Source organism: Bos mutus, chromosome 13 (assembly GCF_027580195.1).
Source record: "Bos mutus isolate GX-2022 chromosome 13, NWIPB_WYAK_1.1, whole genome shotgun sequence".
NCBI lineage: Eukaryota > Metazoa > Chordata > Mammalia > Artiodactyla > Bovidae > Bos > Bos mutus.
The window spans coordinates 19,756,317-19,888,156 of record NC_091629.1 but is presented as its reverse complement, the minus strand read 5'-3'; the positions used below and the strand labels follow the sequence as shown (position 1 = coordinate 19,888,156).

Here is a 131,840-nt window from a genome sequence, read left to right as displayed (position 1 = left end):
TCATGCTAGACAGACACAAGATGCCAGCCAGCTTCCTTCCTGATTGGCGTTCAGGGATGAAAAACTGTTAAGTCACCAGGGTTGCTCTCACCCGTACTAGAGGAAAATGTCCAGAAAAGCGAACTAGTATGACCAAGATGATTGCTTGTACTACTGCTGCAATGGTAGAAATACATCTTTTCCACCAGTGTTCTAATAATGTACACCTTTCGCAATGGACTTCACCTATTTATATACGGCATTTAATTCAACATTCAGCAAATATTTATTGAAGTTACCTTGTGTTAGGTGCTGGGATACAGCTGTAAAGAGAATGCCCTTGTTTGAACAGAGTCCTTAGGTATACAGTTGGGGGACAGTTGAAAAAAGAGACAATTAATTGCAAGGAGTGATAAATGCTGTGAAGAAAATATAATGGAGATAGGACCACCAAATAAAATATTGGACACCTGGTTCTATGTGAATTTCAGATAGACAGTTTTTGTTTTGTTTTAGTGTATGTTCCATGCAATATAGGCCTACATCATCTGGCCCCTGCAGATCTAACTCCTCCTGTCATGCTCCACTTTATTTTTTAAGCCCCAGTGTAGCCGGGTCCTGTCTCAGAGCCTTTGCTATTAGCATCCCCTCTTCCTGGAAAGCTCTGCAGGCTAATCCATAGCTGTCTTCTTGTTGAACTTCAGGTCACTTGTTTAGAGATCTCCTCTGGCCATCCCCTTGACAATCTACGTCACTTATCAAATCTGAAAAGATCTTGTTTATTCCTTTCCTCTCTTTAAAACAAGCTCCACGAGGGGCAGAAAAGTTCTCTTCTATCGGAGATGCTTTGGCCATGACTTTGGACAGTTCCTTCGATAGTTGTATAAGACCCACTAGATGCCTGACTCTAGCCTGACATCAAAAGAGGGCACAATTCAGCGGACACGCGCCTCATGTGTGCCCTTCTCAGAACCGCGAGAGGGATGCCCACTAGCGCGGTCAAAGACCAGTGCCGCGCATGACGTCAGCCCCCTCAGAGCGGGGCTGTGATTGGTGATTGGAATCTGGGTGGAGCCGAGCGCCCTTGGCCCCGCCCCTTACTCGGCCCCTTGTACGCATGCGCCCCGGCCGCAGCCTCCCTGCCGCGCCATTTTGCCGGGGTTTGAATGTGAGGTGTGGAGTGGCGGTAGGAGTGGAGAGTGCCGGCTACGGTCCGTGACTGGGCTTCCCTTCTCCGTTCCCGCGTCCCCACGAGGTGAGGCGCAGGCCTGCACGGCCTAGTGTCGGGGCTTCTCGGGACCCGGCTGGGGGAGGGTGGAAGCGCTCCTTGCGCTTCCGAACGTTGGGAAGCCAGGACCGCACCTCCGGGCGAGAGCGGAACATTGGCCCATGTCTGCGGAAGCGTCCGGGGGCAGGGGCTTCGCTTTCGCGTCTCGCCTGTCCTGGCGGCATCCCAGGTCTGAGGTGCAGGCTCGGGTAAGCAACCCCACCCCCGCCCGGGCCTGTGAGGAGCGAGGGCGGCCCGGGCTAGGCCTGGCCCGTGCGGCGCGAGCGCCCGCCTCTTCCTCCTTAGCGCCGCGCTGATTGGCCGCGCTCTCGGGGCGGCCTGCTCTCATTGGTCGCACCCGTGCGTCCGTTCTCGGCGCACCCGGCCGCCCGCATCGTGAGGCGAGTGCGGCTGCGGGGCCTGGCCGGCTGCGGAGCGGGCGTACGAGCCGCCGCCCCGCCCGCCGCTGCTATCCTGGGCCTCCCTTTCCCGTTAGGGCGGCGGCGGTGGTGGCGGAGCGCCACACCGCCGAGGGCTTTGGTCTCCGCGGCTGTGAAACGGGCCCGGTGATCTCACTTTGCTGAGTTGCTCGTGAGGGTTAGACTGGTCTGTGTCCCCGAGGAGGTCCGTGCACCTGTCGGGTTACCAGGGTCCACCTCTTGAGGGAACACCTACAATGTTCGGAGCTTTGGGATTCAGCTTAGGAACGAGAAGGCCTGGATTCGTTTTCAGATTTAACCCCTCCTTAGGGCTGGTCACTTCATCTCTCCGAGTCTCCACTTCCTCATCTGGAAAAGCGGGGTTGAAAACATTTACCTCATAAAGTGGCTGCGGATCCCCTGAGTTACTACCCTGGTTTACCAAGCCCCATCTGGGGTGACCGTTGTCCACCTCTCCCACCCACCTCTTCTCCTTGACCACTGTAGCCACGCTGCTTACGTTTTCTTTTTATTACGTGTTCCGAGCGCATGTCCTCCAGAAAGCGTTCGGACGCGCCTTTCGTTTGCTTGGACATGCCAACAGCAGATCTTTGCAAGGCTGGTTCCCTGTCCTTCAGGTTTCACTTACGTTACGCCTCTTTTTGACCAACCTTTCAAAGGATCTCTTTCAACTGATCATATCACTCTAGTTTTATTTACTTCATAGTTTTTTTTATCATGTTCTAGAATCACTAATAGTTTACTTGGTTATTGTCTTTTTCAAATTTCAAAGGCTGATACCTTACCTGTCTTGTTGCTGCTGTAAGCAGATGGCCAGTGCTTGCCACATGGTAGATGCACAAGTATTATTCCTCGGAAGAGTCATGCATGAAAAGGGACTTTTTACTTTTGGATCCTGCCAGTGCTCTTTTTCGCCTCCTCTTGGACCACCACAGTGAAGATTTTGGCCCTTTTTTGTGTGTCTGCATTTTTCACATAATTCGTGGGACTGGATCTACCCAGCCTCTTACTTCTTAAGACCCTATATCTTTCATTTCTTTACACCAGTGCAGGGGAATTCTTTATTCCCCTCTGTTTACTTTGATTTTTGCTATGAGAGCTAGGATAGAGGAGAACCATTTTCTGTACAGTATTAGATAGGTTTGGGGGCAGTGCTGTACCTTTGGTATTAATTTGTTCCTTTATTCATTTAATAACTTGGTAAATAACTTCATTTAATCCACTTAATCTCTTTGAATACAGTGAAATTTATCTTCTTTTGTCTCAAACAAAATGGACAGAGTTCCTTCCCTTGGGGAGCCTATATTCTAGAGGGGGAAAGAGACAAGGTTACAAATAAATGGCTTAAATAATTCCAGACAAATGACAGATGAAGGCGACTTCTCTGAGGAGGTGGCATTTGAGCTGAGACCAGCTATGGAAAGATGAGGGAACAGAACATTCCAGGCAGAGCGAATAGAAAGTACAAAGGGTTCGAGGAAAATCTAGCTTTCACAGAGTAGTATGTGAAGGAACAGGTGTCTGGAGGTCAGATCACATTGGGCTTTGTAGACAATGTAAAAAGTTTGGCTCTGCATTTCAGTGGTACGTTCCTGTGATGAGAAAGCAGAAGGTGGACTGAGGTGCTGCAGTGTGTTCTTAATGTGTATGTGCCAGATGGTTTTCATTTATTGGATCTCTCTCCCTTCCCCCAGATGTAGGGCCTCTGGAGTGGTTCTCTAATGCAGAGGAAATATCTTAAGGAAAAGGCATACATCTTGGGTCAACTTACGTCACACATTTCTGTGTGGTGGCCTTGGAAAGCAAAGCTTTTATTCCAAATGTCTTCATCTGTAATTGAGGACCTTTGAGAAGAGGCTAGACTTAGGTCCAGCCAGTCTTTCAACAAAAAGTCTGGCATAATTGATTTATTGTGGTACATAAAGCAAAAGTCACTCATTTGTGTCCAACTCTTTGCAACCCCATGGACTGTAGAGTCCATGGAATTCTCCAGGCCAGAGTACTGGAGTGGGTAGCTGTTCCCTTCTTCAGGGGATCTTCTCAACCCAGGGATCGAACCCAGGTCTCCTGCATTGCAGGCAGATTCTTTACCAGCTGAGCCACCAGGGAAGCCCATTGTGGTACATATTTTTCATGTATTTTTGGGTAGAGATTTCCAAAAATAGCTCAATGGAGAAGTAAAGTATCAGCCTTCATTTAAAGGCAAAAGAGTGAATTTTTTCATTTCTAGTTTGTCTTTAAAGTCAGTAATGCTTTTTACATTTATATATTGCACATATTTCAGAATGTCAGTGTACCTCCACCTCTGGCAAATAAAGATAACTAGACCTTAATCTTGCTGCCTCTGGAGTATTCTCTAAAATTACCTGATGTGTCATATTTTCACAAATCAGGACTTAAGCTTACAATTTGGGTTTATAGACACTGTCACTGAGGAGACAGAAAAGGGATTTTTGGACAAACGTTTAGTCCCTTAACATTAAAAATATAAGATTTATAAAGTATTTTAACTTTTGGGGGTTGTAGCATGCGTGCTTATATTCCTCCACCAGCACCACCACCACTGCACACACACACACAGTTTCCCGCCATACACTTTTTTAACCTGGCCCTTCAGCTTCACCGTTTTGTGGGGGTCACTTTCGTGTCTCCTAGAGTCGGTTGGCTCCAGCCCTTCTGTCTCACAGGCAATTGACTGAATAAATGCGAAGCATGACTGCTTTTTGATGGGGGAAAAAAGATCAATAAAGGGTATGTAGCTTTTGAAAATAGGGCACAAATACACAGTAGGTGCTCTTCACTGTTTTAAGAATCGAGGGAGAGTGCAGTGAACAAAACACAAAGTCCTTGCTCCCATGTTGCTGACAGTCTAATGGAGGGGAAAGCATAGTAAACAAGAAAGCAGTTTATAGGCCTGATAAAATTGGAAAAGCAGAACCAGAGAATGGAGAGTGACTGAGCTGGGTGCTGTTTTAGATAGGATGGTCCAGGACAGCAGCTCAAAACAGAAGTGACATTTGAAAAGAGACCTGAATGAAGCAGGGAGTGAACTACAAAGCTCTCCAGGGGCAGAGCCGTCTAGGTGGAGGAGACAGTGAGTCCTGACCCCCGAAATAAGCACTGGCAAGTATGAACAATATACAGGATAAAGTTCAAACTCCCATCTTCTTTGAAGCATTTTTGAATGAACAGAAACCAATTATGTCAGTATGTTGGTCACTATTTATCTGACAGATATAATTGAGTTCCTACATTATGTCATGCTTGCTAATAACTGATGCTCAGAGGATAGTCTCCAATCCAGACTGGATCCATGTTTTAGCCGCTTGACTGACATATTAGCTTATCCATTAGTTCATGCGGCAAATGCTTAGTGAATACTGTGTGCCAGGCAATGTTGAAGGTCCTGGGCTACAGAGGTGAGCAAGACCTACAAAGTCCCTGCCCCAGGGAGCTTACAAATAAGAGATGACAAGTCAAAGATACCTCAGATGAGAATAAGTGCTGTGAACAGTGCAATAGGGATGAGGTGGATGATGATTGTGGAAGGCTTTTTTGAGGAGTTGACAGTGGGCTGGATGATGCCTGATGTCAAATTAGAAGGAAGGGTTATTACAGTCAGGGAGAACTCTTGTCTGGTTTGAGGAACAGAAAGAAGGCTTTGGTGGCTGGACAGCAAGAAGGTCAGAGATAAGGTTGACAGGTGCCAGCTTGCATGGGACTCTGTCATGAAGAAAGTTAGTAAAATGCAAATTTATTAAGGAGTGTATTTAAAATTTAAACTCAACAAAATAGGTTCAGTTACCTTCTGTAATCCCCCAAACACACATGCTGCCTTGTGTAAATCCCAAAAGGTAGAATAATTTGCATGTAGTAAAGACTTTTTTTTTTTATTTCATATATACTGGTGTAAACGGTTTTCCTTGGCAACAGCAAACTTTCATGTTTTCATAACAGATTCAGCATTTCAACACAGAAAAAAGAATGGGAAATAAATTGATTAAATCACTGCTTTCCGGCCTGTGTTCCATAATAAAATGGTTCTGTGGCCAGGCTCTGGGTTCTTGAAGCTTTTAAAGCGCATCTCCAAAAGAGGGTGAATATGATGCATAGCATTTTCCAAACCTTTGGTGTAAAAAACAGGAAGAGTTGCTTCTCAGTGAATTGTGTGTGTGGTTGAGTGGAACTCCATAGAGTAGTTTGCCCTGTATCAAAGGAAGTAATATATATAAGTGGTGGAGTCTACCAAATCAGCCATCATGTTGGCTTCCCTTGTGGTAAAAACGAGCGTGTTGAGGAGAATACAGATAGCTTCAAAGATTGGTCTCCTTAGAAGGCTGTGGTTTCTGGCTGTGGAGGAGTACTCTTCACAACCTCAGCATTAGCTGTAGCCCTTTATAAAGCCTATTAATCATTTGTAATATATTAGATGTGGATTTTTTTGGTCAGTCATAGCATATTCTGTGATTTATATTTAGTTTTAAGCTTTAAATATTTGAAAAGTTGCTTTTTATTGAGATATAATTAAGATGTAACATTAATTTCAGGTGCACAACATAATGGTGTATATATTGTGAAATGATCACAATAAACCTAGTTAATTAACGTTCATCATCACACATAATTACAAATATATTTGTCTTTTTTGTTCTGAACTTTTAGGATTTACTGTCCTAATAACTTTCAAATATACAGCACGCTGCTATTAACTGGAGTCTCTGTGTCGGACATTACATCCTCCTGATTTATATATTTATTTTGTAACTAGAGATTTGTACCTTTCTACCCACCTTCATCCATTTGCCCCTGCCATGCAGTCAACCACCAATCTGTTTGTTTTTTTTAACCAATCTGTTTGTTGTTGTTTTGCCATGCCCACCAATCTGTTTTTTTTGTTATTGTTTTGCCGCATACCCCAGTATGTGGGACAGATAGAAGCCATGCCCCCTGCATTGGTAGGCAGAGTCTTAGTCACTGGACCACTGAGGAAGTTCCCTAATCTGCTCTTTTTATCTATGAATTTTTGTTTTTAAGATTCCACATAGAAACATGATCATGTGGTATTTCAGTTCAGTCCTGTCTTAACTCTTTGTGACCCCATGGACTGTAGCATGCCGGGCTTCCCTGTCCATCACTAACTCCTGGAGCTTACTCAAACTCATGTCTATCGCGTCAGTGATGCCATCCAACCATCTCATCCTCTGCCATCCTCTTCTGCCTTCAGTCTTTGCTAGCATCAGGGTCTTTTCCAGTGAGTCAAGTTCTTCGCATCAGGTGGCCAAAGTATTGGAGTTTCAGCTTCAACATCACTCCTTCCAATGGATATTCAGGACTGATTTCCTTTAGGATGGACTAGTTGAATCTCCTTGCAGTCCAAGGGACTCTCAAGAGTCTTCTCCAACACCACAGTTCAAAAACATCAGTTCTTCAGTGCTCAGCTTTCTTTATAGTCCAACTCTCACATCCATACATGACTACTGGAAAAACCATAGCTTTGACTTGATAGACCTTTGTTGGTAAAGTAATGTCTCTGCTCTTTAATATGCTGTCTAGGTTGGTCATAGCTTTTCTTCCAAGAAGCAAGCATCTTTTAATTTAATGGCTGCAGTGATTTAGGAGCCCACAAAAATAAACTCTGTCACTGTTTCCACTGTTTCCCCATCTATTTGCCATGAAGTGATGGACCAGATGCCATGATCTTAGTTTTCTGAATGTTGTGTTTTAAGCCAGCTTTTTCACTCTTCTCTTTGACTTTCACTAAGAGGTTCTTTAGTTCTTCTTTGCTTTCTGCCATAAAGGTGGTGTCATCTGCGTATCTGAGGTTATTGATACTTCTCCTGGCAATCTTGATTTTAGTGTGTGCTTCATCCAGCCCAGCATTTTACATGATGTACTCTGCATATAAGTTAAATAAGCAGGGTGACAATATACAGCCTTGACATAACTCCTTTCCTGATTTGGAACCAGTCTGTTGTTCCATGTCCAGTTCTAACTTTTGCTTCTTGACCTGCATACAGATTTCTCAAGAGGCAGGTCAGGTGGTCTGGTATTCCTATCTTTTGAAGAATTTTCCACAGTTTGTTGTGATCCACACAGTCAGAGCCTTTGGCATAGTCAATAAAGCAGAAGTAGATGTTTCTCTGGAACTCTTTTGCTTTTTTGATGATCCAGCGGATGTTGGCAATTTGATCTCTGGTTCCTCTGCCTTTTCTAAATCCAGCTTGAACATCTGGAAGTTGATGGTTCATATTCTATTGAAGCCTGGCTTGGAGAATGTTGAGCATTATTTTGCTAGCGCGTGAGATGAGTGCAATTGTGTGGTAGTTTGAACGTTCTTTGGCATTGCCTTTCTTTGGGATTGGAATGAAAACTGACCTTTTCCAGTCCTGTGGCCACTGCTGAATTTTCCAAATTTGCTGGCATATTGAGTGCAGCACTTTCACAGCATCATCTTTTAGGATTTGAAATAGCTCAACTGGAATTCCATCACCTCCACTAGTTTTGTTTGTAGTATTTTTGCTTCCTAAGGCCCCTCCAGGATGTCTGGCTCTAGGTGAGTGATCACACCATCGTGATTATCTGGGTCATGAAGATCTTTTCTGTACACTTCTTTTGTGTATTCTTGTCACCTGTTCTTAATACTTTCTGCTTCTGTTAGGTCCATACTGTTTCTGTCTTTTATTGTGCCCGTCTTGGCATGAAATGGTCCCTTGGTATCTCTGATTTTCTTGAAGAGATCTCTGCTGCTGCTAAGTTGCTTCAGTCGTGTCCGACTCTGTGCAACCCCATAGACAGCCTCCCAACCAGGCTTCCCTGTCCCTGGGATTCTCCAGGCAAGAACACTGGAGTGGGTTGCCATTTCCTTCTCCAATGCATGAAAGCGAAGACTGAAAGTGAAGTCGCTCAGTCGTGTCTGACTCTTAGCGACCCCATGGACTGTAGCCCACCAGGCTCCTCTGTCCATAGGATTTTCCAGGCAAGAGTACTGGAGTGGGGTGCCATTGCCTTCTCCGAAGAGATCTCTAGTCTGTGGTATTTATGTATCATTTATTTCACTTGGTATACTGCCCTTAGGATCCATCTATGTTGTCACAAATGGCAGGGGTTTCCCTTTTTGTGTGTGGCTGGATAATCCTCCATTCTGTGTGTATACTACGTTGCATTATCCATCGATGGATGCTTAGGTTGCTTCCATGTGTTGACTGTTGTTAATAGCGCTGCAGTGAACAGCAGACAGTGGGAGTACAAGTATCTCTTCTAGTTAGAATTTTCATTTCTTTCAGATAAATACCTAGAAGTGGAATAGCTGGAGCATGTGGTAATTCTGTTTTTAATTTTTTGAGGAACCTCCATACTTACTTCCAGAGTGGTTGTACCAGTTTACATTCCCACCAACAGGTACCAGGGTTTCCTTTTCTCCCCATGCTCGCCAAATGCCTGTTATTTCTTGTCTTTTTTATTATAGTCGTTCTAACAGGTACGGGGTGATAATCTCATTGTGGTTTTGATTTGCATTCCCTTGTGTTTAGTGATGTTGAGCACCTTTTCATATTGTCTTTGGGAAAATGTCTGTTTAGTTCCTCTGCCCATTTTTCAGCTGGACTCTTTTTTTCTGAGTTGTAGTTTTTTTTTTTTTTTTTTTTTTTATGTTTTGGATATTAATTCTTTATCAGATACGATTTGCGAATATTTTCTCCTATTTAGTATGTTGCCTTTTCATTTTGTTGATGGTTTGCTTTGCTGCGCAGACATTTTTAGTTTGATGTCATTCTGCTTGTTTATTTTTGCTTTGACTTAGCTTTTGTGTGGAAAGTTGCTTTTTAATTACAACTGCAGCTGTCATCTTAGGAACCCAAAATTATCTTCCCAGGTGCAAATTCTCAGTATATAGTGTGTTGTCAATACCTATGGCTGCATGTTGTACACAAAAGAATTTACTCTAGTTTCTTTAATCTCAGAACTCAATGGGATCCTTATTTTATTGTGGGTTTTTAAAAAATCTAATAATTCATATTTTTAACCTTTAGTTTGTGATATGTTTTTTCTTCTGTATCTCAAAATTGTCTCATCACTGATTCAAAAAAGCCCGTCTTCTGGAACCTTGTCTTGGCTAAGAATAAAGCTTATAGGTGATACCCAGAGCATATCAAGTAGATGACTTTCAGAGAGGGGGACATCCAAAATGTAAAATGATTCTCTTCTGTACATCCCTGTGTCCTCATGTGATCAATTACTCAAACCTCATTTTTGTTTTAGGCTCAATGGCAATGGAGCTCAGTGATGCAAATTTGCAAACACTAACAGAATATTTAAAGAAGACTCTTGATCCTGATCCTGCCATCAGGCGTCCAGGTAAAGTGAATAAATACTCTCTTGTGGTTGATTTATTCTTAAAGGACAGGTGAGAGAAACCTTTGTGCAATCTGTTTGTAAAATTTTAAAAAGAGATTAACACTTGAATTCTTAGGTATAGTTTATTTTTCATTTATAACATATGGCAGTGGGTTTTTTCCTTCTTTGTTTGTTGTGTTTTTGTTTCTTGAGTAAAATAACTTTTATCCCTTTTGGAATAAAAAGGACTAGTAAGTTTAGGATGCTTTGTTCATTGACCTTCCTGAAAATCCCTACACCTTCCTGTTTTAGAGATACAATAATCAGAGCATAGAGGTAAGAGTTAACTGCCTTAAAAGTGATTAAGTGAGTGAAACTAGGTAATCCCCATGTTGGATTTAATTAATATTTTAAGACCTAGGGTTCCTCCCCTTCTCCTCCTCCCAGATTTGACCAATTTTCATTAGAGATTTAGTGTAAGCTTAAAATTGCAAACTTGAATGCCTGTAGGAGTTGCACATGAAGGTAAAAGCCGGGGGTGAGGGGGCAGGCTGCGGGGTTAACTGCCTTGGTTAAGGGACAGATATTATTAATATTTGGAACCATCTAACTCGGGGGGATTCAAACCAGTCTTGCAAGATCAGATTTCCAGCTTTGCTTGAAAAATAAGGATACTTATATGAAGCGTTCTCATTTTTAAATGATAGTGATTAACATCAAAAACTTTTGAAATAACACGCAAACCAACAAACTACTTCTGGGGGCCACATGTGTCTTGTGGGTAGTACGCTGATGATCCTTGTTGTAAGCCATATTAACCAGAAATGCTCTTAATCTACTTCTTCAGAATTTACTGATGTGCATTCTCATAAAGAGGATTTTGGAAGCATTCCATGAAGACCCAGATGAATGTGTGCACATATGTGTTGTATATTATATATAGTATATATTATATTGTTGTATATTATACATGTTGTATATAATATGTTGTATATTATATATAGTAAATAGAATTATTTGTTTATTATTTACATGTTAATGCATCCATCCTAGTCTAGAAAGGCTTTTGTGATTTCTGTGAGGGAAAATTGTGATTTTCCTGTCAGTGCTTAAAGAAGTAATTTATTCTTGGATAAAAGGAAATTAATGGTTCTAAGACTTCCCCAGAAAGCCTCTGCCAACACTGTTTAATGAAAATTATTTTTAATAACTGTGTCTTTGTAAGGTGGAGGTGCTGTTGTTTTATGAATCCAGGACAAAATGTAGGAATAAATTGATGTTCTGATAAGAGTTGCAACCATACATTTCACAGGGATTGCCGGATATGAAATATTGACCAACCAAATATTGAAGCAACCAAAGCTTTCTATAAAACCATGTAAACCATAGTGTGTCCCCTCTTGAAAAATTTTTTTCAGTTCAGCATTCTTTATCTTTCAAGAAACACATGGTAGACACAAAGCAGGGAGGGTTTGAGGGTGGAAGTTAAACTCGGGACTTAATTTGGAAAGAAGGTGTTAAATCATACTAAATTGTAGAATAATAGATGCTAACCGCTGACCTTTTCAGTAAATATTGAAACCTTGGACTGGATGCTGCCTTAAGAAGCTTAAGATAGGGAAAAATTGGAAGTGCTATAAATCATCATGGTCTGATCTGTAACCCAGGAGATTTATTATCCCTAACTGTAGTATGAGTTTAAAATATACGAGTAAAATCTTTGTATAAGGTTATTGCTGATATTAGAAATGTTTAGTTTGAAAGGAATACTCAGAGCTAGTAGGATAGAATAAGGACTGGACTAAAACTTTTTCAGTGATGAAATCCGCTAGCTGCGTGATCTTTGACAAGCTTACTTAACCTCAGTGGCCTTGTCCTTAAAGTGAGGGTAATACTACCTACTTCTCTGGGCAGTAGTGACAACGTAACAGATGGGAGTCAAACATCAGACCCATATGGTTAATAATAATATACATTAAAATGAATCAACAAATTTAATCTTAGTCACAGTCCTATAAAAGAAATGTTACTACCATTACTAATAGTACTCATAATAATCCTTCTGGAACAAGACAGGGTATATGACTTTTTTGCCCTAAGGTCACTTACTGTCTCTGAAAAGCAGATTCTCCTTCACATGAGGTGATCATCTGATCAGGCCACTTCATAGGTTTGTGAGATGAGTTAATGGATGGTAAAGTGATCTGAAAACTGAGATACTATGTAAATTTAATGTAACATCATGTACAATCCTAATCTTTCCATTTGTTGATGCTTCAGTCAGAAATATACATAGTTCACATATACATACAGTCTTAAGATTTGGTTTTAATAACATATCTTCTAACATGGGTATTGTTTTCCAGCTGAGAAGTTTCTTGAATCTGTAGAAGGAAATCAGAACTACCCATTGTTGCTGTTAACATTATTAGAAAAGTCCCAGGATAATGTTATTAAAGTGTGTGCCTCTGTAACATTCAAGAACTATATTAAAAGAAATTGGAGAATTGTAAGTATTTTATGAGTGCCTAGTTTAAGACCCTGCATGTTTAAAAGATTTATATGTGCAGTGTTCCTGAGTGATTCGGACACAGATTAAAGATAAAAAACAGGACCCTCCTCACCAAATATTAAAAAGTCAAACCCAAAAACATACAAAAAGTATAAAAATACCATAACCAAGTGAGATTTATCCCAAATATGCATGGCTGTTTTCAGCATTCAAAAACCTATAGACTGAGAAAACGTAAGTCATATTATTATTTCAATAGGTGCAGAAAAAGCCTATGTCAAAGTCCAACATCTGTTCATGGTTAAAAACAGTAAATTTGAAATAGTGGGGTCTTTCTCAGCATGATAAAGACTGTGAAAAAGCTATAACTAATATACATAATGGTGAGAAACTTGAAACCTTCCCACTAAGGTCAGGTGCAAAACAAGGCCACTCTCGCCACTCCTTTGCAATATTTTGTTGGAGGTCCTTGATAATGCAGTAGGTAAAGGAGTATGCCATTTGGGAAGAAAGATATTTTTAAAACTGTCTTTGCTCACAGAGAGTTCCCGTTTTATTTAAACTCATATTGAGTCAGCTTCATAACCTGGGCTGCTCGAGAGAGTGAGACTTTGCTTTAACCTCCAATTTGTGTTCTGTTGTTGTTGTTTTGGTTTGTTTTTTTGTTTGGTCGCGCCCTGTAGCATGTGGGATCTTAGGGATCAAACCCGTGCCTCCTGTATTGCGAGCATGGAGTCTTAACTACTGGACCGAGAGGGAAGTCCCATGGTTGAAATTTAACTTTAGCTCTCTGCTGAAGAGACATTATGTGGAAAGTTACACAGTCTAAATGAATAATTGAAGCAGTTTCTATTGTGGACAAAGAAAAATTACATAAAGCTGGAAAACCACATTTTAAATATATATATATATATATATAATATGTATAATGCACTTGAAGTTTTTGGTAAGGGATTTGTCCTCTGTCTTGGATATGGAAATATTTTCTAATTATAAGGTGAATCTTAATATGCTGCAAGTTTAATGGGGGCTTTCCAAGTGGCTCAGTGGTAAAGAATCTGCCTGCTGAGCAGGAGATGTGGGTTCGATCCCTGGATCAGAAAGATCCCCTGGAGAAGGAAATGGCAGCCCATTGCAGTATTCTTGCCTGGGAAATCCCATGGACAGGAGCCTGGCTGGCTACAATCCATGGGGTCACAAAGAGTCAGACATTACTTCGTGACTAAACTGCCACCACTCCAAGGTGAATCTTACTGTGCTATAAGTTTAATGATCAGTATAAAATTATACATTGAGAAACAGAAATGGGTATTTTCCCTAGCTTAGCTTTTGACAGAGATTCTAAAATTGGGGGTGGTTTTGCCCATCTGGGGATATTTAGAGATTTTTTGGTTGTCACGGAGGATGGGGGGTGTTTCTGACAACTCGTGGGAAGAAGCCAAGGATACTGGTAACCATCCTACAATGCACAAGAAAGACCCCCACAACCAGGATTTATCTGACCCAAAATGTCAGTAATGGCACGGCTGAGGTAAACCTGGGTTAGGATAAAGAAAAAGGGAATGTTTTTAGTAATAATCACATTTAGAAGGATATTAAAGTTGACAGAAATGGTCAGTTTTTCTAAAAAATCAACTTGACATCTGCTTATTCACTGAGTCTCTTTTCTTCATTCCATAGAAGAATTTAAAAATAGTAAAAACTGTTCTTAAACTTGTGTAGTCAAGTGTTCTCACATGTAGTGAAGAAATGAGTTGGTGAATTTTAGAATGTTTAAAAATCCACGCGTCTACGTGTAGACATTCAAGCCCCCTCTGTCTTGATTTATAAAACTAGTGAGACTCAGAATCTCTTTGGGTGATGTAGTCCTGGTTGCATTTGAACTGGTAATGGTCAAGAAGTTTTCACTGACTAGACCTTTCTTTAACTTAAGGTAATGATCAAATTGAGGATGAATATGGGCTGAGTAGCATATATCTATGAAGATTTTAACCACATTTTGGTTAATTATCATATAGAACTGAGATTCTCAATTAACATCAGAGAGTCAGAGAAGCTGATTATTAAAGAAATCTGTGACCCGTTCATACAGAAGAAAGGCCCTGTCTTCTGTTTTTCTTAGGAAACCAGGAAATAAGAAATGGTTCTGTTTTATCTACAAATGCATACAGTCATGGCTATGAATTTATGTTACTTGCTCATTAATGTTTTGCTTTTAGGTTGAAGATGAACCAAATAAAATTTGTGAAGCCGACAGAGTAGCCATTAAAGCTAACATAGTGCACTTGATGCTTAGCAGCCCGGAGCAAATTCAGAAGCAGGTATGTGAGGCCCTGCTTGTTAGGGGGCTTGTTTGTAGAGGTTTCATCTAATGAGTCTCTTTCCTGCCCCCAGTTAAGTGATGCTATTAGCATTATTGGCAGAGAAGATTTCCCTCAGAAATGGCCTGACTTGTTGACGGAAATGGTGAATCGCTTTCAGAGTGGAGATTTCCATGTTATTAACGGAGTCCTTCGTACAGCACATTCTTTATTTAAAAGGTATTGATGTGTAAATTGGTATTTTAAAAATATTTTTTTCAGGTGTTTTTCCTTGTGTGTATTTTTGTGACTGTTGTCATTCTTTTTGATAATTCTAGAATAAGAACAGAAGCCTCTCAATTCATTATCATGTTTATTTCTTACTAAGTGTAGGGTTTTAATTTCATGTTGCCCTATTACTTGCAAAATACCTGGTCTTGATAAACTGTGCTTGAATTCCCTTTTTATTTCAGAAAGCTGTCTAGCCATAGATTTTTGTCTAATCTAGCCTTGAAAACCTAAAGTCAGTTAACAAAAATTTGTGGATTTACCTATTTTACATTGATTTTTTAGATATCGCCATGAATTTAAGTCAAACGAGTTATGGACTGAAATTAAACTTGTTCTGGATGCCTTTGCTTTGCCTTTGACGAATCTATTTAAGGTATACAATAACATTTTGGTGGTATTTTTTAGTTAACATTTTAGAGCACTTTAATATTTGTATACATTTTAAGAGATTGCTTTGAAAGCTTATTTGATAGGTCATGGTTTAGAGCAACATTTCTTTTGAAAATTTTCAAACCTATATCTAAATAGAGAAGATGGTATAGTGAATTCCTGTGTATTGACTGCACAGGTTTAACAAGTTGCTAGCATTTTGTTTCTTTTTACTTTGTTTTATCTTTTTGATTTTGTATGAATAGTTAAAAGCAAATTCCAGGCATCATAGTATTTCACTCAAGTATTTGTGTATCTCTAAAGGAATAGGTCTATATTTTGATTTTACTGTTTATGAAATTTAATTTATATACACCATTGTATAGTACATAAGCAACTTCCCTAAACATGTTCTTCATCTTTCTGAGAATCCTTTAAGATTGAAAAAGAAGTAATGTCAACCTTTTTTTTTCCCCCCGATAAGGAAGGAGGAGTGTTTAGTCTCACAAACAATAAAAAGAACCATGCCTCAGTAGTTTTTCTAACTCAAGAAAAGCTGCTCATTTCCTGTTTTCAAAAAGGAAAGGTTGTGTGATTGTCACAGCTTCTAAATTATAGAGTATGCACAGAATTTTTCATGGTTAGGATATCTTACTGATGGTACATTCTTATTTTCAAAAATAAAATTGGACAAATGTGATCATTTTTTTCACCTGTTGGATTGGCAGAGATTTTTTATTTCTTTTCAGTGACGTTAAAAGTTTTAGCCAGGAACAGGTAGAACTGGTGGGGGGCATCTTTTAGCCAGAGTGCACTGAAATGAACACTCGTGTCCTCCCCGTCAGATTATAAATGGTACTAGCTTTCTGGAGTTTGACACTTCAGTGAGAAAACCATAAGATTCGTATTTCCTGACTCCAGGATATAGTTAGCAACATTTGTTGTGTATGTTTTACATAATAGACATGCACAAATTACCAAGACCTTTTATGTATATCTTCGCATTTGATATATATTAGATAGGTATTATGCTTAATTACAGATAAGGAGATGGGGGCTCTGAAATAACTCAGAGTCATGCTCATTGTCAGTAAGAGTCTGGGTTGTATCTAGATCTGTCTGGCTTCCAAAACCCTTACTCACAGCATACCATTCTGCATTGGTAATAGTTCTAGAATCTCAAACTCAGAAAACTAGAAGTATGTGCACAAAGTTTTGTAGATAAACTTGTTTATTGCAGTTAGAATAACAAATAGTTGCAAACAACCTAAAGGCCAGGTTGCAGGAAATTATTTAATGAACACATATGAAGACATTTAATAGTTACATATATACACAGAGGAGAATAGAAGGATCTAGTCCAAAATATTAACATTGGACTTTGCAGTAGTGTTATTATGGACAGTTTAAAAATATATCCTTTAAAGTATTTTTCAAAAATCTTAAATGAGTGCACACTACTATTTAAAAGCCAAATTTTGGAGAAGATATATAAATATTGAGTTGGCCAAGGGGTTCAGCATAGTACAAGGCTTTTTCACTAAGGTTTATGATACACTAAAGCCATCTTCCTAAATTCTTTTCCAAGGCCACTATTGAACTCTGCAGCACCCATGCAAATGATGCCTCTGCTCTGAGGATTCTATTTTCTTCCCTGATCCTAATCTCAAAATTGTTCTACAGTTTAAACTTTCAGGTAAGTTTTGTTTTATTTCTTGGTTTTGGTTCTTATTCTTTGATGTCAAATGTAAAGTTTTTCACTTGATAAAGACTTCTTTGCTAGCACTGATTTCACCTCCCGCCCAAAGAATAAGTATTAGTTGTTTTGTTTTCTCATTCCCTCCACTTTTAACTACAAACTGTGTTCTATTTTATAGTAGTTCCTAGACATGCTAGTGGGTGGATATATAGAAAAGTAGCATTCTCTTAGTCTGGTAAGTTAGGGAAACCCCACATCCTAAATGACTGTTGGAGTGTCATCCTATATTCTGTTTTACTGAAGACACAGCACATTTCCAAGCCTTCCTCTAGTTCGTTTAAGTGGGTGTTTATGCTGGGGGAACCATGTTTTGATTAGAGGCCTCTAGGTAGGTAATACCAAAAAAAGCTTATAGCTTTTAATGAAAGCTTATCTGGGAGACAAAACAGTGAAGAAGCAGGCTTGGGAAAGTGTAAGAACCGGAACCTCTGTGTTTCATAGGAAACACAGCTACAATCTTCGAGTAGAAAATGCCTGGTCACTCTGTTGCTAGTGAGGTAGTGGCTCCAGTCTTTGTTTCTGTCCTTGCGTCATTACTTTAAATAAGAGTTGGGGTTTCAGGACAAGAAGGAAGTCTTACTGGTACAGATTCCTATACTGAGATTTAAGAGGAAGGATGTGACCTTTTTGTTGACTTTAGCCAGAGCCAAGTACCAGACTTGATCCTCCCAACATTACTCTCTCACAGTGGTAGGGACAGCGTTCCTGAAGAGAATAGATAGAATGAATAGGAGACAAATAGCCCAAAATGGCATACCTTCATCCGTGTCCAGCTGGACAGCAGTTTGAGAAATTCTTAAAGGATATCACTGGGTTTTTGGTTTGTTTGTTTTTTTTTTTAACACCTTTGAATTCTGCTTCCTAGAAGTCGGGTAGAATGAGGTGCTTAATAATTTGTTAGTCACGGAAGCCTAAGTAGGAAGGAGGCATAATCTTTACCCTTGGGGGATTATTCCTCATTAAGAGGGCAGTTCTGTGCCATAGGAAATCAGTAACTATCAGCCAGGAAGCCTGACTTAGTGGTCATCTTAAAAAAAAATTGCAGTAATTCAGAAAGGAAAAGAAATGTATTGGTAAGCACTGTGTTGTGTAAGGAAAGTCTTTAGCCTTAGCTTGACCTTAAAGGAATAAGTAGATTTACATTGGGACAGGAAACAGGCGGCATCATTTGTGATTGAAAGCTTACGGAGACAGTCAGAATAGTTTACTCAGCTGCCAGACCCAGCTGGGGCAGCGAATTCTTGTCAAAGTAGATATTGGTTGACACAGCTGAGAAATGTGGACTTGAATCTATAGGCATGTGGAAAACATTTGCCGTTGCGGGGAAAACTTACTGAAATATAATTATTTCAACCCAGAGTCTCAAGTCACCATTTATTCTTTAGGATCTCCCTGAGTTTTTTGAAGATAATATGGAAACTTGGATGAACAATTTTCATACCCTCTTAACATTAGATAATAAGCTTCTACAAACTGATGTGAGTACTATTTATTTCCTAAGTAGGCTTTTTTAAACTAAGAGTTATTTGGAATACAATATTAAATGTCAGTTGTATCTCAGTATTTTTAAATGTTGAAAGAATTATTTGAGTACCTCTGAGAATATTGGAGGGAGGATAGTTAATTCTTCAGAAAAATGAAAGTTATTTGAGAACATTTAGCATTGTGGTTCCTTATAATTTATTTACTCTTGCATCGTTAATAGATAAAATTCTAAGAATGCAAGTGAAATTTGATTATGTGGGATGTTCCACATTTGATTATTTATAATGTGCAGAATTACTCTTATAATACTGACTTATGTCACAATTTATAGGTAAGGCTATTTTATTACATTATTGAAAGTAAGTCTTCAAGAATATTCACATTGTGAGCATTTTATGAAATAGAAAATCACTTGTCATTGAAGATACTAAGAAAACTTCAACCTTTGTAATAACAGCCTCTCTTGAAAAAGTCATCTGCAGTGCGGGAAAGAGGGTATATGAAAGTTTGTAATGTGTGTAAGTTTCTGATCTGGGTTTTGTAAAAAGTGATTTTCAACATAATAACGCTTCTTCTGTGTTACTTATTTGCTTGTTTATTATTATATTTATGATTTACCTCTTTCTCAAGAAACAAAAAAAAATGTAAAAGGTGATATAGTAAGAATACTTCAACACCAGATAAAAGTTACAATTGGTGATGCAGATCTGTTTGGGGAGTGGTATACAGAGGAAGAATATTACTGTGGGTATACAGCACGTTTTACCTGAGATTTACAGAGGGTGCAACCAAGAAAAATAATTCCTTCAGTCCACTAGGGAGAAACCAGTCCCTCAGAAAACAAGCTTGTCTTTACACTTAAGTCTAAAGGAAGTTTCTCACACAGGATTCTTAAGGGAGCTGTTTGCCCATTTAACTGTGTGTCATAGGTGTGTAGCATCCCTGATATTTATGCTTTGAGGAGCTGTACTTTTTATCTCTTCTCAATTTGAGTTCTTTGGCACATAATATAGCTCAGAAAGTATTTGTGGATTGCTGCTATATGTCTTAAGGATTATTCTGTTAGCCACTGTCATGGTTGCGAGTGGGGCTGGCAGACTTTTCCTGTAAAGGTCCAGGTATTTTGGACTTGGGCACTATGTGCTCAGCTCTGCAGTTGTAGTTGAAAGCGGCCATGGGCAATACTATAAGTTGTATAAATGAAAACAAAGGATGAGTGTAGCTGGGTTTTAATAAAACTGTGCTTCAGAAATTAGGCAGCAGGTCGACCCCTGCTTTAGGTGGTTGTTTAACATTTTACAGTAAACGTGAAGTGTTAGTCACTCAGTCACGTCCGACTCTTTGCGACCTTCTCCAACATTTTATAGGGCTTCCCTGGTGGCTCAGACAGTAAAGCGTCTACCTGCAATGCAGGAGACCCAGGTTCGATCCCTGGGTTGGGAAGATCCTCTGGAGAAAGAAATGGCAACCCACTCCAGTATTCTTGCCTGGAAAATTCCATGGACTGAGGAGACTGGTAGACTACAGTCCATGGGGTCGCAAAGAGTCAGACACGACTGAGCAACTTCACTTTCAGATGGCACCCTAGTAAAGAATCTGCATGCCGATGTAGGAGACCTGGGTTTGATCCCAGGGTCAGGAAGGATCCCCTGAAGTAGAAAATGAAAACCCATTTCAGTACTCTTGCCTGGGAAATCCCCTGGACACAGGAGCAAACCTATTATTTGTGAGAATGTTATAGTATTAACTTATGGGGAAGAGAACACATTTTAATATATTTGAAAATGAGAACCTTTTGAGAGATAGTAAGACTATGTTAGAAGTGGAAGTGTGAAATGATTGATGTTTATTACTCAGGTTTTTTAAGGAATATATTATTTTCAATTTAATGCATAAATATTTTGTAATTCAGCAACCAGAAGAAAGGGCTTTAACTTGAAAACTTTTGATAACTGTTCTCATTGATGAATAAATAAGAAGCATTTTCATATTTTATTTATTTGAAAGACCAGGTGAACACATTTGCAGTGGCATAGATGTGTTTACAGCACTTTGAATTTATAATTTTTGAAGACTCTGGCGACTCTCCATGTTTATGGTAGCATTGAAGTTGTATGTTTGAGTTTTCTGTTTTCTCTTATGTGAGGATGAAGAGGAAGCAGGCTTACTGGAGCTCTTAAAATCCCAGATTTGTGATAATGCTGCACTTTATGCACAAAAATACGATGAAGAATTTCAACGGTACCTGCCTCGTTTTGTCACAGCCATCTGGAATTTACTAGTTACAACAGGTCAAGAGGTTAAATACGACTTGGTAAGATGATGGTGGAGACAAGTAATTAAGGCATCCCCTCCCTCCCCCATGAAGCAAATGGTTCAGTTTGCTCTTAAATATGCTTATTTTTGTGTTTTATTCCAGTTGGTAAGTAATGCAATTCAGTTTCTGGCTTCAGTTTGTGAGAGACCTCACTATAAGAATCTCTTTGAGGACCAGAACACGCTGACAAGTATCTGTGAAAAGGTTATTGTGCCTAACATGGAATTTAGAGGTAATTGTAAAAAGCTTTTTCAGGAGATTAATTAAAAGCTCATTTTTTAAAAGAGTGTATTTAAGAAGTCTTCTCTGTGTTGCTTTTAGTAACAAATTCAGTCTACGTTTTATTGGATTTAGTATTTAACCAAGGCAAAAGCTATTTTTGAATAGCTGACTTGAGACTAGAAGTGATTGATAACTTTTAAATACAGAATTGAAGCCCACCTAGTTCGTGCTTTAAGGTTAAAATAGTCCTAAGAGACTATTTGTACAGAATGTCTTTCTTATGAGTAGGAAGAGCAGTCATTAGATCATTCAGTCTGGAACAGAATGAGGAAATAAAAGTGTAACATGGGGTTCTATTTCCTTTCCTTTTCATAAAACCATATTTAAAGGACAGATCTTTATTCTGATACTGTCCTCCTTATTTTGGTGTTGAAGTGACTTTTCTGAAATAATGGTGATGGTAGTGGTTAGGCTGTTGTTTATTGTCTTTACTTGTCAGAATAAAGAGCTGGCCTCCCTGTATTGATCTCCAGCACTTGTGAAAGTTGGTGATAAAGTGCAGTTCTGTGGACGCTCACATTAAAACAGTGAGCCTGTCTCACAGTTGTGTAAATTACCTGTTACCTATGCTTTCAGGGTAGCATTTACTGCTCTAAGAACAATTAATAAGAATATGTGAAATAGTCATTGGTTGGGAAAGAACACTTTGCTGCAAAACACAGTGGTTCCACATGCTCTTCTGCATACCCAACTGTAAAGCTAGAATGACTTGCCATGTCTTGTAAGAGGTGATCTGAATGTCATCTTGCTTTTGCAGCTGCTGATGAAGAAGCCTTTGAAGATAATTCTGAGGAGTACATAAGAAGAGATCTGGAAGGATCTGGTATGTTGATTTTTAACTGTTGGTCTCTTAGGAGCCAGTGTTAAAGTTGCGCTTTTTTTGAAAGATTTGGGGAAGTAAGGGAGTCAGGGTAAGCGGGTCATTTCAGTTGTCTTTTTCTGGAGAACTGTTTTCCTTCTTTAACTTGTGCGTGGTAGAAAGCAGCCCTTATATGAGCTATATCAAAGTATCAGATGGTGAATCATTTGTCTTCTCTTTTTTTATATACTTATTAGTATTTATCATACTATGATCTTTTAGTTTCATTATCATTTTTTTGTTTGTGGGGAGAGAATTTTTTCTCATTGTTTTTTGTTGCTTATAGCTATCAGATGGCAATTTGTTTTCTTATAAACTTAATCAGTTGGTTGGTGGTTGCTTCTTTCTCCCATGATGTATTTCCCTTTGATTTTGTAGATATTGATACTAGACGCAGGGCTGCTTGTGATCTAGTTCGAGGATTATGCAAGTTTTTTGAGGGACCCGTGACAGGAATCTTCTCTGGTTATGTTAATTCCATGCTGCAGGAATATGCCAAAAATCCATCTGTCAACTGGAAACACAAAGATGCAGCCATTTACCTGGTGACATCTTTGGCATCGAAAGCCCAAACACAGAAGGTAACTCTTTTCAGTTTATTTTTGTTTCCAAAACATAGTTGTCCTTTAGCACAGAAGTCAAAAAGAAGTGATATATTTCTGGTTATATAGCCTACTCTGCTAGATAATGTGTTCTGATTAGAATTCATAGTCTCCAGAAATGACTTTATATTGATTTATTAGTTACATGTTTCTCATAGACCAAAGTATAGATGGTACATTTGTTTCTTTAGGTGAGACTCAGTATAAGAAACTTGCTAAGCTTAAGTTTAGCTGTTCTTTAATTTAGGGAAGTTTCTTTATTATCTTTTAAACCAGTCTTATTTTATATGTAAGCAGTTTATGTTTTGAAGTATTTATCTCCATCTTTAACCTGGTTTTCTAAAGCTGCCTAAATTTCCATTGTGGTAGATTTATACAGGTAGTTCATGTTACTGTTATGAATTTGTTTTTTAGCATGGGATTACACAAGCAAATGAGCTTGTAAACCTCACTGAATTCTTCGTGAATCACATTCTCCCTGATTTAAAATCAGCCAATGGTGAGTTGTGAAATGTTTTTAATACAACTTACAGTGTACCTATAATTCTTACGTGCACTGTTATTTTAAACTACCAAATGAGTGCTGTCGTGGCTCTGTATCATTCATGATACCGAAAACAGTGGCTCCTATCCTTGCAGTTACTTCTGTCGGATAAAATTTCTAATGGGTGCCTTCAATCTTGCCCAGGTGAAATTAACTTTGCCTAAAGAAAATGTTGTTTATATAGAAGGAAAATAGAAACAAGTGAGACTGAATTGTCATTCAGCTTTGTTACCCGAATAATTTCACACTAGAAATCATACTTTGGTTTTTGTTTTCCTTCTTTCTCATTTAAAAAAAAAAAGAACTCTTGGGAATTCCCTGGCGGTCAAGTGGTTGGTACTCTGTGCTTCACTGCTGACGTCCTGGGTTCAGTATCTGGTCAGGGAATTAAGAGCTCACAACATGGCCAAAAATAAAATAAAACTTGAAAAAAAATGAACTCATAAAAATGGAAGTAAGTTTAAAGCAGTTGAGACTAATAGATGCTCAGGATACTTCCATATGTTTATGAAAGTATGTTAATCAAGACAGACAGACATGTAAAGTTGTGGAGACTTAAAATCACTGCACAGCGGGCATAACATAGAGGACTCCCTCGTCACCGTCACTTCAAGAGCTTTGACAACTGCCCGATACTCTGTCCCTTTCACTAGTCAGCGTGCTTCCCACTGCTCGTGTAAGCTCATCTGGAGAGGCCTGCTCCTGATTCAGAATAGCTTCGGTTCTGGGAAGAGATACTGTCATTATTTCCTGTGGCCCAAATCATTTTTGTTCAATTACATAAGTAACGTATGTTCCTTTGTAGTGAAAATTAAAGGTAAAGGTGAAAAAACAGAATTATTCATAAACTTACCCAAGTTAATAGTTGTGTGGTGGATCGTTATATAATTAACTTGACATTATGTAACTTAAATATAACTTGACGTTATATAATTACTTGACATTTGCTTCCCAGAACCATGTTTTTAAAATCTGATAATATTGTGACTGATTTGAGAGTAACAGTTAAATAACTGTGACTTTTTATTTCTTTTAATAGTAAATGAGTTTCCTGTTCTTAAAGCTGATGGCATCAAATACATTATGATTTTTAGGAATCAAGTAAGTAGCTTTTCATTTATATGTTACATGCCACTTACTCTCTTAAGAGCTTTATTGTATGCCAGCTTCTCTTCCCTTCTACTGTGCAGTCATATTTGATATCCACATCTAACAAAATTAATAATATCTTCTTAAGAACTTAGGATACTAGGCCTTGATTAATTTTTCTCAGCTTCTCAAAAATACTGTTTACACATTGCTTACGGTTGATATGTCTCATGTCCCTTAGTTTATAACAGAGGGGTCCTTCTTCCCCTTTCCTACGCACCCTCCCCTTTTTTTGTAAAGAAACCAGTCATTTATCTTGTAGAGTTTCTCATTCTACCTTTGGCTGATTGCATCCTCAGTGGTATAATTTACCCCTGTTCCTCTGTTCCCTGTATTTCTAATGTGAGGTTAAGAGTGATGATCACATTTTTTGAGATATAGGTAACCTTAATATAGAATTCACCATTTTTAAATGTATACTTGTGTAGTTTTTTAATACGTTTATTCTTTTGCACAACCAACATTACTGCCTCATAGGTTAATTACCAGTTTGAATAGGGAAAACGGGATACATGTTTGTGTGTTTTTCCCCTTTATAAGTTCAGAGTAGTGAGTTTGGTGCCTTACCAACCTCCAGAGGACAAATGGAATTTATTTTTTGACTCTCTAGTGTCATCTTCCGGAGAAGGCAATGGCAGCCCACTCCAGTACTCTTGCCTGGAAAATCCCATGGACGGAGGAGCCTGGTAGGCTGCAGTCCATGGGGTCGCTAAGAGTCCGACACGACTGAGCGACTTCACTTTCACTTTTCACTTTCATGCATTGGAGAAAGAAATGGCAACCCACGCCAGTGTTCTTGCCTGGAGAATCCCAGGGACAGAGGAGCCTGGTGGGCTGCCATCTATGGGGTCACAGAGAGTCGGACACGACTGAAGTGACTTAACAGCAGCAGTGTCATCTTTGGCCAGTAGGGGTACCATTATGTAGGGTTTCGTTTCTTCTTTTTTTTTTTTAATTGGAGGATAATTGCTTTATAGTATTGTGTTGGTTTCTGATGTACATCAACATAAATCAGCCATAGGTATACATACGTCCTTTCCCGTGTCTTCTTGACATAAATTTAGTAACTTTTTAGCAGCTTATTTTCTTTCATATATGACAATATTTCAGGTTCATCTTGTATATTTCCTGTCCCAGACCTGAGTTTGCTACCCTTATAGGTGGGAAATGTTATTTAGAGACCATAATCTAGATGCTGGGGAAACTGATTCTAGGCTTTTTCATGAAGATACCCGGGAAATAAGTAAAACCAATATTATCACCAAAGTAATACTGCTGAGTGCCGTTTGATTTCTTTGTGCATCTTATATCCTTAGCATATTATCCTATTGGATGGATAGTCAAGAAATAACTGTTTAAAACAACTTGAAATTATTCTGCATTTTTGCCACTAACTTGATAAATAATTAGATTCCCACTTTGTGGGGTTTTGTTTTTTGGCGGGAGGCCTGAGAAAGGTTACTGTCCATGCCTCCAGAGTCAGGCGGGGTACATTCAGAAAGGTCTAGCTTTCCTCCCTGTTCCTTCTCTCTTCCTGAAGGTAACCATTTTTTACTGAGTTTTGGTTTATGTTTCCATTATTTAATTTTGAAAATATAACCTAAAATTGTCCTATATCTGTTTATATATTTCCTGCTCTCCTACACAGGAGAGTATGCTAAACAGTTTTTCTCTGTTTTTTTCTTTTTTGGCTATACCACATGGCTTGTGGGATCTTAGATATTCCAAAGTTTTAGAAGTTTTTAACGAAGAGTAGTATGCTTATGTTTATGCCTCCCTTCTCCACTTTGTTTTTTGAAGAAGAGAAAGTGAGGCACAAAGAGCTTGATTTTTCTAAGAAACTTCCTAGTGGGAAGTATAGTTCCTAAGAGGAGTTAAATCAGTCTGCTTCTCCATGATTTTTTTTTTACCCTTAAGTCATAGTTTCTTGCTCAGAGCAAGAGAATTGGTTGGAAAAGTGAATGTGAGTTGAACCGTTGTGTGGAGGAAGAAGTTTTGATTTCTCACCCATATCATATCATCTCCAATATAATAGTAGCTGGAAATTAGAATCAGATTCTGATTTCTAAAATTAGGTTCTGACTTTTTAGAGTCAGCAAAGCACTCTCTTCCAGTTGGCTTTTACTCAAAGATGGCATCAGTAAGTTATGGCATATATTGTTGGCATGTATATGGCATATATATTGTTGTTTTTTTCAGGTACCAAAAGAGCATCTTTTAGTCTCTATTCCCCTCTTAATCAATCATCTTCAGGCTGAAAGCATTGTTGTTCATACTTATGCAGCACATGCTCTTGAGAGACTGTTTACTATGAGAGGGCCTAACAGCGCCACTCTGTAAGTATTTGATGTGTGTATTTTTTCATCTTGGGGTGTAGACCATCAGTACTGGTTAGAGATAGCTCAGTGTATTCATAATTTCATTAGAAGTTAGAAAAATAAATGTGAATATTTCACTCATTTATACTGTGTCTCATTCCGAAAGGATTTGAGACTGCATGCCAGAGTAGCTGTGTTACGACAGTAAAGTTAAGTGGAGGCAATTGGAGCAAAGGAAAATAACTGAGGTGTGACGTTAATAAAGAGAGGTTTGTCAGAGGATCCTGTATAGTAAAGAAAGTCAGGAGTTTTATGTGGAATCCTCTAGCAGCCAAGGCAAAGAGAGAAACGTGGTGAGTTAAAATGTCCATAATGTCTATGAGATTAAAATTAAAATGGTTTCTCAGAAGGCATCTCAGAAGTAGACCTTGATTAAGGGAATACTGTGTAGTACCCCTTAGACCTGGCTGTTCTTGTCATCTTACTTAGTGCTGAGACAAGAGACAGCTGAGTGAAAGTAATTCTCTGGGGTTCAAGGTAGTGGCTCTTGAGGCCTATTACAAGGATAAAAAGAAGAGGGGATTGGATGGTCTGCGTGCCTTTCAGGCCTTTCTTTAACAGTGTTATTTCTTGAGAACTGAGATGGAAAGCATTCTGGGTTCTTTTCTTCATCAAGAACTTGAATTCCAGATATACTCAGTGGCTAGTTAAGGGTTAAAAGGTTATCCTTCGAGGTAAGTTAAGACAGTACTGTCTTCAGGCTCAGAATTTATGCAGAAAAGAGTTCTGAACTTGCTCCACCCCCTGGAAAGCTGGATGATTGAGAGTCCAAGTTCCATTCTCAGCGTTGACAAATGTAAACTAGTTATGGCCTCAGCAGTTTAGACAGTGTCGGGTTTGCCTTGTTTGGGGTTTGTTTAATTGTGTTTGGTCTCAGACATGCCTTCTTAGGAACTTAACTTGAGCATATATAAAAGAAACCTTTTCCTAAGTTGTGTTCCAGTTGTCTGTGGTGGGAGATGGCTCGCTTTATGCCAAGAAGTGTGATTCCGTAGTTGCCAAGGGTATTCCAGAGTGACCGTCAAGAGTTGGTGGTGACTGAAAGCTGTTTTTTCATCTATAGTTTTACAGCTGCAGAAATCGCACCGTTTGTTGAGATTCTGCTAACAAACCTTTTCAAAGCTCTCACACTTCCTGGCTCTTCAGAAAATGAATATATTATGAAAGGTAGGCCATTTCCCTGGTATACAGACTCTAAGTATCTAATCTCGTAGACTTCAGGGGTGGTCAACACTGAGTTGTAGTTCAGGTTATATTGAGAATTTGATAGGTTTAGATATTTTTAAGTGAAAAATACTACTGTTAACAGTGTTTTCGGAGAAAGGTTTACCCTAACTTGATACAGAACTCCTCTTATTAAAAGGTATCAAACTCTTTTTTTCTTTTCCTTGACTGACATTCTCGAGGGCAGAGATGAGCTGGGACTACATTTATTGACAGCATGCTCTGCTAGGTCTGGGTGTGAAACCTGGGTGTGTCTAATGGACCCCACACAGATCTGCCTTCATAGACAGCACTGCCGAGGAAGCAGGCAGCTAGCTGTAGGCATCTGTGCTGTGTTAGGGGAGTGTCTTAGTAACAGTTCTGGGACATTCCAAGAGTCCAGCACAGTTTATATGACACATAGGAAATGTTCTCGAGAAGGAAATGGCAACCCACTCCAGTATTCTTGCCTAGGGAATCCCGTGGACAGAGGAGCCTGGTGGGCTCCTGTCCATAGGATCGCACAGAGTCAGACAGGACTGAAGCGATTGAGCAGCAGCAGCAGGAAATGCTTTTCGAAGAAACTGTTCCCAGTGCCTCTGGCTTGGTTGGTCAGAACCCTTAGGTGGATGGGTGGGTGTGTGTGCATGTGTTTCTGTTTGTAAGTGTGTATCTAGGTGTATTTGTGTTTTCAGCACTGTATTTCTCCCTACAGTGATGTGTAACTACTGTTGTTTAATGTCCATTTTTTTGAGGCAGCTGACTGGTCTGTGGCCTTCATTGCTGTGTTCCTAGGGTGTGCAGGAGCGTGTATGTAGTATGTAGCAGCTTCCCAGTAAAGACTGTTGCATGAGTGAATGCAGGGATTCTCTGCCAGCCCAGTGGAGGGACGCTGATCCATCCTGTAACCTCAGCTTTCTAGCAAGTGGTATCTAAGCTGAGCTGCAGGATAGGGAGCACTTAGCTACTTGGAGGATGAGCCTTGGGCATCACAGCCAAGTTTAGGAGGAAAGAGCATAGCTTTCTGTTCCGTGCGCCTGGCATATCATGGATGCTCTACTCAGTAACGTCTGTTCCATTTGCGTAGGAAGAGCCACCGTGTGGTTTTAGCCTAATAATGTGTTTATCTCCGATGCCCGGTGTGTTTTGGGTGTCTGTTAATGAACAGTTAATTTCACAACATGGACCCTCTATCTCTTGATGTGTATTTCTGGATTTTTCTCAGGCTCCTAGTCTCTCTCTTGTGGGAAGATGGGCAGGTGGCCTTATGTTTCAGCTTGTGGTGGGCTGTGATATTTCCAGTAGACTGCGGGTAAAATCCCACGGCCCTGATTGCTGATGGAGGGAGCTCCCTCCCCACTGCTGCTCCGTGTCCACCTCCTGTTTCACTCGCCTCCTCTCTACCTGCCCCTGTAGTCACTTCCGTGTTTCTTACAGTCCCTTAAGCCTTCTGGAAATAACATAAATACATTTTGTTGTCGCATTTTAAAAGGAAGGGAAATTTTAGATTATTTTTAAATGTAGAGAGCTATCTGAGGGTTGTTTCAGAGTCTTAAAATTTTATTTTATGAATCAAAAGACTTTTTTCTCCCCCTAACAAGTGTTATTCTGAGGTTTAACTAAACTGTTTATTTCTGCTCTTATATTTTACAGCTATCATGAGAAGTTTTTCCCTCCTACAGGAAGCCATAATCCCCTACATCCCTACTCTCATCACTCAGCTCACACAGAAGCTATTAGCTGTTAGTAAGGTAACAGAGCCAGTTTTGAAAGTGCGGTTGCTTTTTAACCTAAATGCTTCAAACTGTTTGAGCCTCAGAACTCCTTGGCAATCAGTCGGACAGGGAAAGATGTATGAATTCTTCCTGACCAGCAGTTAATATATGATTCTGAAAGTGTGGGGTGACATAGATTGGAGACATGGCAGCAGTCACCTTTAAGTGTAAGCTCGGAAACTTTAAAATGTTTTATTCTCACTTTAAAAAGTAACGTGTTCATTGAAGAGAATTGAGAAAGTACAAACAATCTGAAATAATCTTAGATGGAAGAAGTGGGCTTTGCCCCAAATGGACACAAAAGAGGCTATTCAGATTAATGTCCTTTTGTGTCTCTTCTTTCTGACTCATTTCCTCAAAAATAAAGTTTACTCCTTCTTTGGTCAAAAATGTTACAGATATTTTGATCTGTATTTAAATATAAATACCAAGTTTTAGAAAAGAAAAATTGGTTTAAAGCCAATAAAATTCTTGTGTTATTGTTAATTATTCTATTAAAAGTCATAGGAAGTATAAGGGAGACTTTGAGAATAGTGATTATTTTTCCACTGAATCCTGGGTAAGCCTCTAGGGCCTACTTGGGTTTGGGGGAATTGAAAGAAAAGAGACGTAAGGTCTCTCCACTTTGACCTGGCCCTGTGATACACGCTCATCTTCAGTTCATCAACTTTGTATGGCACCCTTCAAAGGATTGTGGTTGAAAGAGAAAATTGAAAAACGCTGGTTTGAAGGATAGCTACTGCAGGTGTAGGCATACTGAGGCCTGCAGAGGTTAAGATTTGCCTGAGGTCCCACACCAGGCCAGAGGCAGGGTCGGGCCCCGCACGTCCCTGTCCGTCTCCTCCATCACTATTACAGTGACGGCTCTGGGGGAGCACTCAGGCGTGAAAAAGCTCCTTATAAACACTGGGAACTGAGGTTCGTGCAGTCACCTTCCGGTGCCTCTGAAGTGTTTTTCATAAGTAGACATTTGCCCATTAAAAATAAAGTCCAAACTGGCATTAGTATTACTATTTCATGTTCTGAATTTTCAAGTCACTATAAAATTTTAACATCTAGGCTTTTTCGTATAATTGGTGTTTTTTTCTTAATAGTGTTTTCAGTAAGGTTAAATGTATTTTAGGTAGTGAATTAGATTATTAGACATAAGCTTTTTCTTTTTTTTTTAAATTTCAGAACCCAAGCAAACCTCACTTTAATCACTATATGTTTGAGGCAATATGTTTATCCATAAGAATAACTTGCAAGTCTAACCCTGCTGCTGTTGTAAATTTTGAGGAGGCTTTGTTTCTGGTGTTTACTGAAATTTTACAAAATGATGTACAAGGTAAGTGAAGAAAGTTATTTTCTTTCTGGTTGATTAAAAATTATTCAAGTGATTATAAAATGCAATCTGCCTAAGAGATATGTGTCTTTTGTGTCAGAGCCATTAATTCTGAAGCTGAAAGCTCTGTTTTTACTTCTATCAACAGAATTTATTCCGTATGTCTTTCAAGTGATGTCTTTGCTTCTGGAAACACACAAAAATGACATCCCGTCATCCTACATGGCCTTATTTCCTCATCTCCTTCAGCCAGTGCTTTGGGAAAGAACAGGAAATATTCCTGCTCTAGTGAGGCTTCTCCAGGCATTCTTAGAACGAGGTTCAAATACAATAGCAAGTGCTGCAGCTGACAAAATTGTGAGTCAGATTTATTTTGATATAACTAATTTTTAAGATAACTGGGAAACTAGAGATGGCAGATTCTTTTTAATTTTTTAAAAATTTCTTAAAATGAACGTACTCTAAGGGGAATTCATTAGTAGAAAATGTTAACATACATTTTGTTAGAACTAGGTATCCTTTAGTTATTTATCTCTTTGGTAGAAACTTAACATTGCGGGCTTATTATTTGGGATTTTTTCCCCCTCTATACTTCAACAGACAGACGGAGAAAATGCTATTTAGATAATTACAACATGCACTCTTTTCTAAAACAGATCACCTGTTTTACTTTTAGAAAAATTAATCCTTGCCTCTTTAACTAATTATTATTTAATCTAATTTGTTGTAGCCTGGGTTACTAGGTGTCTTCCAGAAGCTGATTGCATCCAAAGCCAACGACCACCAAGGTTTTTATCTTCTAAATAGTATAATAGAGCACATGCCCCCGTGAGTATGAATACAGCTTCATTGTACGTTTAATTGAGGATTCTGTTCAGGACTCAGAAAAATGCTGGATTTATTTTGTTGCTTTTTTCTTCAATTCTTTAGTGAGTCAGTTGACCAATACAGAAAGCAAATCTTCATTCTTCTATTCCAAAGACTTCAGAATTCCAAAACAACAAAGTTTATCAAGAGTAAGTAAAGTCATTTAAGTTTTCCTAGAGAAATTTTTTAATCATTTATAAATTTTATATATAAAATATTTTAAGACGGTTCTGTTCTCTAAACGAAATCATTTTCAATATACTATGCTCCAAAGGTTAGTTTCTAAGTTTAAATATCAAAATATTTTTAATAGAAAAATCATAAAGAAATAGAAATCAGAGAGAGACCATATGTAAACCTTTTGTCCCTGGTGGCTCAGATAGTAAAGAATCCACCTGCAAATGCAGGAGGTGTGGGTTCGATGCCTTGATCAGGAAGATCCCCTGAAAAAGGAAATGGCAACCCACAGCAGTATTCTTGCCTGGGAAATCCATGGACAGAGGAGCCTGGTGGGCTACAGTCCATGGGGTCGCACAGAGTCAGACATGACTGAGCAACTAATGCTAAGTTGTATTAAAAGGCCAGTATTGGGGGGGAAGGCCAGTATTGATGCCAAACTATTTGTCAGACTTTGACTAAATTGCTTATTCAATGCAGTCCTCTATATTGATACTCTGCATCTCCTTTCGACAGGTTTCTTAGTCTTTATTAATTTGTACTGTATAAAATACGGGGCGCTGGCACTGCAGGAAATATTCGATGGTATACAACCAAAGTAAGTCTGCTTTTATTATTTATCATCCTGTTTTTAAAAACAAAACATCTGACCTCTCAGTCTCTGTTTTATAGATGACTGTATAGTTCTTGATGCAGTGATAGTATCTTTGTGGTTTCCAAAATATTCTTGGGTGGGGGGCGGTGGTTGGGCTGTAAAGAAGAAAATACCTGCAAACATTTTTCTAATTCCTAAAGGTCCCTGCCCCTACCCGCTGTACTCTTTACAGCCAGGGCTCTGTGTTGTGTTAGATGTCTGACGTGTCTCCAGGAGCCTCCCTCTGTTAAGGCCAACAGTGGTTTTTCAAGTGAGAATAGTTTGGATCAGTGAAATTTTGCTCTTGACTTAGTGTATATGCATTAAGAATACAGTTAAGCAGCATTACCCATTTACTAGGGAAGGAAGGCAGTAAAGTAATGATAGAGAATAACTTCTTGGAGAAAAACTTTATAGATATCTGTAGTAAATCAAAAATAATTCCTGATTCAAATGTGAAAAATGAATTAACCTGAGAAGTACCAGAAAATGTTTTCTAGCTATAGGAAGTCATGAAGAAAGGAGCAGTTTGACTCAGTGCTCATGGCGCCTAAATTAGCATGGTCTTTCCACAGAGCAAAAAATACGCACTTGTCCAGAGATCAGAATGTCCACGTGCCTTGTTATTTACCATTTCCACTTCAAAGAATTTAATAAGATAAATTCTTAATAACAGGAGTATATATATAAACTTAAGAATTTATACCATGTAGAAGTATGGAAAACTTTAATTCCAGGATGTTTGCAACAGTATTGATTAGCCAAATCATTTTTTTAAAAGACAGCCTTTAACATTCACATACTGAGAGTTATGTAAGCATAGAAAGTTGGAAAGTTTATAATCCAAAAATGTTAAAACTGGTCATTGCTGGATGGTGAGGTGATAGTGATTCTTTTTTCTTCTTGCTTATCTGTGCTCTGATTGTTAGTTTTTTAAAGATTTCTTGAGTAATTAAAAAAAAACATGCAAGACCAAAAAATGGCTCTAAAGAATTTCCTTGAGCATGGCTTAAGGTGGAGTATTCACAAAAGATGGTGACAGTTGGTCAGAGTGGCGGTTTGATTTTTTAGGTCTCTTTCTGTTGACCAAAATTAGCAGCCTTTTTTGGTATTTTATTATATTCCTAAGGAGTCACTGAGTGTAAATAATTTAGACTACTGTAATTAAATATTGAGTGAATTTATTTTGATTTAATTAACAGAATGTTTGGAATGGTTTTGGAAAAAATCATTATTCCTGAAATTCAGAAAGTATCTGGAAATGTAGAGAAAAAGATTTGTGCTGTTGGGATAACCAAATTACTAACAGAATGTCCCCCAATGATGGACACAGAGTACACCAAACTGTGGTAAGTACTCCATTCTGGAGTTTGGGGAAATTAGTTTCCTTCCCCTGTGATGGCAAAATTAACCAAGCTTATTCTCTTGGGGGCCAAGAGAATGGGTTTTGACCTTAGCCTCCTCTGTAGCTACCATCAAATCCAAGACATGACTTGTGGATTCTTCGGGGCCTAGAAAGATTTTGTTTCCTGATTATTTTTATTTCTTTTGGCCATGCTTAGCAGCGTGTAAGATCCTAGTTCCAACCAGTGATCAAAATTGTGCCCCCTGCAGTGGAAGCGCACAGTTGTAACCACTGGACCAGCAGGGAAGTTCGTGGGGGATTCATGGACCCCTTAGAGAGACTGCTGAGAGTGCCGGTCCACACAGTCACTCCATTAAACTGGCCTGAGTCTTTAGAAGGAGGCACTGAGTAGGCAGAAGATCCTACGTGTGTGCTTGATGTTGGCCTCCATGACGACCTAGCTTTCTTGACCTCTTGCTTCTCCCTTACGGTTTCAGTCATGATCTGACAACTGGAAGCTTATTTCTTCTAACTTAAAACCATTGACTCTCAATTTGACTTCACACACATGGCCTCCTAAGTAGCCTGGGTCACACAGCCAGCACAGAGTTCTGGGCAAAGGACATCAGCATGCTGTGGCCCAAAGAATTGAAGAATGCTTTCCAGTTAGACAAAATCACTGGTGTCCATCTTAATCTCAAGGATCCCTTCCTCCTCCTGAGACCACGCGTCTATAGTTTTGTGTCTCTGAAGACATTGCTCCTTTATTAATAATTTAAATCTTCTAAGAGCTTACTTAAATCTTGTCATTTTCCAATCCAGGACTCCTTTATTACAGTCTCTGATTGGCCTATTCGAGTTACCCGAGGATGATACCATTCCTGACGAAGAACATTTTATTGATATAGAAGATACCCCAGGATACCAGACTGCCTTCTCACAGTTGGCATTTGCTGGGAAAAAGGAGCACGACCCTGTTGGTCAGATGGTGAACAACCCCAAAATCCACCTGGCTCAGTCACTGCACAAGCTGTCCACTGCCTGTCCAGGAAGGGTACGTGTCTCTGTTACCTCGGAGAACTCTAGTCTTCTCTGAATCACTCTGATTGGTTCCCAGGCCCCCATGGGACAGCGCTGAGGGTAGCTGCTCTGGTGCCTGTCTTCCTTGCTCAGCACAGTCACCCTCAGGCAGTTGCATTCAAGGTCTCTTTAAGTGATAAGACTCTTTTTTTCCTTTATGATGATGTTCAAGTAACTTTAGGAGTAAAGACAAAATGGAGGATAAAACCCTTGACTAGAAATGTATTTATTTCCCAGAATGAAATAATCCTGCCATTTTTAAAATGGAGGTATTAATGTTTTTAAGTGCAACATATTCAGAAATAACGAACCATAGAGTAAATCTAATAATAATGGCTTTATATTGCATTAGCCAGAAACAGTCTTAGAAATTTTGTCAGAAAATCTATATTTTTGATTGTTTTATTATGGAAAATTTAGAACATAACTTAGAAACTGTAATAAATACTTATATTTATTACAGACCTTTACTAAGTAATTGGAGAGCAAGCCTTAGGCATCATGTATTCACCATGAGTACTTCATTAGGTTTCGGTAACCAACGGGACATGATTTAAGCAACCATAACACCACTACCACACTGAACAATAGAACAGTAATTCCTGTGGGCCCACGTTTTAGACCTGTCATCTGTTTCCCATCTGTAGGTCCCCTCAATGGTGAGCACCAGCCTCAATGCAGAAGCGCTCCAGTATCTCCAGGGGTACCTTCAGGCGGCTAGTGTGACGCTGCTTTGAACTGCCTTTTTTGAATTGTCTTAGTCCAGAATGGTTTCTGAGGACATCATGTAGACATCTGAGCACAGCTGCATTAAAACAAAAGGTGTTCGTTTTGAACTTGTCTATTAAATGTTGTTTTAAGCTGAACCTTGAGCAGATTAGTTTGTGTGATCATAAATATAAGTGAGTGACTTTTTCAGTTTGCAGCTACAAAGACAAGTATTACTACTAGCTTAGTGTATGACATTGATTGGAGCATTTGCACTGTTTTGGCAATTCTAAAGTTTTGACGGACACTGACTGTGGAGACATTTTTTCTGTTACCAAGTCCTTTTGTTTCGAGGCTGCTGCCGTTCGTGTTTGTCCTGTCCTTTGTGGTTTTGTCCGTTTCCTTAAGCTTTTACTGGAAATGTGAATAAGCAAAGAAATCACTTGTGTAACTTGCCAAGAAATGCACATTTCATAGTTTTAAATCTGTAATGAGCAATAAAAAAGAAAAAGCCCTAAAATATGTATCTAAGAACATCTTAAGGACAGGTTTTTGGTGCTGCTATTTTTATAATGAAGAATTTAAGTTTTTCCTCTCCTGGACTCCATAAAATCCTAATTTCTAAACAATTCCAATTCAGATTACCTAGTCTTTTTTTAAGAAGGGAAAGGGAACCATCACTGCAGGTTTGCGGCTTGTGTGTTAGAACTTTCAGTTAGCCCAGGTCCTGGGTGGCACCGTGAACTGTGGGAAATGGTTTCCTCTGAATTGGGAAGAAATGCTTAGCCTGGCTTCACAAGGCTGGTGGGACTGCTTTAGCTGGTGCAGGCGTTTGCCCGTTACAGTGTCTTCTCTGCAGATCACAGGCTCCTTGGAACTTTTTGAACCATGGCATCCATCTTGGCAAAGGCTGCCAGCCCGGCTCCTCCTTGGCAGAGTCCAGGGTTCCGTGGCCTCTGTCTTTAGAGGATAAAGAATCAGACTATCGACGTGGGGAGGTGCAGTTTTTACAGAGGATGTGGGGATTGTCTGTTTAGTGCAGTGAGACCGAAATCTGATTCTGTACAGATATGTCTGTACAGATTATGTGGTGTTTTTTTCCCACCTGACTTGAATGCTTTATTTTCTTCATGTTGGTTTTGCTGTGTTGCTTGAGAGATTCCAGTTTACTCTAGTGTACTCATACCTACCAACCTAGTAATTATTTTTGATTTGAATAGTAATGGGAGCATTAAATCATATTTACTATGTGGCTTAAGTCGTCACTGGCAGATGAATATTGAGATAGCACTGAGATGTTTTTGAACTATGAACATGATCTGATACGGGTGAAACGTCTGGAATGGCAAACAGTTGGTGCTGCTTTGGCACTCGGCGGAGCTCTGGTCCTGAGCTTGCTAAAGCTGCTGGGTAACAGCTGAGGGGGGCAGGCAGGCCACTGTTCTGGAGGACCCTGGGCTTAGCATCCTCATCAGTCTTCTGAGTTCGAGTTCTGAATTTTTTCCTTTTTCGGTTAAAACGAATGAGAAACCATTTCACTTTGTAACTGCACCTCTTAAAATAGTTTCTGAACAGGAAGGCTGGTTACTTGCATTCTTTTACTCTAGCATAATTCATGAATATTTTGTTAAATTTTGTTTTAATGTTTAAAATTGAGATTTCCTACTGCATCCAAGACAGTTTTTGTATCTATCTTATAAAGAGTTTAAAGATGGGAGGCTGGAGTTGCTATGGTGTGTTTTCAAGACTTCTCAGTGACTGTTCCTCGGTGGGGCCAGCTCTCTGTGTGTATGACGAGCTGGGTTCATACTTTGGGATCAGGCCAACCTGGGTTTAAATCACATGTCTGCCACTGAGGCCTTGACCTCCACGGTTCTATTTCCTCTTCTGAAAAAGGAGAATACCACTACTTACCGTCAGGATGGTTTTAACAAAACACTGAAGTACTTAGGAGAACCTCTGGAGGACAAATCAGTACAAAGCTGTTGGTTGAGTTGTTTAGGCCGGGGTGTGGACATGCCTGGGAGGCGGTGTTTGCCTGCACAGCAGCCCCGTAGACGGGAAGACGGGGCTTCCTGGCCCAGGCAAGGCCCTCTCTCAGGATGGTTCTAGACACGGCGGCCATTGTCACTGCAGAGTCCTTCATTAAGAGTCTCCTGCTGGACCCATTGAGTCTCCCTGCTGTCTGACTGTATCTTTCTCTTTTATAAATGTTTTCCTTGTAGCAAATACAGGAAAATATTTTAACAATTAAAAATCATTCATATTCCTAACTTCAAGCATTTTTATTCTCTTTCTAAGCAAAGTTTAGATCATTCTGCAAATAAAATTTTATATGCTTTTTAGAAAAACCTTTTACCATTTAAAACATTTACTTGGCAAATAAAATTTTCAGTGGTTGTAGTTTTATCATTTGGATATATCAGTCCCAAATTATACAATCATTGTTAGGTATGTAGAGTTTTTATTTTATAAATCTTGAAGTAGACAACCTTTTAGGTCAATCTTCATCTCTTTTTTTCCTGAAGGTGGAATTATTGGGCCAGTTATCCTGTGGGAAAGGTTGTGCCAGTTTCTGTCACACGTCCCTACCCGCACTGGGCATTACTTCATTATTTGTGGGGCACAACAAATCTGGCATTCAGTCAGAATATTAGCTGCATGTGGTAAAAGTCTAATAAATAGGGCGTCTAGCTCAGCTGGTAAAGAATCTGCCTGCAGTGTGGGAGACCTGGGTTGGGAAGATCCACTGGAGGGCATGGCAGCCCACCCCAGGATTCTTGCCTGGAGAATCCCATGGACAGAGGAGCCTAGCGGGCTACAGTCCGGGGTCGCAAAGAGTCGGACACAACTGAGCGACTAAGATGTAGCTGAGCGGTGCGTTTCTGCCCTCCCAGAGGCAACACCTTTCAACTCACACTGCCTGTAATTCTTAAATCTTTACAGTTTAATTATCAACCATAAGGCCTCATCCTTCCCTGCTGTGACAGATAAGAACTTAGCTCACACCACTACTTCCAGCCTACACTTTGTAGTTCTCCTCTCTCTCTAGTAGTCCTAACTCTCGTCCCCATCAGCTGTGGCCTTCATCTCTGTACTGTCCTCTGGATTGATGTCTCCCTACCCTCCACCTCTGACTTCGTTTTCACACCGTTAACAGCAGCTCGCATTTCATCCTGTGCAGTAGCCCTTTTCTGTGCTTCGTCTGTAGGGCTCTTTTAAAAGGTAAAAATGGATAATCAGTAAGTGAACTATTATAATGGTATAAATAGTGTTCAGAACTGGACTTGGCAGTGTGTAGAGATTGTTTTTTCCTCCCAAGGTCCAGTGTTTGTTTTCCCTCAAAAGAGGCCATTCTTAGAGTCAAGGTCAAATGGATTATTTTTCCTTCATATTCCATGAGTTGCTCAGAGCAAGCCATGCCCCATTTTATCTTGTGATATACTTGGATCCTGATGGGTTTTTATTAGCCTTCTTCATTCTGAGGGTTACATGGAATCCTTTCCACTCTTCTCTGAGATGTTCTTTATACAACTGACTGGCTCTTGCGGGAGTTCCAGTTGTGCCTCCTTCATCCAGTGTCTTCATGGAAACTTGAGAAGCAGGTGTGAGGCTTTGGTCTGAGAGGCCACACAGCTGGCTGGCACTGGGACTGAAACCCGTGGCTTCACGGAAGTTAGAAACAAGGCTTCCCAGGCGGTGCTGGTGGTAAAGAACTCACATGCCAATGCAGGAGACACAGGTGACGCATGATCCCTGGGTTGGGAAGACACCCTGGAAGGGACGTGGCAACCCACTCCTTGCCTGGAGAATCCCATGGACAGAGGAGCCTGGCGGGTTACATCCATGGGTCACAGAGTAACACAACTAAAGCATTGTAGCACACGTGCAATCTGTTAATACAGGTGTGACTGCGAGGTAAACACCGGGAATGTTGTTGGCGGTCTCTCCCCTCTGTTGGGTTGTGATCTTTCACTCCATTTCAGAAAACCTGAGTGTTGGCTCTGTAACCCAACTCATTATGCTCCCTGCTCCTTGGTTGAGAAACATGACCTACATGTGCAACAAGGCAAGATACAGCTTTGGGTCCACCCTGGCATATTCTTGGTAGGAGTATTGAAATCCAGTGAAAAGAATGTACAAGGCAGTTTCCTGTGGATCTTAAGAGCTAAGAATGCGATAACAGACGAACACGCTGCCCCTGGGCAGGCAGCCGCCCTCATCCACCCACCCTTCTCTGGGGTTGCTGTGTGACAGCAGGCTTTTTTAAAAGTTAGAGAAGTCCACTTTCTCCCTCAAAGTGGATGATGTGAGAGCAAAACGTGGCAACATGGAAGGAAGAGCAGAGCAGCCACTGTAGACAGGGAGAAGCTGCTCAGACCTGACGTGAAAGGGAGGAGGACTGGAGAGGTAGGGAGCGAAAGGAGGGGTTTACCTTGTGTTGGGAAGAGGGTCCGGCTCCTTGCAAGCAGTTGAGTTAACCTTTCAGAGTCTAGAGAGGGAAATGCTCCAGGAAGCTGGGTTTCTCAGGAGATGTCCCCTAAGGAGACAGATCCTAAAGGGTCTCCAGGTGGGTCCGCAGAGCAGCGGGGAGGAACCTTGCTCCCACCAGGTCCCGCCACTCAAGAAAGCAGAGCTGGGTGTCCTCGGAAGGCCGACAGTCCCACTGAGCCATGGCTGAGCTGAGGCCACCCCCACTGTTCTGACTGCAGGTCTCAGGCTGGAAGAAGTCCCTGCAGAGAAACCTTCCCAACAAGAGCCGGGGGTGAGGGCTGGGGATGACAAACGAAAGAAGCCAACTGCAGCAGGCTGAACATTCCAAACCCCTGTCCTAACAGGCAGCTGAGAACACTGCCTCCAGTCGCTGGGACAGTGGCCTGCGGAGCCCCCAACAGTGAGGCCAAAGTCATCTTTCCTATTTAGTCAAAGGTACCACGTCTTGCCATAATTTGCAGAATTTGGGGGTGCCATCCAAAGAATCATCCATCATTTAGAGTTGTGTTTTGTATCAGAATAAAAATCACTAGCAATGTCGTGGTCTTGCTGCACAGGACACTAGTTCTAGAAGTACATGTACAATACCTGGGACCTTATTAGAAACGTGTTCTCGAACCCAGACCTACTGAGACAGAACCTCTGAGAATGGCACCCAGCAGCCTCAACACAGTCTTCCTGGGGAGTGGATGCTCGTGCTCAAGCAGCTGAACAAGGATTGGATGAAGTAAAAGTGAATTGGAAAGACAAGTGGGCATGGCAAAAGCTGTGAACACGGTCAGTCTCAACGTTGCATGGGCTCAAAAGGGAGAAGGGATCGTACTTCAAAGATACGGAATGAACGGCTTCAGTTTTGCATAAAGGGTGGCAGACATCACAGCTGTGGGCCGACAGAGCCGCAGGCCTCAGGACCTCTTCAGAAGTCATCCATTCTCTCCCACCGAGCTGAAACGGACAGGAACTCTTGCTTTCGTGGCCCTGTTTCTTGGGAGAGTCTCAGGAGTAAACGAGGGTCTGCGTCCCTGAGAGGAGAGCCCTGAGCACGGGACAGGAGGACAGAATGAGGGCGTGCCTCAGCCCCCGAGAGGGGGGACTATGAAATGGCATCCGCCTGGGCTGCAGAACAGTGGAAGGTGCTGACTAAGCAGTACCAGCCCTGCACACTGCGGAGCTGCTTCTGGACCAGCGTCCACCCGTTAAAACATCTGGGCCCTTCACCAGGTGATCTAGTTACAGGCGCTCTTCACAGCACAGAAGATATGGCCACACACAACCACCATCTACCGGGCTGTCCCGCCTCCGGGGCCTCGGGAAAACGCTGCCTGGCTGCGGCGAGCGATGACAAACCACTGCAGAGAGAACCAGGCCGGGTCTGGGCCCACTCTGGCATTGGGGATCTCGGACACGCTTACCTGGCTGCCCACACAGTCTAGGCTTAACCCCCCCTTAGCCACCCACTGTTCCGGAAGTCACGGTCCCTGGGCTGTGGGAGGCCTGAGTGTTCCCAGGTTTCTTAGCTGGATTCAGCCTGGTTTACACTATTCTTAACCGTGAACCCAAGGAGCCGGTCGACAAAATTATTACAATCCAGAGAAGCGTTTTCAGGTACGCATTCTGAATCCACCCAGTGAGCATATGCTTGGCATACAGGACAGACAAGCAGACGTACCTGGACCGGGGGACACGCACAGAAAAACGAAGGCCCAGGGGAATCTTAGGTCATTTCCCGCATAAGACTTTGGCAGCTGGAGCCAATACACAGTTGAAAAATTAGCCAAGGGACTTAACTGGCGGTCCAGTGGTTAAGACTCCAACTTGCCGTGTAGGGGACACAGGTTCGATCCCTGATTGGGGAACTAAGCCCACAACTGAGCTCGCACCAGAGAGTCCAAACGCCACAGTGAAAGATCCTGCACGACCCAACGCAGCCAAATAAAAACACAGCAGGGAAGGCTGAAGAATGCCGAGGTGCCGGAGGCATCAGCAGGCGTGTGTACATACAGACAGATACAGATGCTCTTCCCTAACAGCCCACTAGCAACAAGCTCCACGCGCCCCTCGCTGGCAGCTCCGCCCCCAGCACCATACTTCATACCCTCACGTCTTCCCTTACTTCTTCAGTTACTGCTCAACAGGACCACACGTTCATTAGTAGCTGTTTATTGATCAATGGTTTGATATAAAGTTATTTCAGATCTTCAGAATTTTGCCCAAATGGAATCACAAGCATTACAAAGTTTTTCTCTTAAAAATAAAAAAGGGGTCAGGGGCAGGTTGGGAAGGACCAACCTAGCAGTAGTGGCATTTGAGAATAAATTAACAAAAAAAAAAATTTAGTATTACCATTTATTGGTGACAAACACTAAGTTTTACTTACATTCCATGGGGAGAAAAAATTCCAGCATAAACAACGAATCCAAGCAGTACTTAACTCGCCAGGCTACCGTGCTTGTCATCTGGGCTGTTATGCGGGACCTCGCCGCACACATCTCTGTGCACAGCAACACGACTTCAGAAGCAACAGTTAGAGAGAGAAACATGGGCTATTCTTTCCAGCCCTCATGGAGATGTAATCAACAGTATAAAGCACTCAAGGAAGATCAATCTGCAGTTGTATATGTGCTACATGGAGACCATATCCTGTAGTGTAGTGAGAGCGGTGTGTCCTCAAGAGTTGTATTATATACACACAATTTGTTTACTAATCTTTAAAACAAAGATCAAAGTTCATTTAAATCCTGCTGCATTAACAAAAAAATAAAATAGAAAAGGAACCAAATGATCGGTTAAAGTTTAAAATTCCTAAGTTGTCCAATTTATACCACTGTGGGAGACTTCATCAAGGTTTCATCAAGGCCAGGACTGTTTCAGCTAAACCAGAGGGCACACAATTTGCATCACTGAAATGGTCCTGGGTTAAGTCCAATGAAATAAAAGTGTATAACCACACACACACGGATATGATCTTTGCCGGTTAGATTACTGATAAAGTCCGTCTCAGACAAGTTTCTAAACTGTGCTATGTAACTAGATACAACTGAGAAACTCTCGAATGAAAATTTATATAGTGTCATTTCAATCAAAAGAAAATAATGAAACTATAAGAATACATATCTCTCCTGGAAGAGAGCAGTGGCGACAGTGTGGGTACCGCGGGAGGCGTGGGCCAGAGCGTGCCGAGGTCAGCTGTGGCCCAGCAGGAAGCATATGTGATTTTCTCTGGGGCTTTCAGCCCTCTCTCCAGCGCGGGTGTCCAGGGTTTATCCCAAAGTGTTCCGAGTGAGCCAGTCTGAGAAGGGGCGGTGCTTTCTGTTTCTTCTTTCGCACAGCAAGGAAAAAAAAAAAAAAACACCCAAAACAAACAAACAAAAAAACCCCACCAAAACCAACACTAGACTGCCTGGGGCACAGGCCTGTGGTTTCCCAAGGGAGCCAGGGGCGGCTGCAGACCGCCCGGCCCCCAGCAGCCACAGCCACGCGCCCCCATCCACGCCGCTGCCTCCTCCAGCCCTGCCGTCTTCACCACTGCCATCTCCAGGCCTTTACCCATCGTGTCTCTCGGCCCACTGGAGGTATCAGAAATTCCAAATGTTCAAAGCAGTTTCAGCATTTTCAGTATACATGTTGGGATTTTTCGATGATTCATGGCCAGATAAAGTTCAGCACCTCCCACACCTTTAAGGAAGAAAAACATGAAAATGATCTTAAGTTTTAAAATTTAAGAGAATTAAGCCCTGTTAAAAATGGAACGAGCAGACATCAAGAAGCCTGCTATTCAGGGCCCAGTTTATGATAGCTGATGCACACTGGGGGCTGGAGGGTGCTTCCCTGCTAGCTCAGCTGGTAAAGAATCTGCCTGCAATGCCAGAGACCTGGGTTCAATTCCTGTGTCAGGAAGATCCGCTGGAGAAGGCATAGGCTACCCACTCCAGTGTTCCTGGGCTTTCCTTGTGGCTCAGCTGGTAAAGAATCTGCCTGCAATGCAGGAGACCCAGGTTTGATCCCTGGGTTGGGAAGATTCCCTGGAGAAGCTATAGGCTACCCACTCCAGTGTTCTGACCTGGAGAAGTCCATGGACGGAGGAGCCTGGTGGGCTATGTAATCCATGGGGTCACCAAGAATCGGATATGACTGAGCACCCAACACATACAATCAAGAGACAACAGCAAAGAAGAGAATGGGTAGATAGTATGTTATCTCCAGGGGGGAAAGGAAGAAAATAAGGAAAGAAATGTATTTGCATTAAAAACAAAACATAGGAAAGGTGCACAAGGAACTGGCACAGACGGGCCCTGGCGGGGGCCCTGGCAAGCAGAGCGTGCGGGCCGCGTGAGGGCGGGGCTCGCCGCCTTGTACATGGTTGTGACTCGCGCCCTGTGACTGTGCTACCTAGTCACACATTTCTTTTCTTTAAAGGTGGCACCTCTGCCCGAAACCTGGAAACTTTCAGGGGAAAGGGACAGAAAGTGGCTAAATCAGCAAGTGTTTCCCAGGAAGTTGAGCAGACAATTTGAACTTAATGCAAATGAGGAAGAGAACTGCCTTTCCATGTAAATCAGCTCACTCACACAGACATTGGTCCATTTCCTGTTCTCGGCATCTCTGTATTCTGTTGGTCCAGCTCAGACAGCAACTTTAAAATGTTCAGTGCAGCCTGGTGAGAATGAAAAGTCAAAGTCAAACCGTGGCCACCGCTCAGGACTCGAGTACACGACATTGCACAGCAACCCGAGGCTTCTCCTGCCCAAGAAAATACACGGGCCACTGAATAACCCTCTCACGCGTGCATCTTTAATTAAAAATATAAATGTACAAAGTTATCCAGGGTTACCTCACTGAATCATACCCTCTGTTAATTTTATTATGTATCACATTACAGTATTTTCATCCTGTGGTCACCAGGCTACAAATTTTATATCCCCACTTTAATGTAAAACCTCTGTTTCTGTGTTAGCATTAGAATACATCCCCTCAGTGACATATCATGAATGCATTATATTCCATTAGATGAATATACCATAGTTTATGTCTATTAATTTAATCAATTCCTTTTCTTGGTTTTAATATTTCTTAACAGTAACAATTTCATCTGAACAGAACATTAAAATGAGAGTCTAAGCTGCTAGAACTTGGGGCTGCAATTCCTTGTTCTGGTCAGAGGTGAAATGAATTCAGTATCTAGAGCCTTTCAAGATTCGGGTCCCCCTCAGGTCAGCAAGGAAAGGCAGGAAAGGGTTGGCCAAAGCCCCTGAGTTCTGACAAACAGAATGAGACATCGTGCCAGTAATCTAGGAGCAGTCTTCAGAAATATGACATCCACAGAACAGCCAACTGTGCCCACAGTCCGCGGACAACCCTCTCCCTGTCTCTGAGGCCAGCAGCAAGCTGGGGCCGGGCCCCGCGTGGGGGACGCACCATGTCGTGGCAGGACTCCACGTCCTTCCCGATACCGTGGCTGATCAGGGGCGGCTGAGAGGAGCAGTTGATAAGAGATACAAATTCGTTCTTGTTGTTTTTGGGGAAGTCTTTGTATTCAACCTACAAGGGAAAAGAGAGCTGAGGTGAGGGACTGGGAGAGGCGGCGAGGTCGAGGGGGCGCAGGGCTGTGGCTCTGGGTCTGCGTCCCTGTCTCAGCCCAGCGTGTCTACACCAGCTCCTGCTCTGCAGGCACGAAAGGCCATCCGTGGGGCCTGCTGTGAAGGGGCAGGCATGATACCAGAGCCTCAGCTTCCAGAATCTCCGAAGAATCTAGACATCTACTCAAAAACCCTGGTCTGGAAGACCCGTGTCCCTTCCTAGCCCTGGAAAGGGCCAGCACAACACATCTGTTCTCACTAAAGTCTAAATTTGTAACGACCACTGGATTAGAGGCTTCATTATTATGGTTGCCCTGGAATTTTAAAATTCACCAAAGATTGAGGATATTCTTACTGTCCAGGGTTCTAACATTTCCCATGCCTCCTCCGTTCCTCAGAATCATCCTTCACCAGGCATCCCCCAACCATCCACCTAGACCAAGAGCTTGCTTTAAAAAACAAGGTACTTGATTCTCAGAGAAACCAGAGAGGACCACAGAGGTACAGACCGCACAGCTCGGGCTGAACGGTTACCTGGAATCCCTGGACTGTGCACAGATAGTCCAGCTGCTCAGAGGGTCTCGTCAGAGGTCCGTGGGGTGCGTGGCCTGAAGAGATGTTACTCTTTAAAATGGTCTCGGCTGTAGGCGAGGTGCCCCCATACAACAATTCTCGGGCTATCATGGCAGTTACCGTGGCCTTGGCAGGATTCGGAGCTACCCTGGCGAAATCTTTGGTGTGATGTCCTTGACTGACTCCTACTGCCTGGGCAACCTCGGGCACCATGGGAAGGATTCCAGCAGGCAGCTGCTGATGACTAAGATAAGGCATCCTAAACTCATCTTCTTTATTGCCTGCAGAGGGACAAGGACAAATCAACTGCCTGGAAAAATGTTACATAGCCCCACCCTGGCCCGCCCTCAGCACAGCACAGGGACAAGGCGGAGCCCAACACCAAACTCTGTACCTCGCTCACCAGGTACCTGCTACCACCGGGAACCACGCAAAGGCCAGAAGCACAATCAGATCAGGACAGTGTTAACATCACACTTACTAGTCCCATTTTCATCCCCAGAGCCAGGTTCAAAAAAGGTTACTTTTCTTCCATCCCCTGGTTTCTTTATAGGTGTCTTAAAAAAAAAAAGGCCATGAGCATCAATGAAACCGTTCAAAAATTAGTTCCTGCTGTCCAAAACTACACAAACTCCAACCAACAACTCTTGGTTTATTAACTTTTAAATAAGAGGGCACAGGCAGGAAGGCCTGTGCAACTTGCCCCCCAGCAGAGCCCATCTCCTCCCCAGGCACACATGCAGCCACGTCAGCCTGTCCGTGAACAGCATCTAACAGAGGGGCCTCTGCTCTGTGCTCAAGAGAGGAGAGGGGAACGTTTAACGGGAAAGAGCCAGAAGATAGGAGACTGATAGAGCTGACCAAGAAAGAAACTTTTAGGTTGATGCTAAACAATTAAATAAAGACTATTTCCTGAAGCAAATGTCCAACTAAAGGATAAGGTGACAAATCAAAGGTAACAAATAGAGGGGAGAATATTACACAATAAAAATTATGCCAAACACAGCAGTCTCCTTTCTGGGAAGACAAAGGCGCCTGTGATGCCCTGCAAGATTTTGGAATGAAAGCCCCCAAAGCCAAGTCCAGGATCTCTACAGATTCTCTGGTGAGTGCTTGGGATCCCCGTTATTAACTATGTGGCCACAGCTGATGCCATCCATCTGTCTCTGCTGACAGCACTGGCTGACAGAACTCAATCAGTCCTGGTATTTTCAAGTTTATCCCAAAAGGACCATCCAGTGTCTGGAAACAAGGTCAGCCACAGCTTTCGTTGCGGGTCCTGCTTACCAACCTCGGCAGAAGTGCAATTTTCAACATGGGATCATTTCTATCTAATGTTCAATTCATAATGAAAAAGAAACCGCAGACTACGATCTGGCCCTGGATCTAACATCACGCTATCCCCATGTCCCAGGAAAACTACAGCCTGCTCTACAACAAAAGCCTAAGGCTGATGAGCCTTTATGGAGGCCTCACTCTAGGGGCACAGATGAGAGAATCGTACACTGGTTTGGAGCAAGCTGCCCTCCAGCACAGCACCCGCAGCACGGAGACACTGGCGCAGTAACGACCTAACCCAGCGCCATGCCTGGAGCCGTGGACACGCGCCTCCCCTCCCGGGCACCCTGCAGAGGTGCAACGGCCAAGACCCTGCTCAGCACGGCGGCTCTGCAGCCAGAGGAGGCGGCCGTGCCCTAAAGCTCTGCCCTGGAGGAGCCAGAGGCCCCGCAGATGAGCTGAGCAGGTCATCCTGCAGTTAGAAGGACACAGAGCCCGAGCGCACCTTCTCCTCTGACTTGAGGGCAGGTTTGGAGGGCTGGGCCTGCGGGACTTTGAAACCGAGGATCTCCAGCATGTTCTCGGCTGCGTTGCGTTTGGCCACCTTCTTGTTGGTGCCTGAGCCTTCTGCCGTGTGGTTTCCCACCTTGACCTGCATACGGAAGGCAGGACTCGGATCAGTGCTCAAACCTTCAGAATAAAGACCCGCCAGGAACGGAAGAGAAGCCACAATGATCAGAACGCGGATGGCTTCACAGTGCTGCCCTGGAGCTGGTTTGTACCAGCCCGCAAGAGCGCATCATGAAACACTGAGGAATTGGTTGGAGGGCTGGTGGTTAAAGGTAGTTATTATTAAACTAACTGCCTCCCCTAACAGCGGCCGTTACGTTAAACACACCAGCACACCACAGCTCAGCATCCCCTTCCAAGCTGGTCTTGTTGCTGCTGTGTGTGAGTCACTCAGCCATGTCTGACTCTGTGACCCCACAGGCTGTAGCCTGCCAGGGGTCCTCTCCATGGGACTGTCTAGGTGAGACTAGTGGAGTGGGTTGCCATTTCCTTCTCCAGAGACTCTTCCCGACCCAGGGATTGAACCTGTGTCTCCTGCATTGGCAAGCGGGTCCTTTACCACCGGGCCACCTGGGAAGCGGGTCTTGACGACAGACCAAAACCAAAAGCCCCGTGTCACAAACGTTAAGGAAACCCTGGCCTGTGAGGAGAGCTATGAGGTTGAATCCCAACCTGGCATCCACCAGCCATCTGACTCTGGGCAAATTACTGAGCACACTGCAGTTGTCTCTTGTATGTGGAAGGATCATTCCTCTTCTTGCCCTGACAGTGGAGTGAGACACCAGGCTAACTGCTGGTGCTCTATGAGCTCTAAACTGCTGCACAGAGTTTCCTGTTTTTCTCCAGAAAACACTATGAAATTCCCATCACAAATTCAGCTGCCTGTACGAGTAACTGTTCCCTCTGCACAATCTGAAGTGTAACCCCAGTCCATGGATTCCAGATCCTACAGAAGGATCAGGAGGAGCGGGAATAGATCCTTTACACAGTTTATAAGACAATATAAACCTCTGAGGGGTAACAAAGAAGAAACAGGCGCCTTCCTGCTGACACAGCAGCACGTGTGCTGTGCAGCACGTGTTAAGGCATCAAGTTACGGCAAGCAGTGATCTTAGAAACACTGGGTGGCAGGGCGACGCACTGGGCCCGGCCTCCTGAGGGAGGGGCCCAGCCCTGGACCGCTTCCGGCCGAGATGGGAGGACGCCCACAGCCCGGCTGGCCCACCTTCATGACAAACTCCCTGCGTCGCGGAAGGCCCCGCTCAGCGAGCAGCAGGTACTCCGGCTCCTTCTCCTTCTTCGCCTGCTGGATCTGGGCCAGTCTGCTGATCGGGTTCATCCCCTGGCCACACTCGGGGCCGCCCTGTAGCTGAGAAACAGTCCAGGTAGAAACCATGTGCTGAGTTAGTCACAGAGAAGACCCTGCCGATTCAGAGACCGGGACACAACAGCTGAACACCTCTATGTTGATCTAATGGCTGAGAATTAATCACATTAAAAAAAAAATTTTTTTTTCATTGAAAGATGCCTCAATGATTTTGATTGCTCTGAGGTGATTTTAGGTCTTCTTAGCAAACCAATGTCACCATTCATCATGAGTAGGCAAGCATCGTTGTAATGTGTGCTTTTGAACAGTAAGTCAATGGATGATAATAAATGAAGAGGTAAAAAAACTTAACAAACACTCCCTAAAACTACCCCAAAGCCTACATTATAAGGATGGGTTTCCAGCTTTCTTAACAATGACTCAAACTCCAGAGATCATTTATATATATGTAAAATATATATATATTCCTAACGTTCCTACGCAAAGAATGCTAAGTTGTGTGTGACAAAAACTTGTATTCTGACACAACGTGAGACTGTACGGACAATGAGAGCAAAACGGACCCTGGCATTCCTAAACGCCCCACAGGGACCCTCCCTTCCCTGGGAGGCTGGGGGACAGTGCAATGCTTGAATGGCTCACGAGCATGACTCAAAAGCCTAGCAGAAGGTACTGTACTGTATGCGTCTGACTCCTGGCCGCCCCGGACACCCCTCTGCCCAGGAGTCTCCCGCTCACGCAGAACCGTGCAGCGGGCACGAGACAAGCAGCCGGGTTTCCTCTCCCCGCAGATGACCACAGCTGCTCGCGGGGTCCACACCCAGGGCCTCCGCCGAGCCTGGCACTGCGAGACCCGGGGCTCCTGGGAGCGGCCCCAGGCGGCCCCAGAAGGACTCGCGAGGCGGGCGTGTGCAGGCCAGTGCCCTGCCTCTCTCACCAGCCTTGCAAACCCCCAGCTGTCTTCAGGCAATGGAAACGCCCTCTGCTTTCAGGCACGTTCTTACCCTGACTATGGATTTTGTTTTCTTTTTGATTCTAGGCTTCACCCGCTCCACTGTAGGCAGGGGTGGTAACTTCTTCAGCTCCTCGAGAACAGCTATAGCAGCATTTTTCTTTGAAATCTTCTTGCTCTTCCCTTCACCTTCCCCCACAAACTCCCCAACCGACACCCTGGTCACAAAGCTCTTCATGTGGGGTGGGCCGCTCTCCCGGGCAACCTGTGTTGGAGGGAAAGACTGAGTGAAAGCGTGACAGACACGCATTACCGGCTGCGAGGCACACTGCTCAGCGTGGCAGCCGGGAAAGGGCGCGTAAGGACAAGACTCACTAAATGAAGGCAGTGTCAACGTGGAGAATTCTGAATGCTTTTTTCCCCATTTCTTTTACCCCCCTACTTGTTAAAGTTCTCAGGTCTGATGAGTCCAAAAGAACCATGGAACAGGGCACCATTTTCTACCTCCACCACCCAGGATCACAGACAGTCCTGAGTTTAGCGTGCTCCCCTGCAAATGGCAGCAAGGCAGCTAGCCCAGCAAAGCCCAGAAATAAACGCAGCACTAAGAGTTCAAGTTTAATGTTTGCGCTGAGCCACCAGCCAAGACCAAGCTTATTAAATACTGGCTGCTCTGAGCTATAAAAAGGAATGAGAAAATCTCCAAACACGTAAAGTGATTTCTAGCACTTGGTAAGTAAAGAAAGCAAACTGCAAAGAGTGTTTAAAAAAAAAAAGGTGCGGCGTATTAAATCTATATATACATACACACACATAAATAGACATACGTATGTGTTTATATGCTTCTTTTTTTGCAAAAGGAAACTCAGGAAGGATAAAGCACAAACCAATGGAATTAAACAGTTTGCTACAGTAGGTGGGGGGACGGACTGGGGTAGGCGAACAAGAGGACACTTTTGAGAATCTTTTTGTGTAGTTTTCACACTTTGGACCATTTACTGTTACACATATTAAAAATGTAAGTCAAGAGAAATGGGGGAAATACTAAAATGGATTATGAACAGAAACCTAACTTTATATTAAAGTGATTACATAATCACACAGAAGGAAGATAAAAATCAAATCCAACCTACATTAGGAAAGATACCCTTGAAAAGAACAACTGAGTTATCAGACTTACAATGCCAAACGTCAAGACGTCCTGTAGTTACAGAATCTGTGACATCATGGTATTGTTTAGCGATAAACCAATAAATCAATAAACCAGAATGCAGAAAGAGACCTGCACATATACAGCCTCTTGATGTTCAGCAAACACGAACCAAAGCAAAAGCAAAGTCCTTCTCTTTTTTTAATGCCACTGGAGCAACTAGATAACCAAGATCTCAAATTCTACCCAAACAAGAATTAAGCTAAAACAGACACAAATATGAAAGTTAAAACTATAAAATAGCTTTCAGAAGAAAACATAAGAGAAAACTTCATGACCATGAGGCTGGCAAAGAATTCTTGGACACAAACCATAAAGTAAAATTAGAATTCCTCAAAATTAAAATACTGCTCATCAAAAGATAATATTTAAAAAGTAAAAAAGGGGGAGTTTGGGGAAGAATGGATACATGCATATGTATGGCTGAGTCCCTTTGCTGTCTACCTGAAACAACCACAACATTGTTAACTGCCTACATACCCCAATACAAAATAAAAAGTTTAAAATCTGGGGGGGGGGGGGGGGGAAGAGGTAAAAAAGGGAACTCAGAGTATGGGAGAGAATATTTGCAATATATGTACCAAACAAAAGAATTATACCCAGAACACTGAAAGAAATCCTACAAGTCAATAATAAAAAGACAAATACTCAATTAAAAAAATACTTCAACAGGCACTCTTGGCAAGGACAGGGAGCCAGTGGTAGAAGTGTATCACTTTGGGAAATAGTTTGATAATTTTTACATGAACACCTGCCCTCTGACCTAGCAGCTCTGGCTGCACATGCACCCAGGACGACTCAGCAGCCTCATTCACAGCAGTTCCCAACGATCCAGTGTCCACCAACAGAGCAACGGACACGCTGCACTCCATTCGTACAGGGGAACAGCACCTGGCATCAAACTACTGAAACATGTGGATGGGACCTAACAGCAAACAATCCGTACTGTACACGAAGTCTAAGAACACAGAAAACACGGCTACAGAGACTGCAGAAAGCAGCTGTTTCTGGGTGGAATGGGGCACAGGGACTTACAGAGGTTATGATAAAGTTCCATATCTTGATCTGGGTAATGAACTTTTTTTTTTTAACACACACTAAAATGTAGTAGGCTGTGCACTTAAGATACCTACATTCACTACATAATAGACTTTAGCATAGAGGAAGAATAGTCAAGTCACGAAAGCAATGCTCTGAAGACACGTTCAGTGTGCAGATAAAAAGCTCAGATAACTTGGACTTTACTTAGGACGCTTGCGGGTGAGGGTGTGGATAAATATATTGATGTTGTTGGGAGCCCGAGTCTCATGATGGGAAAAGATCCAAACGTGGAGGAATGAAACCGAGGAAGAGCCCTGTGATGATGGACTGAAAGCAGAGGGATGAACCTGTGGTTCTGTCAACAGCGTACCCATCTCCTAGTGCCATCTTCTGCTAACAGGGTCTGGAAGCAATGACTTGCAGCAGCAACAAGCTGACCTCCCCTCAGTCCAGCCCCTACGTGCCACTCTGTTAAAGGGAACCAGAGCTCCTTGGAAGAACAGTTGAGACCATTTGTATTCGAATCTCCATTTCTGCCAGGGCCAAAGTTAGAACAGGGAAAGTTCCAAGTAAGGCGAAAACACTGTTGTATCACAAAGGAATGAAGGTCTCTCAAAGTCGGAAAAGGGGAGTTGAGAGCCAGCACAAAGGGACACTAAGACCTCCAAATACAAAACACAAAAGAAAAAAAAACCTTGCCTATTACCTCACGGTACACATAAAAATTATAACTCAAAATGAACCGTAAATCTAAACTTAAGAGACAAAACTTCTAGAAGAAAACAAAGGAGAAGGACCTTAGATTTGGCAAATTATCTCAGATGGATCACAACCACCATGAGCCATAAAAGAAAAATTTAGCAAACTAGACTGCTCCAAAATTAAATTATTTTTGCTTTTTGGGAAAATACTGTTTAAAAATGAAAAGACAAGCCACAGACTGGGAGAAAATACTTGGAAAATACCTATCTGAGAAAAGAACTGTATTCAGAATATATAAAGAACATATAAAATCCAATAATAAAAGATAACTCAAAACCCTGACAAAAGATAAGAACAGACACTTCTCCAAAGAAGATGTACAGATAGTAAACAGGCGTATGAAAAACATGCTCAATACTGCTAGTATGCAGGGAGATAAAAATTAAAACCGAAAGTTACGACTACACACCAACTAGAAACGGACCACACTGAGTGTGAGAGAGGGCACAGAACCACCAAAGCCCCCACACACGGACAGTGCTGTGCTTTCAAGTAGCTCGGTCGTGTCCGACTCTCTGCAACCCCATGGACTGTAGCCCACCAGGCTCCTCTGTCCACGGGGATTCTCCAGCCAAGAATATTGGAATGGGTTGCCATACCCTCCTCCAGAGACTCTTCCTGACCCAGGGATTGAACTCAGGTCTCCCGCATTGCAGGTGGATTCTTTACCAGCTGAGCCACAAGGGAAGCCCAAGAATACTGGAGTGGGTAGCCTATCTCTTTTCCAACAGATCTTCCCAACCCAGGAATCGAACTGGGGTCTCCTCTGTTGCAGATGGATTCTTTACCAACTGAGCTGTCATGAAAGCCCATGTATACAAGTATCTTATTGCCCTTTATGTGGCTTCTTTAATGTAGTGCAGATTTTGAGTCCATATGTTGTATGAATCAGTAGCTCATCTTATTTCTGAGTAGTATTCTACTGTCTGGATTCACCATAACTTATTCACTCCACGTTCAAGGTCAGAAGGGGCGGCGGTGAGGAGATACCCCTCGTCCAAGATAAGGAGCAGTGGCTGCGCTTTGCTGGAGCAGCCGTGAAGAGATACCCCATGTCCAAGGTAGGAGAAACCCAAGTAAGACGGTAGGTGTTGCGAGAGGCATCAGAGGGCAGACACACTGAAACCATACTCACAGAAAACTAGTCAATCTAATCACACTAGGACCACAGCCTTGTCTAACTCAATGAAACTAAGCCATGCCCGTGGGGCCACCCAAGACAGGCGGGTCATGGTGGAGAGGTCTGACAGAATGTGGTCCTCTGGACAAGGGAATGGCAAACCACTTCAGTATTCTTGCCTTGAGAACCCCATGAATAGTATGAAAAGGCAAAATGATAGGATACTGAAAGAGGAACTCCCCAGGTCAATAGGTGCCCAATATGCTACTGGAGATCAGTGGAGAAATAACTCCAGAAAGAATGGATAGAGCCAAAGCAAAAACAATACTCAGCTGTGGATGTGACTGGTGATAGAAGCAAGGTCCGATGCTGTAAAGAGCAATATTGCATAGGAACCTGGAATGTCAGGTCCATGAATCAAGGCAAATTGGAAGTGGTCAAACAGGAGATGGCAAGAGTGAATGTCGACATTCTAGGAATCAGCGAACTGAAATGGACTGGAATGGGTGAATTTAACTCAGATGACCATTATATCTACTACTGCAGGCAGGAATCCCTCAGAAGAAATGGAGTGGCCATCATGGTCAACAGAAGAGTCCGAAATCCAGTACTTGGATGCAATCTCAAAAATGACGGAATGATCTCTGTTCGTGTCCAAGGCAACCATTCAATATCACAGTAATCCGAGTCTGTGCCCCAACCAGTAACGCTGAAGAAGCTAAAGTTGAATGGTTCTATGTAGACCTACAAGACCTTTTAGAACTAACACCCAAAAAAGATGTCCTTTTCATTATGGGGGACTGGCATGCAAAAGTAGGAAGTCAAGAAACACCTAGAGTAACAGGCAAATTTGGCCTTGGAATACGGAATGAAGCAGGGCAAAGACTAATACAGTTTTGTCAAGAGAACGCACTGGTCATAGCAAACACCCTCTTCCAACAACACAAAAGAAGACTCTACACATGGACATCACCAGAAGGTCAACACCGAAATCAGACTGATTATATTCTTTGCAGCCAAAGATGGAGAAGCTCTATACAGTCAGCAAAAACAAGACGGGGAGCTGACTGTGGCTCAGATCATGAACTCCTTATTGCCAAATTCAGACTTAAATTGAAGAAAGTAGGGAAAACCACTGGACCATTCAGGTATGACCTAAATCAAATTCCTTATGATTATACAGTGGAAGTGACAAATAGATTTAAGGGACTAGATCTGATAGATAGAGTGCCTGATGAACTATGGACAGAGGTTCGTAACATTGTACAGGAGACAGGGATCAAGACCATCCCCATGGAAAAGAAATGCAAAAAAGCAAAATGGCTGTCTGAGGAGGCCTTACAAATAGCTCTGAAAAGAAGAGAAGCCAAAAGCAAAGGAGAAAAGAAAAGATTTACCTTTTGAATGCAGAGTTCCAAAGAGTAGCAAGGAGAGATAAGAAAGCCTTCCTCAGCGATCAATGCAAAGATATAGAGAAAAACAACAGATGGGAGAGACTGGAGATCTCTTCAAGAAAATTAGAGATACCAAGAGAACATTTCATGCAAAGATGGGCTCGATAAAGGACAGAAATGGTATGGACCTAACAGAAGCAGAAGATATTAAGAAAAGGTGGCAAGAACATACAGAAGAACTATACAAAGAAGATCTTCACAACCAAGATAATCACGATGGTGTGATCACTGACCTAGAGCCAGCCATCCTGGAATGTGAAGTCAAGTGGGCCTTAGAAAGCATCACTATGAACAAAGCTAGTGGAGGTGATGGAATTCCAGTGGAGCTCTTTCAAATCTTGAAAGATGATGCTGTGAAAGTGCTGCACTCAATATGCCAGCAAATTTGGAAAACTCAGCAGTGGCCACAGGACTGGAAAAGGTCAGTGTTCATTCCAATCCCAAAGAAAGGCAATGCCAAAGAATGATCAAACTATCGCACAATTGAACTCATCTCTCACGCTAATAAAGTGATGCTCAAAATTCTCCAAGCCAGGCTTCAGAAATACGTGAACCGTGAACTTCCAGATGTTCAAGCTGGTTTTAGAAAAGGCAGAGGAACCAGAGATCAAATTGCCAACATCTGCTGGATCATCGAAAAAGCAAGAGAGTTCCAGAAAAACATCTATTTCTGCTTTATTGACTATGCCAAAGTCTTTGACTGTGCGGATCACAATAAACTGTGGAAAATTCTGAAAGAGATGGAAATACCTGACCATCTGACCTGCCTCTCGAAAAATTTGTATGCAGGTCAGGAAGCAACAGTTAGAACTGGACATGGAACAACAGACTGATTCCAAATAGGAAAAGGAGTACACCAAGGCTGTATATAGTCACCCTGCTTATTTCACTTATATGCAGAGTACATCATGAGAAACGCCGGGTTGAAGAAACACAAGCTGGAATCAAGACTGCTGGGAGAAATATCAATAACCTCAGATATGCAAATGACACCACCCTTATAACAGGAGAGTGAAAAAGTTGGCTTAAAGCTCAACATTCAGAAAACGAAGATCATGGCATCCAGTCCCATCACTTCATGGCAAATAGATGGGGAAACAGTAGAAACAGTGGCAGACTTTATTTTTGGGGGCTCCAAAATCACTGCAGATGGTGATTGCAGCCATGAAATTAAAAGACGCTTACTCCTTGGAAGGAAAGTTACGACCAACCTAGACAGCATATTAAAAAGCAGAGACGTTACTTTGCCAACAAAGGTCCATCTAGTCAAGGCTATGGTTCTGTGGTCATGTATGGATGTGAGAGTTGGACTGTGAAGAAGGCTGAGCGCTGAAGAATTGATGCTTTTGAACTATGGTGTTGAGAAGACTCTTGAGAGTCCCTTGGACTGCAAGGAGATCCAACCAGTCCATTCTAAAGGAGATCAGCCCTGGGACTGATCTAAAGCTGAAACTCCAGTACTTTGGCGACCTCATACGAAGAGCTGACTCATTGGAAAAGACTCTGATGCTGGGAGGGATTGGGGGCAGGAGGAGAAGGGGACGAAAGAGGATGAGATGGCTGGATGGCATCACTTACTCAATGGACATGAGTTTGAGTGAACTCTGGGAGTTGGTGATGGACAGGGAGGCCTGGCGTGCTGTGATTCATGGGGTCATAAAGAGTCGGACACAACTGAGCAACTGAACTGAACTGAATTCATCCATTTCTCTGCTGAAGAGCATCTTCATGGTTTTCAGTTGTTGGTGATTATGAGATGATACATGTACGTGATCGCTTTAATCAGAATCACTAAAAACCATGAAACTGTTCTTCAGCTGGGAAATGGATGAGTAAGTTGTGGTGAATTCAGACAATGGAATACTACTCAGAAATAAGAAATAAACTACTGATACATACAACGCATGGACTCAAAGTCTACACTACATTAAAGAAGCTGCATAATAGGCAATAAGATACTCTTGCCAGGAGATCTGTAATCTTTCAGATTATAACTTTCTAAAGGGACAACACTGAACACACTGTACCTGGTGGACCATCTGTTACAACATGAGAGGCCTGAGGGCAGGAACAGAACAAGGGACGATGGCCTTTCTTATCATGATTTACAATATAATTACGGAAAAAGGTCATGTCTGGGTTGTGTTTTCTAAGACGGCTTTATATTTTTACGTGCTCTTTCCAGGCTTCTCAAAATGTTATTACCCATTCCTGTTAAATAAATAGACAAAGGGAAAGCCCCAAAAGACCAAAAAAAGGCAGTATATTCAATAACTCCATGTATGTAATATTTTGGAAACAAGCAAAAGGTATGGACAGACAGCAGATTGATGCCTGCCCAAGGGTGAGGATGGAGGGAAAGGGACTGACCGCTAGGGGACTAGGGGAAACTTAACGGCATGAAAGACGTTCTTTATCACAGTGGTGGCAGCAGTTACACAACTGCACTATCAAAACACATCAAATCAGACACATAAACAGGACCAGTTTTACTTCATGTAAATTATACTCAAGAAGTCTGACCTCTCATCCCCTCACCCCCCAAAAATAACCTAATAGAGGCATGTCAAAGGATACTGGAGCTAGTCTGAAGGGCAATCTGAACATTAAAATGACAAGCGAGAATAATGGAGTAACATGTAGAATTAATCTATACTAATATAAATTAACGCATTCCCTGGTGGCTCAGTCAGTAAAGAATGCACCTGCAGTGTGGGAGACTTGGCTTCGAGCCCTGGGTTGAGAAGATTCCCTGGAGGAAGGCATGGCAACCCACTCCAGTATTCTTGCCTGGAAAATCCCCATGGACAGAGGAGCCTGGGGGGCTGCAGTCCATGGGGCTGCAAAGAGGCAGACACAACTGAGTGACTACGCACATTAACAATATAAGGCAGGAGGAGATTTTCTTTGGACATGCAGAAGATGAACATTTGACATCCACCACAGTGATACCTGGTGCTGGAAAGAATCATCAATGACTGCTAGAAACACTGAGGAACTCTGTAAGGACATACACAGCCTTCAAGCATCTTCCCACAGGCTGTGGGTTAACTACAAAGGGAAAGAAAGTCTCCTTGGAGGGGCGCACATCTGGTGCAGACAACGGAATTAGCGTCACTAACTCAGGTAAAACGACACCATGCAATGCTGAGAAGAACTGACGTCAGTTCTTCAGTGCTCCTGTTTAAAAAAAAAAAAAAGCATAAACTGAAACTAATCATGAGGCAAAAAATCCAACCAACCCAAATTTAGGGCCATTACATAAAACTGACTTTTAAAAATACCAATGTCATAAAAGACCAAAAAAAAGCCGAGTGACAAATTAAAGGAGACTAAAGAGATGCACCAGCTAAACACAATGTGTGATCCTATACCAGGCTCAAGACCAGGAAAATAAAGGAACACCATGGGGACGATGCCAGTACATGAATCTGGGACGCACATTAGGAAACAGTACTACAGCAGTGTTACGCTTCCTGTGTGGACAATTAGATGATAGTTATTTAAGATCATGTCCTTGCTCTTAAGAAACACATACTGAAATATTTGGAGTCAAAGATCTGCTTCTTGCTCTCAAATGATTCAGCTAAATAAACTGTAGAAAAACATGTAGGTTTAGAGAACAGAAGAGCAAAGGTACTAAAACGTGGAGGCTGGTGACCCTGGTGAAGGCCACAGTCACAGTCCTAGCCTTACAACTTGCCACTGGCCTGAAAAACTGCAAAGTAAAAAGTGGAAAAGGCGATGAGGAAAAGCGTGTGAGCCCACATGTGCTGTGCTCCCGAGGGGAGAGCAGGAGCACCTCAGCTCAGGGAGCGGACGGCTGCCCTATGAAGGAGGCTGCGGAAAAGAGCCTCACTCCATGGCGCCCGCAGGCTGACCTCGGCAAGCCGGCTGGCTGCCCCCCACCCCGACAGCCCACCTGCCGAGCGCTACCTCCCTAAGCAAGGTTCTCACGTCCTCAGACGAGACCCGAGAATTAACAGTATCCACCCTGATGCTCACGTCAAATCCACGCCCATCCTGGGCCCACTCTCACTGCCTGCTCACATCATAGCCCCGCCACCGAGCCCATTTGAATTCAGTGGGATCAAGTCACGACTGCCTCCCAGGGACTTGTCAATGAGCACAATACTTTTAACTACAACGATTTTATCAAAAAGCAAGCGGTCTCTACTTTTCTGAAAAATTATACGAATGGTTCTTGTTTTCTCCTATTGCTTCCAACATGACATATCTTGCTGTCGAAAAACGAAAAAACAAAAAAAACCTATTCTTTTCATTTACTTAGTAACTGTTCCCTGAGCATCCAATATCCAATATTTGCCAACTAATCTTCCAGGTGCCAGGACAGAACTGTGGGGAAAATGCAAGCTCCTGCCCAGCCTAACAATGGAAGCTAACATCTGGCTTTTGATGAACATTTGCTCCGTGAGAGCTAATTAATAATAAAAGCACTCATACTAACAAACTCGATGCTACACGTACACACAAACTGTCATGTTCTAAAATAATTACCTTAAGAGACAGTCACCACCAGAGGGCATTCCCACAATTTCTTTTGTGACTACTTGACAATTCCCTGCTGTATGTTATTTATTCCTGAACAGCAAAGTCTGAAAGCCAAATCTAAAACCTAAACACAAGTAGAGGTGGGGCAGAGGCAATCTCATTCCCAAATTCCAAAGCAAAAACAGAAACTGGCAATCCCTTACTGAGGTCCAAGGAGCTCGGGGACCCTCAGGCAGAGCAGAGGTTAGTGTGAGCAGGCGAGACACATCACCAGGGTCTCGGGCCCTGGCCAGCAGTCATCTCTGTGACCTTTGTCTGACCTGAGAAGGCAGGCCTCTCCCACCCCACAGTCTTCGGATCCCTCCCTCCGGTCTTTAAACACCCACTCATGTGCCACACTAATTCTTCAGCAGGGATTAGTGTGGGGAAAAGTGTTTCTTCCCTTTTCCACAACAGGTTCCCAGGGAGACCTTGTGGCTTCCTTGGGTGGAGCGCCCACCTGGTTCCCACCCAGCAACAGCCTTGTTATTCTGAATGTCCTGTCTCATTGCCTCCCTCCCAGAACAGAGAAAGGCTGGAAGGGATGCGGGGCCAGGGAGGAAGATGCCAGCCCCATCTGGCATGCTGTGCTCTGGAAGCGGGGAAAAGACACTGGTCCTGCCTGCTGCGACAGGGCGGGGTACTGCCGCAGGATGCAGGGTGGCCCTGTGACCCAAGGGCAGCTCCCCAGCCCCATCTGGGCCTCATGGCAGCAGGTGAGCACGGCCAGCTAGGTCAGAAATCATCTCTATTCGAATGAGAGAGTAAGGACTGAACTCAGGAGCCAGCTTAGGGTACTAGTACATAACAGGAGATATCCTATAAAAGTCATATAACTCAGACATGAAATCTGGGGATTACCTAAAACTACAGAGCTAAAGTATTTTACAGGATAATAAATTTCAGGTAGGCTTTTTAAAACAGAAAAAGGCCAAAAGAACTTATGAACCACTTAAAATTGTTTTAAGCAGACGTGCTGTGCTTAGTCGCTCAGTTGGGTCTGACTCTGTGACCCCATGGACTGGTAGACCACCAGGCTTCTCTGTCCATGGGATTTCCCAGGCAAGAATACTGGAGTGGGTTGCCATTTCCTTCTCCATTTAAGCAGATGTCCCACCTCAAATTTCATTTGTCTCAAGTAACTAGTATGTTGAGCTTAAAGCTCTTTGGAAAACTAGATATATACATACTTTATAATTTTGAAAAACCAAATAATTGATTAAAAAAACTATTAAAATACAACCCTGCATAGCCAAGCACAGAACTCAAATGAAAGAATTTACAAAGAATTTTCAAAACCTAGGGAAACCTAAAATAAAAAAAATTCCCCCAACCTGCCTAATCTATCTGGACTCACTGTGCCTTTGAAGGAAACATACACTAAATGATCTTATTTTCCATTTTGAACTGGTAATTGTTAATTACTGTTTTTAGACCACAAAGTCTCCAATAACAGACTGAGGTTACTAAATGGGCGAACTGGGAGGCACACACCACACAATGACAAAACCTAAGTTCTTTTAACAACTACTTGGACACTTGAGCAGAGTCTTGATATTGGGGGGTAGCATATGCTTCTGAGACTCTTATGAAGGCAATGGACCCTCCCTCCAGAAGAAAACGCATGGGAACATAAACACGATCCCCTTCAGACCATTTTAGGAGGTTCACAGACATACTGAGGCCACCTACGGACTGTCTGGAGATTCATGGCTGCCCTAGGACCAAATACTGCTTTGCTAAATATGAAGTCTGAATCTTAGATGTGAAGATTTGCATATATGTGATCATCATTCCAATGTTATTTAGGAAAAATACTATTCTGATGATGAACACCAGGAGTATAACAGATGCGTAAAATAAGCTTACCTCAAAATTCACAGGCAAGTTCCGTTTAAGTGCAATCTCAAACACTTGACTTATTTCAGATTTATTGAGATTTTCTTCTTCTGACTCTCTTCCATTTACCTAAAGGAAGAATAACCGGTTAGAGTTAACTCATGTTAAAAAGCTGTCAATATCCCAGCTGCAATGATAAACCTTAAAATTAAAAGCACTGAACCGAGGCTCTATGGACTGAGCACTAACCCCATGAACACAGCAGCACGTGGACTGTGCATCAGTGAAATTTAAAAGGTTTTAAAAAACGTCCTATCAAATTCTGGTCAGTTTACACCTCATAAATCCACCATAAGCAATCTACACATAGCAGGGCTCTACATATAATCAGCCTGACGGTGAGAGCCACGGCCACTCAGGAGCGGCGCTCCCGAAGCCCCCTGGATTTGTCCCCCCGCCCCCAAAGGACAGGCAAGCCACACTCTAGAAACAAGCAGTCAGTCTATGTGGGCCACAGCAAGGACAAATGGACGTCTCTCCACCTGGGTATGTGGGTTTCTGATTTGGACGAAAAGTCGCTGGAAACCACTTTAAAAAAAAAGCTGCAGTGCAACAGTTATAAAACCACTATGGGTCTCACACTTCACTGCTGCTGGTGAAAACGCAAGATGCAAACCAACAAAACTGCCTGCCGGCTTAGTTGCTTCAGTCGTGTCCAACTCTTTGTGACCCCATGGACTGCAGCCCCCCAGGCCCCTCTGTCCACGGGGTGCTCCAGGCAAGAACACTGGAGTGGGCTGCCATGCCCTCCTCCAGGGATCTTCCCAACCCAGGGATCAAACACATGACTTTTATGTCTCCTGAACAGGTAGGCAGGTTCTTTACCACTAGCACCACTAGCCTTGAACAAAAGCTGCCTCCAGCTCTGTAACAAGGTCCATTTACAACCTGCAGGGGCTGGACTAAGAGGGGCAGAGATCTCTGTGCACGTGGCCCACAAGGATTCTACACTGTGCAGGGGTGGTAATATGAGAAACAAGATCAGCAGTGATCCTAAAAAGGGCAATGCACCGTGCTTTTCTTATTTCTGGGGATTCTTTAATCAAAGAACTTGTAAAATCTTAGTTTCAAGATCAGGATTTCTCTGACAGGAACCTGTGGCTGAAATTACTGAACAGGCAATGTGTAGCCAAATCGAGGATTCGATCTGTTGTGTATTTCCTGAGGTAGAGTCTAACCCTAACCTAGGATCCATATTTCAAGCTACAAACAAAAGAAAGTTCTAAATTAAAAAAAAAATTAAGAATTAAGAATAGGATCCTATAAACACAAATTTAACCAGACAATGTAATTTCGTCTCTCCTTTCATGATAAAATTTTCTTTCCATCTGGTTTCATTTTACCCCTGCCTGGTGATATACTGTTTACATAGCAATTTCTGATGGTTTAATAAGCTGAACACATTTTTACACTTGTTGTTTAAATCCTAAAGAGAAAGAGGGCCTGCCGTTTTATGAGTGAATCTTTAAAGCCATAAATCTCCAAGCAAGGTATCTTAGAATTCTAGGTTTCCACAGAGGTTTGGTTTGAAATTTATTTTTTAAATAGGTTTAAACAAACCTATTAAAAAGCATTTTTAAAAGTAATCCTGTTCAACAAATAGTGCTGGGAAAATCAGATATCTACACACAGAAAAAATGAAGTTGGACTCTTACCTCATACCACATTCACAAATTAACTCAAAATGGATCAAAGACCTAAATGTAAGGGCAGAAAGTATAAAACTCTTAGAAGAAAACACAGGGGGAAAGCTTCATGACACTGAATTTCGCAATGATTTCTTGGATAGAACACCAAAAGCATACGTAAATTCTGACATCATCAAAATTTAAAACTTTAGTACAAAAAAACTACCCCAAAAACGCTGGTACATTAAAGGACACAAGAGAACAAAGACAACCCATAGAATGGAAGAAAATACTCACAAAGCACATATTTGATAAAGAATTAATGTCCAGAATACATAAAGAACTGTAACAACTCAACAACAAATAATGCAATTCAAAAATGGACAAAGGATTTGAACAGACATTTCTCCAAAGGAGACATGCAATTACACAACATCACTACTCAAAGAGATCAGATCAGTCGCTCAGTCGTGTCCGACTCTTTGTGACCCCATGAATCGCAGCACGCCAGGCCTCCCTGTCCCTCACCAACTCCCGGAGTTCACTCAGACTCACGTCCATCGAGTCAGTGATGCCATCCAGCCATCTCATCCTCTGTCATCCCCTTCTCCTCCTGCCCCCAATCCCTCCCAGCATCAGAGTCTTTTCCAATGAGTCAACTCTTCGCATGAGGTGGCCAAAGTACTGGAGCTTCAGCTTGAGCATCATTCCTTCCAAAGAAATCCCAGGGCTGATCTCCTTCAGAATGGACTGGTTGGATCTCCTTGCAGTCCAAGGGACTCTCAAGAGTCTTCTCCAACACCACAGTTCAAAAGCATCAATTCTTCAGCGCTCAGCCTTCTTCACAGTCCAACTCTCACATCCATATATGACCACAGGAAAAATCATAGCCTTGACTAGACGCAACTTTGTTGGCAAAGTAATGTTTCTGCTTTTGAATATGCTATCTAGGTTGGTCATAACTTTCCTTCCAAGGAGCAAGCGTCTTTTAATTTCATGGCTGCAGTCACCATCTGTAGTGATTTTGGAGCCCAGAAAAATAAAGTCTGACACTGTTTCACTGTTTCCCCATCTATTTCCCATGAAGTGGTGGGACCGGATGCCATGATCTTCGTTTTCTGAATGTTGAGCTTTAAGCCAACTTTTTCACTCTCCACTTTCACTTTCATCAAGAGGCTTTTGAGTTCCTCTTCACTTTCTGCCATAAGGGTGGTGTCATCTGCATATCTAAGGTTACTGATATTTCTCCCGGCAATCTTGATTCCAGCTTGTGTTTCTTCCAGTCTAGCGTTTCTCATGATGTACTCTGTATATAAGTTAAATACACAGGGTGACAATATACAGCCTTGACGAACTCCTTTTCCTATTTGGAACCAGTCTGTTGTTCCATGTCCAGTTCTAACTGTTGCTTCCTGACCTGCATACAAATTTCCCGAGAGGCAGATCAGATGGTCTGGTATTCCCATCTCTTTCAGAATTTTCCACAGTTTATTGTGAGCCACACAGTCAAAGGCTTTGGCATAGTCAATAAAGCAGAAATAGATGTTTTTCTGGAACTTTCTTGCTTTTTCGATGATCCAGCGGATGTTGGCAATTTGATCTCTGGTTCCTCTGCCTTTTCTAAAACCAGCTTGAACATCTGGAAGTTCACAGTTCACATATTGCTGAAGCCTGGCTTGGAGAATTTTGAGCATCACTTTATTAGCGTGTGAGATGAGTGCAATTGTGCAGTAGTTTGATCATTCTTTGGCATTGCCTTTCTTTGGGATTGGAATGAACACTGACCTTTTCCAGTCCTGTGGCCACTGCTGAGTTTTCCAAATTTGCTGGCATATTGAGTGCAGCACTTTCACAGCATCATCTTTCAGGATTTGGAATAGCTCAACTGGAATTCCATCACCTCCACTAGCTTTGTTCATAGTGATGCTTTCTAAGGCCCACTTGACTTCACATTCCAGGATGTCTGGCTCTAGGTCAGTGATCACACCATCATGATTATCTGGGTCGTGAGGATCTTTTTTATACAGTTCTTCTGTGTATTCTTGCCATCTCTTCTTAATATCTTCTGCTTCTGTTAGGTCCACACCATTTCTGTCCTTTTCTTTGCATGAAACGTTCCTTTGGTATCTCTGATTTTCTTGAAGAGATCCCTAGTCTTTCCCATTCTGTTGTTTTCCTCTATTTCTTTGCATTGATCGCTGAAGAAGGCTTTCTTATCTCTTCTTGCTATTCTTTGGAACTCTGCATTCAGATGTTTAAATCTTTCCTTTTCTCCTTTACTTTTAGCCTCTCTTCTTTTCACAGCTATTTGTAAGGTCTCCCCAGACAGCCATTTTGCTTTTTTGCATTTCTTTTCTATGGGAATGGTCTTGATCCCTGTCTCCTGTACAGTGTCACGAACCTCATTCCATAGTTCATCAAGCACTCTATCTATCAGATCTAGGCCCTTAAATCTATTTCTCACTTCCACTGTATAATCATAAGGGATTTGATTTAAGTCATACCTGAATGGTCTAGTGGTTTTCCCTACTTTCTTCAATTTAAGTCTGAATTTGGCAATAAGGAGTTCATGGTCTGAGCCACAGTCAGCTCCCCGTCTTGTTTTTGCTGACTGTATAGAGCTTCTCCATCTTTGGCTGCAAAGAATATAATCATTCTGATTTCGGTGTTGACCATCTGGTGATGTCCATGTATAGAGTCTTCTCTTGTGTTGTTGGAAGAGGGTGTTTGTTATGACCAGTGCATTTTCTTGGCAAAACTCTATTAGTCTTTGCCCTGCTTCATTCCGTATTCCAAGGCCAAATTTGCCTGTTACTCCAGGTGTTTCTTGACTTCCTACTTTTGCATGCCAGTCCCCTATAATGAAAAGGACATCTTTTTTGGGTGTTAGTTCTAAAAGGTCTTGTAGGTCTTCATAGAACCATTCAACTTAGCTTCTTCAGCGTTACTGGTTGGGGCACAGACTCGGATTACTGTGATATTGAATGGTTTGCCTTGGACACAAACAGAGATCATTCCGTCATTTTTGAGATTGCATCCAAGTACTGGATTTCAGACTCTTTTGTTGACCATGATGGCCACTCCATTTCTTCTGAGGGATTCCTGCCTGCAGTAGTAGATATAATGGTCATCTGAGTTAAATTCACCCATTCCAGTCCATTTCAGTTCGCTGATTCCTAGAATGTCGACATTCACTCTTGCCATCTCCTGTTTGACCACTTCCAATTTGCCTTGATTCATGGACCTGACATTCCAGGTTCCTATGCAATACTGCTCTTTACAGCATCGGACCTTGCTTCTATCACCAGTCACATCCACAGCTGAGTACTGTTTTTGCTTTGGCTCCATCCCTTCATTCTTTCTGGAGTTATTTCTCCACTGATCTCCAGTAGCATACTGTGCACTTATTGACCTGGGGAGTTCCTCTTTCAGTATCCTATCATTTTGCCTTTTCATACTATTCATGGGGTTCTCAAGGCAAGAATACTGAAGTGGTTTGCCATTCCCTTCTCCAGTGGACCACATTCTGTCAAATGTGGTCCACTGGAGAAGGGAATGGCAAAGAGAAACGCAAATCAAAACCACAGTGAGATAAACCTCACACCCATAAGGACAGCCACAGATAATGGTAGTGTTGTCAAGGTTGTGTAGAAATTGCAATCTTTCTGTTGAAAGAAACTGCACATTTCTGTTGAAAATGTAAGATGGTATGGCCTCTGTGGAGAACAGTATGGTGCGTTTCTGAAAAATTTAAACATAGAATTACAATATGATCCAGCAATTTCACTGCTAAACAGATACTCAAAAGAATTAAAAGCAGGCATTCAGATACTTGTACATCAATGTTCACAGCAGTATTATTCACAATAGCCAGAAGATGATAATCACACAAACGTCCATCAACAGATGAATGGATGAAAAAAATGTACAGATACAACGGTCAGTCTTAAAAAGTAATGGGGTGCGGGGGGGAGACTGGAATTATAAAACAAGCTACAACACAGAGGAACCTTGAAAACATTATGATAAATGAAGTAAGTCAGACACAAAAGACAAATGTGCACTGACACAAGGTATCTCCAATAGTAAGCACAGAGACAGACGCAGGACAGAGGTTCACCACGGGCCTAGGACAGCGGGTGTCCGTCAGTCCTGCAGTTTGGGTGTGACGTGGAGAAAGGGTCTTGAAAATGGACAGTGGTGACGGAGGCACGCACCGAGAATGTATTTAAGGCCACTTTTTGTGCATAACCACGTCTGTTGATAGCTGTGTATTTGAAGAGTTCAGAGATTTTTACAATACATGAGCTATTCACACACTCTCATGATACATAACTGTCAATGAGAATGTTTTCCTCAGGTGCAACCAGAACCAAATCTGGAAACAAACCAGGTGCTGCTGACACAAGACTTGCACCCCAATTTTCCATTTGTTCATTATACCAGTTCAATTCCTTTTAATTTTTACTTCTAGTTATGACCTGTTTCAAACATACAGAAAAGTACAGATAATAATGTAACCCACAACTCTACTGGATATAACAAACGGCAACACTAAACACCACTGACATTATTTTTTTCCTTTGATAAGGAAAACAATTAAGTCCTTCTCACACTCCTTCCCACAGGAGAGTTAACCACTACTCTAAAATGGGACCGGATCTTTCCCAGCCATGTGGGTTTTTTGTTGTTGTTTTTTAATGGACAAAAACAATATATAGGGTAATTTGGTGTTGTGAAAATTCACATAAATCATTCTCACTGACTGCCTTTATAAATACTCTAAAATTCAAACTGACAAGTTCTACTAATGAACTTACTTTTGTACTCTGCATATTGAGGTTCCACCTAAATCCATCAGGAACTACCTAAGTCTACTACTGAATTCTAAACTCTCAGCCAGTGTTTCTCAAGCATAGCAGCATCAGGGTTACTTGGGAGCTGTACAAACACAGATGCCAGAGCCCCGCTCCAGATACGTGAACTCAAATTTCTTCAGGTAGGGCCTGGATATCCATTTTATATATGGTTTCTTTTAAATCCCCTAGCGACCAGAGTTGAGATTCACAGCTCGAAGCTACTGCTTCAAACAGAACTGCAGACTGGACAAAGCAGCCAGTAAAATAAAAATGCAAAACAGAAAACAAAGATATAAGAGAGATTATATTGCTCTTTTACATAAATAATTTTAATATTATCTGGACTGGACAAAATGTTGCAATGGGGGAAGCAGCAAATGACTCAAAAAAAAGAAAAAAAATCCACAAATACCATTCCCAGTGAGATGAAGAAACTGTAGCGGGCTCTCAGTCTTACCTTCAGGAAGTGGGAATTATTGTTAACATCAATCCCATAGTGCATGGTTCAGCAATAAAATCTAGGCAACATTAAGGGAAAAAAACAAAAACACTGAACCATGCTTAACCCTCAACTTGCCAGGGAAAAACAATCATGACCATTTACCATCTGGCTCCAATGGACCCTCTAGATTTTTCTATATTTAAAGTCATTTTACAAGTAACATACAGAATAAAAGGACAACAAAAAATCATTCCATTATAGATTTTCATAAAAAAAAATAACAAACTTAACTTTTTATTCCAGGTTTGTGGTCAGGAATGAAGGCAAATATACCCAAAACAGGCAAAGACACTAAACACAGCTAACAGCTCTCCAGCTGCCACGCCTGAACCTCAGAGCACAGCCCACAGTAACGCCGCCAGACTGCAAGCCCACTCCCGTGGGTGCCAGCCTATCGTGATTCCAATTCTTCTTGTACTCGTATTGTCAAAACATATTACTTTTGAAAATGACTCATAACTGTTGAAGGGAGAACAGCCTTCTCCTTTGCTCCATAACTACAAAATGCTTTCATTTCCAGGTTTATAAACACCAAGAGAAGGATCAGCCTAATGATCTTTTTGTCATTATTGTATCATCAATTTCCTTCTAATACACACACCTCCTTCTGCATGATCCAGTTATTTTGTAGATATTAAGTGGCAAGAAAATTCTGGTGGCTAAGCATCATATGCAAGAAATCTGTCATACAAATATTTTTAGAAAGTCAAAACAGGATGGTTCAGTTCTTGGAAAATACTGCGTGGTAAAAGTCCTTCCTGTTGAATGAGTGACCAGGAGAGAATGCACATCTCTTTTTCATATACCACAGAAACACAGTCCCCTCGCAGACTCCTGAGTCTGGGCAAACTTATCTAAGGTATCATCTGAAGACCCCCAGTCCAAGTCACATCCACACTCAATCTCCCTGTCCCCCTGAGAGGCCAGAGTGCTGCTGTCTGTCTCTCTGCATTCATCTTCCAATTGGTCTAACAAGGAAAATGTCTTCCTCCATCAGTTTTCTTTTGTTTGCCAATAGGGATGGAAAAAAAAAAATTCTGAATTCTCACCTGGGTTCAACAAAAGCTAAAAGCAGAGTAAAAAGACAGGTGTCTCCAGTCTTCCTTTGTATCTTCTTGAAAGATAACATGATACATTAGGCAATGCAATAAGAGCATTAAAGATGATGCAACAGTGACAGTTATTTCACAACCATATCATCCATTGAGGGATTTCATCATTCTTCCACTTCCTTATTATTTTAGTCTTGTTTATTGCAGATTTGGGAATACATAATAGTGCTGAAATAGAATGTAGGATGACAAGCAGCAAAATGTTTCAAAACACAAGAAAATTAAGAGTCCATAATGTTAAGATTTATAAAAGGGTCCAAAGGACCCTCATGATTGTAAGACAAATTATCATTCTACTTTCAAAATTAAGTATATTTTTACCTTGTTCTTTTAAACCTCTAGAAAAAGAATAAGTCACGTAATATCAACTCTTACAGAACTAGAAAAAAGCTCAAAAATAAAAATTGGGTTCAATGGACCTTGAGTGTATAGTGAAATATAGATAGTATAATGAAAAGTAAGGTCTCCAATTTAGTTTATTCCTACTTAAACACATCCCTGGCTCAAGTGAAGATAAGAACTCAAGAACAGGAAGAGCTACATTTATGTATTTTTACAGAAGTAGTATTTAAAAACCAGGGCTTCCCTGGTAGCTCAGCTGGTAAAGAATCTGCCTGTAATGCAGGAGACCCCAGTTTGATTCCTGGGTCTGGAAGTTCCTCTGGAGAAGGGATAGGCTACCCACTCCAGTATTCTTGGGCTTCCCTGGTGGCTCAGACAGTAAAGAATCCTCCTGCAACACGGGAGACCTGGGTTGGGGAGATCCCCTGGAGGAGGGCATGGCCACCCATTCTAGTATTCTTGCCTGGAGAATTCCATGAACAGAGGAGCCTGGCGGGCGACAGTCCATGGGGTCGCAAAGAGTCAGACACAACTGAGTGACTAAGCACGGCACGGTATTTAAAAAAAGAAAACTTCAAACAGTACAATTTTAAGAAATCTGTCTTCTAACACTACCACCAAGAGAAAACTAATTTTAAAGTTTGATATAACCTTCAAGATAGAAACTGCTGCTGCTGCTAAGTCGCTTCAGTCGTGTCCGACTCTGTGCGACCCCAGAGACGGCAGGCCACCAGGCTCCCCCATCCCTGGGATTCTCCAGGCAAGAACACTGGAGTGGGTTGCCATTTCCTTCTCCAGTGCATGAAAGTGAAAAGTGAAAGTGAAGTCGCTCAGTTGTCTCCGACTCCTAGCGACCCCGTGGACTTCAGCCTACCAGGCTCCTCCGTCCATGGGATTTTCCAGGCAAGAGTGCTGGAGTGGGGTGCCATTGCCTTCTCCAAAGACAGAAACTATGCACATCCAAATATACAGAGATACACACACACACAGCTGGCGCCTGCATTTACTTAACTCAAACAACAGCACTATACTTGCAGTAATAGCTCTGCATCATGGTTCCCCCGCCCATTCAATAGATTATACGCCTTCTTTTAGGTCTGCGTAAATAGATCTACCACACTCTGGTAGTCTTAGGATAAATGTATTCATTTATTATATTTAACCATTTCCCTAAGAATGGCTATATGAGGCTAGCTCCTGTTTTTCCCTATCACAGACACTGTCGCTATGACCATCTTACTCCTAACACCTCAACACTAAGTCATCTTTTATTAGTACAAGCCATAGAAGGGAAAAGAAAAGAAAGGAATAGAATAGATAGAACAGAAAAGAACCGCTTTCCCAACTCAGGACCTTTGCACAAGCTGCTCCCTCTGCTGGGAATGTACTTGTCCTGTTCTCTTATTCATCTTCACCCTGAGCTTAAATGGCTCGTCCCTCAGGGCGCCATCAGTACTCCAACCTGAACAGACACTCTATGCTCTCGTGATACGTGCTACCTTCATCCAAGCACTCGCTGCACTTTTCGGTGACACTCCATCCAACCAAGCTCCACACGGGGAGGGGCACTGCAGGGCTGGCCAAGCTCAGGGCCTGTTGTCAAGGGGTCAGACTACACCTGTCTTACAGAGGGAAACTGCTGGCTTTATTGGCTATGCTCTAGAGAAGATGAACTGATCCACCACACAATCACAAGTGCTAAAATTATCAAGAACAATTATGTAAAGTTTAAAAATAAAATAAAATTTAATAAAAATAAAAAAATAAAATTATCAAGAACAAAACAGACTATTTACAATGAGAACTTCCAATGCAGCCAGGCTGTGGGCAGACAGGCTCCTCGGGCCCTGTTGGCAGAGGCCTAAACAGGTACCATCTTCCTGGTGGGGAACCTGGCCACATACATTACCAGGCAATTCCACTTTGAGGACTATGGCTCACAAAAATAACCACAGACATACACAAAGGTTTCATGACAACAATGTTCTTCACTACCTATTTTATAACAGGAAAAATTGCAAACAACCCAAAAATCAAGCCTCTTTTGTTGAAAAACTAAACTGGTATGCTCACAATGTGGAGCACTCTGCAGCCCTTGAAGATGGCTTAGAGGCATGCTGAATTTGAGTCCTCCATGGAATTTTAAGTAAATAGCATCAACACATCATAATAAGCACTTCAGTGGGAAAAAAAAAAAAGCGGTTATTATACAATATCATCCCATTTGTGTGAAATAGATAGGAGTGTGTGCTTACTTACATATGCCCTGATATACACAAAAATGTTTACAGTGACTACCTACAAGTGGGAAATTTATTTTTTCTTTTTTTGAAGTTAAAAATTGTTATAGTTTACAGGCATTCCTTGTTGAGAACAAAAAATTAAAGCTATCTTTTAAAACTGTCTTTCTTCCTTGCCCTGCTGCCCACTCTCCGGAGGGCCTGGTAGACCAGCGACAGCTCAGTCAGGTGGAAAGCCAAGCGTGTTTCACTTACAACTTCAAAGAAAATGTCATTTCTGAAGCACTGTTTGGGCCAGTCTTTGCACCATTTCTTAAGGGAACTGTCTCTACTTCAAATCACACAGAACTAGAAAACGGGCAAAGAGGAGGAAACAAGGGGACAAATGATGCCCATGACTCCCATCCAAGCTGCCTACAGAAGTCAGATGAGCCGAGGAAAGGGCGTCCGCTGCTCTAGCCTCTGCCCTCAGGCTTGAGGCAACCAACTGCTCCAGTGGGCGATGGGTCACTCTAAGGCTCTGACAGGCACTTTCCCTTTGCAGCAATACAGTGAGTTCAAACTTCCAAGCAGGATTCAAAGGCCAAAAACTGCCTAAGAACCACTGACAATATTTAGGACCTGTGATTCCCAAACCCTGACTGTTTCAGTCACTCTAAGAGCTTGTTAAAAAGGAAAAAATAAAATAAAAAGTCAGACTTCCCTGGCAGTTCAGTGGTTAAGACTCTGTGCTCCCAATGCAGGTGGCATGGGTTCAATTCCTGGTTAGGGAACTAAGATCCCACATGCCATGTGGCATGGCCAGGAAAAAAAAGAAAAAAAAAGCCAGATTCATGGGTCTTAGCCTACTGCATTAGAATCTAGAATCGTGTGGGTTAGGCCAAGGAATTTTTTTTTTTTTAATTCTCAAGTGATTCCAAAGCAGACGGCCCACATACCAGTGTTCAGTAATCGTTTAACAACTGCTGGCTAGAAGGAACCAAGAAATACCCACTCCATCTGATTCCAATTAGATTAGCACCAAAGTCAACTCAACAAATGCAATGCCTCCAAAAATGATTCAGATTTCACTACCTTCAGTACTTTAACAAATTTCACCACTAAGGGCCTCATCCTTTCACTTCAATAAACCTTCCTAAGTTATAGTCCATTCCTTTCTATTTGGTCCTCAGTGAACTCTGGAAATAGAACATCTCTGTGAAAATGCACCGAAACAAAAGGAAAATAAACCTTCCCATGCGGCTAGCCACGAAGCCACAGAGCACCGCCCTGAGCTGGGTCGCCCTAGGGGACAGCTGGACACAACAGACCTCTGCAAGCACCCCGCCAAGGGCCCCCCGACTTCATACCTATCATCACCCATTTGGCTCAACGTTCTGTGCAAGATCTTCTGGTTGTTTGAGAACTTGTTTCTCGAGCAAGAAAAGTCAAATGCTTCCAAGGGATGTGTTCAGGAGGCATTTCCCGCTGTGATAAACAGAACCATGAAATCACAACGTTTTCTACTCAGTGGGCTCTCCTGGACCTTTGGTGATCCAACTGCTTTATCAGAGCCAGCCACTAATGCTCTGGCCGCTCAATAGCATGGAGTCATTTTAGTGATGACTTAGTGATGTTCTAAGACCTATATTCCTATTTAGTCACAACATCCTATACCTATCATGATCATTTTAAAACACAGCCCCCAGGGGAGTCCCCTGGAGGTCCAGTGGACGGGGCTCCACAGTCTCACTGCCCAGGGCCTGGGCTGGATCCCTGGTTGGGGAACAGTTCCACAAGCTGCACGCTGTAACCAAAAATAAAAAAAATAAGTCCCCAATTCTTTGATACTCCTCTCATCCACAAGTGGGGTTCTGAACATTGTGAACGTACCAATGGTCACTGACCTGTATACTTACAACGGTTAAAACTATGAAATTACGTGAATTTTGTCTCAATACAAAAATAAACCAATAAATAAAAGTGAGCTCCTGTAGCCCCTTCTTGAGTCTGGGGTCCCTGACTGTTTGACCTACAAGATACGGCAGAAGTGGTGCTAGGCTGAATTCTAAGCCAGGGCCCTGAGACACTGGCAGCGGCTTCCACCTCCTGTCTTCCAGAACGCGCCCTCCTGGGACCAAGCCACCATACCGTGAGGGTGTATACAGAGTCTCTGCTCAGGCCACAGAGGAGGGGAACTGAGGTCGCGGGACCGAGGCCCCCTCTTTGATCGCAGATGACAGCACAGCCAACTGGCTAGAGCGCTGCCTTGGAACAGACCCTCCAGCCCCGCAGCGCCACATCGGCGCGAGCTGCGCAGCAGAAATGAGGTCTCCACGCCACTCTCTCCCTAGACCGCAGGCTTGTGAGCAGGATAAAGGCCTGGAGGTATCTAAGCCACGAAGTCTTGGGACAGTTCGTTAAGCACAAATGGTTAACAGGCATTTCAAGATAATAAAGAAAACATCTGGTCAAAATGGCTTCAGAAAATTCCCTAACCTGATACCATAAAACACAGATTCCGACAAGAATAATGTTCAACACGGAAGAGTTCATCGCATGCTCTTCACCACTCAAGTGAGGCACAATCTTTCTAACGCGTTCAGAACTACGCCACTGAGTGCACAAGAAGGCACCTGACGTTCCTGCGAAAGTTCCTGAGGTGGGAGGAGGGCAAAAAGGCAAGGAACCTACAGGGCACAGAACTTGTACGTTATCTAACAACAAATATTAAGCACAGCTCTCAATGCATCCTCTTAGAAAAACCAACCTGAAGCGATGTCTTCCTACCACCCTCCCACTCCACCCCAAGCTCCAGGGGCCCCGGCTCGGCCTTCGCCTCACCTCCAGCCTCTCAGAGGGGGGCTCGCTCTGCAGGATCCTCAGGGCTTTCGCAGCAGCATCGTGTTTTGCAGCCTGTCTCGTCTTTCCTTTCCCATTAAATTGCTGTCCTCCCACAGAAAGTTCAACTTGATAAAGTAAAGGTGGGACTGGAAATGGGTAAAAGTACCTAAAAATAGAAGGGGATGAGGAAAATTAGTCTCAGATAAGTCACCATACCATCTCTGACAAATTCCAGGTATTTCCTTCATCACAGGTCCTAATTACAGCAGTGTTTGCTCGCCAATAATGAGTCCTCATCAGCACATCCAGAGATTTCATACGTTTATGCTAGATTAGAACTGCCACACAGTATGAGCAAATACTGTTTACATTTCACAAAATAAACTGCCTTACAAATTACATGAGTTCAATGTATAAAGCTAGCCCATACTTACAAAATCTAAACTGGATTAGACTTTGGTTAGCAAAGAAAACTTAACTTGCTCTACTTTCTCATACCTGAAATTCACACTTTCGTGTCTCCAGAAAAGAATGGGAAGTTTTTAACCAAAGTCTTTTAGTCTTTATTTTGTCTGACATAAATATAGCTATTTCTTCTTTCTTTCAGTTTCCATTTGTATGGAATATCTTTTTCTCTGCCTTTACCTTTGAGTTTGTGTGTTCCTGAAACTGCAGTCTCTTATAGACTGCATACAATTGGGTCTTTTGTTTCTTTAAATTCAGTCGTCCACTCTTGTGTCTTTCAATTAGACAACTGGATCCATTTATATTTAAAGTAACTATTGATTAGACCCGCATTTCTAGAAATCCCAACAGCCTAGAGCCTGGCAGAGGCTGGTTTCTATTTTTAAAATGGCTTTGGCCTCCACCTCACTCCCACCCCAAAGTAGGGCAGGGAAATGAAGACCTCCAGTTTGATCATCAATCTCTCCACTAGTGTCTTAAGACCTCGAGCAGAAGGTTTTAAATGCATGGCACTTTCAGATTTCAACTAATGTTGCACTGCACCTGTATACCAAGGCTATTTACAAAGCACATAAGTAAGTTCAAAAGTAAAAAAGTACCCAGTAAAAATAATCAAGAAATCGATGAGGGCTGAGAACTGTGGTGTCACAGGAATTATGTTCAAATATGACTCAGCTGCACAGAGCAGTTACACGCGGGTGACCTTTAACCAGACTGCTTGGGGCACGAGCCGCACTGCTTGTGAGGAATGTGCCCAAGACCTTTCCAATGACAGGAGTTCAAAGAGCATCAACATGCAGTTCCAGTGACAGCAGGACAATTCAGACTGACGGTAGCCTTTGGCAGGCAAAGAGGGCCAGACCATTATGCACGCTGCAATCTATACATCTCACCATTCTACATGAAAGAGCAAATATATTTTCACCTGGATTTAAAACAAAACAGACACGTACCTTGGGGGATAAGCACCTCCTCTCATGTTGTAGTTATAGGTGGACTGCATCCGAGAGTAAGGGTCGACAGGCTTATACATTGGTTTTTTCCCAAGTTTCATGCACAGTGCATTTAGCTCTACAGTAGGGGTTATGCTTTCTGCAACACAGAATCAAAACAAAGAACTTTTTTTCCGATATGAGAATGACACTGACTAAAATCAAAGAGAACAGGATGCTTTCTACTAATGGACTCCTGATGCATTTCGTGAAAGGCTCTAAGTACTTCACTGCTAGGCATCAGGTCAGGAAATCCAAGAATCTGCTGTGATTTCTAGGTCTTAATACAAAATCAACAGCACAAAATATACGGTAACAGCTATTGAGGAGCAGCAATGTAACACAAGATGTTAGCAGTGAGAATCAGTTGTCAGAAATAGGTTTCAATACACATCAAATTTCATGATTAAAAGATCCCACAGGACTGTCCAAATCATTTGTTTGGCAGTACTCAACCAATATAACTCTGGTTGTACTGACTGACTGCCTTACACTTAGAAGGACGTCCATACACATTATTTCATAGGACAATGCATTTATTCAGTACTAACTGGAGGCAAAGCACTGTGCTGAGCTTGAGAAACACAATTCTTGTCCCAGAGGAGTCCAGAGAACACAAGACACACTCAAGAACTCTGATACAACATTATGTGTGCTGTAAGGAAAGGTGCAGAATCGCCGAGGAGAAGACTGTAAATTCTACCTGGAGAAGTCAGATGAGATCCACAAAATACTTAGATGTTTTCTTTCTTAATATTTATAATCGGATTTGATTTGTGGTAATACTTGTTAGAAAAATGAGTTCTGTTTCCATATACAACAGGAACAAGTATATCTTAGGTTATCTCAAAATTATCAATTTTAGAAAATACTCATCATTCTTCCTTCTCTTTTTTCCCCTCTAAGTTCATCCAATTCATAAACCTTTAAAAATCATTTTAAAGGAAAACCAACCTGGAAAGATTAGCATCAGTGCACAATCACATTTAAAATCAACAGCTTCATATCAAACACAGAACAACACTAGCAATGGCAAAGTTCAATTGAAATGCACACAAAAATCCACTTGAAAATGCATCTTTAGGATGTAGGTAGAGGAAAATAAAAATGACTTGATTCTGTACCGTAACTGGTTTCATTAATCTAGTGCATAAATCAAACTTATAAGAATATCTTTAAGTCTGCAAAGTCAGAGGGTCACATAAGTAATTAGGCTCTCTCTTTTTCTTTCTTAGCTAACATATGAACTATACTTTTTACACAATTCAAATAGTTGTGTTTTAAGTAAGAGCATCTCTGACCCATAAAATTTATCTGCAGCAGAGGATAAATGTCGGAGAAGGCAATGGCACCCCACTCCAGTACTTTTGCCTAGAAAATCTCATGGACGGAGGAGCCTGGTGGGCTGCAGTCCATGGGGTCGCTAGAGTTGGACACGACCGAGCAACTTCACTTTCACTTTCCACTTTCATGCACTGGAGAAGGAAATGGCAACCCACTCCAGTGTTCTTGCCTGGAGAATCCCAGGGACGGGGGAGCCTGGTGGGCTGCCATCTATGGGGTCGCACAGACTCGGACACGACTGAAGTGACTTAGCAGCAGCAGCAGAGGATAAATGTGAAGCAAAGATCCCACAGAGAAAGCAAAAGGACAAGAAAGGCGTGGCCGAGGCCTTCCCGGATCATTCCTGCATGCGAAGGGCCTGGGTGACTTCACACACTTGAGGGTGACTCTCCTCAAACAGCCACTACTACCTACAGCTGCCAGGTCAGTGGTCCCCAAGCTTTCACAGGACACTCCTCTTTAACAGTATTCTCCCCAACTGGGACCCTTGCCTGAAGAGATATCTATTAATCTGAATTTAAGAAATAAATATCTATTTTCTCATTCTTGCTAATTATCAAGAGACATAAAACCGACAATTGGGGTTACGATCAACATGTTATAATCAACATTACCACACAAAGTTGAAGTGATTTTAGTTAAAACCCACATTCTCATAATCTATAGAACCCTTATAAAAAGAAAAAAAAAATTCCTTTCATTAAGCTTTTCTGAAAGTCTCCGAAATCGTTTGGTGACATTCCCCACCTCCCGTGACCACCTCTCCAGATCATCAAGCATCAAGGGGCTGAAGACTGGGAACCACTGCTTTAGAGTAAGGTTAAGATTCCTAAAAGATAAGCATTTGCCACTGGTAGTGCAGACTCTGTGCTTTCAAAATCAACAAGTGAGTTAAGAAAGAATTCATATACATACTAAACGGATACCTCTAGACACACTTTTGAAAGGAACCTGTCTTGGCCCACGCATAATACCTGGATTTCTTCCTTCGCTACGAAAAGGGCGGACTATAGGTTTAGGAAATTTTGCTCCTTCCAAAGCTTTGGCAGCAGCCGTGTGTTGGGCCTTTTTAATACTAGTTCCTTCAGCTTCCCAGTGCTGATCTCCAAGTGTTAGCTGTACTGTAAACACCTACAAATGAAAATTGTGAGCTCTCAATTCAGGAAACCTGATATTGACTAAAATATGTCACTTGGACCTTGAACATAATTTACGGTCATGGTTTAAAAGGCCTGTCATCATCTTTGTAATTTATCCCTTCACCCCCTTTTCACTGTTTCTAGAAACATGAAAAGATACAAACATCATCAACTTGTACTGCACAGCACTCCATGAAAAAACATCTTTTGAAAGATGGGTATAAGTACAGAAATTAAAAACTGTTCTCTTATATATTAAAATATTAAATGCTAATTATCTGGAAGCCATCCAAATAAAAATTGTCTTCCCATTTCTTCTCATGGAAGAAGTTTAGCAAGCTTAATTTAGACACGTAATAGTACCTCATACAAATGAAGACAGCATTTGTTGTAATTTGTTCACTGATTCTTGTCTGAAAATACAATCTCATTAGGCCAAAACCTCAAATGAATTTGGGAATGTCATTCAGGTAGTGCAATGCTACCTTCTACTTTTCTAAGACTGTGCTATTCAGACACTGCCCCCTCTTTCAGAAGATGAGATTCACTGCAAGCAAAGATCTAACATTTCTGAACTCAATTCTAAGGAGGCATTCAAAAGAGCTAATTTTGCCCTTAACAACTGCAGACAATGACAAGCCTCTTTTTTCCTTTTTAAGTATAAAGGGAACTTGTGTGCACTCTCCATTCGTAAAGTTAGGTTATGTTAATCCCATCAGAATTGGACAAATAATTCATCCAAAAAACACTAGGACCCACCACAGCACAGTGATTCTTTAACACTTGTGTGCATCTGAAGAATAACCCAGGAAGCCTGGTAAAATACACGTGCCAGGAGTTTTGACTGAAAAGAACAGCATGAAGGGAGGCCTGAGCCTGTGTATTTTCAATAAGCTCCCAAAGTCATTCTGATGCACTTCAATGGTTGAGATTCACTGCTCTGGAGCTTTTATTCTTCTGATTTTCTTTATCACGGAATCTATCACTTTATTTAACTTACAAATAATTCACATGAGAAATGGTGATTTGAGTATGTCCAGGTCATTTAACGGAGAGGGCAATGGCACCCCATCCCAGTACTCCTGCCTGGAAAACCCCATGGACGGAGGAGCCTGGTGGGCTGCAGTCCATGGGGTCTCTGAGGGTCAGACACAACTGAGCACTTCACTTTCACTTTTCACTTTCATGCATCGGAGAAGGAAATGGCAACCCGCTCTTGCCTGGAGAATCCCAGGGACGGGGGAGCCTGGTGGGCTGCCGTCTATGGGGTCACACAGAGTCGGACACGACTGAAGTGACTTAGCAGTAGGTCATTTAAATTTGGTGCCTCTAGGGATGGGGGCAACTTGCCTTTACAGCTGATTTTTCTTGTAGGTCTTAACTTCAGGATTCCCTCAGTGCACAGTTTCCACTACAGGGCGAAAAATTAAAGAATCCTTCACCCTCCTTGAAATATTAGGGGTCTCCTGTATTTATGTTGCAGTTTATAAAGTTACTCATTAAAGCACCGTAGCATGAACTCAAAACCCTGGCTGGCACGAGAAGTCAAACAGCAGAAGCAGCCTGCAATGCTGTGCAACCCCTCAGTCATTTTCGTGATCCTTTCACAGAAACACATCGAAGGGGTAAAACGCTATAAGACAGAAAAGAGTTAATTTCACGGTCAGTCTTGCCTTTCTCCACGACTGTCCCGATGGTGCTGCTGCCATGCTGCTGCCTTCTGTGTGGAGGGGCAGTGGTGAGGTTAGATCTCAGTTCAGACAGAATTAAAAGTACACCAGACCTCTGACTTTTTAAATAGTCTAATAATCATCTAGGAGGGAATAAAATTTTCTCTTTGAACTTGTAGGCAAAAAAAAAAAAAGCAGCTACAGACTGAACACACAGCCAAATTACCTAAAAGGTACCAAAGTTCAAGTGAGACAGTACATATTTCCAAAAATACCAAAAACAGTTAATAAAGGGAATCCCAAAGTTAAGATCTGCAAAAAAAATCCTGTAGAAGAAACAGAACAGTTACCAAAAAATTGGCTAATTGCCTTTTAAAAGTAAAGAAATATTTCAAATATAATTATGCTTTAGAATAATATTAAAACTACTTTCATGAGAGTGGGAAATTTCTGTTTTTCTTAAATGTATAATTGCTTAATTGTAATAGCTACCATTTCTCAAGCATTTACTATGTGCCAGACACTGCACTCCACACTTTGACATATATTCTCACAATAGACCTATCAGGTAGGTACTATTATCTCCATTTTACAGATGAGGAAACAAAGTTTCAAAAAAAGTAGTAACCTGCACAAGGTCACCCAGTTAGTAAGAAGCTAAGATTCAAACCCAGATCTGCCTGACTCCAAAGGCAACTAACCAAAATGTGCTACCCTATGGGGCCTGTTCATAATTGTGGTCAATGCTACTTTTAGTCCAAGAAAAAAGAGAAACTTGGTATCATTCAAGGCTTGAGGTTTGCATGTCAGGAAAACTGAGGCACAAAGAGACAAACAACTCATCCTTATAAAACTGTATTATCTTACTTCAAGGCTAGAATCAGAAATAGGCCTAATTCCTTCTCTCTCATACTGTAGTTGCAAAAGATAAAACCAGATACACAAACATTTAGGGTCCAAGCACATTAGCACAGATATCAAGCAAGCTTAAAAGTCTGAACTCCTGAATAACAAATAGTAAAAATTCAAATTGCAGTCAGTCTTTCATCCTTTAAGGTGACAGTGACAAGGGAACCTGAAATCAGAGATAATCCCATGTTCTCACAAGGAGATTAATTTCCACCTCTCACATTCAAACCTTGTATCTGATTCTGAACAAGAAGCAACACTGATTTCCCATTCACCTCCTCTCCCTGCCCGGACCTAAGGTACCTATGCATGTGCAAACGAACAGGAAAGGAGCCAGACGGAGGCTGCAGCCAGGAGGCCCAGAGCCCGGAAAACTCACAGGAAACCATTCACAGGTGCTTGGGACTTGTCTTGATTCAGAATCCTAAACAACCACATGCTAACTGAAGTTTTAAAAGCCAAATATCCCCCAGAGAAGCATCTCTTTTGTTTGACCCACTCTGCAAGGATGGAAAAAAGAAGTGACTCGCCCAAAATCTATACTTCTGCATCTCTTTAAAATCACCTCAGCAGTTTCAAATATGTGTTTTGAATCACTGCATCACTTGCAACTGTATGAAAAGAAAGAAAACATTCCTAGTGGGTTATAAATGCACAAGCAGTATGGACAATATTTACCTTACAGTGAGCTGGACCTTGCTCACGCAAAAGCTTATACTCAGGCTGAATCTTGTTGAAACGGGCTAACTCATTCACAAGACACACTGGGGTTTTCTCTTTAGGGTGTGCCATGTTAGAAGGAACTGAAAAATAATGTGAGAGCATTGACGTCAACTAGCAGTGTTAGAGACGGCAGCTCTCCAGGGCTATGAAGAGAGGGAAAACAAACGCAACGTCTAATGATTTAGAGCCAACAGCAATGCAAAACTGCAAACCACACTGAGGGCACGTATCTGAAGACACAGCTGGGATCTTTTCTGAACCAGTTGAAGTCAGGTAACCTAGGAGGGGGTGTGTCTTCAAAAGAGAGAGAACAGAAAACACAGGAATAACTAAACCATGGCAAGCACACAAGATTTGAAATCGGATGAGGGACTGCTATTATAACCAAGGGAATAACAATGAGGTCTTTTGAGCAGAGACACATACACACACTGGTTACTACAACAGTTGTCAGCTGTACCCTGTTCATTATTTCACAAAACGCAATATGCCAATACCATTTCTTAAACGACTGTCTTTTTCCAAATAGTTAACTTCTCCTTCCTGGGACATCTTCTCGTCTTATCTCCAGAGGCTGCCATCCTCAGACTTTACCTATCTTTAATAATTATGTAAGTAAAATAAAATGGTCTTGGAGGGCGGGAGTTTTATAAAGTCAACAAAATGTGGATATAAGAACACATTAGAAGAGATAGCAATTAAATCCCAGAGGACTGAACTAGTCCGTGCCATTGCCTATTAAGATGGTTTTCAAATGGCAAACAGGGGGAACCCTGAGCCTCTAGGGGACTGTGACAAGTCAAGAACGCCATCTGGGGAGCTGGTCCAAGAAGTCCAGAGGCAGCAGCGTGACCGAGTCTGTGCAGCGGAGAGTGGGACGAGCTGAAACCCTAAGGAGAGAGGTACAAAGCAAGGAAGCGAGAGGATGGAGGAGGAAATGCAAGGGAGATGTCAGGCATCAAGGGCCGCGAAGAGCTTATTATAAGGCGACTCCAGTACAGAGACACCTGTGTGGACACCCCCGTTAACTAGCTTTGCAACTTGGGATGAGGAGAGGGGGAGATATGGGGAGCAGAATATTGTTTTTAAGGGTTATTTCCCCAGGGGTTCCAAGTCTTTTCCAATCCATGGATATTTTTATTTCATTTTTGTTTTCCTAATATTCAAATTTGAGGCCTTCCTTTTTAAACATCTCTGCTGCTTTGTTCAATTTCTCTTTGGCCCTCACTGTGATTTCTCAACCACCTCTGGATGGCAATTTAAACTTAGTCAAAATAAAAATTAGCAAATGCCAACACATTCTTCTGTATCCCAAAATCTGGCTGTCCCCTTGCTTGGGATAAATCTTACAGACCTCCAAAAAGGGTACTTACAGCTACAAATCAGTTCTGGGAAATCATTTTAACAGCAGAATTTTCCCATATAACAATGAATATCCCAAGTGGTATTTATTGCTCAATTTTTTTCTGCCAGCTACCAGTTTATAACAGAGTAGGCTTTACAGTTTGGTTTCCAATTTTCTCCTTACACTTTGAAATAGTCTGTAAAAGGCCTCTATTGAGCCAGTATATTATCAAGTGTGTTTTATATCTGATATAAAGAAGTGTGGGCAGTATACTTTCTCCTGCTTCTTGAAGGTAAATGTGCAAGAGCTCCCTGTATCTGCAATCTACTTATCAGGTCAGCAAACAGGCTAAGAAAACATTTGAAACAGAAGACACTTGGATCACACGCTTACCTGCAGCTGCACTGGTGGAGGTAAGAGATGCAGAGGGTAAAGCAGAGTTTTGAATAGGTCTACCTGCATTTTCAGAGGGCAGAGAGCTAGCAGTAGAAGGAATACTCATCAAAGGCTGTGAGAGAAGAGACTGGTTCTTGTTCAGTATTTGGCTCCCTGAGAGAGCAGCAGATGGGTTCTGAACTTGCACTTGAACTTGAGACATGGTCACTTTCAACAAAAGTGAACAACTGCAGGTAAACAGCTTTCAGTGCAGGTTAATTCAGTGCTATGAAGTCTAAAGTTCTACCTGAAAGTTGTAAGGGAAAGAAAATAAAAAGATAAATTATAGAAGAGATATGTAATTGCCAATATTCAGTCAAAAACTGGTGTCACCTACTCAAGTATGAAAACAGCCCGTTCAGTCTGTAACTGTGATGTACAGTAAGATTCACTAGCTTTGTGAATTTCTCATAGTGTTTTTTCCCCCAGAGTGTTTTAAAATGACTTACAACACCCACATACCCTGCACGCTCATTTTACAAAGACTATCGGCAGGGTACAATAATACTTATTGTTGAATACTAAGAATTATAAACTATAGCCTGCATTAAAAAATCAAATTAAAAACATGAAGAGCTTTTCCACTGAATATGGGATATGGTAAAGGTTTCTGGGCTCAAAATGATAAGAAACTGAAAGTAAACTGGGTTTGTAACACCATTACTGGTGAACGTAAACACGGCTTCCATTTTTTGGCCATGTGCTCAGAATGGCACCTCTGGAGCTCTCCTTTAAGTTGACTGAAGAAAGAGAATTAATTCCTCCTTTTTGCCATTTCTTTTTCCTTATGATGATAAAAGACCTTTTTGTTCTCCTGTAAGGTTTGTTTGAGATAGTCTCATTTATTTACAGATTCCAAACAAGAATTGTTGCACCCACAACCATGCTCATGGATCCTCAGAATAGCAAAGAACATTCTATAGTATGTTTATTATTAAAAGCAAAAGTGGAGAAGATGCAGAAGAGAGGAACAGATTTCAGGCTGACAATTTTACTAGTGTGGCTTATGAAGGGAACAGAGAAGATTTTTATTGTATCTTGTAAGTTCCAAAGGTATTAATTCTAAATACATTTAAATTTCTGCACCAGTCAAAAATAAGGACAGTTCTGCTCATTTTCATGGCCATCGTTCAAAAAGCTGAAAATGTTTAAGCAAATCAAAAGTACTCAAAAATAACCATTAAGCAACAAAGAACAGAAAAAGCCAAGCAAGGCAGAAACCAGCAAACTAACAAATTAGAAGTTCTACTATAAAGTAATTTGTTACTTTCGTTTTTTGTTAAGTCTCAAAATGATTTTTAATTAAAGCCAAACCTCTACAAACAGATGAATGACCAAAGCACGTAAGTTACTTGAAGTCTTGGAACACCCTCCCTTGTGGAGAGCAAAGTGAAAAAGTGAAGTTGCTCAGTCGTGTCTCCATGGACTGTATGGACTGTGTGACCCCATGGACTGTAGCCTGCCAGGCTCCTGTGCGTGGGATTTTCCAGGCAAGAATACTGAAGCAGGTTGCTCCTGCTCTTCTCCAGGAGATCTTCCTAACCCAGGGATCAAATCCTGGTCTCCCCCCGCACTGCAGGCAGACTCTTTACCATCTAAGCCACCAGGGAAGCCCTTTGCAGAGAGCAAAAAGGACTACAAAACTCAAAACAAGGCAAAAATCAGAAACAAAAGCACCTTGGCTAAACTATGACTTTGGTTAGTAACAGGCATAAATACTACCTTACACGACACAATTCTCCAACATTACAGTTGTTTCCTGTCTACTTTTGAAATCAGAACAAAATACCAGAGGAGATGCACTGAAGATTTGGGTACTGGTCTTAGCAGACAAGTTGCCAGTGTCAAGCAACAAGTCCAAAACCTTTTAGAAGGCAGCTATGACCTCCTTTCATTGTTCAATCAGCTGCCAAAATATAAATATTTCTCTCTCAATCTTCCCCTCCTGCTCTTATTCATTCTCTCCCTCTCTCTCAACTCTGTCCTGACGGCATTTTTCTACCCTCCCGTGCAAAAAAAAAAAAAAAAAAAAACCACTGAGAGTTGTACTCACAACTTCACAACACCAACCACAGATCACAGGTCCAAACATAAGCCAAAAGCACAGTGTTTGCTCCAGAGTCTACCCGCATCCCAGAAAGTGAAAGTGAAGTCGCTCAGTCGTGTCTGACTCTTTGAGACCCCGTGGACTGTAGCCCACCAGGCTCCTCCGTCCATGGGATTCTCCAGCCAAGAGTATTGGAGTGGGTTGCCATTTCCTTCTCCAGGGAATCTTCCCGACCCAGGGAAGCAACCCAACTCTGCCCTGGGTGGCTCTTGAGAGTCTGAGACTGAATGAACTAAATTTAGAAAGGGTGGGGCCCAAAGGGATCTTTGTTGGCTAGCTTCTTTACAGCAGGCCCACTGCCAGCATTTCCAATGACAGGCATAAATTCATAGGTTTGCTAGAAGTTGAGAAATGAAACAAACAGGATATTAATTAAGACTGCCCCAAAAATGCTAACCTCATGTACACCTGGAGGAGTTTTATCTTTCAAACAACTGGTTGAAATAAATAGTTCAAAACTGCAGACAGAAAATATTTTAAACCCTAATAAGGCTCTATATTTTATAATTTTTTAGTTTGCAATATGGCCAATAAAAATTCAGCACAGTACTCCTTTTAAGTCATTTACTAATTTAACTTTCCTATGTGTTTTTAAGCCTGAAAATAGAATCTAAAGAAATAGTTTTAAAGAGGCAATTTTGCTCCCCAAGGACACCTGACAATATCTGGAGACATCATTTGGCCGTCACATCCGGGAAATGGGAGAACCTACTGGTGACCCAGTGGGGAGAGGAGCAAGGGTGCCATTTCTAGCACATACATATGCATTCACAGAGCAGAACCCTACTCATGTATGAAGGAGCTCATATTCTCAGAGAGGAAAGAAAACCCCTTTTCATCTCAAAAGGCCCTGAAATACTGATGCTAATATTTTACCCAAACAGATGCTCTTCCCCTAAGAGAAGTCAGGCAGCTACAAATAAAGCTTTTCACTACTGCCATCTATATAGTTCATGGAAGCATTCAGGGGAATCACAGAATTTCAGAGATATTATTTCTGCATAAATTAAGAACCTTTTGCTCAACCATACTGAGATTAAATCCTTAAATGAAAACTTACACTTTCCTTTACACTTGTCTTTAAGCATTGTTTTCCATCAGATAAATTAGGGACTTAAAAGAGATGTAAATGCTTTATTAGAGTCTTCTTACAGAAGAAGAGTATTTCACACACAGGAAAATTAGGTTGAAAAGTTTAAAACACAAAGACTACAGTTTTCCCTGAGGCTGGAAACACTTTTGACTGTGAAGCCTGTGTTGTGCTGTTTCCCTGCCTCCTGCCTCCAGCACAGATGAGAACCATTCATCTACTGATTTTTTCCTCTAATTGGGGAGCTTGAGATACCAACTCAAGAAACCATTTTCATCCTGTTCTCAAATCCTAAATTTACGGAATGCAAATAAAGGACTACAACATTGTGAGTGGTGAGATGACAAGAGTTATGGGTACCTCTTTTTAAAAGATTCCTAATTCCAAGTCCCCCCAGATCCTAACTTGGGCCTGGCGACATAAAAATCTCATAAAAAACAGTCTCACCTGGCAATTTCCACTTTACAAGTGTCAAGTACTTTTTAATGGGTTGCAGTAAGGGGAATATGGGCACATTATAAAAGCATTTTGAAAAATTGTACATGATGTGCTAAAAAGTGATCAGGTACAAAATGCACATTCCTAACTCAGCCAATGAATCTACCAAAACTGGGCCATACTGAGTGCACAGCCTGAGTGACTTAATACACAAAAAGGCAGATCCTTCTAGAAACAGTTTACAGAACCACCTACAGTACTGCTTAGTACCAATCCCTTTCAACTAACAGACTGCTAAACTGCGCAGTATGAAACATCTACTTCAGCAATTATGGGAAAACATCATTTCTATTACTAATACCCATTTTTTAACAGCGTTAACACATAAGTGTCCATACTTTTGTGCAATCTACACATCATTCCCTTTTGTAATAAGTGATGTTTCCAAACAAGATGTATTTTTTAAAAAAAGGAAGGAAGGAAAGAAAAAGAAAAGAAAAAAGTCATCCCAATTCTGGACAAGCTTTTAAAAGCCAAAACACCGCACTAAGTATTTCCCCTTCTTGCCTTTATTATTAGGTTAGTGCAAAAGTAATTGCAATTTTGCCCTGTTAAACCCTGCCATTTGATACTGGAAATGCATCCTTAAATGTGGTTATGTTGTATTAATATATCATTTTAATGCACATTTCTCACTTTTTTTTTGCGAACGACATTATTTGCTATTTATTTTATATTTAGACTATGGAAATGATGTTAGACAAACAGCAAATTCGAGCAAGTTTTAATTCAAGTTCAAAGTGAGTTGTAAAGCAGTGGAGACAACTCACAACATCAACAACACATTTGGCCCAGGAATTGCTAATGAACATACAGTGCAGTGATGGTTCAAGAAGTTTTGCAAAGGAGATGAGAGCTTTGAAGATGAGTGTAGTGGACGGCCATCAGAAGCTGACGATGACCAACTGAGAGCAATCATCAGAGCTGATACTCTTACAACTACACAAGAGGCTGCAAAGAACTCAACATCTACCATCTACAGCCGTTCAGCATTTGAAGCAAATTGGAAGGGTGAAAAAACTCAGTAAGTGGGTGCCTTGTGGGCTGACCAGAAAAAAAAAAAAAATCGTTCGGAAGTGTCATCTTCTCTTGCTCTACGCCAACGACAAACCATTTCTCAATCAGATTGTAACATGCGACGAAAAGTGTCATTAAAAAAAGTTGTCATTTTATATGACAACTGGCGATGACCAGCTCAGTGGCTGGACTGAGAAGCAGCTCCAAATCACTTCCTAAAGCCAAAGCTGCACCAGAGAAAGGTCATGGTCACTGTTTGGTGGTCTGCTGCCTGTCTGATCCACTACAGCTTTCTGTCTGTTCAGCAAATTGATGAGATGCACCAAAAACTACAATGCCTGCAGCTGGTATTGGTCAACAGAAGGGCCCAATTCTTTTCCACAACATCCAATCGCACGTCACACAACGCTTCAAAAGTTGAATGAATTGGGCTACAAAGTTTTGCCTCCTCCATCATATTCACCTGACCTCTCACCAAACGACTACCACTTCTTCAAGCATCTCGAGAACTTTTTGCAGGAAAAACGCTTCCACAACCAGCAGGAGGCAGAAGATGCTTTCCATGAGTTCGTTGAATCCTGAAGCACAGATTTTTATGCTACAGGAATAAACTAACTTATTTCTCATTGACAAAAATATGTTGATTGTAATGATCCCTACTTTAAGTAACAAAGATGTGTTTGAGCCTAGTTATAGTGATTTAAAATTCACGATCCGAAAAAACCACAATTACTTCTGTGCCAACTTAATAAATCTTACATAGTATGGGTACACAGATATGAAGGATCTGTGCTTCACCATAACACAGCTTTAGCAGTACCAACGGCAATTTTAGGATACATTTATTCACTATTCAACAAAATCTATTAAGCCTCTACTACATGTGAACTCTTCTATGGCAGACTGTACATTCTCAAGTGCTAGAACTACTTGTTAAACTTTTCCTCAAAGACACAAGAAGAGCTCTTTAAGCAACCAACTGTACATCTATTAATCTGTTCTCTACAGCTTCTGAGAGGCTTTACTTAGAGCAACTTCGTCAACAACAACAAAAAGTTAAGGAACAAACCACTTTTCCTATAAAAGTCTTGAAATATACCTAAAATACCCACATCATTCCCTTACATCCAACAGGTTACTTCCAAGATCCTTCTCCCAGACATCTTTCTAGCTGCAATGAGGTTATACAGTTTTCTGCAAGTGAACTCACTCCCCCAACCACCACTTCACCCTACCTTCACCTCCCCTCCAGCAGCATCCTCCACCCCCTACCCCCACAAAGACAGCACTTCACTGACTCCAAAGGTTATCCAAACACCCGTAGGCAGAGCACCAGAAGCACAGAAACACGGCAGTCATTATCATCCTACATAATCATTTCCAAAAAGACAATGTCAATGTCGAGCAAATAATGTTCAACAACAGGCCCATATACCAAATCACACAATAATAAAAGGTTCTTCAAAAGAAATATGACTGAACTACTTAAGAGGAAAAAGAAAGAGAGACAGCAATGTACTTGGTGCCCAGGAGAAAGACACAGGACAAACAGCCATGCTGAGGCACAATCACTTGCAAGGCAATAAAGTGAGCCAAAAATAACACCTGGAAACCCGGACTCGTCAAGACCTTTGCACCCAATACAAGAGCCTGACTGCAGCCCTCACACAGTTGGCCCAATGCCATGTGGGCAGTGGGCAACTCTCTTTCCACACAAATGTAACCACTGGGTAGTCCATTTAAAGAAATACTTCCTAAAAGAGAATTCATTATTAATTGTTTATCACAGAAAAGCTATCACACCATACCATAGGCTAAAGTGAAAAAAAAAAAAAAAGATTTCGTTCTGCAGCCTAGCAAGTTGCAAATCTTTCTTTTCTAGGCTTGAAACCTTATCAAGAGCTCCCCGCCCCGCCAATCTCCCTTCTTCTAGAAGAAACTCTTAAAAATAACACAAATACATTATTTTTGTAAATACGGAAGTGGGTTTGAGAGGTTGGTATGTTTTTTTGGCTACGCAGCACAACTTGTGGGATCTTCTATAATTCACTGACCAGCAACTGAACCGGACCCTCGGTAGTGAAAGCAAGGAGTTCTAACCACTGGACCACCAGGGCATTCCCAAAATGGAAATGTTTTTAAATCAAAATATCCATCTGTGATTCGCTGGAGATTTTTAAGAGTAGTACTGTGTACCATATCTTGAATAAGAAGGGGCTTGGTTCAACTCCGTTAACTGGCTTTTCCTTTCAGAGAAGAGAAATTGTAGACTGTAGCCCTGTGCCATCTACCTAGAAACACAACAGCATTTACCACCATCTTCAGGCAAAACGGACCAGTGCCAAGACTTACGTTTCTAAGAAACCGGCCTTGCTGTTAAGGCTGTGTGCTCAGTTGTGTCCAACTCCTTGTAACTTTATAGACTGCAGCCCACCAGACTTCTCTGACCATGTAATTTTCCAGGCAAGAATACTGAAGTGGGTTGCCATTTCCTTCTCCAGGGGGCCTTCCCGACCCAGGGATTGAACCCGCGTCTCCTGCATTGGTAGGTGGATTCTTTACCACTGAGCCACCTGGGAAGCCCTTTGTTGCTAAGTAGCAACCAACAATGTTAAATCAGATCAAACTTTTGAGTTGTAGCTTTCAGTTCTACTCCCACCTCAGACCGCAATTCTATGTCCAGCTCCTGGCAATCCACTGCTTGCTTGCCTCAGTTTGCCCAAAGCGCCACATAAAGGCTCTCTGACAAAGCCTCAGCTGTAGTGATCTGAAAGCTACAACCCTGACGGAATCCTGAGGCACTGTAACAGTTACTCAGTTCTTTGAAAAGAAAAGTATTTTACAAATTCAGTGTGTTGAGTGCATACATATCCATTTCCCTGGGCTTTGTATAAGTTTCTTTTGCATCAATTTCCTCATTCCCAAGGAAAGCAAGGGCTCACTTGTCTCCTAATCGCCACCTCAGAGAGAGGGTGTTGATGATGGGCTTCCAGCTCTTAGAGGGAGACTGCTACAGAGCACAGAGCAGGGCCAGTGCTTGCAGTGTGTTTTGCAGTCTCCTCATCAAGGACTGTAAAATCCTGAACACGCTTACTGTAAACCTTTTTTGGTTGAGACAATCAAAAGCAGCCAGTGGGAAATGGAATTTGTTTTCATTCACAATAGAAAATGCTGAATTATTCCCACCAGCTTAAAAACCAAGTTTAGCAAAAATCAAAGGCAAATCTCTAAATAAATCTCTAAATCAAAGGCAAACTAAATAAAGTTTCTATAACCAAGATGCTATGTTTAATGCCGCTTCAGTGGTCAATTTTCATGTCTCTACATTTAAAGTACATGGTAGGGCTGGCTAGAAGGTTTTACATTATTTCAACAATTTCCCCTGTATTTACTTTCGAATTAAATCCTAAAAGTAAAAAGAAATCAAACTACATAAAAGTTTCTTCTGTTTCTCTAATATTATAGCCAGAAGTAAAAGCCATTTGCCATATAAATCACTGAAGAATTCAAAAACATTATAGATTATGAACAAGCCTGAAATTATAGAGCCAAACTATGCATACCTTAAAAACAAGTGCTTCAGCAACAATGTCGTTTTGGTTCAGTTCTGAGAGGTTAGTTACGTGGTTAGGAAACTCCTGGAAAATAAGAAAGCATGGTACTTTACTAGAGTCAATCTTTTTCTGAAAACAAAGATATATATTGCTGAATTTACCAGGAAGCTTCTGAAAGCGTGAAGTCAAGGCTTGCAGCAGCACACTGTAGCATCTACTAGAAGACACACCTGCCTGGGAGCCGACTGGGTGCAAAGCGCGTCGCAGACACAGACATAAGGGACAACAGAAATGTCCTTCTTAAGCCTTAATTACTTCCTGCTAAGCGAACTATGAATACCTCGGAAATTAATTTTTTAAAAGGAACTCAAGGGAACTCCCTGGTGGTCCAGCAGTTGGGGCTCCACTGTTTCAGCGCCTAGGGCACGGGCTCAATCGATTGCTCACTGGGGATGTAAGATCCTTCAAGCTACATGGTGTGGCCGAAAAGGAAAAAAAGGATCCAGACATAAAATATTTTCCAACCACACAAGTCTGATTTTTAAATTTGCAGCCCCCCTCTTTTAACTACTGGTTAAATACTTTAGGGCATAAATGTCCTTACCATACGCTTGATGATGCAAATGCAATTACATGGGAAAATTTACAAAAAGGCACTCTGTACACAAGTATTCTTATATTAAACTGCAAAATATGAAAAAACACATTACCTCTAGTAAATCTAAAACCATAATCATTCTTTAGGACTGGATTTCAGGTAACATAAGAGTTTAACTCTCAAACTCCCAAGTCTCATTTACCTAGCGGCTCCTCCTCTTTAAATGGCCAATAGTCAGTAACAAACAGAATTCCTTACCTTGAGATGCTTTTTGCATTCTTACAACATAAAATAATTTTAATGTTGCTCATTTCAATTACACACTGCTACTGTGATTAATAAGCAATAAAAAGTAGCTTTGCTGTCCAACTAATTTCAGAAATAAAATCATGAGTTCTAATGTTCTACAGTATTTTAACAACCCAAGTTCTTCCTGTAAATAGTATACTACACTAACAATTTTCCAATCTAGAACCCTACTGTTCCACAATCTTGCCCATTCAAAGACTAGCATGAATGGAACTGAAAAGGCCTGTGCAGAGCCCAAACAGGTGTCTAAGGCCACCTAACAGAGCCTGTGCCTTTGATCAATGGGGCTTTCCTCAATCCAAGCCCATCTAAATCTATGCTGAATGCTTTTGGTAGGTTTGGTTTTCCAGCCCAAACCTGAAGTTAAAAAACTAAAATGGGGGATTTCCCTGGTGGTCCAGTGGCTGGGACTCCGTGCTCCCGATGCAAGAGCCCTGGGTTTGATCCCTGGTTGGAGAACTAGATCCCACATGCCTCCACTAAGAATTCACACATTTCAACGAAAGGTCCCGCATGCTGCAACTAACACTTAGCACAGCCAAATAAATTAATTAATTTTAAAAAAATTCAAATGGAATAAAGCAGCTGCTATTAATAGATTCAGAAAACAGTGAGAAACAACTGCCAGCAACTTAACAGCAAGGAAAATAGGGGTGGGGGGAGGGCAGTCTACAACCACCTGGATTTCAAATGTCTCAACACATGTAAGTGATAGCTGAGATTCACATACACGTTCACATTTCCATGAGCAAACTTATTCTTTAAACCCCCAACCATTTCCAAAGCCAACATGGTTATTATCCGTGTATGTTTATAGCATTCACGCCAAGAAGCAGCAGAGAAGACTATAGGTTAAGCCCAACTCCCTTTCTTTCCCACTCAAGAAACACACTAGAATGCAAGAGAGTGAATTAAACTCACTGTTGTGTTCAACTCAACAAGTACTTCCTGAACACCCACTACATTGTAGGCACTATTCTGGGCACTAGGGAGAGAGGAGTACACAAGTTCTTGTCCTCACGGACTCCACATTTGTATAGGAACAACCTTGAACCCACACAAATTTAAATAAATAATTTACTGCTGCTAAGTCGCTTCAGTCGTGTCCGACTCTGTGCGACCCCATAGACGGCAGCCCACCAGGCTCCGCTGTCCCTGGGATTCTCCAGGCAAGAACACCGGAGTGGGTTGCCGTTTCCTTCCCCAATGCATGAAAGGGAAAAGTAAAAGTGAAGTCGCTCAGTCGTGTCCGACTCTTAGCGACCCCATGGACTGCAGCCTAACAGGCTCCTCCGTCCATGGGATTTGCCAGGCAAGAGTACTGGAGTGGGCTGCCATTGCCTTCTCCAAATAATTTACAGTAGCATTTTAATTAGTAGTAACATCATTTGTAATACACATTACCTCATCACTAAAGAAGACACAACAAAACATAAAAGGCACTTTGGCTGCAAGACACTGATGTAGGATAAGGCAGACTAGCTATTACAGGGCTGTTTGGGTGAGGTACAGAAACCTGTTTTTTTTTAACAGCTTGATTACACCTCAGAATTTTATTTGGTAAACAAAGGACAGTGCACCCTCAAAGCGTTGAGGGCAGGACAACCCAGAAGGAGTGGCCGAGAAAGCTCTCGACTGGGGATCTGAGGCTGGGTCCCAATTTTGGTGCTCAGCTGAATCATCCTGAGCAACTTACTCTGTAGGCTCAACCTTTTAATATGTTAAATAGAGTTACTGCCACCAATTTCACATGATTAATAAACCATAATCATATTATTCCTGGGTGGATTAACTGGTAATGTAGGTGAAATGCTTGTAAATGATGACATGTCACACCAAAGTCAGCTGTTAAACATCACTTTCTTAGGGTACACAGTAACCAACATTATAATACTAATAAATTATGCTTAAGATACATTATTTGAGAAAGAAAAAAATATATAAGACTTTCCTGGGGGTCCAGGGGTTAAGAGTCCACACTTCCACTGCAGGGGGCGTGGATTTGATCCCTGGTTGGGGAACTAAGCTCTCACATGCCTTGTAAACGGGCAAAAAAAGACTGTAACAAACTTAAAAACAACCTCATCCCCTCCAAAAAATTTTTTTACTTTATTCTTTTTTGTTTGGTGTTTAATAAATTCTGAGTTAACAGGGAAAAATAGTTCCCTGAGGCAGTCATCCTCTAACTGTTCCAGACTCTAAAGGTTCATTCTACGACAAACCAAAAGGAAACTTATTTACCTAACCATATTTGACTGTCATCTAGGTAAAGTGTCATGGAGCTTCAAGGAGCAGGTTAAACTGTGCAACAAAGAACATGAGCATCCAAGAATAATCAGACTTATTATTACATATAAATTCTCTGCTAACAGAGGAAAGGACCACCTAGCATTTTATACCAAATCACAATGGCAACGGCAGACAGTGGCCCTATCTGTATCAGGATGGAATCTACAAGGGTAGAAAATTCATGCCTCAGTTAATTTTAATCTATAGAAAGCATGGACTTCAAAAAAGAAAAAAATGTGCGAGAATTAGACAAGATCTAATGGCACCCCACTCCAGTACTCCTGCCTGGAAAATCCCATGGACGGAGGAGCCTGGAAGGCTGGAGTCCATGGGGTCACTGAGGGTCGGACACGACTGAGCGACTTCACTTTCACTTTTCACTTTCAAGCATTGGAGAAGGAAATGGCAACCCACCCCAGTGTTCTTGCCTGGAGAATCCCAGGGACGGGGGAGCCTGGTGGGCTGCCGTCTATGGGGTTGCACAGAGTCGGACATGACTGACGTGACTTAGCAGCAGGTAGATCCCAAAGATCCTGCCTGAGAGGAGCTAATACAGTAGCCACTTAAGAAGCATTATCTGCTCACTCCCTTCCCAGAAAAGACCTATTTCCAACACCTTTTCCTGATTAATGAGACACACTTACAACACCTTGGTTGAGATTAAACACAGAATGGAAACTCAAATACCATCTCACTAAAACGCCAAAACCAAAGGCACACTTAGTTTCACTGATCTAGCCTTTTAAGATTAGCCATAAGAGATGACGACTGCAGAGTTGGAGAACCAAAGAGGCTTCTCATTCAGGGGATCATCGATTCAAAGAAAGTAAAAAAAAAACTGTTTAAGAGGCAGTCCAATACCAAATAGAAAGTTACATTAAATATTCTGAGTACCGTCAGCCAGGAAATGAATGTTAGAAACGGCTGGGAACCAAAGAGGGCAACAGCTCTATAAAGTTAGAGGCTTAGTTAACTCATTTCCAATAAAGCAGAATAACGCGACTCTAAAGAAACCAGTTTTCTTAGCAACAATCTTGTCTATAGTTAATCAATCATTTATAATAAACTTCATGAAGGGAGATTATAGCAATAATTTAGGGAAAGGCTAAGGAAACCTCCTCCTCCCCATTTACTTCTAAGCCCTACCCTCAACCTTTGAATCAGCCTAACAGTTGATAAGTTGACTGGAGCAATCTATCACAACAAATAAAAGGAAACTGTAAATCCAAGCTACTTCAAGGAAATGACACAGCATTCATTTAAAAGACTGAGTATTACTGAGCCAAACTTTTTCCCGGATTGGTCTAAAGCCTTAGTGAACAAAATTCATCCTAACTGCCCTGGGTGGGAAAACTGGGAAGAAAGCACTGTTGACCGGCAGAATCAATCATCCTAAACAAAAAGCACCTGAGAATAATTAGAGACGGCGTGCTCAGTAGGAGGAGCTCAGGACCCGCTCCAGTACCAGGCCTCCTGGATGGATCTCAGCTATTACAACCCTTCACTGCAAAGGCAGCTCAGGAGGATCAGAAATACAACATAAAGTGTCCACTTCAACCTCTAGCACAAAGGAAGAGCTCAATCAACAGCAGCTTTTATATTATTAAATAAATTCAATCTGACCTTTCAGATTCCTTTGCTGCATCAAGTAACTCTCACCCTGTAATCCTAACCTGGCACATGGTAAGAGCTCAATAAATAGTAGCAAAAATTGTCCAGCAAATTCACTGATCCTGTCCTCAGTCATAAAACATCTATAAATATAAACTTACAGTTACACACCACTTGTAAAAAAAAATTTTTTTTAATGGAAGTAGAGAACATGCTGATTAAAATCAACCCACACTCACTGGGTAACCAACTGTACCGATACCTCAGGTAGACACACAATCTGATGAGCAACCATTTCATTTTGGGAAAAGACCCCAGGGCATTTAAATAGGTTTTCTTAGACTTTGTAGTTCAGCAGACATTTCAAAAGGCCTCTAGGATAATTATGACCTCTATTATATGATAAAACAATTTTCTGTTTTGCTTTCATTACTGTTAAAAACTCAAAAAGTCATCACACTTTTCCAAATTAGATTCCAGTTTAAACAGAAGCAGATGGGCTACAGATTTAATATTTAGAAGACCAATTTTTATTTGAAAGCAAATACATTCTTGGATAGATTTTCCTACTTTTGTTTTCAGTAAATATACTTTGAGGGAGTCCCCTGAATATACTCCTTTAACAATTGAACATGTGTTATTTCAGAAAATATAATTAAGTCTGAAGAGAGTTTGCTTCTACCTCCATTTATCTGGTGACACAAATCACTTTACATCAGCCTTATTCACTTCTATGGAAATGTACATATTTAAAATAAACAAGCTATTGGCAGTAATTTCCTCATTCTACCATTTTATTAAAATAAATAATTATCTTTGATAGTTCAGAGAACTTTTTAGTTCAGAGCATGAAGCTGTCAGCAAAATATATCCAAGCCATCCATCTGGCAGCATTTGTTAAGATCAACATAGCTGCATATTTATAATCTTACTATCTCCTTATGTGAGAAGAAAGGATCTGATCAACATTACTCAAACTTTATAATACTTGATACATGGATAAGCACATCTTCATGCAAAAAGTTCTTAAAACAATTCCCTTTAGAAAGCAAAGTTCTGGGACTTCCCTGGTGGTCCAGAGGTTAAGATTCTGGTTTTCTTCTTCAGAGGGCACGGGTTCAGTCCCTGGTCAGGGAAGTTCTACATGCTGCACAGTGCAGCCAAAAAAATAAAGCAAAGAGTTCTGTAACTAAAATAAAATTTGGAAACAAAAGTCAACAAAGCTCTTGGCTTTCAGGATCAAGGAATACCTTGTAGAATTGTCTCAATTAAGATTAACTCTGGTAGATAATCATGCTGTGTGCTGATATTATAATTTACTTGGAAATGTACTGAAAATAAAGCAGATTAATGAATTAAAAGAGATGGACAGACAGAAATGGCACATGATAAAGCAAATATAGTAAAATAATGGCAGAAAGTAGGTGGTAAATACAGAGGTGTACACTGAAATTCTTGAAACTGTTATATGTGTGAAAAATTTCATAACAAAATGTTAGGGAAAAATAACCATAGCAACTAAAATGTCTTCTCATGGTTAAATGTATAAATTATATTTTTTGGATAAAACCTGGTCAAAACCAAGCATTTAAGGAAAAGCCCATGCAGAAAATTCACCAGAAGCATTTTAACTACAAAGGTCTCTGTCACAAGAAGTTAATCTGAAACAATCTGTTACAGATCTAATGTGAAACAAAAATATGCTATAAAATTCTCTAAACTTTTTTTTTAGGTGAATCTGCACCAATATATGGAGAAGGAATTGGCAACCCACTCCAGTCTTCCTGCCTGGAGAATCCCAGGGACGGGGAAGCCTGGTGGGCTGCTGTCTCTGGGGTCGCACAGAGCTGGACACGACTGAAGTGACTTAGCAGCAGCAACAGCAGCAGCAGCACCAATATAACTTAACAATAGTAGCTTGTGAACTTTACTGATTGAAAAAATAATTTTACACAACAACTCAATGAACACACATATATAATACGTACACATACATAAGGGAAACAAAAGTTCTCTAAATAATTTTGAAGGCGCCAAATCCTATTCTGAGAGAAATAAAGCAACTCCAAAAGCTCTCATTTGAGGGAGAGAAATTAATATTTCCCCAAACTGAGCAATTCTTTGTTACTAAGTAGGACATCAAATATGATCCAGTTTGGAAACTCATAAACTAGGCTTCTAGTATTGATATACGACATCCTACAGAAAGATACCTTTTTCATGAAAGTTTCATCTTTCTGCTGGTGAATTTCACTCTTTCTCACTCCATCCAGTCAAAGCACATCAGAGAAAACTGCCCCATAAGCTGAGACCCACTCTATGCCTCCGCCCACGGTCAAGTCTTATTGGAGAGAAACTCTGGATAAAGCAGCACGCTATAGCCCATGTTTAATAATTATATCCAGAATGTTAATGGCTTAGACTTCAGAATCGCAGAGGGGGAAGTTCCATGAGTCATGCTCATCTCTAAACTTAAGATAATCTGTATATAAATAGGCTTTCTGGCCGAATCTTAAAAGTGAGCACTTTAGTCTGAACTAACAGTAACAATTCCAAATATTTAAAAGTTTTACTTAACGCCTACTGGGAAACACTGTGCATTTTTTAAAAATAAACTATGTTTTGTGTCCTTTCTTAGATATCAAAATGGTTGGGTTTCCCCCCTCCCTAATTTTAAGAGGCAGGCATATTCCTGCTCATCTCCCAGGTTGTAGTAACTAACAAGTAAATTAACTGATTAAGCTCAAAAGTAAATCTGAACAATTGAAATAATGATATGACAGGTCTACAAGTTGAAAACTGTTCATAACCAGAAATTTCAAAAGTAACAGTAACAAACACAATATTCCTGTCAACCTCCATTCTAAGAGAGATCTCTTTTTAGATGAGAAGGAAAAACATGAATATTCATGCTGTGAATTCTTATTTACAAAATTGGTTTATAAATACAGCAGATTGTGGGGAGTGGCCATCTTTAAAATAAATCTTTGAAATAAAATATCCTTTGCTTAATTCTTACCCTAAGGTGATAGTGTATTTACACAACTACTGTAAAGAAACTTTGGAGGTTTCATAATGAATTATTAACTGTACTTTAACTTTGACACAAAGCTTTTCTCCATTAAAAGTGGTTTAACAGGTAGGCCTCCACCAAAACAAGATTAGGGATATATGTATTTATGATTGCTTTTCAATTACAGTGAATAGCTCAAGAACTGTTGATATTGTACACAAAGAAGCAGGGCAGCATTTTGGATAGGTCTTTGAGGGTGGTTAAGTCCACCCCCCCCCCCGATATACAGTAATCATGTATAAACAGAGATAAGAAGCCCAACAAACAAAATAAGAACTATGATTCCACTAAAAGTCAACCTTGTGACAGATTAAGAGTCTGGGGCAATCTGGTAAAATTGTATGATATTCAGGATTTATTTCAAAATAACCTAGTTTGGGGGAGGGGGCACTACATGAAACAAGACTGACCTTGGCTATGAGTTAATAATTATCAAATGTGAATGATCAATTCAGGGGGTTCTCTGTACTATTCGACTTTTGTATGTTTTCCATAATAAAATGTTTTTTTTTAAATTAGATTATCAACTGCAGAGTTAAAGTCATTTCCCTAATACTACAATTTTGAATATGGCAGAAGACATGCTTTGTATTGCCTGTATAGCTGTTTTTAGAGAGTCATCCAAAGACTTAAACTATTTCTTGGATGTAAGACTGTGTCAAAAAATTCTAGGAAAACGTCAAAATCCAGGAGGCCACTTTGCATCCAGTGTGTTACTGAGAGATGGGTGTAAATCAAAGTTTAAGTTCAGAAGGAAATGTACTACCTAAAACAACCCTATGATATAGGAGGGTCAGTCAGCAGAGCAAACACACCTTCCTCACTCTTCCATAAGTTAGAACCCCCATAAACTGAGTTTCCTTAATGAAGGGGACAACTGGACAACTGAAAACAGAATTAAAAGAAACTCAGTACCTTCAAATCAAGCTGCTGTGTAAAAATCCCACTTGTTGGAAGGGAGGCTAAGAAGGGAAGGGATATAGACACACATACAGCTGATTCACAAGGTTGTACGGCAGAAACTAACACAACCGCTGGAAAGCAATTATGCTCCAACTAAATAATCACCACCAACAAAAGAAATAAAAATTAAAAACTAAAAATCCCACCCGTGACCAGGATGACTGAAGCTCCCTCCACCACCCCACTGTATTTTTAGTTTTGACTTCAACAAGCTGCAGTGCAATCTACCTTTGGTAAGCACACTGATTCCTGAAAAGTCCAAAATCAACCAAAAATCTGGTCTCTTTTTCCACCACCCTCTAAACGATGAAAGCGACAAGCAAAAGGGCAAGAGTGACCTTAAAAACGTCCCCACAGCCAGAGAACAGAGGCAGAACAGACGGAAGCACACATCTTCGCCGAACAGAAGGAAACGTCCACATAAGCAACACTGCAACACGAAGGTGGGGCAAGGGCTTAAAAGCAAGGCCGGCCCGCGGGGACAGAGGGGACTTAAAAGCAAAGCTGCGGTGAGGGGGAAAAAAAGTCAGAAGTTAGAGATGCAGCGGCAAGAAAAGACAAGACATTTTTCCAGCTCCGGACACGGACACCCTCCCTCCAGAGCCTGACAAAACACAGCAAGTGCTCCAGAATGGTTTGCTAAACTCAAGGAAACTTTCCCAGAAATGGAATGACAACAAGAAGCCGGATGATGGGCAGGGGGAAAGAAAAAAAAAGGACAGGTTGCTCATAGACTTGAGGGAACTGGTGAAAATCCTGCAGTTGACTCAGCGGAGGAGATGGAAATAACACCACTTATCTTTCACAGACTGCCGGCTCAGGGTGTCCCCATGAAACAGACGCCCCTTTCAGATGCTGACCACCCCAAAACAATGCCCCGGCGCTGGCGGTGGGCACGAAGCTGAAACGTTTCCGCCTCTAAGGAAACCCAAAACGGGTAGGTAGGTCAACTCTGGTCCAATCTCTCTACCCATTAAGTTTGACCCTAACATCACGCTAATAAACTATGCAGGCGGTGTATTGGGACACGCTGTGGGTCTGGCACCCTGATAAGCGCTTCCCACGCCCCGTTTCACTGAACCCTACCAGCCTTCGGAGGCAGGGACGGCATTCGCCCCCTTTTTTTTTTAGTAACCAAAACACAAAAGACTTCCAGCGACTTGCCGAAGGGGGGGGATAGTGCTGGGATCTGCCCCCCAACCCCCGCGTGGGACACCTGGGCCAGGCTCGTATCACGCTCCATACCCGGCTGAGGTGATCTGGGTGTCCCGGACCCCCAGGGACTGGAAGCGGGGGGACCCCCCCCCGCACCCCTCCCGCCCCGGCCCCGAGAATAACTTCGGCAACGCCGCGCGAGGAAAAGGAATGAAGCAAGGCGGCGTGGCACCTGTTTTCTGGGCCGCCCAGCGCGGGACGGAGTGGCTGGGGGCGCCCCGGGGTCCAGGCCGCGCGGGGCGCCCGGGGGCTGGGGGGCGCGGAAGAGCCCGCCTCCTCCGGGAAGGCCCCGCGGGCGGGAGAGAGAGGCCCGGGCGGGGGGTGGAGAGGGGGCGCCGAGCAAGGCCGAGAGCGCGCAGGCCCGCCGCGGCCTAAGCCCCAGGCGCGCGGCCCACCGGCCCCCGCGGCCCCGTCAGGCCCGGCCGTCTCACCTGGCTGCTGCCCCGGGCTCGTCCCCCGGCCGGCGGTCCTGGGCGGCGGCGAGGAGGGGAAGGAGGAAGGGGCAGAAGGAAGGGACGTCGGGTTGGGAGAGGCGGAGTGGCCGCAAAGGAGGCGGGCGCCGCCGGCCGGGGGGGTCTGAGGGAGGCGGGGAGCCGAGCCAGACTCGGCCGCCGCCGGCGCAAACGCTGAAGAGCCGCCCCGGCGCCCGCAGCCCCGCAGGAAGTGACGGGGGAGGGGCCTGCGCCCGCCCTGCCGGCCCCCGCCCGTCTCCGTGCCCAACCCCACCCCCACCTGCGGCCCAGACTACAGGTCCCGGCGGGCGCTGCGGCAGCCGCCGTCACATGAGGCGCGACGGGAACCGGGCTGGCTGGAGCCGGGCCGGCCCCGCCTGTGCTTCCTCGGCCAGCCCTAGGCGCCCGGGGCCTGCTGGGAGTTGTAGTTCTCTGGGGGTCGGGGGGGCAGGTGTGGGTTGCCCGCTGGAGAGGAACGGAGGCTGGGCCTTCCTTCTTTCCTCCTTCCGCTTGGTTCTTCCCTTTTCCCCTTTCCGTCATCGTCTCCTCCGACCTGCGTTACTCCTTTCTCGCCTCTCAATTCCTCATTTCGTAAATGTTTATGAAACGCCGGCTACGTGCAGAACACTGCTCCGAGGGCTGAGAATATAGTGGTGATCAGACAAAACCCCTCCCCTCATGGAACTTACGTTCTAAGGAGAGTAAAACACAATAAAAGCCCCAACTTTTATAATGAGTTAAAAGGCAAGAAGGGCCGGGTTTTTAGTTCTTTCGCCGAGTTTTAGATGAACTAAGTAGTGTTTTGCAGCCCTCATATAAGAGATTGAGGTTTGCGCATGGGGAACGTTGAATCAGCCACAGTTAAGAACCGCACACGTTGTTGGAGGTTGAGGGAACAGTAAACGAAGGGGCTGCTGATGTCCAGGCACGTTCTCTCTTGCTTATTCTAGGACTGCGTCCTTACTCTTTAAAAATAGTTTCTCTATCTCTTTCTCGGGATCTCTCAATCTAACTATTGCTCAATCTCTCTTGCCAGGGCAATATAGTTTAATTTGCATGAGTTCATAATATCAAGTGGCTGATGGGGCTGCTCCAAACAGTGCTTTGGGACCTTGCCCCAGGCATAGAGGACTCCCTTTTCCGGATCGGGCAAGCCTCCTGACTTTGCTCCTTATGAAATACAAGGAAGGACCTACGTATGGAATTCCATGTATAGCACATGGAATTCTACTCAATGTTATTTGCCAGCCTGGATGAGAACAGGGTTTGGAGGAGAATGGATGCATGTATATATGGCTGAGTCCCTTCACTGTTGGCCTGAAACTACCACAAAATTGTTAAATCCGCTATGTCCCAATACAAAATAAAAAGTTTAAAGTTAGGGGAAAAAAAGAAAATAATTAAAAAACAATTGAAATAACAGCTTGTTGATGAGAAAGTAATATTGAGTTAAAGATTTTATTATTTTCCCCCATTGATCTAAAAAAGATTTTTTATTTTCCTTACTTATAATCTGTATATAAAATAATAAATTAGCTAAATTAAAAGGCACTTTTATGTAGTCTTAAAAAAAAATACAAGAAACCTGAATTTTAGGACACCAAAAACAGTCAAAGGAACCTCACTGTCCATTTAGTACCCATGTAAGACAGTACTACGGAGAAGGCAATGGCACCCCACTCCAGTACTCCTGCCTGAAAAATCCCATGGACGGAGGAGCCTGGTAGGCTGCAGTCCATGGGGTCGGGAAAAATAGGACATGACTGAGCAACTTCACTTTCACTTTTCACTTTCATGCATTGGAGAAGGAAATGGCAACCCACTCCAGTGTTCTTGCCTGGAGAATCCCAGGGACCGGGGAGCCTGGTGGGCTGCTGTCTATGGGGTCGCACAGAGTCGGACACAACTGAAGTGACTTAGCAGCAGCAGTAGCAAGACAGTACTAAGCAACATTCTGCCCAGCCCTCTGCTAAAGGTTAATTTTATTTTTCTTTCTAACTTTCAAGCAATCTAGATCCTATAGTTCACTTGGGTAAAGGAGCACAGAAAGGTTTCCCTAAACCCAGTGCTGAGGTCTCTGCACAATCAGACAATCTCTTCAAAGGTTTAAAAGTAGAAGGTAGCGTTTTGACCCATTTCACTGTCACCCCTGGTGACCCAGCTGATGGGCCTGTGACTTCCAGTCTCAGCTTTCTTCCCTCCTTCTATATATTGAGGGGGTATTTCTCTTCCCCATCCCGCAGCCCCAACACAATCCTTGGAGGTTATCTTATGCCTTGGGCATCAATACAGCTGGGCCTCAGTTTTCCTCTTAGTTAAATAGGAACAAGTTCCCATTTGACCTAGGGGTCATGAGAATTAGTAGTTTGAAGACACCCTTTCTCAGCTTCCCCATCTAAAGACTCGTAGGACTCGCCTTAGTGTTGTAAAGAATTAAGTATGCTGCTCTGATCAGCGAAGGTGACCAACTGCTCTTTGTTTCTTTTTGGCTGTGCTGTGTAACTTCGTGATCTTAGTTCCCTAGCCAGGGATTGAACCCGGGGCACTGCAGTGAAAGCACAGAGTTCTAACCACTGGACAGCCAGGAAGTCCATCCTCCTTGATTCCTTGAAAAGATATCAAGCCATATCTTTTCATGGCTTGATAGCTCATTTCTCTATTTTCTAACCGATACGTGAAATCATAGGTATGATCTTTAGATAAATATCAACCTCTCACAGGACCTTCATGAGCTCTGTGAGTTCCCATTCCTTATTATAAATACATATAATGTAAATTCTGGGAAGGAATGCACAGGATTTAGTGTAACTTAATGGTCACAATTCCTCATTTCCACCTTCTTCCTAAGGAAAAATAAGTAATTCCTAAAAATAATTTTTTTTTAATAATTAGGCAAGAGTCAAGTCTTCTGGCCCTTGGAAGAGAATTTGACTGACAGTCTCTAGGTATAAATAGAGAAAAACAAATCCAAGTGACCTACTCCTGAACCTCAGCCAGCCCACGGCTAACCTGTGCCTCAGTTAAATACAGTTCCTTGGTTATACAAAGTGAGAGTTCAAAGTTGGTCTAAAAAAATAAGGAGTATTAAATCTTCAGGTGATTGTTGTTTTTCTTTTCTCTCCTTTTCTTTCTTCTAGGTTTTTAGTTTTAATTTGTTGCTGTCATTGCGAAGTCGATCAGTCCTGTCTGACTCTTTGCAACCCCACGGACTGTAGCCTACCAGACTCCTCCATCTGTGCAATATTCCAGGGAAGAGTACTGGAGTGGGTGGCCATTTCCTTCTCCTGGGGATCTTCCCGACCCAGGGATCGAACCTGGGTCTCCCGTATTGCAGGCAGACGCTTTACCATCTGAGCCACCAGGGAAGCTGTCATTGTAACATTCACATAATAATCTGGGTTTGTATCATTTCCTTAAAGAGGCAGATTTGGGACTTCCCTAGTGATCCAGTAGGCTAAGATTCCACACACTCTATACAGGGGCCTGAGTTCCATCCCTGGTGGAGGAACTAGATCCTACATGTGGCAACTAAAGATTCCAAGTGTCTCAACTAAGACCCGGTGCAGCCAAATAATGATAAATTTTTAAAAAGGAGGCAGTTTTGGCTGCACAGAGCCTGCTGAGTGGCAACTGTGTCCTAGAGATGAGTACTTTTATTTCACCACAACCTCTGCCTTCCCCGCATCTCTCATTTATGTTACTCTCCTGTTCCTGTTGATGTTTGAGTTTACAGTGCCTGGCCTACATAACTGCATGGACTGAATGCTGGTCTATGGAGCTGAAGACTTGTGAAAAAGACGAGCGAAAGTATCTCTAAGTACAGCTGTGACAAGTACCAGAGATGCCTGGTGTTATGAGGGCATTATGAAATCCCAGTTTCAAGGTTTGGAGAGTGAAGCCTCCAGAAGCTTTGTAGCTTTACCAAGATCCAAGGAGACACGTAGGCGGTAACTAGGCAAAAGCAGTGCAAGTGTTTCAAGTAGGAGGGAAAGCATGTGCAAAGCCCTGTGTTGGGACACGTGGCCCAGGTCTCATTACTACACTGCCAGACGAACTGATCCCAAATTTAGTAGCTTGAAAGAACAGCAATCATTTTATTATCTCTAGTAGATCTGTGGGTCTGGAATTTGGAAGGAGCTTGACAAGGATCTTCTAATTTGGGATCTCTAGTGTGGAATGGAGGAGAAGGCAATGGCACCCCACTCCAGTACTCTTGCCTGGACAATCCCATGGACGGAGGAGCCTGGTGGGCTGCAGTCCATGGGGTCACAAAGAGTCGGACACGACTGAGTGACTTCACTTTCACTTTTCACTTTCATGCATTGGAGAAGGAAATGGCAATCCACTCCAGTGTTCTTGCCTGGAGAATCCCAGGGACGGGGGAGCCTGGTGGGCTGCCGTCTATGGGGTCACACAGAGTCGGACACGACTGAAGTGACTTAGCATAGCATAGCATAGTGTGGAATGGACCACTGGGGGATAGAGTACCTGGGTGCCGGCTGGGCCTCTGGAAAGCCTATCCGTGTGATCTCTCAATGGGCTACTTTGAGCTTCCTCACAGCATGGCAGCCTCAGGGTGATCAAACTGTTTACTTGGCAGCTGAAGGCTTAAAGAGAGAATCCCACAGAGCAAGGCAGGGCTCTGAACAACAACAGCAAGGCAGACATACACTCTTCATCTGACTGAGCCTTGGACGGCACACAGAGCCACATCTGCTGTCGTTCACTTGTTGTTGTTCAGTCGCTCAGTCCTGTCCGACTCTCTACAACCCCCATGGAATGCAGCAAGCCAGGCTTCCCTGTCTTTCACCATCTCCCAGAGCTGGTTCAAACTCATGGCCACTGAGTCAGTGATGCCGTCCAACCATCTCGTCTTCTGTCGTTGCCTTCTCCTCCTGCCTTCAATCTTTTCCAGCATCAGGCTCTTTTCCAATGCGTCGGCTCTTCACATCAGGTGGCCAAAGTACAGGAGCTTCAGCTTCAGCATCAGTCTTTCCAATGAATATTCAGGGTTGGTTTTCTTTAGGATTGACTGGTTTGATCTCCTTGCTGTCCAAGGAACTCTCAAGAGTTCTCCAGCACCATAGTTCAAAAGCATCAATTCCTCGGCACTCATTCAGTTCAGTTCAGTCACTCAGTCATGTCCGACTCTTTGCGACCCTGTGAACTGCAGCACACCAGGCCTCCCTGTCCATCACCAACTCCCAGAGTTTACCCAAACTCATGTCCATTGAGTAAGTGATGCCATCCAACCATCTCATCCTCCATCGTCCCCTTCTCCTCCTGCCCTCAATCTTTCCCAGCATCAGGGTCTTTTCATATGAGTCAGCTCTTCACATCAGGTGGCCAAAGTATTGGAGTTTCAGCTTCAACATCAGTCCTTCCAATGAACACCCAGGACTGATCTCCTTTAGGATGGACTGGTTGGATCTCCTTGCAGTCCAAGGGACTCTCAAGAGTCTTCTCCAACATCACAGTTCAAAAGCATCAATTCTTCGGTGCTCAGCTTTCTTTATAGTCCAACTCTCACATCCATACATGACTATTGGAAAAACCATAGCCTTGACTAGATGAATCTTTGTTGACAAAGTAATGTCTCTGTTTTTTAATATGCTATCTAGGTTGGTCATAACTTTCCTTCCAAGGAGTAAGCGGCTTTTAATTTTATGGCTGCAATCACCATCTGCAGTGATTTGGAGCCCCCAAAAATAGAGTCAGCCACTGTCTCCACTGTTTCCCCATCTATTTGCCATGAAATGATGGGACTGGATGCCATGATCTTAGTTTTCTGAATGTTGAGCTTTAAGCCACTCATTGGCCCACTCACTAGGCACTCACTGGCTACAAGCAAAACACAAGCCAGTCCAGACTGGGTTAGGGCGATTACACTCTACCTCATGAGGGAGAAGTGGAAATGGAGTTTAAAGGAAAGTCAGGACTGGAGACACGGCAGGTGAGTGAGCAGCATTTGCGAGGTAATTGAAGCTTTCAGTGTGGGTGTTAATTGATGTTAACACCTGACAATTATCACTGCTCCAATCTCATAGCCCCTTGGCAGAACTTTGCATCTTTATAATTACTCAATTATTTGCTGAGTTTGTTCTGTTTGGCTAGGACTATGTGATCAGCTTTCATGAGGGCGGGGACTCAGGTCACCATGGTATCCCTAACTGTCAACACAATAGCTGATACATATAAATTTCCATCAACTGCTAAAGAACCAGAGCCTTTCTTTCTCTGCCGGAGTCTCTAAAAAACAAGGAACACCTGTAGGATTGAATGGCGTATGTCAAGGTCACCTATACTACACGTTGCAAGGGGAAAGTGCTTGAGAACTACTTGCCAGTCAGAGTGATTATTAATGGTAGACCGATTTCCTAGGGCTATTTCAGACATCTTAGGGATGCAACAAAAGATATAATGAAAGACCCCATTTCCAAAGCAAGAATTATTTAATTCCTAGGAATAAACATTACAACAAAAATTCACAACCTATGTGAAGAAAAAATTTAATAGATTGACACAGGAAAAACTTCAACAAATAGAAATATAAGCTATGTTCATGGCCAGCAAGACTCTACATTATTAAGATACCAGATAGTTCAGTTCAGTTCAGTCGCTCAGTCGTGTCTGACTCTTTGCGACCCCGTGAATCACAGCTCTCCAGGCCTCCCTGTCCATCACCAACTCCCGAAGTTTACTCAAACTCATGTCCATCGAGTCGGTGATACCATCCAGCCATCTCATCCTCTGTCGTCCCCTTCTCCTCCTGCCCCCAATCCCTCCCAGCGTCAGGGTCTTTTCCAATGAGTCAACTCTTTGCATGAGGTGTCCAAAGTATTGGAGTTTCAGCTTCAGCATCAGTCCTTCCAATGAACACCCAGGACTGATCTCCTTTAGAATGGACTGGTTGGATCTCCTTGCAGTCCAAGGGACTCTCAAGAGTTTTCTCCAACACCATAGTTCAAAAGCATCAATTCTTTACTGCTCAGCTTTCTTCACAGTCCAACTCTCACATCCATACATGACTACTGGAAAAACCATAGCCTTGACTAGACGAACCTTTGTTGGCAAAGTAATGTCTCTGCTTTTGAATATGCTATCTAGGTTGGTCATAACTTTCCTTCCAAGGAGTAAGCGTCTTTTAATTTCATGGCTGCACTCACCATCTGCAGTGATTTTGGAGCCCCTAAAAATAAAGTCTGACACTGTTTCCACTGTTTCCCCATCTATTTCCCATGAAGTGATGGGACCAGATGCCATGATCTTAGTTTTCTGAATGTTGAGCTTTAGGCCAACTTTTTCACTCTCCTCTTTCACTTACATCAAAAGGCTCTTTAGTTCCTCTTCACTTTCTGCCATAAGGGTGGTTAATGAGATATAAAATAGACATTTAATGAGAGCCCAAGAACAACACAAACAGGGTTTTGTTTTAGAACTAGATGAACCATGTCTAAAATTCCTATGGAAAAATCAACAAGAAAACATTTCTGAAAATGCCTGACCACGTAGTGAATGTATCATAAAGCCTTTACTATTATAATTAAGACTATTAGGTACTAGTATCTAATAAGTTCCATGAATCAGTGGAGGAGAAAGGAAATTCCCAGATAGACCCAAACTCATGTAGGCATTTAATATTCAATAAAGGTGGTATTTCAAACTGGTTAAGATGGATTTCATTCAATAAATGGTTTGAGAAAACTGCTATGTAGCGTCTTCAAGAAAAAAATAGAGTTAAATCCATACTTCAGGGACTTCCCTGGTGATCAGGTGGCTAAGGCCAGGTCACATTGTGAGGAGACAGAACCCAGACCCCTACTTGGGGAACCTGACGTGTGTTGTCTGAGGAGTCTTTACAAATAGCTGAGAAAAAAAAGAGAAACAAAAGGCAAAGGAGAAAGGGAAAGGTATGCCCAACTGCAAGGAGAGAAAAGAAAGCCTTCTTATGTGACCAATGCAAAGAAATAGAGGAAAACAATAGAATGTGAAAGAGCAGCAATCTCTTCAAGAAAACTGGAGATATAAAGGGAACATCTCATGCAAGGATGGGCAGGGTAAAGACAGGAACGATAAAGACCTAACAGAAGCAGAAGCGATTAAAAAGAGGTGGCAAAAATACACAGAACTATACAAAAAAGGTCTTAATGACCCAGATAACCTCAATGGTGTGGTCATTCACCTAGAACCAGACATCCTGGATTGTGAAGTCAAGTAGGCCTTAGGAAGCATTAGTATGAACAAAGTTAGTGGAGGTGATGGAATTCCAGCTGAGCTATTTCAAATCCTAAAAGATGATGTTGTTAAAGTGCTGCAGTCAATATGTCAGCAACTTTGGAAAACTCGGCAGTGGCCACAGGACTGGAAAAGGTCAGTTTTCATTCCAATCCCAAAGATGGGTAATGCCAAAGAATGTTCAAATTCCCATACAATTGTGCTTATTTCACATGCTCGTAAGGTTATGCTCAAAATCCTTCAAGTTAGGCTTAAGCAGTACGTGAACTGAGAACTTTCAGATGTACAAGCTGGGTTTAGAAAGGCAGAGGAACCAGAGATAAAATGGCCAACATTCACTGGATCATGCAGAAAGCAAGGGAATTCCAGAAAAAAACATCTACTTCTGCTTCATTAACTACCCTAAGCCTTTGACTGTGAGGATCACAACAAACTTTGGAAAATTCTTAAAGAGACGGGAATACCAGACCACCTTACCTGTCTCCTATAAGCAGGTCAAGAAGCAACCATTTGAACCAGACATAGAACAAGGGACTGGTTCAAAATTGGAAAAGGAGTATGTCGAGGCTGTATATTATCACCCTCCTTATTTAATTTATATGCAGAGTACATCATGTGAAATGCCAGGCTGGATGAATCACAAGCTGGAATCAAGATTTCCAGGAGAAATATCAACAACCTCAGATATGCAGATGATACAACCTAATGGTAGAAAGAGAAGAGGAACTAAAGAACCTCTTGATGAGGGTGAAAGAGGAGCGTGAAAAAGCTGGCTTGAAATTCAACATTAAAAAATGAAGACCATGGCATCTGGTCCCATCACTTCATGGCAAATAGAAGGGGAAAAGTGGAAGCAGTGACAGATTTTATTTTCTTCAAAATCACTGCAGATGGTGACTGCAAACATTAAATTAGAAGATACCTGTTCCTTAGAAGGAAAGTTATGACAGAACTAGATAGCATACTAAAAAGCAGAGACACCACTTTGCCAACCAAGGTCCGTATAGTCAAAGCTACGGTTTTTCCAGTAGTCATGTATGTATGTGACAGTTGAACCACAAAGAAGGCTGATGGGAGGGAGGTTCAAGAGGGAGGGGATGTATGTATACTACGGCTGATTCATGTTGATGTATGGCAGAAACAAACCAAGTATTGTAAAGTAATTATCTTCCAATTTAAAATTGAAAAAAATGTTTTTAAAGAGGGCTGAATGCTGAAGAATTGATTCTTTCAAATTATAGCACTGGAGAAGACTCTCTTGAGAGTCCCTTGGACTGCACGGAGATCAAACTAGTCAATCCTAAAAGAAATCAACCCTGAATTGGGAGGACAAATCTTGAAGCTGAAGCTCCAATACTTTGGCCACTTGATGCGATGAGCCGACTCATTGGAAAAGATTCTGATGCTGGGAAAGATTGAAGGCAGGAGGAAGAGGAGGCGGCAGAGGATGAGATGGTTAGATAGCAATACTGACTCAACGGACGTGAATTTGAGCAAACTCCTGGAGATGGTGGAAGATAGGGAAGCCTGGCACACTGCAGTCTAAGGGGTCACAAAGAGACAGGACTTAGTGACTGAACAACAACAGGGAACTGGATCCCACATGCCACAACTGAAGATCTTGAGTGCTACAACTGAGACACAGTGCAGCTGAATAAATAAACAAATGTATTAATAAGTCCGTACTTCACATCTATACCTGGAAAAGCACTGAAAGGATAAAAGTGTATTTTTTGTTTTCTTTTTGCCCATGTGTGATCTTAGTTCCCAGCCCAGGGATGGAACCCATACCCCCTACAGTGGAAGGATTAATTCTTAACCATTGGACCACCAGGGAAATCCCCAGGATCAAAGATTTAAATGGAAAGAACGAAGCCATGTGCGTACCAGCAGAATCCTTGGGAGAATTCTTTTATAACCTTGAAGTGGAGAAGACCCTTTTAAGTATAACACAAAATTCAGAAGCCTGAGGGGGAGAGATCAATGTATTTGACTTCAAGAAGATACAAAACGTAATCATGTGAGGTAAAAAGGCAAATGACAAACTGGAGGAAGACTTGCATCTCAATTACAGAAAAGGCGAATTTCAGGAATTCCCTGGTGGGCCAGTGGTTAGGACTGCATTCTCAATGCCAATGGCTTGGATTCCATCCCTGTTTGGGGAACTGAAATCACATAAGCTGCAGCATAGTGTGGCAAATTTTATTTATAACATGTAAAGAGGACCTAAGACGTAGGGGGAGGGGAATTAGGTCAAGGTCATCAATAGGTACAAACTTTTGGTTAATTATAAGGTAAATAAGTACTGTTGCTTCTGCTGCTAAGTCGCTTCAGTCATGTCCGACTCTGTGCGACCCCATAGACGGCAGCCCACCAGGCTCCCATCCCTGGGATTCTCCAGGCAAGAACACTGGAGTGGGTTGCCATTTCCTTCTCCAATGCATGAAAGTGAAAAGTGAAAGTGAAGTCGCTCAGTCATGTCCGATTTTTCCCGACCCCATGGACTGCAGCCTACCAGGCTCCTCTGTCCATGGGATTTTCCAGGCAAGAGTACTGGAGTGGGGTGCCATTGCCTTCTCCAAAATAAGTACTAGAGATGTAATATACAACATGATAAAGATGATCAACACTGTTGCCTGTTACAAATAAAAGTTGTTAAAAGACTACATCCTAAGGATTCTTATCACATGAAAAAAAATTTTTTCCTATTTCTTAAATGTATCAATATGAAATGACGGATGCTCATTCACCTCTTGTGGTCATCAGTGCACGACATGTATGTGAGGCACATCATTATGTTGTATACCCTAAACTCACACAGCGCTGTAGGTCAGCTACATCTGAATAAAACTGGGGAAAGAAGAGTTTCTGTGAATAACAAAATGATTACTAACCCAAAATAAGAATGGATAGGAGAATTCCCTGGCAGTCAGTGGTTAAAACTCTGAGGTTCACTGCAGAGGGCCTGGGTTCAATCCCTGATGGGGGAACTAAGATCCCATAAGCTACATGGTGCAGCTAAAAAATTAAAAAAAAAAAAATGAATTAAAGGATAGCATCAAACAGTTCATGGGAAATGAAAAACAAATTGTTCTTAGAAATAACAACATGAGTCCAAGAAAATACAGATTTTAATAGCAAGAGTTTGGAAATAATATCAATGTCAATCAACCAAAGACCGGTTAAATGAATTATGACAAATTTATACAATGGAATAATAATCAGGGATTTCTTTTTTTAAAAAGGAATGATGAAAAACACCATAAAGAAAATGAAAACATAAGACAGACATGGAGAAAGTATTTGCAAGTCACAATGATAAAGGATTTGTATCTAGAATACATAAGAACTCTTAAAACTCAATGATAAGAAAATAAACCTGAGCGAAAAAAATGGTCAAAAGAACTGAGACACATGAACACATATAAACACATGAAAATATGTCACTAGGGAAATGCTAATAGAACACACGCACACACACACACAATGAGATACTATTACACACACAACACCACCAAATAGAAGAATGCGGAGCAACAGGAACGCTTATTCATTGCTGACGGGAATGTAAAACAGTATAGCCACCGGGAAGACAGCTTGCAGTTTCTTACAAAGTTAAACATACTTATCCTGCAACCCAGCAGTCCTAGTTCTAGGTATTTATACAAGTGAATTAAAAAGACATTAAAACCTTACACTAATGTTTACTGTAACTTTATTCGTAACAGTCAATCCTGGGTAAAGCCAGAATGTCCTTCAACAGGTGAATGGACAAACAGCAGTCCCTCCATGCACAGCAATAACAAGGAACAGGAGCCAAGTGTGTGAAATAACACGATGAAACTAGATTGTATCTCTTTAGATGAGAAAAACAAAACCCAAGAGCCTACAGATGTTTGCTTCCGTCATATGACATTCTGAGAATGGCAACATTATAGGGACAGAAAACAGATCAATGGTTTCCGGGGTTGGGGGAAGGGGACATAGTTGACCAAAAGGCTACAGAGAACATCTAGGTGTTTCAGTGATTGAACTGGTCTGCAGGCTACTGAAGTGGTGGATCCATGACTCTGCATTTTCCAAAACCATTACAGAATGACCTTTATCATATGGAAATGTTTAAAAATCAACAAAGATTCCAAGATGGAATGAAGACTATAACAAATGGATCTCACTGATGGCGTGAGATAAAAAAGCAGCTGACCTAAATAACATTGGAAAATGGTGTTTGGACTGGTAACTGTAAAGTTAAATGCAAAAACAACTGCATAAAAACACTCGCTTTAAAGTAAAATTGAAAAAATAAAAAACACTCATTCTAGTTGGTAAATCTGTTTCTCATAGGAATGAGAAATCTAAAAGTATTTTGAACTGAATGAAAATGCAATTATAACACATCAAAAAATTTGGAAATGCAATTAAAGCAATACTTAGAGGAAAATTCTTCAGGTACTCTGTCTATCTGACTGTGTGGATCACAACAAAATAGGAAAAATTCTTAAACAGATGGGAACACCAGACCACCTGACCTGCCTCCTGAGAAATCTGTATGCAGGTCAAGAAGCAAGTTAGAACTGGACGTGGAACAACAGACTGGTTCCAAATCAGGAAAGGAGTACGTCAAGGCTGTATATTGTCACCCTGCTTATTTAACTTATATGCAGGGTACATCATGAGAAATGCCAGGCTGGATGAAGCACAAGCTGGAATTAAGATTGCTGGGAGAAATACCAATAACTTCAGATATGCAGATGATACCACGCTTATGGCAGAAAGCGAAGAACTAAAGAGCCTCTTGATGAAAGTGAAAGAGGAGAGTGAAAAAGTTGACTTAAAACTCAGCATTCAGAAAACTAAGATCATGGCATCTGGTCCATCACTTCATGGCAAAGAGGTGGGAAAACAGTGGAAACGGTGACAGACTTTATTTTTTTGAGCTCCAAAATCACTGCAGATGGTGAGTGCAGCCCTGAAATTAAAAGACGCTTGCTCCTTGGAAGAAAAGCTATGACCAACCTAGGCAGCGTATTAAGAAACAGACATTACTTTGCTGACAAAGGTCTGTCTAGTCAAAACTATGGTTTTTCCAGTGGTCATGTATGGATGTGAGAGTTGGACTATAAAGAAAGCTGAGCACCAAGAAATTGATGCTTTTGAACTGTGGTGTTGGAGAAGACTCTTGAGATTCTCTTGGATTCCAAGGAGATCAAACCAGTCCATCCTAAAGGAAATCAGTCCTGAATATTCATTGGAAGGACCGATGCTGAAGCTGAAACTCCAATACTTTGGCCACCTGATGTGAAGAACTGACTCATTGGAAAAGACCCTGATTCTGGGAAATATTGATGGCAGGAGAAGGGGACGGCAGAGGATGAGATGATTGGATGGCATCATTGACTCGATGGACATGAGTTTGAGTAGGCTCTGGGAGTTGCTGATGGACAGGGAAGCCTGGCGTGCTGCAGGCCATGGGGTCGCAAAGAGTGGCACACAACTGAGCGACTGAATTGAACTAAGAGGAAAATTTGTAGTGTTGAATGCTTATCTCAGCACAGCATAAAAGTCTCAATCCTAGTCTCTTAAGATACTTTCTTAAGTCTCTACTTAAGATAGAAAAAGATCAAATTAAATCCAAAGCAGGCAGACGGAAAGAAATAACAAAGATAAGAGCAGATAGCAATAAAATTGAAAGCAGGGGGCACAGGTTCATTCATTCAACATTTAGTATTTCTTATATCCATGCATTTTTGGGGCTTCTGTGGTGGCTCAGCAGTAATGAATCTTCCAGCCAATGCAGGAGAGGGGGGTTTGATCCCTGGGTCAGGAAGATCCTCTGGAGAAGGAAATTGCAATCTCTAGTATTCTTGCCTGGGAAATCCCATGGGCAGAGGAGCCTGGCAGGTGACAGTCCATGGGGTCACAAAGGAGTTGGCCATGACTTACCAACTAAACACCAACAGCTGCATTTTTATACTTACACTGCAAATGAAGGCTTGGGAAACAATATTCTTTGGTATATTTAAAAATCTTATATAAATGGCATCATACTATTTGAATTCTTCTATGAGTTGCTTTTGTTCCCTTCAACGTTACATTTTTCGGTGGTTCATCTATACCTATATGCATAGCTTTAGTCTGTTCATTGTCACTGCTATAGAGTAAGGCGTCAAATGAGGATACCATCTTGTATTTACCCAGGCTTCTCTCGATGGACTTTTAGGTTAGTGCCATTTCCTGCTATTGTAACCAATACTAGCGTCAACATCCTCACGTATCTCCTCACGCACTTGGTAGATTTTACGTTTCCAATATTTGTAATGGGCTGTTTCACAAAACATCCAGTGAGATACCCTTATCTAAGGCCTCTTGCCTGTTGACTTTTCTAGATTTATGGTAGATATAACTTTCTCCCAATGCACCTAGACCTTGGGAAAATTGGGGAAGTAGGGTCACTCGTTGATTTGTTCATTCAATAAATAAATAAACAAAATTAGATATTTACTGAGCAATAACTATGGGCCAGACACTGAGAATACTGAAATGAACAAGACAGACCCCTGTTCTCATGGAGGTTACATGAAGAACGTCCCTCTCTTTTTCATTTTTTGTTCATTTTCTCTTCCCATTTGTCCGAAAAAATCTTTTTTAAAAAATTTATTTATTTGACTGTGCTGCATGCAGGGTCTTTAGTTGCACTGTGTGGAATCTAATTCTCTGACCAGGGACTGAACTCTGCATTGGGAGCATGGAGTCTTAGTATTGGACTTCCCCTGTCCTAAAAAATCTTGCTTGAGTTTCATTATAGGGATACGTTATAGGCTCCAGGATAAGTGAGGTGAGAAGTAGTGATCATGAGTTACTTCTAGGGCAATGAGGTGGCCCTTGTTGGCTTAGCCAACCTGTTTATCTCTCAAATTTATTACTAAGTAATCCAGTAGGGAAAACAGATCCTTCACGATATAAGTTTAAGTTGATCCTGTAGGAGAATCCACTGCTTATCTCAAAGTTATTTGGAAATAAGATGATGTATTTTTACATTATCCTACAAGCAGAAAGCTACAGGGAGCAATTTTCTCTGTAACACTAGAAAGCTTTCTGGCCGTGCAAAATAACTTTTGGCTTCGTGCAAATAATTTCTCATTAAGGGCACTTTTCTTTTTGGCTGCAGTGCTCAACTTCTGGGATCTTATTTCTCTGACCAGGGATTGAACTCCAGGCCCACAGCAGTGAACGCTCCGAATCTTAACCACTGGACCACCAGGGGATTCCCACAAGTGCTCTTGTTATACTCAAATATTACGTAGTCTCTGGAGAGCTTTTGTATTTTATTACCGTTTTTAAAATTAAATCGCTTGAAAGGAAAGCAAAAGTGAAAGCGAAAGTCGCTCTGTTGTGTCCGACTCTTTGCGACCCCATGGACTGCACAGTCCATGGAATTCTCCAGGCCAAAATACTGGAGTGGGTAGCCTTTCCTTTCTCCAGGGGATCTTCTCAACCCAGGGATCGAACCCAGGTCTTCCGCATTGTGGGCGGATTCTTTACCAGCTGAGCCACAAGGGAAGCCCTATATTTTATTACAGTTTTTAAAATTAAATTGCTTACTCAATGTAATATGTTCATAGTTTTGAGAGTCAAATAGTTTTAAGAAGCTTATCATGAAACAACACCCCAACCCACTCACTGTGAGCTCTTCCAGCTCTTCTGGTGTCTTCTTTTGTCTGTCTTTCTTTCTTTCATTTTGCTGGGCCGGATCTTAGTTGTGGCACTTGGGATCTTTCATTGCTGTGGTCAGGACTTTGAGCTGAGGCAAGTAGGATTTGGTTTCCTGACCAGGGATTGAATCTCAGTCCTCTGCATTAGGAGCATGGAGGCAGTCACTGGACCACCAGGGAAGTCTCTTCCTGTGTATTTCTAAATGACATGCCTGTACAGATAGTTCTTGATTCTTCCATTTAGACGTCTACTGTGGCTCGCTTATTATGGTACAGAGAATTTTGTTCTCTTAGTCCTATTCCAACCCACTCCACAACACAGATTTCTCCTTTTCTCATCCTTCCAATATGTTTCTATCACAATTCTTGACTCAATATTTATATTGACTGTATAAGTAATGGTATTCACCACTGATTATATAGAGTATTATGGTTCAGTTGCATTTCTTACATACATTTCCTTCCCTGAAGTTATTATTTGCCTTGATTTTTCATTTCCTCATGTAACAGGATGTAATAGAGAACTATTTCAGTCTCAGTTTCAACAGATGCTTCCCCATTCCAAAGTTAAATCCACCCAGGCGGGACTTGTAAAAGAGGTGATTAAAAACTGGTTACAGCAGCTTTATCCGTGATTGCCAAAATGTGGAAGCATGTCCTCCAGTAAATGAAGAGATAAACTGTGGTACATTCAAACAATGGACTGTTATTCTACACTAACAAGAAATGAGGCATCAATCCATGAAAAGACATGACGAAAACTTAAATGCAAATTACTGAGAAAAAGCCTATCTGGAAAGATTACATACCATGTGATTTCAACTGTACGACATTCTGGAAAACGCAAAACTATGGAGACTGTTAGAAGAAGATTAATGGTTGCCCAGGGCTTGGAGGGAAGGAGGATGAATAAAAAGAGCACAGAGGATTTTTCAGGCAGTGAAACTATTCTGCACGACACTATAATGGTGGATGCGTGCGTGCTCAGTTGCTTCAGCCATGTCTGACTCTTTGTGACCCCATGGACTGTAGCCTGCCAGGCTCCTCCGTCCATGGGATTTTCCAAGCAAGAACACTGGAGTGGATTGCCATGCCTCCTCCAGGGGATCCTCCCAGGGATTGAATTCACATCTCCTGTAGCTCCTGTATTGCAGGCAGATTCTTTACAGCTGAGCCACTAGGGAAGCCCCATAATGGTGGCTACATGCCATTATATATCTTTTCAAATAGATACCATGTGATACCATGTGGTATTATATAGAATATATAACACCAAGAGTGAATCCTAATGTAAATTATGGACTTTGATAATAATGGCTGTGTAGGTTTTTGTTGTTGTTTTGGTCACTACAAGTGGCGTGAGGGATCTTAGTTCCCCAACTAGGATTGAACCCATGCCTCCTACATTGGAAGCGTAGAGTCCTAACCACTGGACTGCCTGGGAAATCCCCGAGTAGGTTCATGATTGTAACACATGTACCAGTCTGGTACAGGAGGTTGACAGTGGAGGAAGCTATGGATCTGTTCATTCAGAGCATACACAGAACATTTCTCTACCTTTTGATCAATGTTACTGTGAACCTAAAACTGCTCTAAAAAAATAATAAATTAAACCTACTAAATTAAAAAAAAAAAAAAACTGATTTTTATCTTTGGTCCCTTACCCATTCAAGAGCATGAAAGGGCTGAGGTTGAAATTTCCAGAGATTATTAAAAAAAAAAGTTTGGAGAGAATGAGATGTGATAATACATCTGCTCGTTTGTGGGGAGGGGAGGAGAAAGGTGTTTTTTCTTTGCGCCTAAAGGCACTTCGGTAAGACCTCTTGAAGAGCTTGCTGAGTCTCAGGAAGCCCAGGTGACACAGTGAGTGCTCTCTGACTCATGCCGAGAGGCGTAGACAAAAGGCACCGAGGCTGGCTAATTGCTTTGACGGAGGCAGAGGGCACGGGGAGGTGGCGTTCAAGGGTGCAGGACAGTGTCCCAAGGACCAGATTGGGACCCATGGAGGCCCCACCCATGGAGTAGAGTGCAGGCTGGTAGGTGGGGTGGGGTGGGGTGGAGGAGTGTCTCTGGAGCCTCACAGATTGAAGAGGTAGAGTTCTTTGTGAACGCCTGCCAAGGTCACAGAGCACCCACATCGCCTCTTCTCTTTTGCCTCCACAGCCCGCTTCATTCCTGGAGGCACCACAGGCTGACTCCTGAGTGGAGGAGGGTGGTGGAAGGCCTGGGTGGGGAAACAGAGAAGCCCACCAGGCTAACCCTTCTCACCTCAGGTGACCAGTCCAAAGAGACAGAAGGGAAGATGATTTTATTTTAAATAAATTGGAAAGTTTTGACTCATTAGAGCGAATCAAGTGAAACTGCCAGTATTCAACCACCTATGTTCACAAGAATGACAAGTTCATGTGATTCAGCAGAGTGCATAAGAGGGGACATTATAATTACTGAACTGAGACTGTCTGGGGGTTTTAAGTGATGAGAGTTTTATTACCTCAGAGTGAGGTTTGCCCTAGACTTTATCAAATGGGTATGAGGGAAGAACTGTCTTCCCAGAGACAATCTGAAGATGCGAAGAATAAACTTTGCATCCAAGAATAAACTTCTTTTTTGCCTACACCTCATAGGTCCCATCTGTTCAACAAATTGGCTACACTTCGTTTTCTATGTGCTTATTACCAGTCAACCCACAGAGTTGCTGACAGGAATAGAAACCTCTCAATAGGTTCAAATACATAAGATAGCCTATTAGTATTTTTCTTTTTCTCTGTCTTGGAGACTTCCCCCGTGCTTCTCTGTTCTCTTGCTCTGATTGGGACTGATTCCTCTCTAGCCTGCTAGAAGGGGCAGCACTAACCCTTCCTTTTGCCTCTTTCCTGAGGTGGATCTCCTGTTTCCTGGATTCCCTAAGTTCCTTTTTTCATGGCTCTCTCCCTCATGCTCCATTCACTTTCTGAGAAAGAGAAGATTTTGCGAGATTACATTTCTGGAAATGTCTTCATTCTATCCTCACAGTTCATGGATAATTTGGCTGGGTATAGAACTTTAGGTTAGAAAACACTGTCCCTTCAGAACACAGAATTTTTCTATCTTATTCTGGCAGAGGGGATGGGGGGAGTGGAAATCTGTTCCTTAGAACCTTACACTTAGATGGGGAACCAACTTTTCTCTTATTTCTTCCCTTTCTCTCTCTTTCTTTGCCTCCCCCTCCTCCTCTTTCTTCTTCTTGCTGTTGGTGGTGAGGGAAAATTCTATATTGTCAGGTTCTCAAACTCTAGAGCTATCAGAAAGCACACAACCGTTTTCCTATCATAGAATTGTATTTACAAAGCAGAGAATTTTGGTTCTTACGCCTTCTGTTGTGTTCGAACTACTGCTGTAGCAAGACCACAGGTATATCACGTAGATGAAATGCACTTTGGCTGACTAACTGCTTTTGTCAATTAAAAGACCTTGAAAAATTACTTCTCTATAATTCCTAATATTACACTTAGCCTTGGGATGATGTAGGGTAGGGGAAATGTTGGTTTGATGAGTGTATTGACTTGATGAGTGAGTTAGATAAGGAGGTGATTAGAGTTACAGCCTAGAGATTCGTTGGCTTGTGTATGAAAGATGTGCTCTGAGCTGAGCCCTTTGCTATCTCTAAGGATTGAGCAGCCCTGGGAGGAGCAGTCTCTTCCCCATCAACAAGTTTTTTTTTTTTTTTTCGGGGGGTTGCTGCACTGGGTCTTGGTCACTGTGTGCAGGCTTTGTCTAGTTGTGGTGAGTTGGGGCTACTCTTTGTTGCAGGGCGTGGGCTTCTCATTGCAGTGGCTTCTCTCATTGCAGAGCACAGGCTCTAGGCTCACGGGCTTCATTGGCCGCAGCACATGGACTCAGCTGTTGCGGTTTGCAGGCTCTAGTGCGGGCTCCGTAGCTGTGGCACATGGACTTGGTTGCTCTGTGCCATATGGGATCTTCCTGGATCAGGGATTGAACTCATGTCCCCACATCGGCAGGCAGATTCTTAACCCCTGGACCATGAGGCAGTTGTGTTTTTAAGATATCAAAACATCAGAAAAATACAGAAAATTTAAAACATGATTGATACTACACCTTCCAGGGAATTACATTACTCTTTCAGATGCTAACCTGATACTTCCCATCAAATCTGAGAAAGAAGGGGCTTCCCGGGTGGCACTAGTGGTAAAAAAATCCACCTGCCAATGCAGGAGACATAAGGGCTGTGGGTTCAGTCCTTGGATCAGGAAGATTCCCTGGAGGAGGAAATGGCAACCCACTCCAGTATTCTTGCTTGGAGAATCCCATGGACAGAGGAGACTGGTGGACTACAGTCCACAGGGTTGCGGAGAGTCAGACATGACTGGACCGACTTAGCACACACGCATGAGAAGGAAGAGTAATAGATAGACATTGCATGAAGCAAGTTTGTTACTCATAGCTGTACTGTTGCAGCCCTAGATCAAATATCATGAACAGTATTACTTAGATTAAATGTCCTCCATACTTAAAAGAATAACATTACTCAAGGCAAACAAAGGCTTACCTGGTGGCTCAGAGGTTAAAGTGTCTGCCTGCAATGCGGGAGACCTGGGTTCGATCCCTGGGTCGGGAAGATCCCCTGGAGAAGGAAATGGCAACCCACTCCAGTATTCTTGCCTGGAGAATCCCATGGACGGAGGAACCTGGTGGGCTACAGTCCACAGGGTTGCAAAGAGTCGGACACGACTGAGTGACTTCACTTTCACTTTCAAGGCAAACAAAGTGTACCAGGGAAGCAAAAGTTTCTGGAGGGTGTGGACACAGACAGAGCTTCTGAAAGGGTGGAGCTGGCTTGACAAGTTTTTGTTTATCAGTGCTTAGGAGAATGCAAAAGGAAGTAACTGCTTCTGGGGCGGAAGAAGGAACATCCTTCAGTTTGCATCAAGGTTTAGGAGAAGAGAGGGGGAACCATGGCTCGGTTGATGTTGGGACAAAGTGTCTCTGGTAAGTTCAGGTTTTGGTTTCCAATGGACTTCAGTTCAAGTCCTGCACTGGCCACTCACTGGTTTCTTTGGACAAGTCAGGTAACGATAATAAATACTATTTATGGAGGAACACTATGTGTCAGGTACTCTTTTAAGTGCTTTACGTGTCCTAATTAACTCCCGACAACAATCTTACGAGGTAGGTACTATAATTTCTTCCATTTTATGGATGCAGAAACTGAGGCAGAGTAGTTAAGTCACTTGCCCAAGATCAACAAACTTTTATTAAGTGGAGGAGCTATTTCCAACAGAGCCTGCCATATATCTCACATCCTTCCAGTCAATTCCTTTTCTTACTTAAGTTAGAGCAGGTTTCTGAACTCTATGTGATATGATAAATTATAGGGTTTTCATGCGTATTGTCACACATGTATAAAGAATTTAATGCTATATAAATGGTAGATGTTATTAATATTCAATGAGATATGAGATTATAAAATGAAGATTAATGTTAAAATAATTCAGAAAGTATGAAACCACATTGGAAAATGGCGTACAAATTTTTTTAACAGTATGGATGGATGATTTTCTTTCTTCTTTTTTAAAAATTTATTTATTTTTATCTTTTTTTATTTTTGACTGTGCTGGGTCTTTGTTGCTGCAGGGGCTTTTCTCTACTTGCAGCACATGGGCTCTGGGTGCCCGGGCTTCAGCAGTTGTGGCGTGTAGGGTCAGTGGAAACTGGTGTATGGATTTTTAAAAACAATATGATTTGCAGAGAAAAAGTTGCAAATATGGTTCAGATATTTTGTCCTGAACCATTTGAGGGTAAAGGATAACTTGATACCTCATCATCCCAAACACTTTAGTGTGTATTTCCTACAATAAGGACTTTCTGCTATGTGATACACACATCCAAATAAAATTAATATGATACAGAACTATAATCTAATCCTCAGACCCCCTTCAGATTTGCCAATATGCCAAATAATGTAACTTCCAGCTATAACATCTTTGCATTCGGATTGTTCTCTTTCTTTCCATGTGGAACAGTTCGTCAGTCTTTCCTCAACTTTCTTGTCCTTGACACGTTTGAAGATTGCAGGGCAACTGTTTTGTGACATGTTCCTCCATGTGGGTTTAATTGAGGTTTCCTCATGATTCTATTCAGGTTTTTGGCAGGAAAATGAAACACCAACAATGGAATGTTCTCACTGACATCTGGCCAGGTGACAAGGGACTGTGATTTGTCCCCTCGCAGTCCATTCTGAAGGAGATCAGCCCTGGGATTTCTTTGGAAGGAATGATGCTAAAGCTGAAACTCCAGTACTTTCGCCACCTCATGCGAAGAGTTGACTCATTGGAAAAGACCCTGATGCTGGGAGGGATTTGGGGGCAGGAGGAGAAGGGGACGGCAGAGGATGAGATGGTTGGATGGGATCACCGACTCAGTGGACATGAGTTTGAGTAAACTCTGGGAGTTGGTGATGGACAGGAAGGCCTGGCGTGCTGCAGTCCATGGGGTTGTAAAGAGTCAGACAGGACCGAGTGACTAAACTGAACTGAACTGGTTCTACAACCTACCAAGGGTGTGACCTTGGGCAATTTCTTTCATTTCCCTGTGTCTCAGTTTCTTCACCTGTACAATGAGGATATGATAGCACCATTAGGAAGGCTACACTTCAACTTCATGAGAATGGCTGGTTCTGATGAGAGGGCAATACACCCAGTGTGTAGAAGGGAGGCTGGAGCAAAACAGGAGCTCAATAAATATTTGCGGAATTAATAAAAACATGACATTAACAAACCAATCTTGAGCTGGTACCATGGTTCAGAAGTAGAATGTTGAGAACATTCACAAATGTTGAGAACATTCACTTCAACTCTCTGAGAATAACATCGGTAGGAAACTCTCTGCTTTGAACTGGACAGCGAACACTTGGTTCTTCTAAATGCACCTAAAGATCTGGGACTGATGCTAGACCCCCAGGGAGAAAAATAAATCAATTTCTTTTCCTTTTTCCAGTCTGCTCTTCTTAGATTTTGGTTTGGAAAGCAGATAAGAAATTGAGTGTGGATGGTGACGGGGAGAGTTGGAGTGAGAGTCAAGATGGATTTTTACAGGCAAGTACAGCAAGCTGCCAATCTTTGACTTCCAAGGATTTCAGAGGACTTGCTCGTTCTTGGTCAAGGTTGTTAAGATTTCCACATCTACCCAGATCTTATCCATGGCAAATCACTTCAGGGAATTAAGATGTGAAGGCAGCCTGGGTTGGGCTAATACACATATAGGGAGGCCTAAGCCCCTGGGGGCACCATACGCAGTGCAGGGAGACACACAGCGCTCCCAGAACACAGTCTGGCGCACCAGGACTGAGGCAAGTAGACACACGTCAATGCAGATAGTATCTGTAGGTGCAGAGAACCAAACAGGGTTGCTAAAGGAAGCAGCATTTCCAGGGAAGTTTTACTGCCTTGGGAACACTGCTCAAGACCTTCTGAAAGCAGATGTGTTTCTTTAAGGATTGCCTTTGCTCTTGGTATCATTTATTTATTTGGCTGTGCTGGATCTTAGTTGCGGCATACAGGATCTAGCTCCCTGACCAGGGATGGAACCCAGGGCCCCCTATATTGGGAACACGGAGTCTAAGCCACTGAAGCACTAGGTAAGCCCCTCTTGGTATCATTTTACCATGTCTTTTATTCAAACTGTATTTCCCTCTCAAACTGAAAAGAGTGACAGTGCTTACCCCCCTCCTCTAATCATATGTTCAGGTATTTAAAAATCAAGTATTAAAAAAAAACTGTAAGGAACTAAAGCTCACCTGTCATTTTATCCTCCTTCCAGAGATAAAGTGGGGTGTATATACCTCTTGACTGTGACAGATTTCCTGTTGTCCCCAATAGCTCTTGTCCACTTCTTCCACAGAATTTTAGTTGGGCATATGGTTGCTCAGGATAAAATCTGTATTTCTCAGCCTCTTTGCAGGTAGGTATGCCCACAGACTGAACTTTGGCCAATGGGAGGGAAGCAGAATTCCAGAGATGTGATGAAGGGTTAGGATATTTTCCTTTCCTTCCTTCCTTCCTATACATTTATCCATCCATCTATCTAGAGATATTTTATAGAGATATAGATAGAGAGACAGAGGAAGACTTGGAGAGAGATAGAGATTATCAGAAATTGGTTCATGTAATCATGTGTGGTAAGTCCAAAATCTATAGAGCCAATGTCCTAGTTGGAGTCTGAAGGCTGGAAGTTGTTTTGGAATCGGGAGGATTCCAGTTCCAGTTCAATAAATGCCCGAGGCAGGAAGAATTCTCTCTTACTAAGAATTCACCATACTAAGATGTGGTATGGTGCTGAGTCATGTCTTTGCAGCCTCATGGACTGTAGCCCTCCTCTGTCCGTGGAATTTTCCAGGTAAGGATTCTGGAGTGGGGTTGCCATTTCCTACCCGAGAGGATCTTCCCAACCCAGGGATGGAACCCACGTCTCCAGTTCTTACCACTAACTAGCTCCACCTTAAACAGGGAAGGGTCAGATCAGATCAGATCAGATCAGTCGCTCAGTCATGTCAGACTCTTTTCGACCTCATGAATCGCAGCACGCCAGGCCTCCCTGTCCATCACCAACTCCTGGAGTTCACCCAGACTCACATCCATCAAGTCAGTGATGCCATCCAGCCATCTCATCCTCTGTCATCCCCTTCTCCTCCTGCCCCCAATCCCTCCCAGCAAAGGAGTCTTTTCCAATGAGTCAACTCTTCGCATGAGGTGGCCTAAGTACTGGAGTTTCAGCTTTACAATCATTCCTTCCAAAGAAATCCCAGGGCTGATCTCCTTCAGGATGGACTGGTTGGATCTCCTTGCAGTCCAAGGGCCTCTCAAGAGTCTTCTCCAACACCACAGTTCAAAAGCATCAATTCTTCAGCACTCAGCCTTCTTCAAATTCTAACTCTCACATCCATACATGACCACAGGAAAAAAGGGTCAGTCTTTTGTTTTATTCAGGCCTTCAACTGACTGGATTAGGTTCCTTATGGAGGATAATCTGCTTTACTCAATCAAGTGATTTAAGTGTTAATCTCACCCCAAAACACTCTCACAGAAATACCTAGAATGTTTGATCAAATATCTGGACATTTCCTGGCCCACTCAAGTTGACACATACATTTAATCATTTCACTGACCAATAAACAACTTTCGGGGATTGGATTAGTTGTCCATTTTCAACTCAAAGCAGGAGCTTCCACCTCTTACTAGTTTTAGAAAACCTACAACCCAACATAAACATTGGACAACACTCTTCTCACAAGCTTGAAGCCACACACCTCTGCTGCTTTCTCCTCTGGTTCTCTGAATTTAACCTTCCTTGATGGGCCTAACATCTCACTGACTGCTTCTGGTGAATCCACAGCAGCAAAAAGCACAAAATACCAACTGTTTAATAGTGGAATCTTACCACACATGTTGTCTTATAATCTGCTTTCTTATGGTATCTTAGATATTATTCTGTGTTAGCATAAATGGAGTTACATATTTTTTAATGTCTACAGTTTTCTGCTGGATCATTGAAAAAGCAAGAGAGTTCCAGAAAAACATCTACTTCTCCTTTATTGACTATGCCAAAGCCTTTGACTGTGTGGATCACAATAAACTGTGGAAAATTCTGAAAGAGATGGGAATACCAGACCACCTGACCTGCCTCTTGAGAAACCTATATGCAGGTCAGGAAGCAACAGTTAGAACTGGACATGGAACAACAGACTGGTTCCAAATAGGAAAAGGAGTACGTCAAGGCTGTATATTGTCACCCTGCTTATTTCACTTATATGCAGAGTACATCATGAAAAACGCTGGGCTGGAAGAAGCACAAGCTGGAATCAAGATTGCAGGGAGAAATATCAATAACCTCAGATATGCAGACAACACAACCCTTATGGCAGAAAGTGAAGAGGAACTCAAAAGCCTCTTGATGAAAGTGAAAGAGGACAGTGAAAAACTTGGCTTAAAGCTCAACATTCAGAAAACAAAGATCATGGCATCTGGTCCCATCACTTCATGGGAAATAGATGGGGAAACAGTGGAAACAGTGTCAGACTTTATTTGGGGGGGCTCCAAAATCACTGCAGATGGTGATTGCAGCCATGAAATTAAAAGATGCTTACTCCTTGGAAGGAAAGTTATGACCAACCTAGATAGCATCTTGAAAAGCAGAGACATTACTTTGCCAACAAAACATAGTCAAGGCTATGGTTTTTCCAGTGGTCATGTATGAATGTGAGAGTTGGACTGTGAAGAAACCTGAGCGCCGAAGACTTGATGCTTTTGAACTGTGGTGTTGGAAAAGACTCTTGAGAGGCCCTTGGACTGCAAGGAGATCCAACCAGTCCATTCTAAAGGAGATCAGTCCTGGGTGTTCTTTGGAAGGACTGATGCTAAAGCTGAAACTCCAATACTTTGGCCACCTCATGTGAAGAGTTGACTCATTGGAAAAGACTCTGATGCTGGGAGGGATTGGGAGCAGGAGGAAAAGGGGATGACAAAGGATGAGATGGCTGGATGGCATCACCGACTCGATGGACATGAGTTTGAGTAAACTTCGGGAGTTGGTGATGGACAGGGAGGCCTGGTGTGCTGCGATTCACGGGATCGCAAAGAGTCAGACATGACTGAGCGACTGAACTGAACTGAACAGTTTTCCTTAGCAAGAATGTACCACAATTGAGTGAACTATTTTGTCACCTTTACACAGTAGGGTCATGTACAAGTTTTTACCTTTATAAATAGCACTCTGATGTACATGATTGTGTATGCTTGTCTGTATATATATGTATATATATATATTGGCTTATGTATCAAAGTTCAGTTACAAGACAGAAACTATACTAATTATTTTAACACAGAAAATTTAACATAAAGAATTGTTTCAGTTCAGTTCAGTCGCTCAGTCGTGTCCGACTCTGTGACCCCATGAATTGCAGCATGCCAGGCCTCCCTGTCCATCACCAACTCCTGGAGTTCACTCAAAGTCATCGAGTCAGTGATGCCATCCAGCCATCTCATCTGCTCTGTCGTCCCCTTTTCCTCCTGCCCCCAATCCCTCCCAACATCAGAGTCTTTTCCAATGAGTCAACTCTTTGCATGAGGTGGCCAAAGTACTGGAGTACTTTGAATTGTTTAAGACCCCCAAATAGCCAAAGAAATCTTGAGAAAGAAGAACAAAGTTGGAGGTATTCTGCTTCCTGGTTTTAAAATTATATTTCAAAGCTATGGTAACCAAACCAGTATGGTATTGATATAAATAAGACACATAGATCAATGGAACCAAATAGAATGCCCAGAAATAAAGCCACAAATATATATGGTTAATGGTTTTATGACAGTGGAGCCAAGAATATACAATGGGGAAGGGACAGTCTCTTCAATAAATAGTATTGAGAAAACTGAACGACAACAAGCAAAATAATAACACTGGACTACTGTCTCACACCACACACAATATTAACTCAAAATGGATTAAAGGCTTGAATCTAAGACCCTAAACCATAAACCTCTGGAAGAAAACATAGGCCATAAGCTCCCTGACATCAGTGTTGGTGATGATTTTTTAGATTTGACAGTAAAAACAAAAACAGACATGTGGGACTATATCAAACTTAAAAAGCATTTGCACAGGGCTTCCCTGGTGGGTCAGTGGTAAATAATCCGCCTGCCAATTCATGAGAAATGGGTTCAATCCCTGGTCTAGGAAGACCCCACATGCTGGGGAGCAACTAAGCCCCTGTGCCACAAGTACCGACCTTGTGCTCTAGAGTGTGGGAGCCAAGGGCTG

The 131,840-nt window shown here is 42.1% G+C and overlaps 2 protein-coding genes across 12 annotated transcripts; one reads left to right on the top strand and one right to left on the bottom strand.

The window, feature by feature from the left end:
* The first annotated feature begins 1,097 nt into the window (after positions 1-1,097).
* Positions 1,098-36,135, top strand: CSE1L (chromosome segregation 1 like). Its single transcript, XM_005900444.3, has 25 exons — positions 1,098-1,234; positions 9,943-10,038; positions 12,384-12,526; positions 14,749-14,850; positions 14,924-15,069; positions 15,403-15,493; positions 17,078-17,185; positions 18,634-18,726; positions 20,880-21,047; positions 21,153-21,282; positions 22,090-22,155; positions 22,570-22,772; positions 23,208-23,292; positions 24,377-24,438; positions 26,686-26,822; positions 27,928-28,031; positions 29,721-29,818; positions 31,019-31,169; positions 31,315-31,523; positions 31,897-31,994; positions 32,097-32,182; positions 32,727-32,808; positions 34,047-34,193; positions 35,012-35,243; positions 35,917-36,135. The coding sequence occupies exons 2-25, from the start codon at positions 9,948-9,950 to the stop codon at positions 36,004-36,006; spliced, it is 2,922 nt and encodes a 973-aa protein (XP_005900506.1). The 5' UTR covers positions 1,098-1,234; positions 9,943-9,947; the 3' UTR covers positions 36,007-36,135.
* A 6,480-nt stretch (positions 36,136-42,615) lies between these two features.
* Positions 42,616-104,273, bottom strand: STAU1 (staufen double-stranded RNA binding protein 1). 11 transcript variants are annotated; one of them, XM_070381063.1, is made up of 16 exons: positions 104,068-104,112; positions 93,588-93,662; positions 85,271-85,559; positions 83,488-83,612; positions 80,066-80,222; positions 77,709-77,847; positions 76,291-76,456; positions 62,755-62,853; positions 50,800-51,030; positions 49,694-49,837; positions 48,404-48,550; positions 47,102-47,177; positions 46,582-46,901; positions 45,887-46,009; positions 45,040-45,125; positions 42,616-44,146 (listed from the first exon to the last, which is right to left on the bottom strand). In XM_070381063.1, exons 3-16 carry the CDS (start codon positions 85,473-85,475, stop codon positions 44,131-44,133), a joined length of 2,034 nt encoding a protein of 677 aa, XP_070237164.1. In that variant the 5' UTR covers positions 85,476-85,559; positions 93,588-93,662; positions 104,068-104,112; the 3' UTR covers positions 42,616-44,130. The 11 variants fall into 11 exon arrangements, with proteins under 11 accessions (XP_070237164.1, XP_070237166.1, XP_070237165.1 ...); XM_070381065.1 differs by having other exon boundaries at positions 50,800-51,012; positions 104,068-104,111; XM_070381064.1 differs by lacking the exon at positions 93,588-93,662 and having other exon boundaries at positions 104,068-104,175.
* Between the last annotated feature and the right edge of the window lie 27,567 nt (positions 104,274-131,840).

Excerpts from the sequence above, each read along its gene's own strand:
- CSE1L (XM_005900444.3), top strand. The coding sequence starts at position 9,948 with ATGGCAATGGAGCTCAGTGATGCAAATTTGCAAACACTAACAGAATAT. Across the intron at positions 15,070-15,402 it reads GCACATTCTTTATTTAAAAG|ATATCGCCATGAATTTAAGT; the intron begins GTATTGATGTGT and ends TTGATTTTTTAG. Across the intron at positions 17,186-18,633 it reads TCTACAGTTTAAACTTTCAG|GATCTCCCTGAGTTTTTTGA; the intron begins GTAAGTTTTGTT and ends TTTATTCTTTAG.
- STAU1 (XM_070381064.1), bottom strand. The coding sequence starts at position 85,475 with ATGTCTCAAGTTCAAGTGCAAGTTCAGAACCCATCTGCTGCTCTCTCA. Across the intron at positions 76,457-77,708 it reads GGAGGTGCTTATCCCCCAAG|GTACTTTTACCCATTTCCAG; the intron begins GTACGTGTCTGT and ends TTCTATTTTTAG. Across the intron at positions 51,031-62,754 it reads ACTTGCCTGTGAATTTTGAG|TCTTTCCCTCCAACACAGGT; the intron begins GTAAGCTTATTT and ends GCTTTCACTCAG.